Source organism: Vidua macroura, chromosome Z (genome assembly GCF_024509145.1).
Source record: "Vidua macroura isolate BioBank_ID:100142 chromosome Z, ASM2450914v1, whole genome shotgun sequence".
Lineage (NCBI taxonomy): Eukaryota > Metazoa > Chordata > Aves > Passeriformes > Viduidae > Vidua > Vidua macroura.
In genome coordinates this window covers 22,345,916-22,455,485 of record NC_071611.1, presented here as the reverse complement: position 1 = coordinate 22,455,485, position 109,570 = coordinate 22,345,916, and the positions used below count along the sequence as shown (strand labels likewise).

The window sequence follows — 109,570 nt, the reverse complement described above, 5'->3', positions numbered from 1 at the left end:
AAATATCTTCTTCATTCTGTGTCCAGTATTTTCAGTATTATCTACTTTTTTTAGAGATAACTGAAAAATTCATTCTGACAACAGTCAGAATCAGTGCAAATCAGTGATGACAGCATCGCTGTCTGTACTAAAACCATAAATTCAGTTCCCAAACTCTCATTGTATTCATACAAAAACACATTTCCAAGATATAACTGGGTATGTATTGTGTTCCAAACATACTGATTGGGTGAAAATCCTTACCTACTCCTCATGCTAGAATTGTAAAAAAGGAGGATGGTTGAAGATGTGGAATTGTAAACAGTGACATAACCTGCATTAGTATAGCTTGCAATAACACTGACAGTTCCTTAATCTGTTCTGAATCAGTTTCATAAAATAAAGGTAGATAAATAAATAAAGGTTCATTGAATAAGTTTTAAATAAACTATAGACAGAAAAACTACTTAGCCAATATCAGGCAAATCCATAATTCTAACTTATGATTCCTAGATTCCTATACACATTGGTGTGGTCTTTTTCTAATGAAGAATTGAAGCGCCGCGGTATGTCTGACATCCATGTGCAGTCTCACAGGTAAAGAGTAAGATTCTAACAGCTTTTCCATATCTATCAGGAAAAAATACTTTAGAGGCTGAATTCTAAAGCAAAGCAAAGCAAAGCAAAGCAAAGTGTCTTGTGAATGTGTCAATCAGGATTGATTTTGACATTTTAGTTGGCTTTTCAAAACTGAAATAAAGTAATTCTGTATGCTTTTTGTTCTAATGAAACATAACAAGTCACTGGCAATAGCCTAGAAAGAACTTCAACCCCAAATATTTTTTTGAAGTTAGTTTTAATAGATTAGGTGATCAGCAATGTTTAGGTATATGTATACTATATAAAACTCAATAAATTTAGAAGGTTTTAACTGTGGACACAGATTAAATGTTTGCCAGCATTGTGTTAGAAAGTTACATATATGATCCTAATTATAAAAAAAAAAAAAAAGATTAAAATTAGTAACTTTATCTGCCTTTACTGTAACACAGAAATTATTATTGATAGAAATCCAGACCCCAAAGAATTGGTGAATTTAACAGCAGGTTCATGCATGCTAGAAGGCAACTGAAACTTGCTATCAAATTAGTAGTTGTCAGTCTTCTAATTGTAATCTACTTAGGCAAACTCTGTTGAAGTAAACCTGATCTTCTCTTTCTAAATGCAGCTTTTTTTTCCTTCAGAGAAACAGAGAAAAATTATCTACTGCAAACATTTGTCATGAGTCATTAAGCTATTTGTTATACTTAAAAAAAAAAATTGTTCAATTTAAGTTAATATGCCTGTGAAATATACACAAGAAATGCTGGGAATTTGCATTTATTTTTATTTACAAGTTGAGATACACTTTTGAGGGACCCATTACAAACTTTTGGAGTAACAAATCCCAAATAAACATGTCAGTGTGAAGCAAGGGTTTTGTTTTTGGCAAGGGAAAGTGATTTGGCCTTAAATAAAAGCAGTCAACCACTCAGTGAAGGGAAGAATTCACACAAGGGGCATACAGAGAAAGAGGGTTACAGGTTTCTCATGGCAATTAGAACCTGCTGATGTGTTCAACACCATGATGCATTTTGCCTTAAAAAAAACATTTAAAAAATTGGTTTGTTATAAAACAACTAGCAGATTAGTGTACTTTGTCTTATTACACATAATACACATTTAACTGTGGTTTTGTTTTAATTTTAGCATTTAAGCTACATATAATTGTCTTAAGTCTGTTACAGTAATTTCTGATAGGTGGTAAAGATCAGGAAAATGAGCTCAACTTTACACAGCTTTCCTCTTGATTACTCAAAACACATTTAAGGCTTTGATGGTTTTGAATTGACAATTTAGAAACACTGTTGCACCATATTCTTATTATAAACTTTCTGCAAATCTAAGTGACACTGTATTTAGCTTTGCACTGAAGAGTGTATCTTGGGCTTCAGTCATGTAGTCTTTATGGCAGGGCATTGTATTTTTATGGGAGAACAGATGCTATAATTATGTTCTGTTTTGTCTTTTAGTCCTGTTAAATTTTTGAAAGCATTATTTTAATTCATGATGATGAAATCTTTTTATTTAAAACCTAAGATTAATCTCTATCTCTTTGTCAGAATTTTTCAGCTTCTATTTGGTAATACCCTAAACCTAGTAGTATGACTTGAATTTGACTTTCAAATTGAATTTCATAGGGCCAGGAGTTTACCATGGATTGCTGAAATTTATGAACTATGTGTATTAATACATAACAACCACAAAAATGAAAGTGACCAGCTGAGCAATAGATTCTGGTTATAAAATTAGAGACATTGTAGACATTAAGTTTCTAGTAATTTAAGCCAGAAGGACTTTTATTCTTTATGCTTCCCCTTAAAATTTAAAATGTACTAAAATCCACAAAAAATATAATGCTTCACAGGAGCATGTCAGACAAAGAAATGCACTATAACCCCCATTCTTTCTTGCCTGAAATCCTAGTATCTCTATCCTTTGTTGTACTTTCCTATAACATCTGACCTTAAACAAACATCTAAACAAACTCTGTTGGAATAACATTTCAGCAAGGTCCAAGTTCTGATGATGGGCCTTTAATCATTTAATAAAGACAAATGAAAGAGTTTACACTTTTAATAGCTCTAATAAATATGTGTTTATTAACAATAAGGATAAGGTAGGCTGCTGACAAGTGATTCTCCCATTCCTACACAAACTAGCTAATCTGTGGGCAATTTTGTGGCATTGTCACCAACAAACAGAAAAGCCACTGTTTATCTAATGCTGGTAGGAGACCAGGTACGCTAGTATTACTGCTCTGTTATACCAAATCATACACCTTATCAGCATGAGATATCTTTTTGGCAAACAAAGAAGTTATTGGCTGTACATTGAATTGTTAATTTATAAATGGTCAATATTTTATTACATAAATCTACTATATGAGTTCCTCAACTGTCATTGAGAGCAGAAGGCATTCTGATGAATGTATTTTTGGGGAGATTAAGACAGAGAGATTGCATTATCAGTTATAACCTGAGATATAACATTGACACTTGTAATGCTTTTTAGCCAGTCCCCTCCTCCTTGGGGGATACAGCACTATCCTTTTCTGTGGTTAGGAAGATGACCTTATTGCTGGCATTTAGACTGTTTTTATCTTGTTTAGCACAAAGAAAATAAAGATATTAACAAGGCAACTTCTATTAAAAATGTGGTGGTAATGAACTCTGTTGTCCTTAATGAAGACCTGCCTCACAATCCTCTATATTCTACAACTGAACTGTTAATTTCAGCTACATTTAAAACAGCTAAATACAGCTGCTGCTTAAGGCAGTAGTACTGCCACTATCAGTTTCCTTGGGTTTGAATGTTATGCTTCCACTTGCATTAGAACACAAATATTTTAAATACTGCTCTTAAATAGGGCAAATCACCAATCACATTTTTACCAAAGTGATGCACACTACTAATGCCTGAGACAATTGAAAAATAAGGACAATAGTTTTCTTGGCCAGATAACCAGTGTGGGGTAACACGGCTAGGAAGCTGGCATGTGGAAAACAGTGGTTCTGAGGTTTTTCATTTGAACCTGCTAGTGTTGGCAGAGGCAGACTCAGAAAGGCTTTAGGGCTACTGTGAATTACTGTTTCTTAGATCTCCTAGAAACAGTTCTGCTTCTTGAACCCTTGCCACTTCAGCTACACAATGAAGACTGTAGTTGAATTCACCTCTGTTTGAATGGGTTTTTAATATAAGAGAATAACCAAAACATGAAAATACAGCACTAAAGCCTTGTAGATGCAGGTCAGATGCAGTTGTAAAACCTGAAAGAATTTTACCGTATGTTTTGAAAACAATTTACTTTGAAAGTAGGTAGTTAACTGGAATGTGCTTTCATTGGCTGAAAATTTAATCTCAAAAATAAAGAGCCTCTTTCTCAGGGTACACTTTGAAAATGTTTTGTATTGGCCAGTAACTGATTAGTTGAGCAAACATAAGTCAAGTATTTGGTGCTGTCTCATAACCAGAAGTCTAAGAAAAGATCAGCTATTTGTCTTCATTTTTAGCAGAAGAATGGGAAAATTATAAGAAAACTGAAACCCGAGATGGAAAGATCATTTTTACTGTAGATGCTGGAAGAAGGAACTGCTTTACATTCTCATCTAGCAGTCTAGTTTATATAGTGTAGCTGCTCATATAGTAGCCGTGAATCATATAACATTCTGGCGTATTTCTAGCAGTAAAAATATATGAATGATATATTGTCTATGTCAGAACAGTCATTTTAGTTTGTTTATCAGTTTCAGTACTTTATGTTCTCAAATTGCCATTTTTTAAAACTGTTATTACATTTTAAAGGCAGCCTTCATCACCTCCCCCAGACCTTTGCAAAGAATTCAGGAAGAGTATGGTTTGGACTACTTGCTTCCTCTCAGTTCTCTCGGTAATCGATACAGAAGGTCTATTTGTTGATCTTTCCTCCCTCAACATACAAAATAACCCAGCACTGGCAAGAAACTGTATTCCTGTAGCCAAAGCTACTCTTCCCAGCCTGCCCTCTGCCCCACACACCACCATCCCCCACCCCAAAAATAAAAAGAAAAAAACCAAACCAAACCAAACCAAACCAAAACAACAAAGAAACAGAAAACTAGAAAAGGAATAAAATCACCATGGAAAAGGAGAAACCATTCTACATCTGTTTTGAATTATCAGGAAATGTGTCATGCAGAATATACTATAACAGGTCTGAAAACCTTTTTTCAAACAGCAGCATTCATTGTGGTAGTCATGTAAAGAATGAGAAACAAACTACATTTAAGAACACCACCTGCTCAGTTACCAGCCAACCATCCCCAAATTACAAGTCAGTAAAAAGCTGAAAAAGGAGGGTTTCTCCTGAAATACATTATTTTCAACTGCTTTATTCTCAATGACAATGAATTATTAGTACTAGCATAACTATACAGAGAATTCTTTAATCCACTCTTTCTCTCTGAAATATAAAATAACTGTATTTTGAATGCAACAAGCAGAAAACACATTTACATAAAATAAGGGAGTTCTTACAAAATAGTCCAACAATCAACTGCAACAGTAAAAAAACATGATTGAGACAGTTTTACAGGTTTCTGAGCAGTTTTCAGACAAAGCTGAGGAAGACAAATGTGAGCAGGGCTTTTCTTGGTCCAACAGGCAAATTTGCATAGACCTATAAGGCAAAATTCACAACAGGAAATTGTTGACCAAAATTATGTAAGGCTTTGCAATGCTACATTAATCAGAGGCATCCTTTGTATACTACAGCATAAAGAAATTATATCCTGAGCTACTGGTGCTACTGCATATGCAGTTCCCAAATTTGTATGTGCATTTGTTTCAGGCTTGTAAGAGACTTGTGGGCTTTCAGACTCAGTAGTAAAAGAAATAAACAAATTTAAAAGAGTCATTGAAACATCCTGAAAGACCTCAAATTTTGTACCAAATAGACACTGAAGTAACAAGTAGTATAATCTATGCTTCATATTGTATTTGTAAGACAAGAATATTACATTTTTTTAATATGATGGCAATATATTTTTTGCTCATTGTGGAACCACATCAATTATTTGATATTATAACGTAGCTAAATTCAGCAGGTTTTGCATACATACCTAGACTACTTATAAAGATAATCCAAAATTTGATTTGCCTATAATTTATTAAAATGTGAATAATCTCAATGTTCTAGGACTTACCTGAGATAAAAAAGTTAAGAACAGGCTTACTTAATAAACTGTACTTACAGTTATGTCAGATGAACTTAAGCAAAAGATTCTGTACTAAATGACAGATTTGAGTGGTGATCAAAAGAGAAGCAAGCCTCAGAGTATCATTCCATACACAGAGCAACAAAAATTTGAAATCCATCTCTAGTATTGTGAGTTCTTACTTTTTCATTCGATAGTTGCTTTTTTTTTTTTTTTTTTTTCTTTTTTTTTTGTGATTATATCTCACATTACACCTATTTAAGACATTCTTTGTCAAGGAACAAAGTCAAGTGTTTTTACTGAAGACCCATCCCTGATCAAGTTCTGATGAGTAAATTTTATAGGAAAAAAATCTACTATGTGCTAGATTATTTGCAATAAAGATAAAAATCAATCTTCCTTTCAATTAATATTTTCTCCAAGCTTAGAAAGGAGTGGTGATTTCTTCTTACTCCTCGAGCTATAATGTAAATTTTTCTGGATTACATACCTTCAGCTGCTGTAAGTATTAGAAGTCATCATTTCCATTACTTTTTAGTTTCCTCTGGTAAATGAATATATCATAGAAAAACCATCCATAAATTAGCTGTAAGATCTTTCAAAAGAATCTAAAGAAATCTTTAATGAGAATTTGGAAACTTTTTAAATTCAGTTAAAATGTCACACACTTAACATCAAAACCATTAGGATTAAACTGTATTTCAAATAGAAAGCAAAGGATTAATTAAATGTCTTCAAACTTCATTCATTATTATGTGGTAGATTTCCCTTCCCATTATATAAACACCCCAGAGCTTGGTGTTCACAGCTTAATTAAATGAGTATTTAGAAAGTGCAGCTCCATACCCTGATCTTCAGAAATTTTTACATTTCAGGGAAAATTAGTTCTCCACAACAAAGACAAAAAGTAAGACAGAAACTCCCCGGTGATTAGTCAATTTTAATTTCTCATGGCTGTGTGTCTCACTAGAGCCCACTGGATGGCTCCCTTACCACTGTCAGGGTTTGTACTTTGAGCACTATGTATTCCCCTCATTGCAACTGTGTTTGGTGACTTCCACTGTCTCGGGAAGCTGCTCACAGTCAATGAAAAAGCATCTCCACTAATGATCTGTGGGTTTGCAGCTGCAAGGTGTCCCCCAAAATATCGAACAGAAAGTTCCTGTAGAAAAAAGTGCCTTCTAATATGCGAGTATAAAAGATGGTTGAAATATTATAAACAATGGTTAAAAAAAAGCCCAAATGAACCCAACCCAAAGAAAACCCCAAACCCAGACAATATACTAGGAAAAAAACTTCAAATAAATAAATGAACAAATAAAAAATGAAAACAAAACCAAAATTAGATTGGATTCTTTCACCCTCTTATAATGCACCACAGAAAGAGCTAGACATAGTCATCTCAGCACTGAGTAATCCATCCTCCTCAGAAACCTTGTAAAGGCAACAGGACAAAAAAAAAAAAAAAAAACTAAGGAACAGAAGAGTGTTGAAAATGCTCAGTTTAGGGGAGTCAAGGATAACAAAAAGGAGAGGTGTCATCAGAGTACACTGATGATAAAAGTTTAGTGATTCCAGCACAATGGTTGGCAGAAGCCCTCTTTCTTATAGGCCCCTAGGATAACCTGGGAAAAGAATATTCTGCATTTTCTGTGTAATGAGGAGCAAATATGAACCATTTAGAAATGTCTTGCTCATTGCTGCTTTGGGTTGCAGATAGTTCATTAATCTCTTCTCTGATAGATATTCAGGAATAGAAATATTTCTAAAAAGAAAATTCCTGTTGCCACCAAAAAGTACTTGATGAAATTATAATATAACTTTCTAGGGGTAAAATTGTTATCTCCTTTACAACTTTATAAAATGTAAATGTTTAGATAAGCAATATTTGTAGCTACAGCCAATAAAGACCCAGCCCTGAACTTGGCAAGATACACAAAGTATAATAAGTACTTCTGAAGGCGTGTCAGCCATAAGCAGAAGAGAAAGAAAAAGTAAAGAAAGTGTAACTCCCACCCAGCAATGAGCAAAGTGATAAAAACAGATGAGTAGAAGGCTCAACAGATTGAAATGCTCAACTGATTTTTTGCCTCAGACCTCTCTGGCAATCTCTCTTCACACACATTGACTGGATGGAGCACAAGGGAGGGAATGGGGAAAAAAACCCTCTCCCACCGTAAGAGAATATCAGGTGTGCAGCGGTTACTTGCTACGACCTCAAGCAGCCGAAAAGCCCCGACTAGCGCTGCCTTTGTGAGACCGTAGCCGCCATGTGAGCGGGCGCTCTAGGGTCACGGCGTTCACCTCCCCGGTAGTGCTGAGTGCTCCGGTGTGGGTAACGCAGCTTCGGTAGCTTCATGCTGAGAGGAAGTGAAGGGACGAGAGAAGGACACTTTGCCTGTGGGCCCGAGAGCTTTTATTCCCCCATGCATGGTCTGAGTGAATCGCCCTCAACGCAATGCAAGGCAAAATGGCAAGGGGACAAAGGAATGCATTAGATTAAATAGGGGATGGGCGGATAGGGGTGGAAACCCCCCCTTGCCCAATAGGGACAGACAACAGAGGAGTGACATGGATTATGACAACCTATGGGAACATAACAGAGGTGGGTACAGTGTTCTGGGACAAATAGCAATGCAAAGGTGGGGTGATTGATACAGAGCTTTCATGAAGACAACCCCTGACTGACAGAACCTTGTAAGGAGGAAACTGTGTGAGGTGAGAAGATTGACATGTCTGAGTGACAAGAGCTCCTGTGGTAAACAACTTGGAGCAAACCACTGTGAGGGAAAATAGGGGTATAAGGAACCAACCTAACTACCATTAATAAAATCCCTAACTAAACCAACCCAACCTACAGGTGCTTGTGACCACCTGACAAACCTGAATGTACATAGGTATGAGATGAGATGCATCCCAGAGACCTGAAGAAACTGGCTGATGCAGCAGCCAGACTACTCTTTGTGATAGTTGAACAGTCATGGCAGTCAGGTGAAGTCCCAGGTGACTGGAAAAAAGGAGACATTTCACCCATTTTTTAAAAGGATAGAAAAGAGCACACTGGGAAGTACCACCCTGTCAGCCCCAGCTCTGTGCCTGGGAAAATCATGGAACAGATCTTCCTAGAAGCTGTGCTAGGGCACATGGAGGACAGGGAGGTGATTTGAGAAAATCAGCCCTGCTTCAACAAGTACAAGCCTTGATAGACCAATGTGTTGGTCTCTTGTGGATATTCTCAGTTCAGTCAGAGAGAAAAGAGAGAGTTCTCCCAGGCCTAGCCTGGGAAAGTTAGGAGAAGGAAAGAAAGCAATTATTATCTCTCTTTCATGATATGTTCTACCACAGTGTGCTATTCATGCTATTTCAATGATGTGAAAGGTTTTCACTTTGAGACCAATCATATTTCACCTTAGTGATCCTGGTTATAAAGGGATGCTACTTTCTGCTAATAAACATTATTCTTTTGCCTTCTGAACTGTGTATTTTTGTCCATCCCTGCCTCAACAGTGTCAATCTCTTACGATGGAGTGTCTCCATCAGTGGAAAGAGAAGAGCTATGGATGAAGGTCTTTAAGGTCTTTAAGGTCTTTTACATGGTGCCCCTAGAACAGCCTTCCCTCTAAAGTAGAAATATATGGTTTGATGGATGGACTGTTCATTCCATAAGGAACTGACTGCGGGATCTCATCCAGAGAATAGTGGTTAATGTCCAAATGGACATCAGTGAGAGGCAGTGTCCCTCAGAGGTCCTTACTGGGATCACTACTGTTTCATATCTTTATCACTACATAGACAAAGGGATTGAGTGCAGCCTCAGCAAGTTTATTGACAGCACCAAGCTGAGTGGTACAGTTGACAAACCTGAGAGAGGACGCCTTACAGAAGGACTATGACAGACTTGAGAAACAGGCCCACAAAAATATCATGATACTCAACAAGTTCGAATACAAGGGCATATATCTGAGTTGGGGCAGCCTCCAGTATCAACAGAGGCTGGGTTGGATGAAGGGAGTGAGACCAGTCCTGATGACAAGGATTCACAGATGCTGGGAAATGAGAGGCTGGACGTGACCCAGACATGGGCACTCACAGCCCAGAAAGCCAAACATGTCCAAACGTGGGCTGCATCCAAAGCAGGGTGAGCAGCAGGGCCAGGGAGGGGATTCTGCCCCTCTGCTCTGCTCTGGTGAGACCCCACCTGCAGTGCTGCATCAGCTCTGGGGTCCCAGCAGAGGAAGGACATGGAACTGTTGGAGCAAGTCCCAGAGGAGGCCACCAAGATGATCAGAGGGCTGGAGCATTTCTCTCATGAAGATGGGTAGAGAGAGTTAGTGTTGCTCAACCTGGGGAAGAGAAGGCTCCAGGGAGACCTTACTGGGGCCTTAAATACTTAAAGGGGGCCTATAAGAAAAAAGGGCACACACTTTATAGTAATGGTTTAAAAGAGGGTAGATTCAGACTGGGTATAAGGAAGAAGTTTTTCATTATCAGGATGGTGAGACACTGGAACAGGTTGCCCAGAGAAGCTGTAGATGCCCCACCCTTTGAAGTGCTCAAGACCAGGCTGGATGAGGCCCTGAGCAATCTGGTGTAGTGGAAGGTGTTCCTGCCCATTACAAGCAAGGAGCTGGATTAAAATCACCTTTAAATGTTCCTTCCAACTAAACCATTCTATGGCTTTATAAATCTGCAAAAACATTATACCCCTATAAGAGGAGGTATAGTGTAATTTCAACTGACCTTACATTACTTACATATTTGTAACACATAGTCATTTTTAGAATGCATCATCGTGATTTCGATTATAGTTTATTTTCTCATAATTAAGCAATATACCGTAGTGACCATTTGATTATGAATGACATTCTTGCTCCTTTGCTTGTATTTTCTGGAGCTTATGATGTTGAGAAGAAAAAAAAATTCTGCCCTTGGTACACACAGTTTCAGCTTTGAAAGACTTTTCTAGCTGGCATTTAATTAATAATCTGATCACTATATAAGAAAAGATACACCCTTACAAATGAATACATTTTTAGCAACTCAAACTTCTCATATTATGCAAATAAAACCCAGTTTGGCATATATGTATTCCTTAATTGATGACTCATTGCTTCAGCCTTCATAAGTAAATATTTTTGTAATTAAGATATAATTACTGGAAATGTTTTTCCTATTTATTAATTTCATATTTTTAAGCAAATATTGAAAACCTTGTTTGAGAAGTACCAACTTTATTCTTGGTTTTTAATGGGGCCAAGCAGATAGAGGGTTTTTTTACTAATTTTCAGAGGTCAACTTATGTACTAACACAATTGCAAACCCAGAACTTTACTCCTAGGTTAAAAGACACAAAAGAAGCAATTGTCTTTAATTAGACAGTAAAATGAGGTTAGCATTTTAGTTTGGAAGGGTAGCAAAGGATGTTGTTATATAGTAAAGGCTGGATCTGCTAAGAGTGAAAGGCTAGATGTCATTTTATCTAGGTTTAGACCTGAAACTAGTGTCCTGATATGTGCTATTTCTAATCTTTGCACTTGCAGATTTTGATGTAATAGGATTATAGTTACATTAATCTGGGAATAATCTTTAGGAATTATGAGCTAGTCTTAGTGCTGTTTTACTGGGACCTGTTCTAAGAATTAGGGTTAATACTGTTGCTTTTGCTGACACTGTTGACCTACAGTCATACGTGGATGCACAAGAAATTGCTGTGTTTGGTTAAACATGATGCCATCTTATTGAGTTTGGAGAAGAACTGGAACTTGAAAATACTTCAGTTGATGAGGTAAGTTTACAGAATCATTTAGATTGGAAAGGACCTCTAAAATTATCAAGTCCAACTGTTGACCTAGCCCTGCCATGTTCACCAGTAAACCATGTCCCTAATTGTCACATCCACGCATTTCCTAATATCCAATCTAAATCTCCCCTGGTGCAACCTGAGGCTATTTTCTTTTATCCTGTCACTTATTACCTGGGAGAAGAAAGTTATAACATCCCCCCTCAGCCTCCTATTCTTCATGCTAAACGACCTTGACTCCTTCAGCCACTCCTCATAGGATTTACCCTCCAGACACCTGATCAGCTTTGTTGCCCTTCTCTGGATACACTTCAGCACCTCAATATCTTTGCTGTAGGGTGGAGCCAAAAACTAGGCAGAGAACTTGGGGTGTGGCCTCACCAGTGCTGAGTGCAGAGGGAAGATGAGTGCTCTGGTTCTGCTGGCCACAAGCCATGATGCCCTGGCCTTCTTGGCCACCTGGGCACATTGCTGGCTCATGTGGTGAGATCATGGGACAGTCAGTCCTACAGTGATGACTTGCGTCTTGGTTTAGAGACAAAAAAGTGTTTTTCTCCAAAGAGAAGGGCTCCAATAATTCCCTTTTGTGGCAGCAGCTCTCTGGCCACAGAGAGCAGGCACAGACTTTCCCAGGCATTTTCCCAGGAAAGGCTGTGAGAAGATCAGAGAAAAGAATGAGAAACAAATCTCCACTTGTTGGACCTCCTGTTGTGCACATGTGGAATGTGTCATGGAGATTTGTTTACCAAAGGGTGATTTCTTAATTGGACACAGGATGGTGTTTGGATTGATTGACCAATTAGGTCAAAGCTGTATCGGACTGGCTGTAAGGGTTACTGAGTTTCTTAGGAAGTATAGATATTGAAATGAACAGGGCTAATGCCTTTATTAATGTTCAGCTCTTTATTAAAAAGATCAGCCGGGCAGGGGGCTCGACATGGAGCTCGCCCCCGCGGTTGTAGCTTTCCCAGGTGGCCAAAAGGAAGGAGGCGTGCAGAGTCTGCCACTGAAGTCCAGAGCAGCAGCTGTCCCTTCTTCTATCCTAGTGGCACACCAGGGCTCTCTGTCTCCCTGCTTCTCACAGCCTAACCTAGTCTATTCTTTTTGAGGTGATGGTAACGGGTAAAAGTCAATCAGGGGATGTGTTTCCCTCTTCCTCAGCTAGCGCATTTTTCTAGACCCCTCTACTGTGTTCAGTTTTTGATTTAGGGTCTTCTTTATCTCCTAAAAATACTCCCATGATCCTAAGGGTTTTTTTTTTCGCATGTTAGTCCCAGAATGGCAGCGTGGGGGGGTGGGAGGCCAGTTATCTCCAGGTAGTTTAGAGAAAACAAACAGAGCAATTAGCTGATTAACATTTCAATATAGGTACTTAGCTAGAGTTAGTAGGTTGTGGTTGTGTTTTTTTGTTGTTGTTGTTGCTGGGGTTTTTTTTGGTTTTTTTTTTCTGATGTTGCCATGGGGACTAAGAAGGTCCTGCCCCCATCTCTGGGGAACACGTGGAAACTGTTCATTACAGATAATATAAGATTATAACAATAAAGCAATTGGTCAGCCTTCTGCAGTCATGGCGTCAATGCTAATTATTAGCCGGCTGGGGGCCTGCAGCGTCACCCTTTTGCCTATAAGAGTAATGAATATTAGTGGGTGAAAGAGGGAAAAAAAAAAAAAGACAAAACTCTTTATTAACAAAGCAAGATACCTGCAAGGCACAGGGGAAAAAAATTTAACCTTATATCCCACCCCCACCTCACTGCGTGGCCAGGAGGCAAAAATGGCGGCTGGCCTCCTTTGCCTCAGGGGAAGGAAGAGAAAAAGGTTCACTCAGCAGCTGGGAACCGGTTGGATTTCTGGCATTTGTCTTCTTCTCACATCAGGAGAAATTGGTAGATTTTAGTGTCATTTCTCCTGTTGGTTCAGCTTCTACGTCTCCAGTTCGTGCTCCCCGGAGAGACTGAAGAAAAGCCAACAAAGCAAAAGCCGATACAGTTCAGCAAAAACAAAAACAAAAACAAAAACAAAAACAAAAAAACAAAACAAAACAAAAAAAAACCCAAAAAAAAACCACACAAAAAAAAAAAAAAACAAAAAAAAACAAAACAAAAAACACAACACACCAAACCAAAACAAAAAAAAAACCAAAAAACAAAACAAAAACAAAAAAAACCCACAAAAGCCGCTGAAAGGATTCCTGGTACAGCCTCCAGGCTAGGGGGAAGGCGGGAAAACCCCAACTTTTTGCTTCAAAAAAGCAAACCAATCTAACAAAAGCAACAATGTAACATGTCAGTCCACACCCGGGTGCACTCCGGAGAGTGAGGGCTTGAGCCAAACTGAGCAGGAGCCCAAGGCTCCCGACCCTACCGCAAGATCCACCTTAAAGCTGCAGCAGCCATTCCTGGGCATAACACAGATGATTAGGGCATAAAGTATCATCATAAAATCATCCCAAGACAATTTAGTAAAGAAATGGTGGTATCTTAGGTAGTAAGGGTCCAAACTATCTGGAGATTTTTAAAGGGAATTGGTTTGTACTCCTGATTAAGGCAAATTTTGAGGACTGAATACAAATCTATGTTAAGACTGTGTTTACATCATTCTGTGTTTTACACAGAAACACCCACATGCATGGTACAGACAATGGTACTGTAGAAAGCTCTAAGTGGCCTCATATATATAATCCTTTCATATAATTTCCAGAATAACAGAGGCTCAGATTTACAGAGACTACCACTTCTGAGTCAGAGAAAGAATGGACAAAAACACATAGAGTAGATATGCCCCCTTCCTTTTACATAACAAAGTGTGAGCAATACTAACCAGTTTTACTCTCAATTTTCTAACTTCTATGCTTACCTGATGAGTTGTATGCTCATCCCTAATACCTCAAAACCCCCAGTTGACCAACTAAGCGTTAATAGCACTACTTGCCATCTAAATTTCTCAAGTAGTTAGTAAATACTTTAACATTTGTCTGCCTTGCTAGAGAAGACTGGTATTATGATACACATAAAATATTTATTTATATTAAAACTATAAGCTATGTAACTATGAACACTATACTCAACACAATTGTTTTGCTCTTTAGCATCTTTTTAGAAGGATGGATGTAAAGAATGCAATATGATTAGATGTGATGAAAACATTACAGAATTAATAAACAAAAACTTGAAAGAAAATGTAACATCTCAGACATTTCAATAATGTCAAAATTGAAACACAATTAAAACCTGTAATTCTTCATAAAATCACTACATTTCCATTACAAAATGAAAGATTCCTATATGCTGCAATATATCATACTGATACCAAAACTGATGAGAACAATCCAAACCAAGGAAAAGGTCCTAAATCATATACAGAGCAGAGACTATCATCACATGAAGTGTTAGTTTTTACTGCAAAGCGTAGTAACATCTGAAATAATTAAGGTCGACAACTTCATTATCAGCAATTAACAAGCTTTTAACAGACAAAAGTATATACTGAGTTAAATTCTTGAAGCAAGTTTGGTAGAAACAGCAGAGATGTAAAAAAACGTGAACTTCTGAATCAGTTCAGGAAGGGACTTATTAGAATGATGTAGTATCCTTACTTCTTTTTACCTTTTTCACAGAAAAAAATGTTTTGCAAACATATAAAAGCAGACTGTAGAAAGCAAATTAAGATTTACTTTACTTCCCTGAGCTTTAAGTACTCCACTCCATGAGCAGGTACAATGGTCCTCAGCACAGGGACTCTTCTCAATGTAAATAAAAATAACTTTTATTAGTACTAATCAAGGCAAAACACTTGCTGCTCTGTTGCCTTTAACTCTTAGTGTAAACTTCTCATTCCAGCTGTCACAGAGCCCACACTTGTGCTAACAACTTTCGCCTCAACCCTTCTAGGAGAAAAAACATTGCTACAACTATCATTTTTAGTGAGTCAGAGCTGTTAGCAGTTCTGTTCCCATTATAATCAAATAGAAATATTTATGTTATGAGCTCTTACTGTCACAACTTTTTTGTATTTCATAACTTCCCTGATGGAAAGCACAGTCAATTCTACATATAGGATACCATGCTTAAGCATTGTGCATTATTTGTAACAATTATACTTAATTTGCTTTAGTTCTTTTCATCGAGTTTAAATTAGGTTAATGAAGTCAGCCATCCTGATTTTCTCTCTTCTTTCCATGCTGAAATAGTCACATTGGCTTCATGGGAGTTAAGTGATACATTTCTGCTAAGCTCAGTAGAAGGACAATTTCAATTTCCTTCTTCTCTTCCTCTTTCCCAGAAGATACACAAGCACATCTGATAATAGTGAAATATCTGCACAGGTTATTACATTGCCTACAAGTCATTACAAGACTGCCCAGAAAAATAAGTCCTTAAAAAGATTTCCTTTCTTTTCCTTCTTGGCTGACTGCTCCCGTGCATAGCTCCTTCTTAAAACTGTGGCTCATATTTTCCTCTTTCAGTGGCTTCTTTCTACTTTCTTTGCTTGGTATGATGCTTCCGTTCTTCCACCCCCTCCTCACGTGTCCTGCACATTTGTCTCTTTGTCAAGTTAATTGTTCACTTCTTCTGCTATCACCATGACTTTATCCACATTAAGGTCATTACAGAGGTCTCCTACCGGCAAAGATAAAATTTGCAAAATGATCTACAGTATTCTTAAGAATTCAGGCAGCAGTTCAAACACCAGTACAAATATAATCTCAAGTGACCAATTATCTTTATTTTCATGCTGAAGCAACCTACCCATGGAAAACTGAAAATTCCTACATATGCAAAGGTCCCATTCTAATAGTTCCCACTTTTCATCCCATATTTTTAAACTTTTGGCTATTTTATCTCAAAAAACAAACAAACAAACAAAAAAAAGCATCATGGTTTTCTTTTGAATACTCCATCATAAAATAACTCAATTTTAAAACAAATCATACTTATCATTGTGTCATTCTCAATTTATTTGTTTCATTTTAATTCACTCTTGTTCTATAGTTTTTTTCTAAGAAATCTAGCTTTGTCTTATCTCATAAAATACCATGTCAAATTTTTCTATTCAACTCTATGCTTTTTTGTCACTAATTTCTTGAGTTTGCCACCTATTAGATCTTAGCACTTTTCTCACTTCACCCATGTTTTACTTTCTTATTCTTGACTGCTTTCCTCGCTGTAATAATTCTAATAATTTTTGAGCTACTGTCACCCCCATTCCTCCTACATACTGTGCTACTCACTTAGTTTGCCCTTTAGCATTACCTAATTTTCTCAGCAGCACCACCATTGACCAAAGAGGACATTATTGCTTTCTAAATAATTTTCTCTTTTTTTTCCTCCTGTAGCCATCTGGGTTGTATTCTGGAGAGTGTAAAATGTGATATGTTGGTGCCATCTATTGAGGAGGAAAACCAGCAAGTATATTGTAGAAGGGAGGAACTGAAACATGTGTAAGCATTAGTTTCCTCCTTTCCACACATATAACATTGGGGCAGGGGTGGACAAAGAGGATATATATCAAAATAAAAAGCATATGAGAGGTAGGGAGGATTTTAGTCCTACTGTGGGCCAGACTCAGGACAGACTCTCCCAGCCAGTGAAACAGTCACCTTTCAATAAAGCAATAGAAGCAGAGGGTCTGCCAGCCTTTTACATGAGGCCCTCTTAATATTTCAGATTTGTTGAACTGCAAATGATTGTTGGTTCCTACCAAGAGAATCTTGAAGGAAGTTTTTGAAAATTATGGTGCTGACTTGTAACTCCAGTGGAGGGGATATGTAAACTGTATTGAATACCTTTTTACTGTGGAAGAAAAGAGAATGGTATTAGAAAAGGTGAAACAGGAGCAATTAGGCAGGGGTGTGAAAGAGGCTTCTGCCTCGCCTTTGCCCTAAATCCTTGCATTATTTATAGGCAGGATGGCTTAATTAGAAGATGTAATTATTGTGATATTGGAGGATTTTTTGACAATGAGTAAAGATGACTAGGGGAAAATATCAAGGCATCTCCAGCAGATGCTCTAGTTCCAGTAAAACCAGGGAATTAAACAAGAGATATTTGATTTGTAGTGGGCTCTCATGTTTAGTAATAACTATCTGTAAGGGTCTGCTAAGCAAAGTTAAAATACCAATTGCTGGGACAATGGAAGAAGAGCTTTGCAGCCATTCCTACAACTCATAAAGTGTACAATTGGAGATACTAAACTGATGAATTAGTTTCTATAGATGCTAGAATATCCCCTTCCCTTGTTAGGATGACATTTATTAATGCAAGTTAAATGCTCAAATGACTTTTTTTTTTGAAAACTCTCTATAGCTATACAAGCCACAAGAAAATTCATGGAAGGCTTGTACCTGTTTACTAATGACTCAGACCTCAGAAGAACCTGAGAATGACACGCAGGAGACAATATTTAATGTGGTAATCCCTCTTTTATGGGATTCAAAGAAACCAGCTAAAGCAAACACCATGACTCCACTTAAAAGTAGAATGCGAACTAAGAGCAGACCTGGTGACAATAAAAAAATGCCCAATCAAACAGGAAGCACATGAAGGTTTTGAGCCCTTTACAGACTCAGAGAATGGGTCAGGTTGGAAGGGAGCACAGTGGAACATCTGGTCCAATCTCCCTGTTGAAGTAGACTATCCTAGAGTACCTGGCACAGGAATGTGTCCAGATGATTCTTGAATATTGCCAGTGAGGGAGACTCCAAAACCTTTATTGGCAATCTTCTGTAGTGAGTGGCAAATCACACAGTACAGAAGATCTTCCTTGTATTCAGATAGAATTTTCTGCGCACATTACATCAGTTCCTGCACGTTATCTCTTGTCCTATTCCTTGGCATCACTGAGAAGAGCCTGGCTCCATCTTCTTGGCACCTCCCCTCCAGATACTTACAGGCATTGGTGATGTCTCCTCTCAGTTATCTCTTTTCCAGGCTAAATACATCCAGGTCTTTCAATCTTCCATCAAAGAGTTGCAGCAGTCCCTTAATCATCTTAGTTACCCTCCACTGGACCTGCTCCAGGAGCCCCATGTCTCTCCTGTACTGAGTAGCTCAGAACTGGACACAACAATTCAGATGCAGCTTTGTCAGGGCAGGAGAATCAGGATTTGTAGAGGAGCAGGATCACCTCCCTCAACCTGCTGGCAATGCTCTTCCTAATGCACCCCAGTATAGCATTGTCTTTCTTAGCCACAAGGGCACACTGCTGGCTCGTGGACAGAAACTCAGAAACTCCTGGCTCGTGGACAGGTTGTTGCGTTGACAGATGAAAAATCATTTGCATCTAGTGGGTTATACAATGCTTATTTTTCACAAGACATTGGCTCAAAATCCCTATTCACTTGGAATAAATTGGTTGAGTATTGTAGTAATTGTGGCTGAAGTATACTTTGGCAGTTTGCAAAGAAAGGGGACATTGGAAAAGGGAGTGCTCCCAGGCCAGGGGAAATCAGACAGAAAGCCTAAACCTAGCTCTTCAAATCATCAAGCTCATAACTGTAAATTAAGAACTCCCCTGAAGGGGACCAGGGGAATCATCCTCAGCTGAGGCCCTAGTTATATTATTTCTGGGCAATGAACAGGTAATTTATAAAAATTATATAAGAGCACCTTAATTAGTACTGAATACATGCAGAGGAAAACTCAGCTTGGAACCATTAAGTGTTGTGGGTGTGGAGAAAGAGAATAGGCCTTTTTTTCTACAACACTTTCCATTTAAATTAAGAAAATAGTGGGAGACACATCAATTTCTGTATAAGTCTGAATGCCCAATTCCCTTGTTGAGGAGAGATTTTTTGGGAAAATTGAATAATCAAATAACTTTCCTGGATGAGGAAATACAAATTCAAATACCTGAATGAAAAGTCATTGAGACAAAGATTTTTATGTTACAGGAATGCAATGAGTTAGAAGAAATCTACCCAGAGGAGGTAGAGAGTGTTGTAACCTCATTGGTATGGGTAACTGAGATGCCTGGATGATCAAAGCTGGAGAGTTGTTCGATTTTGAATGGGAGAATCCAAACCCTGGATGGAAGATTCAGCTAACATGGACTCTGCTATCCCAGGGCTTCAAAACAGCCCCACTATGTCTGGCAATCAGCTGGCAAAAGAAAGCGGAAAGCTGGAAAAGGAAAATCTGAGTAGAATTTTACAACAACATATAGATTATATTCTGCCAACAACCAATGAAGGAAGTGTCTCAGTGCTACTACAAGTCTGTTAAATTTCTTACACAATCTGAATACAGGATATCAAAGAAAATGGCACAAACAGGAAAAAAGTGAAGCAGTAATATAACTTGATTTTGTTACATTGCAAGGAAAAAGCAGCCAAAAAGCCTTGGTAAGCAGCCAAAAGGAAGCCATTTGTCAGACTCTGGAGCCAAGAACTGTACAAGATCTATGAGCCTTCTTAGCAGGATGCTAAAATACCAAGTTCCTTACTGGAGCAGGGAAATGTTGAACCTAAGACTGGACCTCAATAGTGATCCTATCCAGGACCCAGAACTAGAGCTATACACTGGTGGGAGCAGCATGGTATGAAATGGAAGATGCGCAGCTGGGTATGCAGTGGTAATCTTCACCCAGGTAACAGAAGTCCAGGTTTTACAGCACAAAAAGCAGAACTAATGGCTTTACACTTGGGCTGCCAAAGGGTAAACATATGAACTGATTTAAAAAATGGTTTTGGGATAATACATGCCCATGGAGACATATGAAAAGAAAATGGATTGTTACAAGGGTCTCCTATGACGTATAAAAAAGAAATTAGTTAATTACTACAGAGTGTGGAAAAGCCAAAAGAAGTGGCTGTCATGCACTTGTGAAGCCCATCAACTGTCTCATTCCGTCTCGCTGCAAACCCTAGTCCAGCTCAGCGGGGGGAGTGTGGCATAGAGGAACGGGTGCGATGAACTTGCCCAAAAATAAAGACCTTTAACAGCAAAATAACAAATGCAGAAACCACGCAGTCTCAGGAGCTGGATCCAAAGATGGGGACAGTGGCGAGTATAACAAGATATAGGGATATTCTGAGGATAAGGGTCCAATCATGACTGCAAACTCAAGTTCTGAACCAACTGAGAACAAGAACTGGAAACATGACTTAATATAGAATAGTTCCATTAATATATTGACTCCCATGACCACGCTCTTCTTGCCATGACTTGACTAGATGTTTCCCTTTTAATATCCTGCTTCCCGTGGCCTCAGGTTGATGCCTCCTGTATATGTTACAGAGGCAAAGCTACTCTTTATCCCAGCTGGCTGCGTTCCCACAATCAACCAGTTTGGAAACTCCCCAGTTAATACAGGGAATAAATTAGCTGACAAAACAGCCAAAGAGGTAGCTGAAAAATACATAGGAAAAAGCTGAAAGGCCTGGAACAAAAACCACATTATAGTAATCAGGACGAGCAGTTAGCCCTATCATTAAAAGTTATGAAAAATCCCAGCAGCTGATTGGTAACCTCATGTGGGCAGGTAATTGTACCTCCACAATTTAAGTATAAGATAATGGAACTAAAACATCAGGAAACACTTTGGGAAATAGAGAAATAGAAAGGAAAAGTGGAATTGCCTCAAAGATCTGCTTACATCAGTAGGAATCCTGAGGTAGAGCAGCTTGTGTCTGTGGCCCAGGTTCTAAGGCTGGGATGTGTTTGTAGAAATTACTCTCCCTTTCTTAATGACACCTGGTCTTGCCTAACAGATAATGAGACCTCGAGAGATATAGATTGTAAGCAGGACATTGTAAAATCATTAGGACCCACAACATATGTAGAAAGCAATGGAATTTGGACCACACATTAACCATCAGGAGAATAAAGAAAACAGAGGGCATTAGGAGTACTAATATTCTGTCCCTTGTGGAAGGAGTCACCATCAGGAACCCAGCTATGGGGCGAAGTTAAACATGATGAAACTTGGAAACACCGCAATATGCAGACTATAGTGAGAGGAACTTTGGATTCTATCTTACCTATATTATCTATCTTTAGGAATAAACTAGCCATACACTATTTGACTCTACCAATGGAAACTTTAGCAAATGCAACTCACTTGGGCTTTGCTGAAATAAATGAACAGTTGCAAGCCACAGCTAAAACAACCATACAAAACAGATTGGCTCTAGATCTATTGCTGTTACATGAAGTATGTGCTTGTTTGAATTTAAACAATAGTTGTATGCACATTCCAAATGTGATTGTTTAACAGGATGATCATCTAGAGAGGATAATATTGCTGGATCTCAAAGAGAATTAAGGGCAGGATAAGAAAGTAACTGGTTAAATAACCTATTTAAAACAAACTTGGATTTTCTCTGACTGGTTGGTGGGCCTCCCTTTTGCAAAGTGTAATTGTGATCATATTAATAATTGTGATTATGATGCTTGCTTTAAGCTGCTGAGAAAACATGATTTCTCATGCAACACAGGGAACTTATATGTTAGTAAAAAAGCATGGTGGGGCTTATGAAGGCTCAAAGAGAAGACAAGCTTCACCAACCTCAAAGGGTGGGAAAGTTGCCTGATGAAAAATCGTTTGTACCTGGTGAGTTAATACAATGCTTATTCTTCGAAAACCACTGGCCTGTGGAACCGCACAATACTTATCTTGTAGAAAGAAGGACTGGAAAGCAACCAGCCCAGTTGTGCCAACTTTTTACCAGTTCACCAGGCGGCCAGGTATGACTCTGGGGTCAGTGACCATCAGGGACCACCAAAGAGACCCCCAGGACAGAAGAACACAAGTGCAAAGGGGAGGGAACATATACTAATGATTTTAGGGAAATGATTATTATATGTGTGTTTATTCTGGGAAAATCAATGAATATTATGCAAAACAGGAGCTTTTTCTGTACTCGGTTTGCACAATATTTCAGAGGACACAACCCTTTGTGCATCTGGCTGAATAAAGAATGCCTGTTTCTTAATGCTACAATGGTGTTAAAGAGTTTTTATTTTTACAAATTTTTGGTAAAAATTGTTCAGCAGGATCCCCAGCTCCTTCTCAGAGATACTTTCCAGAAGATCAGCCTCCAGCCTACAATAGTGCATGGGGTTGTTTCTTCCTGGGTTCAGGGTCCTGCATATGCCTATATTGAGTTTCAGAGGGTTCTTCTCTGCCTGTCCCAGGGTGACGGTATGGTGCTTGTATCCCAAATCGTGTGTTCTGTTTATGCCTGATATTATGTTCTGTGCCTTCAGAACTAACTCTGAAATTGAAGGATTGTTTTGTCTTGTTATCAACCGGCTCACCTCCCCCCATAGTCTGTGTCTAGGAGAGGCTTAGCTGGCTTAGCTTGCTTGCTTGCTGGCTTGCTTGGTTTTACTTTTGCTTTTGCTTTAATAAGCAAAAGTTAGTTTAGCTAAGCAGTCCAATTTTTACCCTAGACTATTTCTTTTTTCCCTTCCCTTTCCCTTTCCTAAGGGAACCTGCTCTAGACCTAAACCTGAAAAACATCAAGAAACACCAAGAGTCTGCATTTTTGTGAACTGCAGCAGCCATCCTCAGCACCAGAAACTGATAGCTGAGCGACCACTCCCAGAAGAGACTTTCTAAATTTGTCATCTCTTCAAAACCGTAAGAGTTTTGTCATCTAATGTTGGTTTTTGTATTAAGGAGTATTTTACTTGTTAAATAAACAAGTTTTTTTTCCATTTCTCTCTAAAGAAATCTTTCCCGAACCAGGTGGGGGAGGGGCTGCAGAGGGTTTGTTTTCTGAGAACTCGTTCCAGAAGTCTTCTCCCAAATTTTGCCCTAAACTAAAACACTGCCAAACTCTCCAGCTGTCCAAGTTGAGAATTAAAGGAACTTTCCCTGCAGTAGGGATGAAAGTGAAGGGATCTTTCCCAGCAGAGAGGTGTGTAAGGTTTGTAAATTGCATGAACAGCTGTAAAAACCTCACCAGCTTCCTGGTGCCCTGTAATATAAAAGAAGAGGTCAGCTCTGCAAAAGCACATGTGGCTCTCTACCCTTCAGATAGTTTTTGATACGTGACCACAGAGTTTATTTGTACATCTTGGCAAATGTCACAGGCAACCCATGCATTTATGCCATCAAAGCTAATTTTGGTGAAGAATTTAAAAAGGAACTGTCTAGACCAAGGAGAGAGATACATAGTAACTCATCAGCAATGAGTTACTACACTCTTTAAGAGACTCACATGTAATATGGTAAAAAGCATGGTTACCAAATAAAGGATAGCTGAAACAATTGTGTTTACTAGTGGTACTTATTGTTTATTGTGTCTTAAGTGTATGCATATAAATATGGAAGCATGTAAAAATGTACTTTCTAGAACATACCCAATAATGATGATGACTAGTATCAGTGCTAAATGATTCTCAAATTTCATTATTGCAAAGAACAGTAAGAGGAGTGCTATCATAATTACAAGAGAAAAGATACAGTGGGACTTGCTGGTGTGGGGAAAACCCTTGGAACTTGAGAAAAAACAAGAGGAGATGTTTTTTGATAAAACAAATGAGGCTCAAATGGTCTCATATTCAGATTGAGAAACTTAGGTCTCAAATGGAGAATCATGAATGATGAATGATTTAAGGAAAAGATTTTGCAGAGTGAATAACTGAGAACAACAGATAAGTAGGAAACTGTCTGGCAGTATATATTAAATTTTACTTGAGTTAGCAAAATCAGCTAAACCCATGTCCTTTAGATTAACTTAGCTCATTATTGCATGAAAACTACACCTCTAAAGTTTAGGCTACCCACCTCTAGCTGAAGTCCCTCACACACTGAACATGAGCAATACATTTAAAATAGAATGGTCAAAAGATCATAGAATCATAAAAATGGTTTGGTTTGGAAGGGACTTTAAAAACCATATAATTTCAGTCTCACTGTGATGGGCAAGGGTACCTCCACTAGCCCAGGTTCCTCAATGCCCCATCCAAACTGCCTTTGAACACTTTCAGGGATGAAGTGTCCACAACTTCTCTGGGCAACCTGTATTTCTGTCTCATCATCCCCACAGTAAAAGATTTCTTCTATATATCTAACCTAAATTTCCTTTCTTTGAGTTCAATGGCTATTTAATAGGCATGTAATTAGAAATTAGGCATGATTGTACTTCTGTGCTTCATATACTTTATGAAAGTATAAATTTTCAGCCTGACTGTAGTTGATTTTGTGGGTTCACCTCTGCACAAATATGAAATAAGCAAATATCTCCTATGGGTCAGCTTCTTACACAAAAGACAGAAGAACCTGTATTTGGGACAACACTGCCAGTGAGTAGGCTGGAGGAGTTCACCAGGAAGGGACCCAGTGGGGAAGGCTGGTGACATCCCAGACTGCTTCATGTCACACTCAGCAATGAAAGCTGGGCTAAGAAGGAGAAAGAGCAGGGTATTAGGAGTTAAGGTTCTTGTCTTCTTAAGCAACCTTTAAACATGACAAAGCTCTGGTTTTGTAGAAATGGATAAATTCCACGTGCCTGTCAATTTTATGTACTGAAATACTTCATCATTTTGTTTTGTGTGCACAGCTTTTGGTTATAACTAAATTTTAACAGTTTTAATTAGACTCTTGCTATTTAGATGTCCATTTTCTCACTTTCAACCTTCTTTCTTTGTTCTCCACCTTCCGGTGACAGAGTGACCAAAGAAATGTGTGGCGTCCAGCTGCCCAGTAGTGCTAGCCCACAACAGCTACGTAACTCCAGATTTGCCTGGTAGCAATTTGCAGAATTACCCAATGCAGAAAAATACAGAGAGCCAAATGCACACCAGATTCGGGGCGTAAACGAAGCTTCTTCTTGCCTTCTCTAGTCTCCCCCGGTATTTGCATCGACCGCCAGTATTAATCTGTATCTTTGGGGTAGGGTTACATGTAGCTCTGTCAATGCAAGGTTACATGTATCTTTATGTCCCAGCAAGCGCCGGTCCCGGTTGCCCATGGATGCCGGGGGCTGCCCGGCCCGCCAGCCCCAGGCACAGGGCCCTCACAGCCCTCGCTGCCGCGCGTGCCGCCATGGAGACGCCAACGGCCGCTTCGCCGGCGCGCGCCAACCCCTCCCCCTGCAGGCCGCGCGCCGGCCGGGCACAGCGCGCGGGGCGGAGCGGGCGGGGCCGGCGGGCGGCCGCAGCGCGCGGCGGGAGGGGGCGTGGTGGTGCCGCGTGCCCGGCTCGCTCCCCCCGCCCCCGCTCCGGCGTGTTGTCTGCACGGCCGCGGCCGGGCGCTCTCGCGAGATCGGCGTTGGCGCCGTGACCTCCATGTGAGCGCGGTAGCGCTCCCCGGTAAACAGTGCCCGGGCCGGGCGATGGCTTCCGGCGCATCCCCGTAGCCCGGCCCGCCGCCGGCCCGCGGGGACCCGCCGCGATCTGTCCTGCCTCGGCGGGATCGGGGAGCGCCGTGGGAACTGCTCGGCTCTCCTTCCTTCTCCCGCACCCCGCCGAGCGGGACGGGCGGCCCGGATTGCGGGCGGGAGGGTCGCGCCCGCTCCGCGGGGTTTGAAATTCCTGCCCCGTCAGGCCAGACAAAGAGCCGGCTAGCGTCCGGACCCCTCCCCGGCACCTCCCGCGCCGTGGGCGCTCACCCGCGGAGCGGACCCCGTTCCCACCCCCTGCCTGGGTCTCCCATCCTTTGCCCGCGGCCGGCCGAGCGGGGGGGAGGGCGCGCACCATGTGGATCCAGGTCCGCACCATCGACGGCACGGAGACCCAGACCATCGACGACCTGAGCCGTCTCACCAAGATCGAGTGCCTGCGGGAGAAGATCGAGGAGACCTTCCGCGTGAGCCCCGACCGCCAGCGGCTCTTCTACCGGGGCAAGCAGGTGAGTCGGGAACTCCGCTATGCAGCCGGACCCTCGGAGGTCTCCCCTAATCCCGGGCCCGGCCTTTGTGCGGCTCAGGGGTCCCCGTCTCCACCCATGTGCTGTTCTATGAGCTCCCGCTTTTGTTTACTCCTGGGTCTGGGAGGAAGGGAGGGCAGCGGGGAGCCCGCCGTGACAGAATGCTCCAGGACCCCCGTTGTCCCCGATGAAGTAAAAACCGCTGGGAGTAAAACCCCTCACCGGGTCCTGGTGAGACCCCTTTGTGTATTTGTTTTCCCACCTGAGCGGCGAGAGGCTCCTCCCTCGGCTCCCGCCTTCATCCTGCCCAAGTGACAGAGTAGCCGGAGGGATGCGGGGGGAAGAAGAGAGCTACCCTGCTCTCCTCCGCCCTGCCGCATCCCGGCCGGATAGGGCGGGAAGCGGGCCGACCGCGAGCGGTTTCCAGGGAAAACGCCGCCCCGGGTCCGCACGTGGCGGGGCCAGGAGAGGCGGCGGCGCGGGGTTACTGGCGCGGGCAGAAGTTGCGATGCCACGGTGTCCTCGACTTGTGAGTCCCGGCGTGTCCCGGGCGGAATAAAGGCGACTGTTGGTAGTCCAGCGAGGCGCTTCATCCCCACCACGAGAAGCCGCTATGTCAGGGGTGACTGGCTGGAATTGTTCTGAGGTGGTACCTCCCCTCCCCTGGGGTGATGGAAAGATTTTGTTCCGAATAGGTCGCCTCAGGCTGTAACTTCGCTGATGGGTGTAACCTTTGAAGCCGCGTTGCGTAAACTACGAGGTGTGCGCAGTGCTCGGGCAGTGAAAGTGAAGCATAGCTATTACCTGATGTGGAAGGCACCGAATATGTGGTACATTGCAGGGAAAGTGACTCCGAAGATGCATCTTCTTACAGCAGATGAGTGTTGAAGAGTTCACCTGAGTAATGCACAGCAGTGAGATTGCTGCCTCGAGAGAGATAAAGTGTGTATCTTTACAAACATGTAGAGAAAACTTAAAAAATAGAAATTTAATTGTTAACCAGGAGGTAAGCATTAATGGCTAGATGCTAAGCCTAGATTTGAACCAATAGCAAATGACTAGATTTTTGTGTTCTACAGATTAGTGACAGTGAGCACTTGTGAGAGCTGGTCTCTAAGGAACATTATGTACAAATATGTGTTTTTCTGAAGGGGCCAAATCAAGGAACATGAGTCTTGGAGTTGTGTATCCTGCTTAGCTTTTTTCTGTGCTAGCACACTTCTTTGGGTATAGATGTTTATGTGGGGCAAACCCAAGGTTTTTAGCCCAAATTCTTTATCTGAGAAGCAGGGAAGATGAGCCTGTAATGAATTGTGCTTTCCTGTGTAATCTGACAGTGGCCAGACCAATTAGTGTGAACATTTTAGTTAAGAGATGTCTTGTTTGAGAAAATGGGCTAGTGAAATATTATAGCTGAAGTTGCCTACATAAGCAGCATGTGTGAGTTTGATTCTTAGTATATCCAGTTTAGGACACAGTTGGGATCATGTTAGTGAAGAGTTAGGTAATTGGGTTTTTATAGTTCACTCCCCATAAACGTTAATTTTTTTGAAATTACCATGATTAATTCTGAAGTTTCCTTCTTGATTATGGGTTGCTTTTCTGTTTCCATGGTGCTCATAAGAAAAAAGATCAGAAAGGTTGCTCTTGCACAAGTAAAACTGGATGTTGATAACATTAAGCTAAAAAACTTCATTCTCTTAGGGCTGTGATAAAATAAAATAATATTTATTTTAATATTAAGAATAAAAAAGGTCACTTTAGTTAAATGTGAGATGAACAGAAAGGAGTATATTAAGGTGAAAACTTAAAAACCTCCTGAAGATTACTGTATGTGTTATAAAAATATTATCTCGGTGAAATCCTTTTCTTGTTTTATCTGGTTAGTGCTCAGTATGGTTAAATCTGTACTCTGCTAGTAGAACCATGACTCTGCTACTGAATGCTGCTTACTGTAGTCTGTCTGGTAACTTCTAGAAATCCTTGGATCTTGCAAATGATGGGAAGCCTGGCTAAGTAATGCCCTCCTAAAAATGGGAGGTATATGAGGTTATAAGGATGTAGAAACCTAAGTGAGTCATTGTTTATGGGCTGAATTTCAACAGCATCATGTTCTTAGCTTGCAGTAGAGAACAATTTCAACTAAGATTTTGAGCTGGAGCCATAATTTTGCAGTTTTTTAGGAGTCTCTGTGTCCAGTTAATGTAGTTAATGTGCTATACTGTAGTTTGCTGTTGTCTGATCTTCAAAGATAAATCCAAGAACTTAAATGGTCAGTACTTCTCATGTCTGTTTTTAAGAGTTAAAATACCCTAGAACTACTGGAGGAATCCTAGTGTTGTCATTAATGTAGTACTTTGTGTTACTGTTGTGTTGGTTTTTTTTTCTTGTCGATGCCAGGAATAGCACTACTTTGTTGAATAGGTTGGCATCTTCTACTGCCAGAAGGACCTACCATTCACATACAACACTGTAGGCTGACCAAGATAATATTACTCTATAACATGTACAGGGCATCCTGTGCTCTATGGTGCTCCACATTTCTGCCGAGCTGAATGACTTTACTAGCCACAGAAGTCAAGGCAAGTTCTAGTTTGAGGTGGAACTTTCAGGCAATTTTTTTTTTTATTCTTAACTCTGCAGTTAGCCAGAGAAGTCTACTGAACATAGGAATCTGCAGTGATGTCTCTTGCTTTCCCTCTTGAAGATGATGGATTGTTATCTGGAAGGATTTTCCTACAGGGCCACAAATATTTCCTTATGCTGGAATAAAATGTATTTTAACCTTGCCCCACTACAGACTATTCACATCTAATATTTTTCTGTGTTATGTGTTAACTTTGAGTAAACTCATTCTTAGAGAAATTCAGAAAAAGCAAGACGACAGTCTGATTTCCAGTAGCATATTCTTTCTGCTTACTTGGAAAGCATGTGAAGTTGTTCTTGCGAATAGAAATTCTCAGTTTATTCATGAAAGTGAAGGAGATATCTTTGCATTTTGACATACCAGAGCAGATTTTCTGTAGAGCCAAGTTACAATCATGGTGGGATTTCTAGTTTCTTTCAGTTACAATACTGGAAAAATAGAGCAGTAAAAATACATGGAAGTTTACACCAGAGAGCTTGAGGTTTTCTGTAATACTGTAAGAGTATTAATACCTACTTATGTTTTGCATATAACTAAACATGCACACTCTTGTATTTCAGCAATATCTACTGTTTGTGGAAGATAAGAACTGATGTCTTTTGTTGGCTTCTCTCATCATCCCATCCCACCCTGCTGGAATTTGAACACAGTGAAAATTTGTAAATGACTACAGTTAAAAAACCCCATTATCTCAGTATCTTTTCCATAGTGCTCACCAAAGTAGGGAAAAAAAAAACACTGGAGTCTCAAGGCTTTTTTGCCAATATATGTAGGAGTCAGTGATTGAAATTACTTTTGAAGTCATTAATCTTGTTGGTGAGGAAACCACTCCTAAGCTGTTTCAGTCTCTCTCATGGGAGACTGAAGTCAGCAGAGGGAGGTGAGAATATTGAAGATGTTTATTTACTTGAGGTGAAAATTGCTGCAAATCAGGCCTACTTCACTAGAAGAAATTCAGCTCTGCTTTTGTGCACAAAGTGTGGAAATATGCGTTGTGTTACTTAGCTGTGCAAGTTGAATATTTAGTTTGTCAGACCCACACTGTAATGTCCAAGTATTTGGGTTTTGTTTTCTGTAAAATTTAACTGAAACAATAGAGGGGTAAGAGGAGTGGAGGAGCTTTAGCTTTGCATGAGAACATACTTGTGGTAAAGTAGCTTCAGTAAAACACACAGTTAAAAATCTGGCGACAGGGCATGAGACCTCTAGCTTCTGGGTAACCTGGGTGGGCACATGAATAGTGGTGGAATCTCATGTGAGTTCAAGCTTCCAAACTTCAGATTTGTATACTGTATGTTTAAGTCCTTCTTAATACTTACGACTTAGGAAATTCCTGAAAGCTAGAAAAGCAGTACTTGTGAAGTCTTTCCCTCAGGAATGGGAGTGCTAAGCCTATTCATAGAACAATTGAGTTTCTTAGCACAGACTCTTCCCAGCTTTATTTTGCTTGGAAAATTGTAAATATTTTCAGCTGAAGCTGTCCAAACCCCATCTGCTTCAGGCAGAAATCTGGGGTGAGAAATCTTCAGCTGGAGCAGTTAAGTTTTTTTATTTTAGAGAAACAGTTTGAAGAAACCTTAGAAGGGAAGTAATTGCCTTTCTTTGAGGAAGCTGGTAACAAGTAGCTCTGTAGTGTGAGGAGAGTCATCTGGAGTCTTCAGGTCAGATATGATCAGACTGCATGCCAGAATTCCCAACATAGTGAATTCATGGTGTATACTCAAAACTTACCTGATAGTAGGTTTGGTAGGCCTTTATTATACGATTGCAGAAGTTTACTGAAATCATCTTTTTGTTAAATTGTTACTGTAAAGCTACTAATGCAATTTACAATTCTTGGATCTGATTGTCTTTATTATTTAAAGCACCTAAACAAACTGAAGGCAAAGCAAAGAAACATAGGTGAAAACGGAATACTTTATACTGTTTTGTATGTATTATTTAAGTATTAGGAGTCTGAAAGAGCATTATGTAAACTCTAAGAAATTACAGCCATCTTTAGGTCTGTATTTTATGGCATATATTTACTTCCAGAATCACAGAATATGCTGAGTTGGAAGGGACCCACAGGTATCATCAAATCCAACTCTTTGTCCTGCACAGGACATCCCCAAGAGTCACATTGCACACTTGAGTCACACATTCATGTAATTTATTTAGGATAGTTTAGTACATGTACTTTTTAAAATTAATCTGGAAGCTCTTAGAAAAGGAATATTTTTTATATTATAAAAAACTCCAGAAACCCTTAGATGCAGAATGCAAGGTCTGCACTGACAACTAGATTATGACGATTTTCCATGATAATATGTAATCAAATGTTGATATCAATAATACAGATAGTTATGAGAGAATTCTATTCTTTAAAAGCTATTAATTAAATCTCTGCTCTTCATGATTTAACTGTAAAATTATGGTTACTGGATTTTTTTTTTGTGTGATTTTTAGATTTTTGTTGTTGATTATGGAAGCTTGAGATAATAACTAGTTCTTCATTACAGGTGTCCTCACAAGCTGCAGATAGTCATTTGCTCTCGCTGGCACCACTGTTGCTGAACTTCAGTTGCCTTTGCTATAGAAGCCCCTACCATCATACAGGAGGTACTTGACCCTTCTCATCTAATCAGCGCAGGGATGGATGATTCTTTCCATGCTGCTGAGGATCTCTATGCAGCTATATATTTTGACATGCTTGCTTTTTTTAAAAAAAAAATTAATAACAGTATCAAATAACATCAAAGAGCATCCAGAAGACACCATGAACTTCTATTTACTTAATTAGAAAGCTCCTTAGAATGGCAAAAGAAGAGAAACCTTGCTGCTCTAACTTCAGCTAGATGTTAATGAGCAAATGTTCCTTTAATGGGACTTAGAGTTTTATTCAAGAAGAAACTACCATATCTAAATTAACTTTTTTTCTGTATCTTGATAACAAAGGAATAAATAATTTTCAAACCATAAATTGCTTTTTAAAAAGTTTAACTTGAAAGAGGTGCAGACTTGAACTCCCTGAAGTCATTAGTTGAGGCTGAAAGTAGATGCCTTCACTGTGATTTTCTTATAAAGAAGCCTCACAGCTCTTGACTTTCGCTGGTTTTGTTTTGGTACTAATCTTTTGCACTGGTATCTATTTTGAATTGTATTTATTTCAGACCAAAAGGTAAAATATGTTGGTACCACCTCTACACTCTGCAAATAGTTTTGTAGAAAAGGTGTAAAACCCTCTTGTTTATTGGAGAATGTAGGCTTTTTATCTTAATTTTAGATACAGAGCTTCAGGAAAAGTGTCAATGTCTTCTCAGAGAAAGCTAGTCTTGTTAATTGAGTATGAAGATGACTAATGTACATTTATCATTATGTTTATACCAAGATTGATGTGTAATTGCAGACTGTATCAGCAACAAGATTCTGTAATTTGTTTCTATGTTGTGTAGCTTATTATAGCATGCCAAACTTCCTCTTTGTGGGGAGAGTTGAACAAACACAGCATATTTACACTGTGGTACGATCAAACTCTTTGGTTGAAACTGCATTTGTAGAAAAGCCTTTTTTAGATTATGAAAGCTTCCATATTCTTCTTACCTAGGAATTATTTTTTGCTGTATTTGCTGTATGCTTTCTGTTGAGACTGTGGGAATCTCTCTGAGACTATGATACCTACTTAATATATGGCTAATTTGTAAGTAATTTGACACTATCCAGTGTTATGACTGCCTTATTCCTTGTGTCCAGGACAGGTCCTTAGCTGTTGTGTAACACACATACACAGTTAAAAGAGAGCATATTCTCTGATAGAAAGGCTAGTTTGTGTGACCTTGTTGGGATTTTTGATGGCATCACATCTTCAAACGTTCATGTAGGCTGCTTTGAAATGTGAGTCTTGTGGCAAAAACTTGACAGAGCTGAGTCTAATTTGGATCATATTCTCCAGACACTAATAACTCCTTAGGTTACTGTGTTATGAAATGTTGTGGTCTGTCTGTATTCTGTTTTGGAGAAATACGGATCTAGAACCTGTCAGAGAACTTGGTTTTTCAGGTAATTCACCTACTCATGTGTTTCTCTTTGCACAGCAATGATTTTATTTTTTTTTAAATATTTTTAATTGACGAGTAAATTCTCCTTCTTGAAACGAGGGAATTGTCTGTCATTTGCATTTATTTTTTAACAGCAAGCTATGAAATCCAAATCAAGACAAAAGTACTAGTAAGTCTAACCTGGGATTTCTTTTTTTTTATTTCTGAGGGTGACCCATGGTTTCTTTGATATATCTTTTCAAACACAATTGAAGTTATTTCCTATTTAGAAAAGTAAATCTGTGTTGTAGTTAGATTCTGTGTAAGATTAGTAGGTGTAGCTATTTGGTTTGTATCAGGATCTCTGCTAAAAATAAGGAGGGGAGAGTTAGGAGAAAACTTGCAGGAGTACCAGAGTAAAACCAGTATGAACAGAATGTGTTTATGTCTTGCAGAGTATGTAAAAACCTCAGTTAAATGTGGAGAAAGTATATTGAAGCCCAGGCCTATGCTTCAGAACTGGTCTGCTGTAGACATGTGAGAAGGAGCCTGTAAACATTGTAGATGTGCAGTCTCTGCTTAAAGATGTTTGCCTTCTTATCGTCTTGATATAATGGATTGTTTGAGGAGTTACATTGTTCAGGGCTGGAAATACCTTGGGCATTCAACAGTTACTGATACATGTCTAAAACACTTCACTGATGGCATCAAAACTGCCCCATGTGACAGAAGAATGTGGGATGTTTTAGTAGAATGATCACCAGACAAAATATTTTTTGACAGAGCAGACGGTATAGAACCTGTAATAAATACTGTTAAAACTACAGTTGCTTGAGGAGGAAGTGCATCTCTTGGAGTTTCATACACTTAAGTGAGCCTATATTAAATCTGCAAAGACAGTAACTTTCTTAGGCAGTTGGCTACTAGATTGCCCCTTTATTTTGCTTTTGTCTCTGTTGTACTGAGACAACTGTACTTCCCTGTGAAACAGTGTTATTACTACACAGTTACTGTAAAAATCTGACCATGTGCCTACTACTCTGAATGTGGTTAATCCATGTATTTAAAGATACCAGAGTCCTTAAGCATTCTTTTGACTAGAATCCAGGTGGAGGTACAGTTTTTCCATGTGAAATTAAAAATACTGGTCACATTCTCTTTCAGCTTTGAAAATGTAAGCAAACTGAGCACACTCTGAGAATGGCTGAAGTCCATAAACTAAGGGTCCAGTGTTGGGTAGTAAAGGTTATTGAATTGTTTTTGTCCTGAGCCGATCCCAGTGCCCAAAATTCACTGTTACATGCTGAAAAGCTGATATTGAGTTTTCTGTTACTAGGTGCTGGTTAGAGGTATGTTTGAATGTTTCTGTGGAATTTAATTCCAACACCCTACTTCAGGCAGCAAAAGTTAGGTTTGTACATCAATCTTCAGATGGAAAATATATGAAGTTCTGGAAGTCCACTTTGCTTGCTTCCAATAAGTACCCAACTGGAAGTTAAACAGATTCTTGATTTTTCAGACTAATACCCCCCAGATAACTTCTAGCAAACTCCTAACCAAGTTTTTTTACTGAACTTGAGCTTGAAGATCTTTACTCTTAGACATTTCCTGTTAAATTTGCCAGCTGCATGTAATGCCTGTGCAGAATAAGATTGATGTCACTTAATTTTTCATTCTACTTTGTTAATTAAAGCACTCATCTGCATTCATTATAGTTTATTTCATCTGTATTGCTAGATACAGGTGCCTTTCTTAGAAAAGAAAACCTCAGAAGATGCTTAAAGGCACACTTTCATAAGTGATTAAAGATCTTGATTGTCAAGGAGAATGTCTGGATTAAGGTCACCCTGCTCCTGGATCACACATTAAGATGTAAGAATTACTATGTGGAGGTCTCTGTACCTGCTGTAGAAGCCATAATGAATTGTCCTTTTGCTGGGACTTGTAGTTAGTGTGATAGTAATTGGTAAATTGTTTGTCAGGCAATTTTTTTTACCCAAGTAATGCAGTATCATATCACACTCTGCATGATTATTCATGTTCATGTAAGTGCAGCTTCTACGTGCTTTTAACATAATTTGTGGGTTGATGTTTCAGGACAGTTCTGCTAACAGTAATAGTAGGTAGGTATCAATTCCAGTATTGCATTTCTGTGGCTCCTCTTGTGTAGCAGTGTAAGCATAGTGCTGTGTTACCTTTAAGTATTTATAAAAACCTTCTCTAGGACTGTTTTGAAATTGATAGTGTCTGTAATGCATGATGATGAAAATACATTTGGAAGATGTAATCTGTTTATCAACTTACATGTATTTAGAATAGTGAGAGTGTTAGATACAGTAAAGCTAGTTGCTCTTTAGTGTCCTTTTATTCATGTTAATGAAGCCTTAAAGGCTTTTGAAGCATGCCAGTCTTTAAGAGGAATTGAAACTGAAAGTGAAATCTATTGCTAAGGAAAAAAATGCATCTTTTTCTTACGGCAGTAGGATTAGAAGAGCTAGTAAAATTTCATAAATGAAATCGCCTGTTCAGTTACTTTTGCTCTAGGACATATATAATCACCCATTAACAAATAATAGCTGAGTTTAAGGAGATTAATTATCTGATACTTGTGTGATTACTTTTGTTTCTCATTTGCATATATAAGCTTGTGATTGACAAGTGACCTTAAATGTGTCTTTAACATGTAATGTTTGTTTATTTTCTTTTAATGTGCTGTCTAGGCAAACATGTTTTTAGGGAATCTTCTTAGTGTCTTTATGCAGCAGAATGAGATAAAATTGTCTATTGTAATTCAAGAAAAACCATCATAAAACCATCAGAAAAACCATCTGCTCTCCTGTGTGAAATGGATTTCTATAAACACTGTTTTCCAACTTTGTTACTCCAAGGAATTCAGTTGTCAGTGATGAAGTAATAGGTAGGCACAGGTATACTTGCAGATTCACATATCAGTTCTTGCAAGTCAAAAAGCAGCTGATTGATTCTTGCAAGTCAAAAAGCTGGTTGAGTTTCTGTGGTATTCTGCTTTGATTCTAGAAGCAGACACTGTTGCAGTGTATTGACTTGGTCTAAATTTATTCAGTTGCTCATACTCAGGAACATACTTCTTGTTCATACAGGAGCTCTTTCCCTATCACATTAGGAGACATGTGAAGTATGCTTATAGTAATCTTACGTCTGTTACTGTGCTTTGAGACTTAAGTGTGACCTCGCTAGTCATAGAATAATCTGGTGTCATAAAATATTCCTGCAGAGAGTATAAGTGTTAAAACCAGAGGGGAAAAAACAAGCCACAATCACTTTGGCAGATCATAGAATCATAGAATGGTTTGGGTTTGAACAGACTGTAAAGATCATCTTGTTCCAAATACCCAGCCATGGGCAGGGACACCTTTCACTGACCAGACTGCTTAGAGCCCCATCCAGTCTCTCCTTGAACACTTCCAGGAATGGGGCATCCACAGCTTCTCCAGGCAACCTGTTTCAGTATCTCACCACCCTCTGTAAAGAATTTCTTCCTAATATCTAATCTGAACCAGTTCTCTTTCAGGTTTGAAGCCATTGCCTCTTTTTCTGTTACTACATGCCTTTATTAAAGATTCCTCGCCATCTTGTAGGCTCCCTTTGGGAACTGGAAGTTTGCATTAGGTGGCCCTTAAGCCTTCTCTTCTGCAGGCTGAAAAATCTCAATTTCCTTGTAGGAGAGATGCTCCATCTCCGTCCTGCCAATCATGCTTTTGGCCTCCTCTGGGCTCACTGCAACAGGTCCATGTCCTTCCTCTGCTGGGACCCCAGAGCTGATGCAGCACTGCAGGTGGGGTCTCAGCAGAGCAGAGGGGCAGAATCCCCTCCCTAGCCCTGCTACCCACACTGCTTTGGATGCAGCCCAGGACACGTTTGGCTTTCCAGGCTGTGAGTGCCCATGGCTGGGTCAGGTCCAACCTCTCACCCACCAGTACTCCAAGTCCTTCTCAGCAGGGCTGCTCTGACCTGTTCATCCCCAGCCTGTGGTATTGGGGAATTGCTCTGACCAGGTGCAGCACCTTACACTTGATCTTATTAAACCTCATGAGATTCCCATGGACCCACTTCTCCAGCCTGTCCAGGTCCCTCTGGACATCCCATCCTTCAGGTGTGTTAAGAACACCACTCAGCTTGGTGTCATCTGCAAACTTGCTGAGAGTGCACTCAATTCCATGGCCTGCATCATTAAGGAAGATTAATTAATAAGATTTGGACTTCGAGACATTGACTACTACCCTCTGGATGCCACCATCCAACCACTTTCTCAACCACTTAATAGTCAAATTTTTTTACATTTATTCTGTAAATAAGACAACTTTGCATTCATCAGTTTATTTGGCTGACCATTTAGTTCATATTCATCAAAGCTGTCTTGACCAAATGACAGAATATTTAGGGTTGGAAGGGACCTCTGGATGTCATCTAGTCCAAGCCACACCCACCAAGGCAGGGCAACTTCAAACAGGTCAGTAGGAACAAGTCCATGTGGGTTTTGAATGCCTATGAAGAGGAGACTTATCTTACTGTTGTGCAGGAATAGGTAGTCTAGGCTTGGTGGTGTGTGTGTGTGTATGTGTGTGCATGTTGTTAGGGAAGGCAGCTTGTTACTCAAGGCTTAACCTTGTTATGTCTTTGTTTCTGTGTATGTTAAATATAACTATTCCTGGACAGATTCCTTTTTTTCCCCTCATTTTTATTAAAGTTGGTTTTTTTTTTACCTTCCATGCTAATAGGGAGGGACTTGTGCATTATATAACTTAATCTGCAGTCAAATGGAAGAATAGATTATGAAGACTAGACACAAGACATTTACCTAGCTACTGTAGATAATTCAGAGTTTTCAGATTTACATCTTTACTGAATTAACTTTAAATTTTAAACTGCAGTACCTCAAAATATTTTTCTGTTAGCTTGCACAGGACCTGTCCTGAGAGAGTAGGAACAAAGGCAGGAGAGCAAAGCTCTCATCTGCATGTTGCTTACATACTTTTGGTCTACCAGGAGCAAAGTTATAATTTTTTTCTCCAGTACATTAGCTTTCAGAAGATTTCATTATACCACAGGATTCTAGGAACTACATTGTAATCTCTGCCACAGCCTGTACAGTCCAGTTGGAACAGAAAAATGGAGAAATTATGTGTCTCCTATGACATCTAATTTATTGATTATTTCAGAATTGATCTCTTTTGCAGATATACTGCTGAGCTTTTAAACCATTTTGCAACCAAAAAAATCACTTGGGAGGGGCTTAATCTTAAATGTGGCCTGGAGTAGTAATCAGAAGCAGTAGCAATGTGGATATCCCCTCCAATGTGTTTTTGCAGTATCATTATTTTTCTTTGGTTTGGGTTTATTTGTACTTTGAGTATAAGAATAATGCTTTAAACTTATTAACAGTGAAAATGCTTGTGGTGTGAAAAGCCCACAAATCCTGGATTGTAGTAGGACTGCAAGAACACTTCTATGCCCTTTGTGAAAGAGTTGTCAAATGTTTGGGAAGTTATGATGTGGTGGGATGGAAAAGGTTACTTAATCACCTTACTTCTAAGTATGAAGAAGGCCCAGGCATATGAGGTGGTATTGGTAGTCACCTGGATAATCATAGCTACTGGAGATTTTTGCTTTAAGACTTGCATTTCTTTGATAGTTACAGGATGAAAATCTTCAGTATGGTTTTGTGTGCTGTGTGTTGAACTGGTTTGAAAATGGGCGGCTAAGTAAGATTCTTTCCTGTAGCTGTTATCAGACAGCTGTGTCAGCTTCAACTCGTAATATGAATACTCCTGTTTACAGGTCCCAGCTGTAGGTACAGTAGTTATCAGCAGTAAGGAGAGTTAATTTTTTTGCAAGGTTTTAAGTTCATGGAAGAAGAACTGGTTCATTGATTGACTGTCAGCTTCTGTTCATAACAGTCCTCTGCCATTTAGAGTTATTTTGAAAAAGCAGAGGGGATGGAGAAAGAAATGTGGATTCCAGTTTTGTCTATCCTGAGATTGTCTGAATGTTGGAGAAAACTATTGCTAGAAACTGGAGAGGTGCTCCTTTTTTTTCTTCTCTGCTCCTTCCTCCCTGCTTTTTCTTGTTGTATAGATACTGCTCACAAGATAATGAAAGCTGTTCTGTTTGAAAAAAAATATGAAACATCAATTAGTGTTGAAAATAACACCTGTTCTTGAGAAAAGGGGTAGATAACTTATTTGTTGCTAGAATAGTTGGAAAGACACCAGCTTTTTAGTCATACATGTTTTTCAGTCATGCATGCTTTTCTCCCACTGCAGTGTGAAGTAAAGTGTAGCTTATACTAATTTTGCTATTTCAAAGCAATGCATTATACTTTCAGATGAATCAAGCCTTTGCTTCAAAGATGCTCTAGGTCATTAAGGGTATTTAACTGAGCAAAGCTGCAGTACTGCTTCTTGTGTTTCCTAGTGCACAACTTGTCATTTTTTAGTGTTTCTTAGCTTAATTGTAGGTAGGTGACATCAGTCTGTAGAGATGTCTGTTGCTAGTTTTAAGCCTTCCAATGATTTTTAATCAATGAAATTATGGTTGCAGTTAGCTTGAGGAGTTTCTGTTTTCATATACTCAAGACATAGGTTTTTATTTATCGGTAAAATATGGCTTCCCTCTTCTGGTCTGCACAATTTTTGTCTATAAAAAGAAGATTTAAAAACTACTTAGGTACCTTAAGGTAGAGTTTTACAAGTACACATTTCTTTTGACAGCTTGAAGATGGACACACTTTATTTGACTACAATGTTGGACTAAATGACATAGTTCAGCTTTTGATACGTTCTGATTCTGAAGCTCCTACCACTGCATCACTGACAGATCAGGATGGAGAAGTCAATCCCTGTGCTGTTTCCAACTGCAAGAACAAAGTCAAAAAAACAAACAGTGGATCACCCAGTCAGCCATCTACATCATCTCGCTCGTTTCTCATTGATCCAGGCATTGGATTGTACAAGGTATGTACAAACTTCACTCCTGTGGATTTAATTTTATTTTTAGAAAAGTATTGTTTTATTGTTTCAAAGAGTGTATCCTCATTGCTTTCTTATATGATTTAATTCCCCGATTTGGCTTAAATGAAATTCACATAATTGAAACTGACTCTTGGAGAGTCATGAGCATCCCTTAGACCAATCTCACTTTCAGGAGAGTTCTCAAACTCTGACACACTGTGTTCTTCAAAACAGATTGTTGAAAAGAGTAGCTGTGAAACAAATACTTTCTTGTGGACAAAAGAAGCTAATAAAAAATGTGTTAAAATGTAGCTTTTACACTTTTTTTCTTCAAGCTTTTCAAATAATTTTTTTAGTACTAATATTTCAGTGCTATATTAGAACTAGACAAATTGTGGAAATACACAATTTCTTTAAGTATAATAAATATATGTTATGTAGTGATACCTTTTTAATGTAGCTTTTTTAGGAATTGCATACCTGGTATTCATTTAGCTTTGTACCTTGTTGAATTTTTCAGACTTGTCATAAGAGTACCAAAAGTTTAATTTAAACAGAAAAGGGGCAGTTTTCAGATTGCTAGCTTATTGAATATTTAGTAGAACGTGTCTATATGAATATATCTATATGTATCTATCTGTAGGGAATGATAGCATTTCACCTCCTCTTTGGGTGTTTCTCTTAGATTAGACATAGCCATAACAGTAATTATTTTGCTGGAAAATATCCACGATTACAGAGAAGAAAAAGTAGGTTGAGGTTGCCATAAATGCAGCTTGCCTTAAATGTTGCTTTAAGTCTTTGAAGAATTAACAAATCTGGCTGGGATAACAATGAGCTGGGCCACTCTCTGGCTGATCTTGCACCTGGCTCAAGCAAGGTGCAAATGATGTCTGGAGTGAAGCAGAAGGCACATGGCACTGTGCTGTTTCAGTGGGTTACAGAGGAACACCTGCACCAGCCATTTGCCTCTCCTCCTTCACCATGTGTGACAAGCCTTGCTAAAAGTCTATTTTCTTTATGGAGATAAGGATGTGCACAAAGACTATCAGGCAGAGAGGTCAGAGAGCCTTTACTGCCACCTCAGCAGATGGAGTAAAGTGTCTATTTTACCTTTTGTATCAACTGTAAATTCTGACCAAAAGTTATTAAGATCTTTATTAAGTCCAATTTGCATAGTAATTTTCACACACCTAGGAATGCAGATGAAAAAAGAACATGTCTGTCTAAGACCACAGTCACCACAACCCCACTTGTAACATAAAATTGTTCCTTTTGCGTAGGACCAAAAATTATAATATAGAAGGGGTATTTTTGGGAAAAAAGGCAGAGGGGGAAAACACCTCTGCTTGCTTGGTATAGGCTGATAGTGTCTCTCCTCCTTCCCTGAAGGGGCACATTTAAGTGGGTTTGGTACCTCCTAGAAATATTTTTTCACACACATATGAATATTTATTAATGTTTGGGAATATTTATTATTGTAGCTGAATATGTATTATATATATGTGTGTATATATAAACATTTATTAGTATATATGAGTATTTATTAACATGTATGAGTTTATATATAATGTGTGTTTATAGTGCTAACAGATCTCTGTTACTATTACCTTCTGTCATGACACATATTAACGCTGTGGTTAGTGCACTGCTCACTGGCAATCCTGAACCCACCTCCTGTTGCTTCAATGAACTGCACTATTGGTGAATCTGGATTGTGGATGTTACTGAACACAACTAGACTTAGTGCTGAATTAATCAGAAGTCAAACCCACTGGCACCCAGCCCTCTGATCTCTGAAGTCCAGCTGGAACACCAGGGGGTTCATTCTCTGTCAAATTTCTGTAGCCTTAAAGCAACAGAGGCTGCCACACGTATACAAGGTAATTTCAGTTAGAGTCACAAAATCAATAGCTTAAATATGGAGACTCAAGCTTGTGTGCTTCCTTTTTCTTTTATATTCATTTATTACAATGGGAAGAGCTCCAGTTCTTCAGTTCTTAAACTTTACAATTATTCGAGTGTAAAAGGTAATATGAGAAAGGATGGGGAGAATGATGGGGGGAGATGGGAGAACAGAGCAGATAGACTGATCTGAGGAAAAGAGTACTAAGATGTTTCTTTTTCAAGAATGGTACATTTCAATATATTAAGTATCAAGTAGTCTCTTAGCTGCTTTATTCAGGATTAAATCAAAAAATATTACAGAGAATGGTGATATCAGCAAGCATACTCAAGGAAACCTATTTTGTCAAGTCAGCTGAAATTTTTGTGATGTCTCATTCCAGAGAGCTAACACTTTATCCTTCATTACTTGTGTGATTATTTTTTCAGTCAACAATGTGTTTGCAATATATCTAAGAGAAAATTAAAGATAGAGTCATTTCACTGTTAGCTATTTATAGATAATCGTATGAATGGATACAAAGGATTTTTAATTACAGTATTTGAAAACTTTGAAGCATGTATTTTTACCCGGTATTGTAGTTCAAAGGTTGCAAACTTATTTAATACAAGTAAAAAAGGCCTACAGCCTAATAAACTAAGGTACATTAGGTAGCTAAATAGGTGGATATGTTTAGTGATTTTTGCATTTCATTGTCAAACAATAATGAGTAGTTTACTTACTCGAATAAATGTTTTGTTATAACTTACTCTGAGCAAAGCCCTGTGTCTCGTTGGATCTTCATCCAGAGCTAGACTCAACAAAATACCTGTTACTTACTCCATGCTGTGGATAGTCCAAACCTCTGTGCTCTGCTATCTCTTTCTGATTTCAGCTACCAGAAGGAAAGTTAGTTGATATGGAACCTGCAATTCAAAAAACTATTAAAAATAATGGTAGAGTTGGTATTGGAAATAAAAGTTAATAATAAATTATTGTTAGATGGTTAAAATAGTGATTTAAACAGAGTTTCTCTGTGTGGTCATTGCATATTATATAAATCAGAATCTTTTAGCTTGTTTTATAGCCCAGTTGTACTTGACATCTCATACAGTTCTGTGGGCTCTGAGGAGTAGTAGTGGATGGATTTATGTGCAACTCTTGTTCCTTGTTGCTAAGAATTGTTAGTGGTATCTGGTCTAAGAACAGGGAGACTATCCCAAGGTGGACTTGACATGAGTGAACAACACTACCTTGGTTAAGAAATGGCCAAAAAGAGGAATAACAGGATGAGTTGCAAGAGAGCAGTTACAGTAACAGTGACTTGGGCATGCAGGAATGATTTAGAAAAAACAAAGCTCTTTTAGAAGCATGTGTGTGTTTCATTTTCTGATTCTCACATGGTCAGTTTTTCTTTCAAAAAACACTGACTGCAGTAAAAACATTTTAGCCAAGAACACTAGCTTGGAATAAAAACCACACAAATTGAATCTGTAATTAAAATTGGTGTTTGTTTAATACTGTTCACAAATAGCTGCTAATAAAACAATTCTTAAACCAAACTACTCACACAAAATAATTGCATTTTGCTCCTCAGAAGTCTGTGGTAGTAATTATTTGCTCCTACTCTTTGCAAGTGTAGGAAGTATGTTGTGAATTATTCATATCTAATTACATATGCATGTATTATAAAGGAATGATTAAAGGAGTTTACATCGATGTATTGTTTTATTATTATTTTTCCATTTCTTGTTGTTCTGGATCTGGATATGATGGATTTTAACTTGACTAACATGGCTTCTTTGGCACTTGTATAACTGGTTGCATGAAGTAGCAGCAGATGGGGAATCCTTAATAGTGTGTATCTCATTCAGCTCTGTTTTGGAGAAGAGGAAGTAAAGCACCACTCAGAGCTGCAACTAATTCAAACATGTAAGATTACATAGGTATGCCTTCATGAAGGTTCCTTTTACAAGTGTCAGAATTCACTGTGTATATTTAAAATAGATTGATAGATTTAAAATAAGGCTGTCCTTCTCTGATTTGTTTATCATGTGGCTGAAATTGTCATCCTCATAATAAGCTGTACTTTGAGTACTGTAGATTCTAAGAAAGTAAAACCAAAAATACACATTGGTATTTTACATATGCTGAAGAACAAAACATTAGGTTTGGGAAGTTATCTGAAGAAGAGGAATGGCAAGAGTAAATCAGGAAGTATTCCTTTAGTGGGAAAGCTCAAACCGCGGTCAGTTGTGCTTTCAAATACTGAAGGATTGCTTCACTCTAAATACTGAAACTTGCAGAGTTTTGCTCCTGTGAAAATACAAGATTATTAATATCTTAGAAATTAGCCTTTGGAGTGTGTGAGAGTAAGTATCTATCTGGCACAATGTTGGTACCTGATAAAGACTGTAGCTTAAACCATATGTGTATTTATGTATATGCATATCTGCATATGTCTCATATTGATAATTAAAGACTTTTAATCTGCAGTAATTCTGTTGTAATAATTTTTTTATAGTTGGTATACTGTTGGAGTGGTTTTTAAATATTTTCTTTCAGCATTCTTAGTTTTATTAAAGAAACATCTGTTTATTATCTGAAGACATAAATACAACAAGATTTAGAATAGTAAAATGGTTTGGTTGCTTAGTACCTGTAGTAATACTGTGACTACAGAAGGGAGAAGTTCTGGAGATGAATTCCATTTCTTACAGTCATAACATTCTGGCTGACTCTGGTGGCAACCTATTTAGATTTTTTCCTATCTATCCTTAAATCTTTAATGATTAAAAAAATCTTGCAGGACAGAAGGGTATAAAGTTAAATCTTAATTCCAGGTTGAAGGCTCAGGATGTTCTGTAAACCATTTGGTTTTGAGTTAGTATTTTAATACTGTATGTGCTTATCATAGCCATTAAGAACAGTGGGTGAAACAAGAGGAAAGGACAATGGAAGAGATCAAGCAAAATTTCGGATTTGAAGAGAAAAAAAGTTAGCACTGCTTTTTAAAATTACATATAAATTATATTTATACTAGATTTTAATGAAGGAAGAATAATAAAATACTAGAAGTGCAAGTAGTTATGACTGTATATTACATGAACTTGCAACTAGTTATTATAGTTAATTGTTTTACTGATTAAAAAGTTAAGCAGCAGCACAGTAAGTTGTCTGATTTATTTTTTTCTTAATTGGTATTTTATAGAATAAGCATAAACTCATTATTGAATTTTCCTTTCAGATAAATGAATTGGTGGATGCCCGTGATATCAACATTGGAGCCTGGTTTGAAGCTCATATAGAAAATGTTACCCGAGCAACAAAGGGACATAAGAATGGTAAAGCTCAAGGGAAGAGTGGTAACGGTTACAAAAGGACTAATGGAAACTTAAATCAAGATCATTCTAGAGAAAATGTAAATAATTTGGACAGTACACCTTCTACATCTTATTCAGACTGTATGGACACTGATGAAGAAGCTATTTATCATATCAAGTATGATGAGTAAGTGCTCCTGATACTATTTTGAGGACATCACATATTGTTATTTGGTTTGTATAAACCGAGAATTTCTTGAAGAAGCTTGGAATCAAAGAAAGCAAGTTCAATATTGCAACCAAGAAAAAAAAACTAAAAAAATTATAACACTTTTCGTTTGGATATAGCAAATCCATTGGCAGTAATGGTGTTTTTAATGCTAAAATATTTGTGAAGTATTAGTATCTTCTCCTTATAAGAATATCCTTTCTATATAAGAATATACATCCTTTCTACATAAGAAAAAGAAACCATATAACCAAGTTTTTACAGTTGTTTTTTCAAGTAAGGTTTTAAAATTGGTTTTTTAAATTATTTCCTGTATATATGGAATTCCTCTAAATAGAGCTGAAGGCGAGCTCCCATTGAAGCAAATTTTTGTTACTTAATTTGGATTTATTTTATTCCAAGTAGAGTAATTGTACGCAAAATTTCAGATCTGCACTTATAGTAGAGATTTAGTATTGAGAGCTTTGTGACTGAGGTCTTGAAACTGATCCTGAACTGGAGAAGAAGGCATTAAGGGTAGAGTTTTTTCAAGTTAGTTTGGGGTTTTTTTGTCCCTTCTCTAGTCATAACAAATTCTAGAGCCTGCAATGTGTGGGTGGGAAACCTTGGGTTTAAAGGATTTTGTATTTATGGGCAGGCTTTGCACCACTTCATTTGCTTGGGAAATTGTTCTGAATTTTTTTTTTTTTTTTTTTTGTAATAATGTGTTAAAGCAGTTAGGTAAGCTTCCAAACAAAATTTTTAATGAGTTGAGTATTTTAAATTTTTGATACTGAGGTTAGTAAAAATGCTGTAGTCTATGAAATGTAAGATTGAGGTAGAAGGATGCAAAGTATATTAAATATTAACTAAATGTAGATTTCCACAATACTTTTTCACAGTAGCTATTTCTACTCTACATATTTTAGTACATAATTCTGCATCTGAGTTACAGAGAGCACTTTTTGGTTTTTGTACAAACAAAATAGATACAACTTAATGCACTTTTTTGATTCTATGCTAAGTTTTGCTTCCGTATCTGCAACTCTAAGCATTTTATTTAAAGTGTTAGAGAACTAAAAATTTGAAAATGACATAGTCAACTATTATGATCAAAATGAAAATATTTTTCCTTGCAATTAATGTCTTTGGTGGTGTGATTTCAAAGACCTGTCTTCCATATATCCACAGTAATGTAAAATCAGATAATGTTAAAGTTAGCAATGGGCAAACATTTCTGAGATAGTGTTTGTAACTGTTGCTGTGATATTATGGTAGGTTTTTTTTTAGATGCTGTTATTTTTTATGAATTGGAAGTACAGAAGTAGAAAAATTTTCACAACAGTTCTGATTTTTCTTTGGTATAGTCTCACTAAACTAAAAGATTGACCTCCATTTATGTGCACTTCCCTTTCAGTGATTGAAGACAGTCTTTTTACTCCTACAAGGTGGTTATGTATAGCAGCTCTATACACTTAGCCAACAAAATTAAGTAAGGCACAGAAGCATAATGTGGCAAGATGGCCACAGTTAAAATGATCAGTCTTAAGTTATTGGAAGTTAGAGCTTTTGGAAAGAAAAATTATTGGAAGTGCAACTTATACATTTATGAGTTTTTGATGGATGTTCCTGATACAATTCTTCTGGGGTCTCACTTTTTTTCTTTTAGCGTTATTCAACATGCACATTCATATTGTAACTGCATTTGTGCTTCTACCACTTTGTTTTCATACATTAGTGTGTACCTCTGATGTCTGTAGACAATACTTGTATTCTGCCACGTCTTTGCTTGATGTGGATAAGTAGGAAGATCATGGTGTGTTTTGACACACAGTTGTTCTCTGCTACAGAACTATATTAATTTATCTCTTCACTCCTGTTCTTCAAGCTTCATATCTTACTGTGAGTACTATACCCTGCACAGTTACTTGTGTGTGGTTGTTTTGTTTTTCAGGTTTGGATTAAGCATTTTGCTGCCATATGTACTTGGCATTTTCTAGTCTGCCCTTGCGGTGTTGTTTTGGAGAAACTTTTCTCTTTTTTATCTCTGATAGATGGTGGCTCTCATGGGTGACATAGTTTCAGCTCCATCTTTCCTACAACAGGTGTTCTTACATGACACAAAAACACTCTCCGTTATCTGAAATAGAGTAAAAATTACTTACAAATGAAAGATATAAGCCTGGTGCCAGTAAAGCCATCAAAATTACTTTAATACTTTGGAAGAACTATGTGTCAGAGGCAGGCACAAGTGCACAACTTCTCAAATCATAACTGATGCTTTTCTGTCTGTTACGTCCTTCCAGTTTCAAAAAAAAAAAAAATCACCACAAAGGTTACAGTTGAGGGATAGGTCACCTGTAATGCATTTAATTAGTCTGCTCTACCCCCTAGATCAGTATATTCTCCTATAGCAGTTTTTCTTAAGAGGTAAAGCAGAACTTGTCTTAAGTGAGAAAGCTGGCTTTAGCAGTGGTGCTGCTAGATTTACATATCACAAGTCCTGTACAAAACCTAAAGACTTTAATATGCAGTTTTAAATTTCATAAAAGTGTTCTTCCTCAGAGGGGTTCAGTGTTCATTTGTTCTCTTTTCCGTTTCTTGTTTAAATAGTGTAGTTACAGTGAATGTGAAAGGAAAAAACGAGAGAGCTCTTTTTGCAAAGAGTATAGTTAAGGGAAATTACTCTTTCTGGGCAAGAATTAATTATAGTAATCTCAGAGGGGTAACTACCTTTTGACTAAACAGAGCTCTCCTACCAGCTGTGACTGCTGCAGATAGGAGGTACTACATATTCCTCTGTGATCTTGTAGATAATAGCACTGGTGAGTTGTTTCTGTAGTGGTTTTCTCCCACCTCTTCTACCACCATGCCATACCCCAGCTATGTGTCTAATATTTTAATAAATTGGTGCAGTAGTTATAAGGCCCACATATTTCTGCAGAGAGAAAACCTAGGGTTATTGAGTGGAAAAGAACTCAGTTTCAGATTGCACTTATCAAGAATTGTGACTCCAGTTCAAAGATTTATACTTGTTTGAGAGCCCTAATTTCACCAGTGAGCAAGAGACCAAAATACCAGTTTTACCAATGCTGACCTTCAGGCAGTATCAAATTTCTTGACATCCCATTGTGGCTATGTAACTTCTGTATGACAGTCCATCTTCTGCTTTCAATTTCTGAATGCAGGTTTTCCCTGGTGTCAGCAGTTTGAAGGTGTGTTCTTGTTTTTGTCAGTGTATCTTCCTCCCCTTAGACTTTCTTCACTGTATTTCCATTTCATGTTTGCATTTTTGGGTATTACAACTTGTATTTGTGGGTATTAAACACTTCAAAGTCAAGGATGTGCTATCAGATTTTATACAAAACTGTCATACATTTCTTTCTTTTGCTCCCAGCAACTGACTTCAAATATAGAAGAAATTAACCTGTCTTGAACATAAGAAAGCTGAATGCTGATCTAAAAGGACTTGTGAGGAAACCAACACATGCTGAGGTCCTAAAGTTAGCTGAGATAACTGTAGATGATCTCTACCACAGCTTGCTTAAGAATCACTTTCAAATCATAAACAGGATGTTTCAGTAGCAGAGTGGCACCATAAGGACATGCCTACAATGCTGTGTTATATCAGCATTTGCCCTTTCCTCTTACCTTATTGTATTTCATATTTGTTACTGGTGTAGCGCTTGTTATAGTGTACTTAGTTGCAGGGAGACAGTTCTAGTTCTGCAAGTATTGGCTTCTTGATCATTAGTTTCCCAAAGAAGCAGGAAGACTTAGGGTAAACCCTAAGTATTTAGATTACAATCAAGTAATGTCTTTTCCTTTCTTTTCTTGTTTCAGTAATTTGTAATAAAATCTTTCCATTTAAGAAGGCTCTCAGCAGAAGCCACAGGGAGGCTGGATCTTTCTGCAGCATGAGAAATTTCAGTATGACAACTTATATGCAAGTACAGATTAAGTATGACTCAAGTGTAGGTAACTTTTTACAAGGCCATTGTTCTGGCTGATGATATTCCCCTCAGGTTTTATAACAATCAGAGAATTTTATTTTAAACCATGAGGTAATATCTGTGTCATATGCCACATAAAGCATGCTGTAGTTATTTCTTCTAGGGAACTAATTGCTTTTCTTTACTTCATGCTTAATGTGAGCTGTGGAGCAATGCCCTCAGATTTTAAAGATGTACACACACACACACACACACACACATATTAAGAAGATTAGGATTTTGCTGTGTTGCCACAGAGGTCAAAAGAGTGGCTGTTAAAGCAATATGCAAGATGCAGTCTTATAGCTGGAGAGCACAGACTATACTGAGGCAATGATGAGAAAAGTTCTAAGTACTGCCTGGTCAAAAAAAACCAACTTTCTACTTGAAACTGTAATCCACAGCTGAAGAGATTGTCAAGAGAATAATAGTATTAAACTTGCTATTACTTTCTCAAGGAATAGTTTGAAGATTAGACTTGCTTAATGAGTCCATTTTCTGAATGTTTTTAATATGAAATTTTCACATACAGTTAATAGGCTGGGATTTAATCTGAGGATTGACATAGATGACACTACTGATAAATTGATTTTTGGAGACCAAAAGACATTATGGGCCATTCTCAGATGAGGTGGCTCCTACTTCTTTCTTTGCTTTCCAGCTGTGTACATCTGATAGTGAAGTTGTATTGAATTTTGTGGTTATGTGACTGTAAAATGAAGTGCTCTTGTTTCCTAATATATCTAAAACCTAGTGTTTACTAGGTGAATATTACTGGGTTTTTCATTCATCACTCAAATACATTAATCCTATATCCAGTGGGGCCTCATATAGGAAAGATTCCCTGCTTCTTTGAGAGGTAGCTGCCTCGTGCAGCATTAGTGATAGTGCATGATGGAAATTGTTTTATCTTCTGTTAAGAAATGTCAAAATACATTCATTTGCATGCTATGTGCTTCTCAATTAACTCTTGTAAATGTTTAGCTGAGTTACCGGACTTTTTCCTTTATATACATCAAACACAGGAAAAAGTGCAAATCAGGAGGATAAACACTATCAGATTCCTGACTCTAGTTTAAGACACTGAAGTAAGGAGAGGGATTCCTTTTGAAGGACATGAAGTTAACGGCTAGAAACATGACAAAGTGATGGGAGCTATAGACTGTAGTTTTTTTATAGCACTTACATCCTTTTGTATATGTTGGAGAGTTTAGAATTTCAGAAGAGGAAGAGGAATGAAAGCTATATTGTCTGCTATATTGTAGAATGTTAGGGCAATCTGTTCCTAAGGGTACCACATGTTTCTTCTGACCTTATGTCAGTCACAAACCTTTTTTATAATTAGTCTGAGTCACTACTTGGACCACCTCTCCTAGCAATGTAATTTTGTTTTACAGTTCCTAGTATCAGTAATTAGTTTGTTTACTCATTCAAAATTTTTATGTCATATAGATTATTAGGCAATGCTAACGTAATCAAAGAGTTGATATGTCAGATGTCTTTTTTCTGTATATCCTCACTAGAATGCATGCCACCAGAATCATTCTTACTTGAAAGTATTTTATGGGAGTAGCTACACACTGCTGCTATTCATTTCAAGAAGTTAGTTCCTTGTAAAGTTATTTGTCCCATTTGCAATGGGTTTCTGACTGCGTATTCTATGTTTTATAATGTCAGAGTATTTGTATGTATTGTAATCAGGGTTTTGACAACAGACATTAATTTTAAGACTTAGATTTCTAGGGTTGTAGGCACCTTCTGCAAACTGGATAGGAAGAAGTTTGAGGAGACAATCTAGGGATTTCTTATGTCTCTTTAGAAAGGATTTGAGCTAAGGGAGGGAAGCTTTGCTGTCCTAGTAGGTGTTTGAAAGAGCAACTAAAATAATAACCATTAAACAATTTTTTTTTTTTGTTTAAAACTGATTCTTGGCTGAAAAATGGTGTGATCAGTGACAATAAGATTGAATTTTACCATTTATTCATTTATCTTGAATTAGCTGTAAGTGTTCTTGCATTCCTGAGGAAAACTTTTTCAAAAGAATGTGTGACTTGTCTGCTGTCCAGGGAAGTAAGCCTGTTTTTCACTATATTCATATTACTTAAACTTGTAATACAAAATTATTGTATTAAAATTTGAATGTTCTTTTTATTTCTTACACTTATTTCCAGATTGTCTCCCTTCAGAGTATCCATGTTGTCCACACAGCATAGTCGTGTAAGACTAGAAGTTACTTTTTCTGGAAACTCAGAATTAAAGTAATTAGGAAATTAAGATGGTTCTCTTCAGGCTGTTAATACGGTTTCTCAGTGTTTAAGCTGCTTAATTCTGTAATTATTAGTTGTTAGGTAAAGTTCTCAAAATCTTGTTTGTGTTCCATATGACTGATTTTTATCTTTATTGATATTCAGTATTCCTTCCAGTCTGTCCTTTGAAATATATTACTTGTTTTTCTTGTAATAACAAATTATCAGACATACTGTTTTTTTGGAAGTGCACATCTTGACTACCCCAAATTTTTTTTTTCCCCATTCATAATTGTGGCTTACAGTGTAGTGCTTTTTGAAACACTCTGTTGGCTGTCTCAAACAGTACAGCAAAACTGGGCTGATTATTTCCTCAGGTTATAAGGGAGTGGGGTGGTAGCAGTCTAGTTTTTATCCAGTCCTACCTTCTTAGTCACATTTGCCTCTTCCAAGAGTTTATTCCTTTCTTTTGTTTTTTGTCCTTCTATTCCTTCATTCTGGGGTTGGAATGACTCATTTCTGAATTTTATGATTGAGAAAATAAATTATACTTTCATTTTATTAGTCTTGGAAAATAATTTTGAAATTTGTGTATCTGCACTAACATTCTTTACCATACTTAGTATGGAGAGTGGTTGGGGAAGTCTTTACTTTTGTTCCCAGAATTTTATTTTTCCAGTTCTAGTTGTTCTAGTAACAGCTGGGAAGTGTTAGAGGGTATGTTGCAAGCCTCCTCAAATAAATTGAGGAGGCTTGGGTTTATTCTGACATGGAACTACTATGTGTCCTAGCATTTCAGCATTTTAGGAGCCACAGCCAACCATCTGGACATAGCTAAGAAATACTGGAATTTTTACTTCATGAATAATTCTTTGCTATGGAGACCATCTACAAAGATAGGAAATCTCAAGAAGTCCTTGCTATGTTACTGTTAGAAATACTACAGGGAAGAATTAAATGAGAGGTAAATAGAGACATCCTATGGGCAATATTCATTAAATTCTTATGATTATGCTTGCTAGTATAGCTCCTTTTTTCAGTATTAGTTGCCAAATGTCCTAAAACTGTGGAAAACCAAGAAACTCTCCACAGCTGTTTTAAATTTAAAGGTTTATTTGTGCCATACAATCTTCATTTCAACTGTACAAATTTATGCTAATCTAATTAAAACATTGCTGTGAACAAACATGTTTGTTTTCTCTTGAGTGCCATTTTAGGATTTTAAAAGTAACTCAATAAATGAGAAAACACTTTCAGCTTGTGTTCATGTCTCACAGTAGTCCTTTATTAAAGCTTCCTAGAATGGCAAGAATTTAAAATACCATATTTATTCTCTTTATATTTTGGTTTATCTACATTCATATCTTGTGATCTATGCTTAAATATTATTCTTGCATACTTAAGAGATTAGATTTTAAATTAATATGTGATTTTTACAAAAGGCATGTTAAACTTCAGGAAAATGAATGTGAGATAGTAGAATTTTCTGATGTGAGTGTGATTTTTTTTTCATATTTAAATAAATTGTGGCATTAGACACATTTGAGAGCACAAGTTTACTGTGAAAGTACTCTTTACTTATTAGTATAATAATGAATAGTGGTACTGAGCTTAACATACAGAGTTTAACTGCAATTTTTAGCCTAACTCAAAAACTTGTGGCAAGTACTGCTTCTGCTCTTTTGCCTGAAGTATCAGCTATGGACTAATACGAAGGGTATGGACTAATATGAATAGCTGCTAGCATTCATCAGCAATCATGAAAACATTTCTTCATGTGTACAGCAGTAAAAACATTCAATATATGTAGCCCTTTGCAAAAGAAAGGTAAAATGTGGCAAAAGAAATCTCTTTTTTTTTTCTGAAGTTTGTTACCTTGTGTTTCTGACTAGCTGATTAGAAGGAAGATTCACTCAGTGGAAAGTCAGCCTTCCTTTTCTTCCTTTGGAAAATAGTTTCTGTTTATAAAAGGGAATTTGGGGGTGTCTTTTGGTAACTGATAGGCAATATTTTTTTGTTTGGGTTTTTTCATGAACTTCTTCCAAGAACAAAGGTGGAGACATTGTTAATGATGACAGTCTTTGAAATTCCTCATCAGTACAATAGGGAGGATCTCTTCTGAGTTGTACAGAGGTGAGAAAGATAATATTAATCTGAATTTTGGGGAAAAAACCTTGTCCAAAGTTCCCCCAGGAAAAACAGAAGCTGAAGACATTTTGCTTTCAGAACAGAATAGATTTTTCAGATCAAGGTTAAGTTTCTATGAATGTCAACTCTTGTAAGTCAAATATTTTAATTTTTTTTTGAAGAGTGACATGGGAACTTCTAAAATGTTTGTTATTTTTATGATTCCATATGTATTTCTTGCTTGATTATTTCACTGTATACATAAATAGTGTTTTGATCTATCTTCTCTAGGTTCCTGATGTTTAGGTACTCTTTTGGTTTCAGAGTTCAAGTAAACTGAGTCTTTATTTGCTATGTTCTACTTGCTGTCTTCTGCAACCCTTAGGAAAGATTTACTGTAAAACCTTTGGAACTGATTAGTAGGTCAAACGTAGCTGTCTTAAGATTTCAGTAGCCTGTTGTACAATAATGTGATGTTATTTAGGCATTCAGTAAAGTAGGCATGATCTCTATAGCTGATTTTTTGCTTTGTCTTATTACCTGTAGGTGAATCAGTCATGGGTTTTGTGGACATAACAGTTAAAATATTAATAATTAATATAGTAGAACAATATGGTAATTCTTTAGGTGAAGGTTGCATGGCATAAAGGCAAAACCTCAAATGTTAACTTTTCAGTATGCACTGAATTTGGAAACAACATGGGCAAAAAAAACCTTAGGAAATGTGGAGAGTTACATTGTATGAAGCTATTGTTTTGACAGTGGCTTGATCGCAAGCACCTGTCTTTATATTATGTAACTTCTGTTGTGCAGAATTTTATAATTAGGATCTAAAAATGTCGGTGCAAAATCAAGCTTTGTAGTTAACTTTTTAAGTAGTTAGAGGTATGTTCTTCTACTTAGCCATTAGTTTGTCTGAAGGTACATCCATTCTTAAACTATTGTGGTTCATGCTTCTTTAAACAAAACTATCAGTAAATTTCCCCTGTTCCCCCAGAACCCCACATCAGTAGTAGCAAACTGGTGTGTTAGATTTAATACAATGCATAAAACAAAGCAAGATCAACTTGTTTAAAATGTGTCCAGTTTCACTGGTGGGCTTTCAGTCAACTGTTCAGGAGTAGGCATCCTGATTTCAGGCTATAGGATGTCAGTTTCATGCTGTTAATGACAGTTGTTTTAGTTCTACTTACTGCTTCCTGTAGTAAGTTGCAATGCACAATTTTCCCAAGACCTTGAAGTATTCTTGTTCAGTATAGGTGGAGGCATGTTGTAAAGTGGTAGAACCATACTTGTATTAGTAAGAGTAGGATTTTGCTGTTAATATTTAACAATGCTGTTTGATAAAGGTATATTAATTTAACTGTGGGTGCTCTTATTCAAGTGCCAGTAATTGCATGATGAAAATATGACTTTAGATACATCATCCTCAGCATTGTTTGTTAAGAAGGGATAGTGAATAATTTTAATAGCAGCTGTTTATTTGCAATAGACTAATTCCATTTTCCCTGTTAAATTTGTTCTGTGAACTCATGTAGTACTAGCTAAGTGGTAGGAGATTATCTGCCTACACACAGTATGAAAAAGGAACTTCACTTTAGCATCTTTTAACTTTTTGTTGCAGGCTAGCTTTTTTTTTTTTTTGCAATTAGTATTTTGATCCTGTCTATATTCTGCTATTTTTCCAGCACATGTGCAAATACAGGCTCTAGTATCAAATAATAGTTGCCTTATTCAGAGGAATATAAGAAAACTGTAGTGTTGAAATGAAAAGCATCTCAAATGTGAAAAGGTGTCCTTCCTGCATTGGGATTTTAGTTAGAGGGCTGTGAAATACCACTAAATTATTGAGAAGTGCATAGATTTACTGAATTATTTTTAAAAAAAACTCATGGAGGCTGTTTTTCTCTTCTGAGAGAAGACAAATTCTTACTCTAGAGGAAAGCTATATTTTACAAAGGATAATAGGTCTGATTTTATGGTTTTTGTATGCCCAAAGAACATTTAAAAACTTCTACTTCTGAAAAAAAGTTGTCTGTGACTTTCTTTGTACTGTGGCAGTAGTCATAATCATTGGTGTTGTTGGTTTTGCTTTTCAAGGTACCCAGAAAATGGCATAATAGAAATGGACACAGTTAATCTTCGGCCCCGAGCAAGAACCATTCTGAAGTGGAGTGAGCTAAAAGTGGGTGATGTGGTGATGGTTAACTACAATGTTGAGACACCAGAAGAAAGAGGATTTTGGTTTGATGCAGAAATTACCTCTTTGAGAGAAATCTCAAGGACTAACAAAGAGGTTCATGCTAAAATTCTGCTGGGGTAAGATTTGCTTGACCAACTCAGAAAATCTCTACATATCATATGAAGTGTATTTGGTTTAGTTTTTTTATCTGCTAATCACCACTAGATTAATTTTAATATCATACTTTGATTCCACAGCTGTGTGAATTAAAAAGTTACAGTGCATGTTTTTTACTATGTGTAGACTTAACTGTAAGTTAGAATTTTTATTTTTCAGGAGATTGCCAGAGGCAACCATAAAGTTTTTTATATATTATGTGTGATTCAGATTGATCAGAGCATGTACCAGTAATTTTTTAGGTAATTGGGAGCCTGTAGGTCTCATTGAGTATGAGTTATCTCTTACAGTTTGAATAAGTCTGTGAACTGGCTAAATAAATTTTTAAAGAATAAAATATTTATGTAGTATTATAATGTCTAAGTAAAGTGTGGAGCTGTGGGATGTCAAGTTTTCATTGTGACTGAGATTACCTGAATATCTTCGCTTTGTTTTACTATTTCATTTTAAAACTTCTGTACAGTTCTTTAGGAATAGTGTTTTCTGGAGATATCCTTAAGTTATTGCTGTCAGTAAGCTGTGTTGTTGACTTCTTAGGGATGAACAGATGACCAGTGGGTGATTTAATGTTATCATGTCCCACATTTACTCATGAGTGTTATCATTGTTCTGGGAGTGTATTCCTGAAAATGAATTGGACTACTAGCATACCTTGTAGTTTTCTTTACAAGAAAAGAAGATGTTGTATCTGTAGGAAGACTTAGTGTGGGACATGGTTACTTGGCAGAGACACACAGAAATCTCTGTGAATCTGGTCTAATTCAGTATTTTGTGTAAGAGTGCAAACTTACCTAGTACGGGGAAATAGCAAAGATATTGGCTCAGTTAAGCATGCAAGTAAATGAAAGTCTGTTTTGGGGGTGGGTTTTAATTTTAGAATTATAGTAGTTTCCTAGACACTCTCAGTGCATTATAGTCATCTTTTATTAAGTAGAGCAGGCACATGGACTTGTTTCATAGGCAAAGCAAAAAAACCCCAAACTTGAAATACAAAGCTAGAAAAAAATGAGAAGATATTTTGAATTATTAAGTTGCAAGAGAGAAGAGATTAAGAAATGGAGCACAATATCAATGGAGAGATGCAGATTTTCATTATAGTGCATTTAGTGCTAGTGACATTTGGTGAGTCAGGGATGGGTTTCATGGCCTTCTACAAATAGAACTGTCCAGACAGCAGTTTACATGAAGTTCAAATGTCTGTTGATAACATTTTTTAAAATTATTACCTACGTGGATTCTTTTAGAGTTTTCCCCATCTGTTAAAAATAGGATAATCAAAATACATTTTTGCCTTGGTTTGACAAGACAGGTGTCTGCTAAGGAAGGCAGGAGCCTCCCCTGAAATGGAAAATGTAAACCCCTCTCCCTCCAAATTATCATAATTTCGAAATTAAAAGGCTCTCAGGCAAAGATATGCGAATAGGAATAACAGTTCTTTACTAGAAAAACTAAAAATACAAATGTAGTAGTACAAACCAAAAAAAAACTACTGACAGAGTCAGAATACGACCTGACACCCTGTTGGGCGTTGGTAGCAGTTAAAGCGCCATTAAATTGTGGTTGCAGTGTTTTTGGAGTGGCAGATGTGGTTCTGTTGAAGCAGTGATCCTGAAGGGTGAGTTTTCCTCTGAAGGTCCAGTGGTATTGTAGATGGGCCTGGTCTTCCTCTGGAAATCCAGTGGAGAGGACAGCTGCTCCTTTGGGAATCTAGTGGAAAAGGCTGCTCTGATGTTCCAAATGTCAGATTATATCCAGGTAGGAATGCTTGGCTCCTCCCTCTGGGTGGAGCATGTCACAATGCAATGATATAATTTTATCAGTCATCCAGTGACATTCAATAGGCCATTAACAGCAGATGTCTGCCTGGAGGGAGGATTGGTTGTGGAAGGTATAAAGAAAACTGCCCAATTAACAGAAGATAACCGCCACACCTCTAACAGATAGGAATAGAATACCCCTATTTCCAACTTAAGACAGTTTTATATTGGCAAAAGGAAGCACCTGGTGGCTAATGAAAAATTCTGTTTGGAACTCTGTAGGGTAGTCTTTTCTATATCTAAATAAACTGATAGTTAAGCTTCAAACTAGAAGATGCTACATTCAAATACTGTCAGTACTGTGGCTGGTACAATAGGGTTCCCCCTGATACTTAGACTTACTGTCTTCTGAAAGGAGCTGGGAGGAAAACAATACAGTGGATAAATTCTAAGGTGATGAATTTAAGTCCAACCAACTCATTCCAACCCAACTCATTCCTCTCAGTAGTAAATGAACAGGACAAATCTAGTATTCATAAATTTGTGTAAGGAGCATGCAAAAGTAATTGCTTTGAATTTCAGGCAAGTTGATTTACAAATTAAAAAACAGTATTTCATTGTTACTTAATATATATATATAATATATAAAATATATTAATTTAGTTATTTATATATCTATTATATATATAAATATATATAATTTATAAATATATTAATTTAGTTTAGAATTATAATGCAGTTGTTATTTTAATCTAGAATAATATAATTGATATATTTCTAGTCTATAATATTAATATGTGATTATGAGTTCTTAACATTATGTTAGCATTAACTATTTGTGTCAAATAAAGGTGAAATTTATTTTGATTTTTTTATTATTGTCTGTTAATGATTAATTGATTGTATGCTAATGATTAGATTTTCGTGTACTACTTAAGAACAACCTTAGCAGGCAGTAAAGGGAGGCAGGGGTCTTAGGGTTGCATGGGATATATTAATTGCTTGGACTTTTTTCCTTTGTGGTATTATATCAAAGAAGAGACTTTGTATAAAACAATTTTGTATGCCATATTTGAAGGTTTGATTTATTGATCTTGGTGCTTTTGACAAAGATTTCCTGAAACTGTTGGCATAATCACAGGAAATAACAAGAATATGCTCTTAGTGGTCATACTTTGAAGCCAGTAGAACATATGATGAATATTTTTTTTTTTTGGTGCATCTTTTGACATGTGTGTGAGTTTGGTGTTACTGTTACTCATATCTTAGTCATAACCAAAAGGAAAATTCCTGTACAGTCTGTACAGGAACTGTACAGGATACAGTCTGTATCATTAGCTCATCTTTTGGAAAATACATATGAAATAGTAAATATTACCAAATGGAGGATGAGACTGAATAGGGGAGGCAAACATCATTATGCAGAGTAATTGACCACTTATTATTAATTTTCATTTCTATAGTATTCACATTGCAGCTGAAATTTATAATTGTAGGATGTCTAAAACATATAGAACAGGATTTTCTGTGTCTCAGATGCAAATATTAGGGAAATAGCAGTGCTTTGGCCACAGAATAGGACTTAAGGTTTCTCATGACTGTATGTGCATGCTTGCAGTTCAGCATCTCTGAATGTTTCTTATTTTGGAGTATCTGTGGTACTTCTAAATTTATTTTAACTAGCAAGGTGCTCCATCTCTGGTTTTAGATATCCTCTGTTTTTCTCTTTGGGGACACTGTTTTATTTCCGAACCATAACAGTTGTTTGTATTCCAGAATAATATAACATGTTGCCTTTGAGGCTGACTGTTCACAATTTAACCTTGGAGCGAGCAGATATATTCAAATTCACCATACCACATCAAACCAGAGTAGATCAAATGATGCTCTACATTCGCTCCTTCCTAGAATTGAAGATAGAGACCGAATTAGATCTTCGTTTTCCTCAGTGAACCCTTGAAGGTCTGAGTTTAGCAAGGACTCTGTCAATACGAAGACTTTTTTGCTTAAGCCTTTAGAGGTGTGTAAGAATGTAGATTTAAATTATAGAGAGTGAACATAATTTTCTTCTTTAGATGAGTGAAAGTTTAATGAATTTCATGTCTTCACCTATGCAGCTGTAAAGGAATGTAATAGAATGGTCCTAAATTTTCATGTTCTTATTTGTCATCTTTAGTTCTGCAGGTTTTTGAATGAGCATTCCCACTCCCATAAAGGAATTTTTTTGCAGATTACTTTTTTTTAACTTTTAAATATTTTATTGTATTTTTCTTGTAACATGCCAGATCTGCTGTTTGTCTTCCTTTATTTTTTTAATGGCATGCATTCATATTTATCATCTTACTACTCATTTTATTAATATCTAGCTCTCAGAATGCAATATATTTTAAAATTATCTTTATGCTACCTGGACAGATTTTACTTTTAACTTCTTCCTTTACTTCTTTTGGACAAGATTTTCCGTTTATGTTTAACTTCTGATTTTTTAAAAAATCATACTTATATTTGTTTTTACAGCTTTGCAAAAGCACAGAAATTAAACACTTTAGATAATAGTGAGTATTCTATAATAGTGAGTGAACAAGATGTGCATGGGTTTTTTTTGTTTATAATTTCAAGAATTCTTGTGCCTCTGTCAATTTCTATCTAGTTAAAAAGAAAGTTATTGTTACTTATATCTTGTTTTGACACTTTGGAAAATAACGTACCATACTTCCTATTACTCTCAGTATATATTGTGATAATCATCATATCAGAGTCGTCATGATTTGGTAGATGCCCAATAGTACAATTCTCATAGTGCTTCTTGTTTAGGTCTGGAATTTTCATCAATGTTGTTTATGTCTCACTAATGCCTGTAAAATTTTCTACCCAAAGTAACATCCTGGTTTATTTGTTTTATTGTAGTGTCTTTGAATGGTGCTGGTTTATCTGGGAGGATGTTTTGATGCTGTGTGAAATAATAACAGTATTTACTTGGACCCATTTTCTCAAATAACTTTCATGCTGTATCAGCAGGTATCCTAGCAATAAAAATTTTAATTGCTGAAGACCTTACCTGCAGCTTTTTTGCACAGATGTAAAAGTGGCATATTTCTTCTAGGCAGCAAAACTAGTAAAAAGGTGAATTTATATCTCTCACTTTCCTCTTCTTGTGACCTCAATGGAGCTGGTCACCACCTTTGAAGAAGAGAACTCCACTTGAATCAACAGGACTGTTTCAAATCAAGATAGATTCTGAGTGGCCAAGAAGCTTGCTGAGATTTTTGATGATGAATCTGTGGAGGTGATGCCTAGAATTTTTTAATCATTTCTTTGTACTGCTTTTCCTAGTGTCTACAGCTAGAGATTGCACTTTTTGTGATACACAGCCTTAGGGGATAATCTCACAACTCATAACAGAAATTACTCTTGACCACCAGAATGTTTTGCATACTACTTAATTACCTTGTTGGACAAAGGAAATCATGTTAGCTGAAGTGGTGTGCGAGTGTAATTCTCTGCTTGAACTTAGAAGTGAAGTTTACTGCACATTAAACTGTTCACTTTTAAATTCCAGATTTGGTTTTTAACCTTTCTTCAGCTGTGGTTTCAGTTTTGAGGAAAAGTCAAAAATTAAAAGATTCAATTTACCTAAGGACAGAATAATATTAAAGAGTTCTGACTATTGTGAACTGCCTTTTGTTAATGATTCAGGTGTACAGGACAAGTCTCCTCGGAGATATTGGGATATCCTGGGTTCTAGAGAAATGTTGTTATTCAGGATGTGTTGTTTCTGTCAAATGTGAAACAGAAGAACAGTATCTGACTAAGAATAACTCATGAAGAGAGCACGAGCAGAGTGAATCCTGTAACCATTCAGTGTAGTACATCTCCTCTTTGCATGATCTTTACGAGATACAGTTCCTTGATTCAGCAACTATGGCATTAAACCCTTGGTATTGATACAGGCTAGGGATGAACTCATGGATCTCAGCCCTGCTGAAAAGGACTTGGGGTGCTGGTGAATGAGAGGCTGGACGTGACCCAGCCACGGGCACTCACAGCCCAGAAAGCCAAACGTGTCCTGGGCTGCATCCAAAGAATTGGACCCCCAGCAGGGCCAGGGTGGGGATTCTGGCCCTCTGCTATGGTGAGTGAGACTCCACCTGCAGTGCTGCATCCTGGTTCCTGGCAGGGGACAGAAAGGACATGGACCAATTGGAGCAAGTCCAGAGGAGGCCACCAAGATAGTTGAGGGGAATGGAACACCTCTTCTATTAGGAAAGGCTGGGAGAAGTGGAATTGTTCCACCTGGAGAAGAGAAGGCCTTGGGGTGACCTAATTACAGCCTTACCCTACCTGAAGGGAGCCTTCAAAAAAGCCAGAGAGACTTTTTACAAGAGCATGTAGTGACAGAACAAGGGGTAATGCCTTCAAATTGAAAGATTCGTTTTAGAGTAGATATTGGGAAGAAATTTTGTAGTACGACAGTGGTGAGGCATAGGAACAGGTTGCCCAGGGAACATGTGGATGCCCCATCCTTGTTAGTGTTCAAAGCCAGGTTGGGTGGAGCTCTGAGCAGCCTGTCCAAGTGAAAAGTATCCCTGGCCAGGGATTGGAACTAGATGTTCTTTAAGGTCCCTTTCAACCCAACCATTCTATGATTCTATGAAAGAGTACATTTTGAGAAGTATTTGGCTGACTTATTATAGATATCCTTTTCTTGTTTCTTTCTCCTTTCCCTTTGGACGGAAGTTTCTATTTTACAAACACTCACTGAATAGTTGTGATGGACATGTTCTACACAGATCATAGCTATCCCTTCACACTCTTTACCTGCATGCTTCATTGTTCTATGTTAAAAAAGACAGATCTTCAGGAGGTTCCCCTGAATAGAAGGGATTTGAAGGATTACTGTTTTAAGATTTGCTTGTCCCTAATTATTTTCTGATATGGAACAAATATTTTATTTGCATATTTTAATAAGAGAGGATAAAAAGTAACTGATTTGTCCTTTGTGTCGTTTCCCTGCATATTTCCTGATCTTAAGTAGCAATATGGGGAAACTGATTGTTTCAGGTTGGTTTCCCAAAATTGAGAGAAGTAGACTAGATGCTTGTAATTTGTGTTAAGTCTTTTGGACTGTTTTTTGAATATACTGTTTTTTGAAATTCCAGATTTTTAGTGGCAAACCAGTCTGCCTTACAGAGAAAGCCAAAGAGTGACCAAATTATTTAAGATCTTTTTAGTCCTGCTGGTGAAAAGGGTAAGACTTTGGAGGGCAAATCATCCCAAGGAGTGAGTAAATCCTGTGGATCAAAACCTGGTTAAATGCACAGCTTATGTCAACAGACATTTGACTTTTAATAATACCACTTTGACTTTTGTCCCTGACAAGTGGGGAAAGGCAAATCTTGCATCCGTTTTAAAAGAGGGCCAGTCAGCCTTATTTCAGTATTTGGGAAGAAGGCGACAGTTTTTGTGAAGTGCTGGTGAAATGGTGATGATTAGGAATAGCCAGGGTGAATTTTTTTTCTAAGAGCAAATTGTGCCTTACAAGGTCTTCTGCCTTCTGTGATAAAATTTTCTCTGTGGCCAAGTGTCTTGGTTTGAAAGACAGGTGTCTGCTAAGGAAGGCAGGAGCCTCCTTTGGAATGGAAAATATAAACCCCCTCCTTCTGAATTATTATAATTTTGAAATTAAGGAGCTGTCAGGCAAAGATATGGGAATAGGAATAACAGTACTTTACTAATATGGATGATAAAGCAAACCAATAACAGCTGCGGCACTGACACCAAACACAGCACAAACCCGGTCCCAGCCTCTCGCGGCCGCAGGCACCTTCCCTGTTCGTGCAGTTCCAGTTGCAGCCAGCAGGGGCGCTGCTGGCTCCCGGCGGGCAGGGCAGGTGCGGTGATTCCCCGCAGCTGCAGGGGGCGCTGTGGTGCGAGCTCGGGCAGCATGCAGTAATGGCGGCTCGGCCCAGATGGGAAGGGATGGCAGAGAGGCTTTGCTTCACAAAGCCCTGGGGCAGCCGATCCCCGTGCCCCAGCAGGACTCTCAGAAGCAGCAAGCTTCTGATGAGCAGGACATCTCGGCAGGCAGAGGGTGAGGGGCTACAGTGCAGCGAAAGCTCAGAGCAGTGCTGAAGAAGAGGTGGGAGCAGGACAGCGGTGGCCAGGTCCCTCTTTTAGTGAGGGGCAGACGGCGATAGGCGCCTTTCTTAGTGAGGCAGGTGATAATAAGGTCTCAGTTCAGTGGCTGCTCTCATGAGTAGAGGCTCACCCCATGGCAGAAGAAGCAGCACTGGGCTGGGCTCCAGCAGTAGCAGTGAATTCCCTTCCCTAAGTGGTGGCTCTGACTGTCCTCCTCTGAAGCTGAGAGAGAGAGTGAACTCAGCTGCCCCAGCTCCATCTTTTGTCAGCCCAATTCTCGAGGTATCTCTGCCCCTCAGAGAAAAACTCCCAGATAAGAGAAGTGCAACCAGGTGCCCTCCTCCCCTGAGCTTGCCCACTTCTTTTGTTTAAGTACACAGTTGTTAGTGTTTCCTAGCAACTTACAGAGAAAAAATTCCCTAAGTAAAATGGAACAGAGAGAAACCTAATCCCCAACAGCAAGGATAGAGCAAAAGTTGTAATTTAATCAATGTGCAAGTGTCCCATTATCCTATCCCAGTCTGGTGATTCCTGTAGTAAACTGGGAGGATGGACAGCCAGGTGGGTTTAAAAAAAGAAAACATTGAATGATTGAACTCAGAGGGTAGTGGTTGCATGCTATTTGGGAAGTGATGACAGGCAAGGAACTGCAGGGATGAATCCTGAGGACCTGTACTGTTCAGTGTCTCGTGGCAATACAGTGGACTCTTGCCAAGTTTGCAGACACAGTAAATTGATGGAAATTTGGGGGGTAGTATTGCCAAGCAGAGAGACCTGAACAAGCATAGGAGGAATGGGTGGCAGAAGACTCAAGAAAGTCAAAATGGATAAATGTAGTTTTCTTCCACCTGGGATGGCACAAGCCCTTGAAGCAGTACTCACTGGGAAGCAGCTCTGATAAGAGGGATCTGTGGGTCATGATAGGAAGCAAGGTGAATATGAGTGTGTAATGAAGATTAACAGTATTTGGGCTGTATAAAAAGAAGAATAAGTAGAAGACTGGGGAAAAATGCATTTACTCTCCTTTACTAAGCACTAATTAGACTGCATCAAGAATATTCCACTCATCTACTATTTCACTCAGCTCTAAACACACACCCTCTCATCTAAATGGACAAAAGAGAGATACATAAAATGTAGTGAATTTCAGCAGAGGGGCAGAAAATTCATTCTTTGGATTGCATCTAAAAGCATAACATTTCAGTTAATTATGTGTTGAAACATTAATTGCTTTAACAACAACAGAAAAAAAAGCAAAAGTGAAAAGTGTTAAAATTTCAAATGTTTTGGGTGTCCTAAGCATAACTGTAAAATTATATTTTGAAGGTGAAGGTTTGAAGGTTGACTTGGATCTTGAGGGTTTTGCTTGGTTTTCCAGAACATAAACTATATCTTCATTATTTGTAAGTGTCTTTTCTCTAATAAATATGCAGACTTGGAACCACAGAGTCTTTTGACTTGCTTTTTAGAGGGGTGATATTTAAAAGTATTCTGAAGTTTAATTTCTTCCTACTGAGGAAAGTAAGTCCAAACAGAATAGGAAGAACACAAGAAAACAAATTTACGTGCAAAAAGGCAAGCGGTGGGTGGGTGGGAAGTAGTGGTGAGCACAATATTGGGCAAAGTATTATGAAAATAAAAAGAAAAAAGAAGTGGTGTTTAAACATATGTATACATTTAAGAGAAACTTCAAGGATGGAAAGGAGCTCTTGATATTGTTCAACAGGATCAGTTGTCTAGGACTAAGTGTAGTTGGGGTTTTAATAATGTTATGGGTGGTTACTTGACAAGCTTTCTGAACAATCCACTGTAAAAAGAAAATTCACTCTTGCCACACAAAATGCATTTTTAATGTATTTGTATCTCTTACCTCTTATCTTAACAGAGGACCAGTTAGAGGAGTCTGGCTCCCTGTTTGTACACATAGGTAAGAGCCATCCTCACATAACCCTTCCGTTCTCTAGACTAAACACTCCTGTATCAAGGATGTTCTGTATCAAGCCTATTGATAATTTTTGGATCCCTTTTCTGGAACCACTCCTGTAAACCCATGTCTGTGTTCTCTGGGGAGCCTACACCTGGCCTAAGTAGTGCTGAGTCATGATTGGCATTTGCTTTCCCTCTACCTGCTGACAATACTGCTCTTAATGTAGTCCAAGAAGCTGTGGACCTTCTTGGTTTGCAAGGGCACATAACTGGTTTATGGTCAACTTGTTTTTTTATGTTCCTCAAGGTCTATCTCTACCAAGCTGCTCTCGAGTCACATGGAGACACTTGGCAGGTACTGGTATTCCGTCTGTGCAAGACTTGAATTTTTCTTTGAACATGATGAAATTCCTTTCTGTCCGACTCTAAATGGTGGCAGAGGCAACTAATATTCACTTTCCCAGGGGCTGAGTTGAAGCTGATCAGTCTGTCATCAATCTTCTTTCTTGAAGATAGGTGTGATATTTGCTCTCTTCTATTTAACAGGAAGGTGTAATCACTTTCAGTAACAGGACTAAGAATACACACATCCAAATATCAGGCAGCTCCCTCAGAGCTCGAAGTATGACCTGTTAGAGCCAATGGACTTCTATATGTCCTGTGTAAATGCTCCATAACCTAATTTTCCACTGAGGCTAAGTCTTCCTTGCTTCAGCCATTCCTTCCTTCTACTCTTGTAGACCTCAGATTCCTAAACACTGGTCTTAGCAGTAAATACTTGAGTCAAAGAAAGTGCTGAGTACCTTAGTTTTTCTGTGTTTGTTGTTATCAGCGGCCCTGCTATATTTAGCAGTGGTCCCTCATTTTCTATAGTTTTCCTTTCCTGTGAAAGAATTTTACTCCCCAGATTCGAATCAGTAACAGTAACCTTGGCTTTCCCAACCTGATGCCTAAGATACCTCTTCCTGTCCCAGATCAGCCATCCCAGCTTCCACCTCTTACAGATTTCCTTTTTATATCTAAGCTCTTTTTTAATTTCTGCCGACATCCTGTTGCCTTTGATGTCCTACATATGGTGATAGACCATTTCTGAGTTTGGGATGATGCTTAAATATCACCTAGCTTTACTGGGTTCATCTCAAGAGGGTATCTTGTAGGTTTTTTCCAAGTAGATCTCTTCAGAGATTACATTCTCCTGTCCTGAAATCCAGGGTTGTCTTGTACTTTATACTTCCTCCAAGATTCTGAGCTCCATCATCTCATCATCATTGCAGACAAACTTTAATGTCCCATGACAAGTTCTTCACAGTTTGTATGTATCAGTCTAGCAATTTGCTTCTCCATAATCAGGAAGTTGCTACCACTGCACTCCAGAAATTCCCTATATTGTTTGTGTTCTGCTTTGTTGACCTTCCAGCAGACACCATGGTGTTTCAAGTTCCCTGTGAGAACAGGGCCTGTAAACATTAAAGGTTTTCCAGTTGTCTGAAGGAGTATTCATATATTTACACTCTACAACAGGCACCCATTACAGCCTCGCTAATGTTCTGTCTGCTAACTGTGACCTGTAAGCTCTTGACTGGTTCCTCGTCTGCTCTCATATAAGGGAGAGCTGCTTTTAGTCTTCCTAGCCTCTTCTTCCTGAAGAGCCCTTACTGACTATCACAGCATTCCAGTCATGTGAGCTATCCCACCATGTCTCCATGATCCCAGTGTTATCATGGAGCTGCATTAATTACACAGACCTCTGTAATCCCCTTTGTTCATTGCCCATGCATTGGTGTATAGGTGTTTCAGGGAGGCACAAAAGTGTGCTTTTCTCACTTATTTGTTGGGGAATCTCTCCAACAGTTAAACCTGCGTAAGTCTATGGGCATTTGGATTTATCAACATAAAAATTTATAATTACAAGATTGTCAGAGGTTTCAGACAAACACAAAAGACCTTTTACTATTATGTATTGGCTATTGGACACTTAAGTGGAGGATTTAATATAATGCACTAATGAAATTAGAAATCATGGTGGAAGCATTTGCTGTGATTTTTCTGAAGAGAGTTGGGCAGTATAAGGAATGAAGACATTTCAAAATAAGCAGCTGCCCACTAAATGTCAAATTAGTTTGGACCTCTTTTTCTCTCTAGGATTTTCTGGCTTTTCGGATTTCTTAATGAAATAGATAAATCATGTTTTGAGCAGGAGAATCTCTGGATTCCAAGCTTTTTCATTACAGTAATGCTGTCGTATCCATTCAAGCCATGATAATAAATTCATTACAAACTTTCTAGGCTAGAAATGTAGGTTTCTCCTTTGCAAGCAGTTCTCCTTGCTTTTGGTTTGATATGGCCATTCTTTGGAAATGTCTTTGTGATTCCTTGATTCTGTGCTATTGTATTCTTTTATGATTTCTGAAGGTGGATACCTTCAGAAGTTTTTCACGGCTTTTTTTTTTTTTTTTTTTTTTTTTTTTTTTTTTTTTTTTTTTTTCTGTGATTGGTTGGTTTGGTTTGATTTTGGTTGGTTGATTGGTTTAAAGCACCTTGCATTTTAGGGTTTGTTGTTGTTGATTTATTCACTTAGGTTTTGGGGATATTTGAGGAGTTCGGGTTTTTGGTGTATGTGGTTTGTTGGTTAGTTGGGTTTGGGTTTTGCTTTGTATTTTGTTTGTTTGCTTTTTCCAGAATGCTTAACGTGTTTCTGTGCTTTCAGGAGTCTTTCTTTTCTATTCTTTGGTTTTTGGAAGGTCTTCTCATCCTGACAGTATCTCTGTGAGTTTGTTATGATGGGAGGTGCTTCCTCTCATGCCTTTGTTTTTGAGTTGAGGTTCTTACTCAGTCTGGCAGGGTTCACAGATTGGTCTCCTGTAACTTTATCTTAGCTCATGATGAGTGTGTGCTGCATCTACTCACTGAATTACAATATAATTTAAAATCTGGATGGGAGTGTTTAACCTGTTATAGTAAGAATCACCTGTTTGTATCTTTGCTTCTTCCTAGCATGAAGGAACTTGTTGAGTAGCCCACACCCTTGGAATGATGTCTTGAACAGACCCTTAGCATTGTTTCTGTGCCCTGCAGTTCAGTCTGCAAACACACAAAGTCAATTGAGGTTAGATATGCCCTGTGAGGCCAAGCACAACTCTTGCGTCTCTGTTTTTCACATATGAAGCCTTTGGTGTATTACCTTTATGTGTCATAATAAAGGTAATGACCTGCTTTTTTACCTGGTTCTTCATGGACATTCGGGTGTTAACATCTGTGTGTTTAAACTTGGATTTGGAAGCTGTCAATGCCTACTGAGCATTTGTGATAGTGCCAGACTTAGTCGTGACTACAGGAAGGGAGCAGCTGGGATGGTGGCAGTGGATTCCTCTCCCCATCAGGGGCGTTCCTGCAGCACCATGGACAGGGCCGGGTTTGGGGCGGGATCAGGACCCTCCACGGGCTTCGCTCCTTGGTGTGGTCTGTGTCATGGAGCAGGGATGTGCGCAGAGTTGTGAGCCTCTGACATTGTTGCTGGCTTTCTCAGGCCGGTTCTTTCCCCAGGTACTCTAATGTCCACCTGCTTACAGCTCCCCAGCTAAGGAGAAGAGGAGAGTCTCTGTGTCCAAGTCTCTGCTTTCAGAATCTGGCATCATGAGCTATAATACATTGCTTTATACATGCATCAAGCACCTCATCTCCTGCTGACATTAAAAAACGTGATATCCTGCCTGACTTGTATGTGTGTCCACAGTATGAATTTGTAAGTTTGGGAGTATGTGTGTTTTGTTTTCAAAGGCATTAAAGATTCATATTAGAATATGGTCCTCAACATAGCCTAGAAAATGTTAATTTCATTTTTTTGGCGTTTGTTTAAATACTAGTGTTATAGAAAGAGAGTAATAAAATCTTTGCATAGTGTGGAAGTAGCCACATGTCTTTATCTTTACAATGCTTGTGTAATAAATGAAAAGTTGAATTAAAAGCAGAGCTAATACTGTTCCATTTTGTAACTGTGCATTTTTATTTTAATGATTAAACAAATGTGTGTGGAATATTCTGAAAACAGTCTTGTGAATACTCTCTGCTTTTTTGCTTGTGTGCAATAAAAAAACAAAAGAACCTTTGTGTAATTCAGTAAAACCTTGCAGAATTTGGTGAGATTATCAATGTAATATGCTGTCTAAATGTGGGAAGATTTTAAAGTCACCTTTGGAACAAGCTTGTTTAAAATAAAATCTGCAGTCAACTGCTTCTAAGCAGATGATATTAAAGGTTCTAATAAGCATTTTGAATGGTAATATTGAAAGATTGTGTGTTTTTTAAGAAGTTGTTTAACTATGGTTTGTTGATGCAGAACAGAAAGAGTCACTGTCTGAAAACTTTAGAACAGCAGAAAAAAGGCTGATTAATGTAAGGCATGTAAACAGAGTGTTGCATATGAAAAGATAGATACAGAAAATGGTAGTAAATCTGGTTTTGTTTTGATTTGTATATTGTTAAGAGAATCTGTGTATTTGGAAAGCATAGCCAGCATTATATTCTGTTAGGTTTTATTCTGATCATGGCTGTTTCTCTACTGACCTGGACAGTACCTTTTGACATTAGCCATAGAGACTGATTTAGTGAATTAGTTGTTTGTGGTAAGCATGACAGTGTGAATAAGGTTTTGCTCTTAGGGGGCTTAAATATAAATCATCATTAGATACTTTTCATTATTATTCTCAGTATGAATATGAACTCTGTGTGTATTTTTCTAGTAGTTTTTCTCCCCATTTTTATTCAGCATTGTATTTTGACTTTAGTGTTTGTTAAAATACTATACTTTGCATTTCAGTGTGGTAAAGTGAAAAACCCAGAAATAAAGAATAAACCCAGACAGAGATCTGACAATTGTCACTGAATCTCTCAGATTGTATGAAGTGATAAAGTTCTCTAAATGTGGTAATTGTCCAGCAGCTTTTATTTTCTGTGAAGCTGACCTTTGAAATATCCAGGATAATGCCCACATATCTGTGGACATTTAAACTGTGATTTTGAATATCAACTGTGATTTTGAATATCTAAAGTGTTTTACTACCTGAAGGTTAAAAAAAAAAGGAAATATGTATGGGGAAAGTGCAGATAAAAGAAGGTTCAGCTGAAGGTTTCTCTCTGGTTTGGCTAACCTATCTTAAAGGAAGGCTTGCATTAGGAATTCTGCTGTGTTGAAAAATCTGGCTTTGTTTTGGGATTTAATTCTTTCAGAAGATTTCGAGTTCTTGCTTGAAATACAAACATCCTGTTTACTATGCATATTGCATAATCTCATTTTTGGTATGGTAGGGTGAAGAAATGAAGAAAGGTTATACATTTGACAGCATAATATAGCCACAATTTTGTTAGATAGCCATCATTTTAAAATCACATGATCATTACTAAAGCACTGAATGTGTACTGTGGCAGAGAAATTATTCTTTTATGAGCAAATAGCTGAGCAGATTTTTTTAGCTTTGGTAAGGCTTAACCATTTAATATTAGCCATCATTTTCACAATGTTAATTGATCTTCCTCTGTAGTTCCAGATATGCAGCCATGACATTTGTTGGAACATACCAGCTTTGTAATGTTATTTAATAGTATTTGCTTACTTCTTATGTAACTCATAGCAGAAAATAAAACATTTTCTCTGGTTCAAATACTGAATAGACTTGAGGAAAAACTTAGCCTGAAAGTTGCTTTCTAAGTGTCCTTATCTCAAAGGAAAAATATAGGGCAAAAAGAGAAGGAATGTCTACCATTATCTAGTGTATGTGATGGGGAAACGATGAATTCCATCTGTTTAATAAGTACTGCCTAGATATAAGAATAGTATTACTAGCCAGTGGGATTGCAGTGCTATGAGAGAAAAAACTGCCATGCAGGTGTATTAATTTTTTAAAAAATTTATTTCAAGAGTTCTTTGTTTAACAGTATTAATTCGAGGATACTTAGAGGATAATTAGAGGATACTAAAAAAGTATGTTGCACTTCAACACTTTGAGGTGAAAATAACATTTTTTGAGATGATACTTTGTAATAAAGTTGATGATAAAAGTGTATGTTCTGCATACTTGGCAAAAAATTGCTGTTTACTGTTTGGAGCACTTACATAATTGAAACAACTTATAAATCTTTTCATGGTATCTTTTAAGGAAACAATGTGCTAACATTGCAGTTATAAGTAATTTTATAGTTCAAATTGGCACCAGTGGAATTTGCTCCTAATTAATATTCTACTGAACTCAAGTTTGGCTTGTTTCTGAAAGACATAAATAGCAAGTGTCTAGATTTCTGAGTAAAGGTGTATGGTGTTTTATCACCCTCCTTCTTCACCATAGACTGGATGCAGAGAATACAGATAATGAAAAGCTATTTTTTTAACAGCTGCTTTTTAGTTTTCTGGGGAAAATGCAGGGGTGGGGGGAAAGGTAAGTTAAATAGCTCTAAGCCGGAGAGGAGAGGAGAGGAGAGGAGAGGAGAGGAGAGGAGACGGTTTTGCTCATACTAGGGATAGTGGTTATAGACTACACACATATTTAAGAATTGCAGGATGCAAAAATCAGTGTAAAATATGCTTAAATTTGTCTGAAATTACTAGAATTTGAGAATATCAGTCATTAAGTATAAAATTTCCCTTAACTATGTGAAAGAAGTCATAATTCTGTATTTTTGTTTTAAATTAGATTCACAACTTTGGGTTCTGTTAGAAATAAGTCCTAGAGGAATAACATTGGCTAGGCAGTCAAGCAGTGTTATAAGTAAGAAAAGTTCTAACATAGATTTATGGCATTAAAGAATATCAACAGGTGTATTTTGTTTTGTTTTTCACTTTAAATAATCTAGGAAAATCAAGAAATATAGGACAGTCAATAAAAGGCTCTCCAAAGTCCACAAAATAACCTGGGAAATATTGGTGTTTTTAAGAGTTTGTTGATTCAGTTTTCCTGCCAAAGATTGTTTACATCTTGTCATTTCTGTATTTGAATGTATTGTGCCTTTGTGATTGTGCATTGCTCAGAATTCTGGATAAATCAAAATGTCTTTGCAAGCTAAACCTGAGGTGTTACAATGGCCAGAACTGCTTTAAAGTACTATTCCCTTAGGGTGCAAATGTAGTTAATTCTAAATACATTATTTTTCTGATCAGGAAATCTAACAGTTCTTTTTCTGATGAATGTATTTGCACTGATGCAGCATTTGCATATTCTGTTCAAATAGCCTAAATATTTGAAAATTGCTAGCATTTACTGTTTATGCATGCAACCAACAATGGGGAATATTTTTCCTTCAAAAATTGCTGGGAAAGCAAAAGGTCAAAATAAATACAAGTGCCGAAGTAAACAGCTGTTAATACACTTAAAAGGCAATTAGAGTCAATCAAGACACCAACCGAGTCCTCTCAACACCAGTTCCCTGGAGACCTAAATACTGCAATGTTCAGGGCCATGAAAAAGTGATTTGTCACCTGTGGTTTTTCCCTGGCTTAGTTTTTTTCTGCCTTAGTTAGGCTATCATGTGTCAGAGTTCAAGAACTGGTAGTCAGCACAAAGGAAGTGGTGAGAACCGGCCAAGAGGTAGGGCAGAGAACCACAGATTCCAGACAGAAGCCTGATGTTTCTGGAGATGTTCTCTTGTTGCAATTATCCTTATTGAATATGAATCTAATATTTTGTTCCCCTAGCTGTCTATATAATTTTGCAGACTAGATCTTTTTATTGGAATCTGCCACCTGGCTGGCTTTCTTCAAATGTGTTTTCCAGTCACCTCTTGTAGGTTCTTACAGATATGCATTAGTATTTTATTATACTGAAAATTCCTACTTACTTCTAGATCAGACAGTAACTTGAAAGTGGTTAGAGAACAGGCAGTTGAAGAGAGCACAGTATCATCCTAAGGAGGAAGGAAACGGGAGTGCCAACAACTCTTGGTGTTATTATGGCCAATTCTTCCTAGATACATTTCCATTTGAATTACAATCTGTGTAGATACAAATATATTTTAATAAGAGTAGGTGAAAATCTCTACATTTAATATTTTCTAATTCTTTTCTAGAAGTCTTTTGGCATTATCGTTGTTTGTTACTACAAATCACTGACAATTTGCACGGAAACCTGACATAGCAGGACTATTTATAATTCAGTACAGTACTGTATGTGGCTTTCCAGAGCTGAGAAACAGTTAAAAGTCATTGAAGAGTTTTTGAAATTTTCTGCTGCTTTTCTTGCTCTATAGTTTCCAACTATTTTTCTGTCTTACAGGTCACATTTCTGGTTTGTTTGTGGTACTATACTTTTATAATAATGTTTGAGATCCTGTATTCCAGAAGATAGGGTTTGCCTGGTCTGCTGTGTTCAGCCAATAAAAACATTTTGAGGTTTTAGAAGGGAATTAAGCCATATTGGATAACTGTCAATAAAGACATACTGAAGTGCCAGACAATCAGAGGATAATGGAGTAGTCTTTTCTTTAAGCGAGCCCTAAATATGTGTTTTATGTTTTTCTTAGAAGTTACCATGCTAGGCTTTTGATGATTTTTGTGTGTGAATTGAAATAAAGTATCATATCAGTGATTAAAAAAAGGCTACTTATCTTTAGCTTATTGCTTAGGATTCAGAAAGTACAGAATCTAGGTCTGAGGAACTAAGTTGAAAGTACTTTTTATTCTTTTTGTTTTTCAGAGGTCCAGAAGACACAATAAATGATTGTAAAATCCTTTTTATAGAGGAAATGTACAAGATTGAAAAGCCAGGAGCCTATCCATTGACATTTGGGGATGGAGATTTCAAAAGTATGCACTTTTTAAATTATTTGAATATAAGTACAAATTGAGTGATGTTTCTTTAGAAAATATCAGCATGCAGAGGTAGTAGTAATAATTGGTTTGTGTTCAAGAAAGTAATTGCATTTAAAAATTTTTAGATTTCTGTTCTGAAAAGTATAGTTACTGTAAGATGGCTATATTACTTTACATATTTAGAAACTAGTAACAGCTTAGTGCTATCAGTCATAAATGGTAAAAAAGGGAAACAGCTGATAATGCTCTAAATGAACAGTGCAGAATGAATTTGCAGTCTCATTTAAGTTTCTAGAGAGGTGTTCAGGCCACCAAAACTGCTGTTGCAATTGACATGTAATTTAAGCTTTTAATAAATTATTAAATGCCAAAAAAAAAATTAGTTGGTAGTAATACACTTTAACTCTGTCATTCTGTCAGGGGGAAAAAAAGATAAAGGACTTTGCACTAAAGCTGCTTGTACCATTAAAAAAAAAGGATAATTAATGTTTGGATTAGTTGACCCTACATGACCTTCTAGAAAAGTTACTATGCTAGACCTCCTTAACCTCCCCACAACTACATTAAGGAGTTAGTGGCAGTTTATCTAAAAAGTAGTGTGATATTTTATCCTATGTTTGAAAACATATTAAAGTTAGGAGTTCTAAGTGTTTGTGATAGCAACACTGAAGATTGAACTGCAGGTCTACAAGTAGGTATTAGATAAAATTCCACATTACATACCTGACTCCATGCAATTTTTCAGAACCTTTGTAGGTGTCTCTCCATGCACAACAATGAGTCTGATTAATGTTTATTTGTTGTCTAAAAAAAAAAAATCACTGTTTTTCAGGGGAGCAAATACTATTCCCTGTGGTATTCTTAAAAGTAAAAATGTCAATTTCTCAACTCATAATTAATTTTCATTATTTGAGAATTACTTCCCTTAGATTACAAAAAAAATAAAATTATCCACTCTGTTTTAGTTTTTCTTGGTCACTTTAAAAGATCTATGCAATATTTTAAAGCATGTTTTGATTTAAAAAGATTGCAACGTGAGAAAATTGAAAATCTACAAATGCTGGTTTGTGTTTACATACTATTTATTTTGCAAGTATGCAACATTTTAAATGGCATAAAAAACTGTTACAGTTCATTTAGTCCTTCCCTGCAGCTACTGTGTAATGAATTAATATTTAAAATTACATGTTGACGAAATGAGTGGTTACTGTATTGCTGACTATACAAAATTGTCTACCATGGTGCTATTTGAGTTCACATGAGTATTTACTTATCATAGAATCATTTAGATGGCAAGAGACCCTTAAGGCCATCAAGTCCACCACTAAATCACATCCCTAAGTGCCACATCTGCATGTTTTTTGAACACTTCTGGGGGTGGTAATTCCATCACTTCTCTGGGCAACATCTTCCAGTGCTTGATCATTCTTTCTGTGAAGCAGTTTTCCTAATAACCAATCTAAACCTCCCCTAGTCCAGCTTCAGGCCATTTTCTCTTGTCCTTCTCACTGATCCTCACCTCAGTTTTCCTAATAACCAATCTAAACCTCCTCTAGTCCAGCTTCAGGCCATTTTCTCTTGTCCTTCTCACTGATCCTCACCTGGCTACAAACTCAAGTAGTTGCAGAGAGCAATAAGGTCTCAGGTCACCTGTTTACCAGCCAGGGTAAACAGCCCCAGCTCCCTGAGCTGCTCCTCACAGATGTGTGCTCCAGAGCCTTCACGAGCTTCACTGGCCAACTCTGGACACACTCCAGCCCCTCAATGTCCTTCTTGGAATGAGGGATCCAAAGCTGAACACAGGATTTGAGGGGTGACCTCACCAGTCTATACTTTGTACACTGATTGCTACTCTAATTGTTTCAGAGTCAAGACCTTCATTGTCTATTACAGCTCCTTCACTCCAGTGTTGATAGTTGTTTCTTTATTTGTAACCTCTTTGCATAAACTACCCAAATATTGACATTTGTGTAGAGATTTGCACCTCTGTGTATGTTTTATTTCATTTTGTTCCTGGTCACAATCTTATTAATTTCAGCATATTGTTTATAACCTTCATAAATAAATATAATTCATAAATATAATCTTCTAAAGTGTAATTGTGAAAAATAAATTGATGTGGGAATTCAGCCTTATTTCTTGAACTGCTCTTTCTCCTGAAGCCAACACTCACTACACAATCCTGTTCATGTGATTCTGGTTTTCCAGCTAGGTCAGCTGTTTTGCCTTTGTTCAAGTATGCACAGTGCATATCAGTTAGCTGTATGCTATAATCAATGTAGGCTACCAGTGTAGCCTTTCCTTCTGGACTGTACTTACAACCCCATCTGTACTGTGTATTAAAAATTTAAATGTATATACACCTATTATTTGGCTTTAAATATTCTATGAGATTGTTGTAAGCACAATCAGCAATTGCATTGATTATATTATTGTCCATATTAAGCTACTTTCCACCCCATGTCAAAAGATAGAATGCCTACTATGGAAATAATCTTTATCAGATAAACAGAGTAGGATGTCTCTGCAGAAAAACTCTTATTTTTTGAGTGTGGTCACATAATAATTAGGTTTTGTATGTATAAAGTGATGTTAATACACATTTAGCAGTTACAGTTAAAAATAAAGTAGTCATTTTCTAATTAATTAATGGAAGTAAAATTCTACAACTAAGGAACGGAGTAAGGCTAAGCCTATTAGATAATTATATTAGAAATTTAAAAATCTAAAAAGCAACATATTTGTAAATGTGTTACAAATACTTATATGCAACATGCAAATAACACCTAGGTATCAACATATATTACTTCCAGAATCCAAACTTGTGCTAATTCCTTCTTCAAAATAAAAGTTCATATTAAATCATTTATGCAACTAAACTCTGCATTGTTGGTTGAGGTGAACAGACCTGTCTTCATGTGACCAATAGTGCAGCTATAGTTAGCGAGTATGACTTACAACATGGTTAAAACAGAAATGTGAAAATGGAAGTCGTATCATGAAAATGACAGTTTGTAGTTTGTATATTGAAGAAAGTAGAGAACTTCACCTATTGTTTAACTGAACTAAAATATGTAGGTAATTTTTGCTCTTTTCCTATTTAAAAATAAAATTACTAACCTTTTACCTAAGAAACTGATTTTGTAACTGAAACCAGTTAATTGCATAGGCCTAAACAATGTGTGGTGCTCAGAGCTACAGAGAAATATGCCATTTCATGTTGTCTATTATTAGCAAGATGAGGTAGACTGTAGAGTTTCCATGGGGAATGCTCAGTCATCATTTTTAAAATTTTTCAAAAGAGTAACAGTTTTCTGGGATTTCTTAGTCTGACTTGAATTGGTGTTGACACCCTGCACAGATTGTGAGTTTAATGTAGCTATGCTGGAAAGCCCTCAGATTTGTTCATCAGCACATGTAAAATTTTTCCTTTCTCTTCAAATGAACCTTTGGAGAAAAGTCTGAAACTAATAGATTACCTCCATTTGGAAAGCATGATAAGTCTTCTAGGCTACACTTCACTAGAAGCAATATTCTCAGAGATTTTGGAGGATTTTTTAGAAGTATATATTTAAATGTACTTTTGCCTTAAAGACTTTGCAAAATAGTCACTGCTGGTAGCTTTACATGTTTATTTCTCAGGGTTTCCAGTCAGTACATCTCACTAAACCTTCTATCTGCAGCTGGTAATCTTCCCTCCTCAGTGATTCCTTTATATGTTTCAATTTATAGTTTTTTATCTTGAAACCAATTATTCAAACAGCATTATTTTAGCACTTCTTATCATGGAATGGTTTTAGTTGGAAGGACCTTTCAAAGATATTTTAGTCCAACCCTCCTGCCATGGGCAGGGGTGTTTTTCACTAAATCAGGTTGCTCAAAGCCCCATTCAACCTGACTATGAAAGGCTCCAGGGATGGGGCATCCACACCTTCTCAGGGTAACCTCTACCAGTGTCTCATCACCCTCACAATAAAAAAAAAAGTCTTCATTGTATCCAGTCTAAATCACATTTTTTTTCAATTTAAAATTGCTCCTAGTTTTCATTATTGTTGCTCCCTGTCATTACTGATCTTGGTAAAAAATCTTTCCCTGTCTTTCTGATAAACCCCCTTTAAGTATTGAAAGGCCACACAAAGGTATCCCTAAAGCCTTCTCTTGCCCAGGCTGAACAACTCCATCTCTCTCAGCCTTTCTTCACAGGAGAGGTGTTCCAGCCCTCTGATCATTTCCATGGCCCTCTTCTGGACCTGTCCGAACAGTGGTTGGAAGGAATATTCAGGGAACTACAGGCCTGTCAGCCTGACCTCAGTGCTGGGGAAGGTCATGGAGCAGATCATCCAGAGTCTCCTCACACATTGTGTGCAGGACAGCCAGGGGATTAGGCCCAGCCGGCAGGGGTTTGTGAAATGCAGGTTCAGCTTGACCAACCTGATCTCCTTACAGACAGTGACCCACCCAGTGGTTGGGCAATGTTAGTAAAGCCTTTGGTACTGTTTCCCACAGCATTCTTCTGGAAAAACTCTGCTCATGGCTCATACAGGCACCCTGTTCACAGGGTAAAAACCTGGCTGTGTGGCTGGGCCCAGAGACTGGTGGTGCATGGAGTTACATCCAGCTGGTGGCCAGTGACCAGTGGTGTTCCCAGGGCTCAGTGCTAGAGCCAGTTTTGTTTCATATCTTCATCAGTGACATGGATGAGAGTATTGAGTGAACCCTCAGTCAGATTGCAGAGGACACCAAGCTGGGTGGGAGTGCAGATCTGCTGGAGGGCAGGAAGTCTCTGCAGAGGGATCTGGACAGGCTGGATCATGGGCCAAGGCCAGTGGTGTGAGGTTCAACAAGGCTCAGTGCTGGGTCCTGCCTTGGGTCACAACAACCCCAGGCAGTGCCACAGGCTGGGGCAGAGTGGCTGCAGAGCTGCCCACAGGAAAAGGCCCTGGGGGTGCTGGTGACAGCAGCTGAACATGAGCCAGCAGTGCCCAGGTGACCAAGAAGGCCAATGGCATCCTGGCCTGTACCAGCAATAGTGTGGCCAGCAGGAGCAGGGCAGGGATTGTCCCCCTGTACTCGGCATTGGGGAAGCCACACCTGAATCCTTTGTTCAGTTCTGCACCCCTCACTCCAAGAAGGACATTGAGGTGCTGAAGTGAGTCATACCATGTGCCTGAGAGTATTGATTAGATATTAGGAAAAATTTCTTAATGGAAGGGGTTGTTAAGCATTAGACAAGTTCCCTAATAAAGTGGTGACATCACCATCCCTGGTAGTGTTCTAAAGGTGAGTGGATATGGCACTTGAGGACATGGTTTAATGCTGAATAATGGTGGTGCTAGGTTGGTAGTTAGACTTGATGATCTTAAAGGTATTTTCAAACTTTAACGATTCTGTGACTCTGTGATGAACTGCACTGCTCAGTTTGGTGTCATCTACAACCTTGTTAAGGATGCACCACTGGGTATGTCATTGATGTAAATAGAAAATAATAGTGTTCCCAGTATGACCCTTGAAAAACAGCACTCCCTAATGGTTTTTGCTTTTACATTGAACCATTGGATATGGACCATTCACTCTTAAGTCCTTATCCATTTAACTTTTCATTCATCAAATGCATCTCTCTTCAGTTTAGCAGCAAGAATGTAAGACAGCTATAAGGCTAGAGTGTCACAAAGGAGGGCCACAAAGATGGTGAAGGGCCTTGAAGGGAAGCCTTATAAAGACAACAGCTGAGGTTGGCTGATAGTTTAGCCTGAAGAAGATGAGACTGAGAGCAGTCATCACAGTCTACAACTTCCTCATGAGGGGAAGAGGAGGGGCAGACCAATGTGTACTCTGTGGTGACCAGTGACAGGAGCTGAGGGAATGGCCTAAAGCTGTGTCAGGGGAGGTTTAAGTTAGATATCATGAAAAGGTTCTTCATCCAGAGGGTACTTGGATGCTTGAACAGGCTCCCCAGGGAAATAGTCACAGCACTAAGCCTGGCAGGGATTCAAGGAGCTTCTGGACAATGTTCTCATACACAGAGGGATTTTTGGGATGTCCTCTGCAGGCCCAAGAATTTGATGTGAGTGATTCTCGTGGATCCCTACCCCCTCATGATACTCTATAAATCTATGATTTTTTGTTAAGAATAAGAGTCCAAATCAAAGGCCTTACAGACAGGTAAATGACACCTATAATTCTCCTTTGACAATTTATGCATTCTGTCCTTGGTGGAGGGCCACTGTGCCAATCAGGCACTATATACCCTTGGTAAAGCCATTTTGGCTGTCTTTAACCAGTCCTCTGTCTTCCAGGGCTTGACATGTCTTCCAGGAGTCTCTGCTCTGTGATTTTACTGGGCACTGAGATGAGGCTGACTAGTAATTCCTGGGTTCTTGCTTTTTACTCTTTTTTTTAAAAGGTTGAAATAGCTTTTTCTCCAGTCACTGAGATCTTACCCTGACTGTTGTGGATTTTCAGACATGATGTGACTGCCATGATTTTTTATATATGATGAAGAATGGTTGTAGTTAACAGCTACAGTTCTCTCAGGACCCTGGGATGCATCTCCTTGGGTCCCATGCTCTTGTCTATGTTCACGTTCTCAGATGATCTTGAACCTGATCTGCTCTTACACCAGGAGTGACTTCAATTCCCCAGTTCCCATCTTGAGTTTCAGGGACTTGAGAGATGTGGGAAGAGTGATTACTAATGAACACTGAGGGAAACAAAATTGCTGCATACCTCAACCTTCTCCATGTGGATTGTGATTAGTTCTGTCCCATTTTGGGGGACAGAGGGGAGGAGGGGGTTGTGTGTGTACATTTTCTTTAATCTTCCATTTCTGACCAACGTGCCTATAGAAGCCATTTTTACTATTCTTTGTATCCCTTGCCAAATTCAGCTCCAGCTATACCTTAGCTTTTCTAATTTCTTAATTGTGCCTTAATTTCTTAATTAACCAGACAGCACTTCTCTTTTCCTCTCAAGATACCTGTCCCTGATTCCATGTCCAGTGCTTTTCCTTCTTGTATTTCACTTTGTCCAGGAGGTCTTTACTGAGCCATGCTGGTCTCCTGCCTTCCCTGCCTGAATGCTCACTGGTGGAAATGGAGAGATCTCGGGCTCTAAGAAAGATGTCCTTAAAGATCTGACTGCTCTATTCTGCTCCTTTTTCCCTGAGTGTAGTTTTCCAGAGGGTCCCATCCACTAATTCCTAAAATAACTAAAAGTTCAGGCTTCTAAAATTCAGAGTAGTGACTTTAACCTTTCTTTGGCCCATAATCCCTGAGATCATGAATTCCACCAGGGCATGACCACTTCAGCCCAGGCTGCCACTGATCCTGACCTCTCCAGTTAGTTAATCTGTGTTGGTAAGCCACAGGTGCAGTAGCAGGTGCACTTCTCTGTCACCTGGGGTAAGAAATTATCCTTGATGCTGTCCAGGAGTCTCCTGGACTTCTTACATCTTGCCAAGCTGCTTTTCCAGCAGATGTCAGGGACTGTCCTGACAGGTCCCAGCAGCTGGATCAGAGCCTACCAGAGTGATGCTTCCTGCAGGTGAAGTAAGAAGGTTTTGTCAACAGGGTCCCCTCAACTGGGTGGTGGGTAATAAACACAAACCATGAGATTCTGTTTATTGGCTTGGCTTCTGATTTTTAACCACAAGCTCTTGACCTGTTCATCACTGTTTTTCAAAGATGGGTTTGTGCAATCAAGTCCATGGAGTGGGCAAATTGACTGCCCCCCCCCCCTTTCCTTGCCTGTCCCTTCTGAACAGTTTGTAGCTGTCAATTGGAATGCTCCAGCCATGTGATTTGTCCCACCAAGTTTCAGCGTTTGTGATTAGATCACAGTTTTCCATTTGCACAGTCACTTCCAATTCTTCTGATTGTCACCCATGCTACATATGCTAGTGTACAGGCACTTCAGCTAATCTGTCAACTGTGTAAGCATTTTAGATGAAAAAGCTCTAGTTCTTTTGAGACATTTCACAGGTGTTCCCCTGTTAGTTTTTAATTCATCAGCAGCCCCTGACTCTTCTTTGTTAATCAAAACTCCATCCTCTTCCCACTCTTAAGTGTTGTTGGTTCTGTCTTTGAAGATAAAAATACTGTTCAAGGTCCTCCAGAAAGACTGCAGGTACAGCACAATGCTTTGCATTCCAATCCCCCTTTCTTATATAACTTTCAGTCTGGAGTCTCTCTCCACAGCGATTTACACTGATAACTTACAACTACATGGATCAATTTCTCTGCAAAATCTATTCAGTTGGGAGGGCATGCTCTTCTTCAATAGAAAGGTGTTTGGATTTCTGCAAATTCTGAGTCATTAATTTCCTTCTTGGTATATTTAGGAAAAATGTTAAAGTATCCAGAACTCCTGGATACATCAAGGATCCATCTCATATTTCTATTCAAGAATAAACTCCTGAAAGAAATATTTATTTTTATTGCTTATGTTATCCAAGCTAACTTAGAAGGAACTGATAAGCTATATAGCTTCAAAAGACAGTAAAGCTTCATCTTTATAGAGAATGTGCACCTACATCTTGGGAGCAGGAGAAAATAAGGAGAAGCTGATCATTAGTCATGTTTTTTCTGGCTTGTTTATACAGCAGAAGAAATCTTATTAAGCCTAGATAAATACCTCATTGTAAAAAAAACCACATTTTCAAGAGAGCAGTGTTCATGCTCAGAAATAATTATTCCTTTAGATATAGTAATTCACTTTGCTGAGATACATGGCATTTGACATTTCTTTGTTTTTGACAGGAAAAAGCGGCCCTGAATGCAAACACTGTAGGGCTGATCCAGATAAGGAGTGCCGGTTTTGTTCGTGTTACCTGTGTGGTGGAAAACAGGATGCTCACATGCAACTCCTGTGTGATGAATGTAATATGGCTTATCATATATACTGCCTGAACCCTCCTTTAAGCAAGATACCAGAAGATGAAGACTGGTAAATATACAAGGATGATTTACTTACCTATATTGACATTCTATACATGGTACCTTTTTGATATTTGCACCTCATGAGAGAAAATTCTGAAGATGTTTTTAAATTCTGGGGTGTTTTCATCCATCTACTTAATATAAGGCTTATGTTTTCTGTCAAGATAATTCTTTTAAATCATTCACAATGGATTAGTAGTAAGCTTTAAGGCCATTATGGAATTTCAAAATTGGGATGTTCATTTTATTCATTAAGGTCATTATGATTACCTGATTGTATTTATTGACAGTTGCTGTTCCTCGGCCTTTTCATTTTTTAAAAGCTTCACTGCTTGAGCAATTCTCTTATGCTCACGCTTCTCTACCCCTTTATTCTCTGTTCCTGCTGCTGCCCCTGTGCTCTTCATTGCCTCTATGACATTAATTTTTCATGCTATGGAAGGACCACCACATTGCTACTCTTCATTTTATATGTAATTACTCTTATGTTTTTATTAGCTGTCTACAATTTACACTGTTCATATTTATCACCTTCCTATAATTTATTTGAGATGCTAATCCTTTATAAATGAGTAATAAATAGAACTTTATTCTTATAAAGTTTTCCATAGACTTCAGTACATGTCTAAGATGTCTATGAATACATTACATGGAAACTCTTTGAACCTTGTGATTGTATTTTTTGTAAAAATCTGTGTAAATCTTTTGGAAGTTTTAACATTCTCTGTAAATTAATAACTCAATCTCTTACACCTTACTGGATTCCAAAATGGTTTTTTTTAGTTAGTGCCTGCCTGTTTTCTGGGGCAATTATCCTTACATGAAAGAATTTCTTACTAAAATCTAAACTAGCTGGAAGGTGCCTGCAACCTTTTCTCCAGACTGAACAGCCCCAACTCTCTCAGCCTGTCTTCATAGCAGAGGGGCTCCAGCCCTCTGATCACCTTGGTGGCCCTCCTCTGCACTTTTGGCAACAACTCCATATCTTTCTTGTGTTGGGTGTCCCAGAGTTGGATGCAGCACTGCAGGTGGGGTCTCACAAGAGCAGAGCAGAGAGGTGGAATCATCTCCCTTGACCTGCTGCCCACCCTGCTTTGGATGCAGCCCAGGATGAGGGTTGGCTTTCTGGGCTGTCAGTGCCCATGGCTGGATCATGGTAAGCCTTTTGATCACAAACACTTCCTCCTCTCCAGAGATAGTTTTGGTCCATTCTCCAAATTATGAGTTTCCAGAAGTTTAATTCATATAATTAAAATTCATTGGAAAATGCCTGTCAAGCTTTTTAGCTTGTTTTTATTTACTGTGTAACAAAGAATAGGAGCCTTAAGGTCTATATAGGTAAGTAGATAGCTGCATCTGTGAATGAAGTCACAGGGTGGTAGAGGTACAGTTGTGGGCCTGGCTTATGTGAGCTAAGTTTTGAGATGCGTAGTGTCACCAACCCTGTACTGTCTTAATGCTTGTCATTATGTAGAAGTGCATTTGCACTAGGCAGAGCAGCATCTCCTACCAAAGAAGAAGTTTGTGCCCTCCCTTCTTCCTGCGTACTAGCAAAGACTCATGGTTGCCTGATTCTTAATTTAGGAGCAGTTTGCTTTAGAATTGGGAATATTTCCATTTTGTATTTTTAGAGTGTAAAATCTGGCGAACTCTATTCTGGGGTTAAGTCTTCTGTTTGGGAAAGGATAAGTTCATCTTGTGGAGATTAAGTCACTCTGTATGTGAAACAGTATTTAATAGTCCCTACAAAATAGTCCCTACAAAAAGTTTAAATGATATTAAGGTAATATTGTTACCCTATCAAGAAACATGGAATTCACCATGTGACTTCACCTTGTTAATTCACCTTGTGAATTTGCATTATGTCATATTTGTTCTTTTAATTGGTCTTACATGCTTTTTCTGTAAGCAGCTGTAATACCTGTCAAAGTCATAGTATCATAACTTCAGCATCTTACATTATTATTTTTTAATCTACATGGCTTCATTGTTTTCATGGTCCAACACCTTTACTGAGATAGTGAAATCTATTCCTGTGGACCTTAATCATTAATTCTTCTATTCATATCCACATAAAAAACTTATTAAATCCAAACCAGCAGCAGTAGTAGTAGTAGATTTTGTTTCCTGAATGAGGTTATCAATATTAATGTAGATCAGGCTTCCTCTTCTAATGGTGTATGATAACCAAATCCAGCCTATGGGAGCTAGAAACAAGGACATGCCTGTGTATTGTTACTCCTGGACTGGGATAAGGATGTTGTTGGAAACAGCAGAACGACCACTGTGCTCCTTTTCTCTCTCTGCTGTGGTCAGTGTATACTAGTATCTCTGCTTTCCTACCAGAATGGATTTGTGTTACTCTGAGTGAGCCCCAGCATTATGTTCCAAATGGCTTCAGTGTTGTGGAGTGAGCGAGTGTGTGTTTGTGTGTTTCTATATACATTATGTCATACCTTGGCTCTGTTTGACATTCAGTAATCTGCAGTGAAATTTGTTGCACAACCAGCAAAAAATAAGGGTAGACTGGGCAGGACACAGAAACAGACCATGAGTACTGGTTAGCAGCATTCTTTAATCTCAGCTGTCTTCTCCTTTACATGATATAAATGAAGGAGGACTAAATGAAGAGACAATACAGGAGACATGGACAACTCATATATCATGTGAGAAAAAATAGTTATGTGTTTTGCGACTAGCACTCTACCTTTAAAGATACTGAAAAGCCCTTTTTTAAAAAAGTTGACAGTATTTGTTCATGTTGAGTTCATTTTTTAAGCTGTAGCCTTCAGCTGCTTAAGACTGGTATATGCTTGCTAGCTTGAAACATTCAGTCAAAACAAACAAATAGACACTATTTTGGCTACCAGAAATGTATTGCCATTATTATGAAGTTAATTGAGAATTTCCTAAAATTTTTTTTTAGGTATTGTCCTTCCTGCAAAAATGATTCTAATGAAGTTGTAAAGGCTGGAGAAAAGCTCAAACAGAGTAAAAAGAAAGCAAAGATGCCATCTGCCAGTACTGAAAGCCAGAGAGACTGGGGAAAGGTAGAGTGTGTTTTAGAAATAGCTGTTATTCTGATTGTTCATATGCATATCTATAATTCTGCTTACATATGCACTACACAAAATTCAGTACTGGGTTGCACAGACAACAAGACAATGTTTAATCCTGCCTGCTGTCTACTGGCAGTTAAAGCAGTGGAAGGATTATTAAGGTGGCTAGAGGTAAAAACAACAACAACAAAAAAAAGAAAACCCCCAACTCCCCTCCCAAATCCACAACCACATATTACTTAATTTAACATTCCTTTTAACACTTGCTAACATATTTTGAAATATGTTTTTATTATAATAGACAGATTTCATGATCTCTGCATTGAATTTACAAATATTCTTCAATATTGCAATTCATTGGTCTGATTACTTTTGTCTGATGTATTTTTAGGGCATGGCCTGTGTTGGTCGCACTAAGGAATGCACTATTGTTCCTTCAAATCATTATGGGCCTATACCTGGTGTTCCAGTTGGGACAACCTGGAAATTCAGAGTTCAGGTATGTTGTTTCAGTATTAGCTGTAGTTGAAGGAAGTAGGAATAATAATTATTGGGTTGGGCACTAAAATAAATTTCAATTGACAATTGTCATTTTCACCAGGACTAAGTAACGCAAATACATAACGAGTCCAATATTGGAAGTGATGCGGATAGTAGTGAAGTTTTATTTTACCATAAAACTTTTTACTACAAATTTTTACATATAACTTAGTAAAAAGTCTGTTGGAATTATGATAAACATATTTCACATGTTAAAATTTTAAGTTGGATATTTAGTGAATAGAGTTAAGTATTTTCTGAAGAGCTTTCTTCACATGAACTGATTATCCCAGGAAGGCGGAGTAGACTGCAGATTTTGAAAACATTATATGTTATCACTGTGAATTGATTGTAGGTGTTTTTAGTTATATGTAATGGATGTCCAAATCTGCTTTTAGGCTGATGAACAGCTTAAGCCTTTGTAAGCCTGTAGTGCTACTGAGATTCACTGCATATTCAGCTTTTGGTGGTTTTTTAAACTGTCTCATTTTCTGTTTCAAATATTCTTTAGGCTCTGTGGTAAACTAGATTGGTAAAAAACTGGCAGAAAAATAGTCCTCTCTGGAGTAGACTAGGGGCTAATTTTCCAAGTGCATTTCACATTTTGGTTTTGTAAGCCCAGTGCCAATACTCAATGAGGCAGGAAAAAAACAAAGCAGGAAGGATGAGACAGCTGCATTTTGTTTCAGTACTGATTTTTTTTCTGGTTTTGTAGTGTCCAGCAAGCTACAAACTTCCTCCCTTTTGCTCCAGCCTGATCCAATTTGTGAGTTTGCAGGCCCCAAGTTGGGCAACTCCCTGGAGCAGTTCTGGAGCAGTTCTGCATCAGGAACGAGAGATGCATCAAACTTTTTCAGTCTTCAGCTTCTGTTTATTGTTATCTAAACTTCAGCACACTGTCTGCACCAGACCCTGCATGCAGGAAAAACAGCACAAAAATGGCTAACAATCTCTTGTTACAAGGCCTTTTAAGTCTAATCAAAAACTAAGCTACCCAATTAAGAAGTCACACCTAAATTATTTTCCTTTCTAACCCAATAACTGACCCCTAAAGACCTGCAATTTGGATTTTTCTACCCAATTACAAGACACCACCTAAACCTGAGAAGAAAGAGGAAGAAGAAGAAAGAAGAAGGGAACTCAAGACAACACCCTATAGCCTCCATCTTGAACCCATCTATAACATACTAAAAATCCTATAACTGAAATTTCTCACCCATGTGACATACTATACTGCTATCTACAATCTCTACAATCTATTTCACACTTCTGTGGTTTCTAGTTTACTTTGAGGCTTAGGAAGTTTTCTCCATGAATGTGGGTCAAAGTCAGTGCTCCCCTGGGGGTCAGGACACCCCAGAGCAGACAGAGAAATATTCCCGGTGCCCTGGGTTTCCACACAATCAAAATGATTTTTGGGTTATCATTTGTTGTTTCTAGTCATGAAAACACATTCTTTGTTTTCTAAATCAGTTAGTTCTATGTCTCTTGCATGTAGAATGTTGCAGTTGCAGATTGCAACTGAATGTTTTCTGTCATATTTAGAAGAATAAAACCAGAGGGTTTTAAACTGCTTGAGGAGGGGCAAGCCAAAAATCAAGCGCCTCTTTCTGATTTGTTTTATGAACTTTTCATCACTTGCATTGTTTTTGTTGGGTGCCAGATTATGTAAAGTCAAATAAGTAAGAGAGCTTTCTAAAATCACTTGGGCAAACTCAATGTATCAAAATCAATTTTTATTTTCACTGCTTCAATAGTAATTGGAATTACTTGATTACCTTTTTGTTAGGAATTCTATTGGTAAGGCAAAAGCTAATGCTTTTAAAGTATTTCTAGTACTGGTAGGAAAAAAACCAACAGAATTAGAGTGCTGCTTTCATCAGAAAATCCATCTAAAAATATTTCTTATCTATATAGTATATATATTATATATATGTGTATATATGTGTATATATGTGTATATATGTGTGCATATATATATATGGACTAAATATCAAAAGACAATTACCATTTATGCATAATTAATTTATTTTGGATACAAATTAAACACCTTTTAATTTAAAAAAAATTTAAATTCTTTATACATAGAAAGTTAAATTACACTTTTGTTTCTTATATGAATTAGGTTTTTTATGACAGAATGAGATTGTCTCAGCAAATCTATAAGAATTTAGAGACTGTATGAGAATTTAAAGACTTCTTTATTTCTGATTTGCATAGTTTTTTAATGATACAAACTCTCTTTTCCCTAGAAGGAAATTGACTAAACATTACTTCTGGAGAGAGCATCTGAAGAGCATCTTTGGCATGAATTATTTATCAGTGTTCATCTTTGGGGTGAATCACCTACCAGAAACCTAAATTTAATTGATGAAACCTGAAAATGAAAAGAAGGGAGGGAGGAATGAATTAAAGAATGTTTGATACAATAGGAAAGAGGAACGCAATAGTGAGGCCTTTTTATTCAGCATACTCATAAATGGTCTGGAAAAATTGGCAAATAGCTGATAAAGTTAAGTGAGAGTGCTAAGTTGTTGTGGATAACAAACATGGGGCTGGGAATAGTTCTAAGTGTGTAATTTGTAATTGGCTTTCAGCTACTGATACTTCTTAGTTAGCAGAGAGATATCCTAATAGCTAATTATGAAAATATGTCATTTTAATAGTGATCAGAAAAATAAATCAAATACTAAATTATCATTAATGGAAGGGTCAGGAAAATAAAACAGTATTATTAACAGCAAACAGGAAGTATTGTGCAAGGAAGTATTATTGTGTCCTTGCATGGTTTTCATACTGTGCACAGCTCTAATCTGATGATTAAAGCACACTTTTGACTAGCTGGATCTTTGATGTATTGTGTTATGAAATCTCAAGACTACAGCAGAAGAATATCGATTCCCATGAAAGTTGCTTAGAACTGTAAGTTGGGAAAAGGAGATCAGGAGTGCAAGAAGCAGAACGAAAAAAAGCAGGCAAAATCAAGGTCTGGAAGAAGATATGAAGGTAGAAAGAAGTAATGTAATTGGTTTTATGCTGGAAGCCTTCATTCTACCAACATGATTTTTATCATAACATACTGAGAAAATGCATAATTTTATATATAGTCTCATTTTATTTGTAAAGGTTGTTTGTAGGACTTTTCTACTAATCAGTAGTTTGAAACCATTATTAAATAAATTTTTGTGGGAGAGATGCTCCAGCAGACCCTAATGATGTTGCCAGATTATGCTACAGCTGAAGCTTTCAGGTGGTCAGGCTGCAGATTACTTGAACATTTATTACCAGAGAGTTATCATGGTTGGAGAACTAGTCTATGATCTATGTGGTGTTGCAATGGCCTCTTCTGTTTCCTTGGGCAGTCTGATAATAATCCTCTCCACTGGTTACATTTACAGTGTGTTACCTTACAAGTCCCTGACAAAATGATCTTTACACTGGTATCTTCCTAGGTTAAAAATTGTAAGATGCCACCAAACTGGTAGATCTCCTTCTCCTTTGAATTGTTCTAAATGACTGTGCAAGTGGAGTATAGCAGTGAGTACAGTCTTATGTACTGCTTATGGAAAAAATCTTGGAGATTTTCCCCAAAGAGGAAAGAGTTCATTACATCTTCCAGTGTCACCACTGTCCTATATTGTCTGCTGGTTTTCTGGGTGCTCTTACTTTTAGCTTTTCTTCCTGAAGAAACAGTGGAATTCACACCTTTAATAGCAGTCTTGCATTAACTGTTGACACAGAAACCTCTGTACAATATTTTAAGCAGAAAATTGATTGTTAAAAGTGGTTGTAGGTGACTCGGTCTTTAAAAAAAACTTCTATAAACTGGCTTTTTTCTGTTTCCAGGTGAGCGAAGCAGGTGTTCACAGGCCCCATGTTGGTGGAATCCATGGACGCAGTAATGACGGAGCTTATTCACTCGTACTAGCTGGGGGATTTGAAGATGAAGTGGTATGTCATTCATACGAGCAATGGTCTTGCTGTTCTAATGCATCAAATGTATCAATGTCTGTAAATACAGAGTTGTATTTGGTATTTAATCTAAAACTAATGTTTAGGCAGATATGAATGTGGAAAAAATTAAGTAGTTCATAATATTTCAGAGAGAAAAATCTTACCAGATCTTAAAGAATGCTTATGCTCGGATCTACGTTAAAGCAAAATGTCAGTTACCACTGGATTTGACATTGTTTAGGGTAGTTACATTTCAGTATACTTGGAGTCTGAATTGAGTGTAATATAAAATCTGATAGTGCAATTGTGTGCAAATAATATGTTTTATGTTCTGCTTTTGTCACAATTTAATTATATTCCAAACAGTATTTCTAATTATGTGATACATTTATTTTAATGAAACAAGAATAAAATATATGTCTTACTTGATACTATGGAGTTCTGAAGTTTCTAGGCTCCTGCTAATGAGCACTTTCAGAACTTCTTAGCTTCCTCAGATTCTTTCTCAGAATCTTGTACTATGATCCCTAAATGTGCTGGGAAAAAATTCTACTTTGGTGTTAACATCTAAGTAAAGCAATAAAAGCAGTTATGCTGCTAAACAAAAGTGTAACTGCTTTCAATTTTCATCTTGTGGTGCTGTCTAACAACATTTATGTTTTAAGAGATTACAGTTTTCTTCAATTAAATAATGTTTGCACAAAGTACATCCCTTCCTGCAGTTCCAGTCCGTCAGGTGGAATGTTGAATCATGGATCAGGTGAAGGATAATGCAGTAAGCAACTTGGTTTTTTAAAACGCACATAGCTGTCAACCACAAGGAAAAGGGCACTGAAGAAAAAAAGCGCATATGAATGAAATAGCATCAGAATGTACTATATTCTTTGCCAACAGCATCTACCAGCTGCTGCTGCTGCTGCTGCAGAATATTGCCTCTGAAGGAATGTGTGTCTTTATTTGAACAAGTAACATGAGGAGGTACTTGGTGTTTGGATATGGTGTCCTTAATGTCTATCCCAGCCCAGGCTCTCAGACCCTAAGAACACTGTTTCACAGTAGTTGCATCTGCTTTGCTGGGATGCTGCAGACTCCTATTTTTATATTTTTTGGTGATACTGATGTCCCCTTATTTCTGAGCTGGTAATTATTTAATTCAAAATTTTTGATAAATTTAATTGGATCCTTTGCATGCCTTTTCAATTCACCTAAGTGATGTTGTGACTATATGGTTTTGTAGACACCTAAGCACTGTCATAGCCTGAAAGACATAAATACTTTTGAAAAGGCATAGTAGAAGACAAATGTTGCAGAAAATACCCTAAAAATTTATATGATTGTCAGGTTTTTTCTGTTTTCTAAACTAATAATACAAGGGTTTTTTTGGTCCCAGTTACATTATTGAGGTTAGTTTTTCTTCTTTCATGTGCCAGGTTTGTCTTCCAATTACTTCCATTTTTCCTGTTTTTTTGAAAAAGGTTGAGATTAAACTCCTGTAAGAACATGCACAGAAAAATTGAGTCCTGTACTTATACATATCCTAAGTATAGTATCTAGTTAATTGAGATGTGAAATTTGAGATTTATTTATTTGAAATAAAATATACAAATAAAAACCTCTGCTCACATCTATTCATTTTATTGTATGAGTACCAAAAAAGAGAGGTGACTCTTAATTGAATTTCAGTGATGCAACAAAGATGCTTGTATGTAAGCATATCTTTTTATAACATTGAGAAATAAATTCATTTTGGAGGAGTATTATACTTTTCATAAATTTTATGTACTATTTAGGCACACTGATAATGTGCACCATCTTAATGTGCTTCCTATTGCTTTAAATCAACAAAGCCATACTTGGGTAAAGTAATTACAAATATACATTGCAGGAAACTGAGTTAATAGTCTAGCTTTCAGATCATGACATGTTTATGCCATGCCTGTAGAAACTTATAATCCTAGAGACCCAGAATTTAATCCAGTTTTACTGAAGTTTGGATGTTCTGGATGTATTGGAGTGCTCATTAATAACAAGTTTTATCAGTTCTGTCAGATCTACCCTCAAGATTGAGAACAGGTACAGTCATAGCTTATAAAATGAGCATTGGGTGAAATTGTTTTGTACATGACGCTTTATCCTCATTTCTAATTATGTGCACAAAAATATTTACACATGAATCTCTCTCCTGAAAATGGGTAACTTTGAATTCTAGCGGCAAGTTACATGGCTTACCTATAGTTAGCTTTTATTTTGAATATGTTAATGTTGCTGATCTCTTTGATAGTATTACTTTGATAGTAACCATAGTAGGAGCATTACCTGAAGAAATTGAGAAGTCTTTCAGTAATTCATACTCTAAGAATTATTTCAGAACAGATTAATTTTTACACACTAGATACTGGACATTAGCACTGATTGTGCAATCACAGTGTTCATGGTCAACGTATTCTGATTTGTCTGTTCATCAGATCAAGGAGCTGAAGAAGTTTAACTTTTGTATTGAAAACTTGCCTGTGGTAGATGTCGGCGAACCCAATGGGAAGAATGATGATGTTTAACTCCATTTCAGAAGGCTGAATGATTTCTTTATTATAATTATGTTATAATACATTAATATGCTATATAAAAGAGGATACTAAAACTACATGCTACTTTGTCTAACTATCATATCTCACCAACTCACAACTTGTGACCCTGTTCTCCAGAGCCCAGACACAGGTGGATCCGATTGGCCATCAGGCCCAAACAATCCACCATGATCCAACCAAGTGCTCACTCTGGGTAAACAATTCTCCAAACACATTCCACGAGAGAAAAACAAGGAGCAGAAATAGAAATTGTTTTCTCTTTCATTTCTCTCTGTGCACCTCAATAAAAAATCCTGAGAGAGAGAGAAATGTGCTTGCCACACTTGCCCTCTTATTTTGTGTAATTGTTTTTATGTATCAATTTGAAACTACTGTTTATTGTCAAAAGTCTCAAGATTCATGTTTCTGCTGGGTTGAGGTAGTGTCATAAAGATGGTAAATTAATTGTGTAGTGTGCTCTAGTTTAATCCAAACAAAAATTGTTTCTTCTCTAAGTGTTGTTTTGCATAGGATCATATGGGAAATCTCTGAACTGAGATTAAGAATCTCTTGGAGAATAATACCTGGTGTGAGCAGTGGCATCTTCTTGTAAAAGATTCTGAGACTACAAAAGATAATGACTGTAATGACTCAAAAGAGACCCCAGGCAATATACTCATTGTTTAGGTTTGTTGATATTTGATACCATTCACTGGTGTAGCCTGGAATGTAGCATTCACAAACCACTTAATAAAATGAATGTCTAATATGAAATGCATACCTTTTAGATTTTAAATATGTTGCTTTAAGTAGAATTATAGTAGGCTAATTAAATTAGTCATACAGATTGCAGGATTTTTTTCCTCAAGAAACAAATTCATTTTGGATCTTCAGCTGATAGCCAAAGACAACCATAATTTAAAAATGCTGTCTCTAAAAGCTGTTGTATCTCCTAAGTAAAGTCCCTCTACAGGAAAGTGTCTTTGACCTGAAAAGGCTCTCTGTCTTTGGCAAACCTGGTTCTAAGTCAGAACAGATTTTCAGTGGAACAAAAGATAATTAATCCACACTGGGTAGCCTGAATTATTTATATATTAATGTTCAGTTTAAAAGCCTAGTAATCCATCATTTTTGGACACTGCATGGAAAGGACTAAGAAAAACCTCAGAAAATAATTCACATACAGTAGTTAACTAGGGCTTTAATATTTTAAAATGTTGCCCTACTTCAATCACCAGTTAGCCACCTTCTGCTGTTTCCTGCTTTGAAGCTTTCTTACTGTTCAGACATGTGGATTAGTGAACACTAAAATGGTGAAATGTTTTCTTTGTGGTGGAATGTGCTGTGAAACTGCCAGGTTCTTGCTGTCAGGGGGTGATTGTGGGGAAGACTTAGCAAGAACACTGATGATGTAATCAGGCTCTGAGCTTAATGCGCAGAATTCTTATTGATTTACAAATTAAATTTGTACTTTAGCCCTTTCTTTTCAATTGGCAACTTTTACTGCAGCGTTGAACCATGAAATTATAAAAAATAAATCACACAATGGGCAGATAGACCAATTCTGTCAGCACTTCATGGATAAAGAGTTTAATGGAGATGAATGATGACATGATTCAGTTTCAGATATCCCTACTACTGGGGAAAGAAAATGCTTTCAAATGTAATTGCTTGATAGTTAATAATTGACTTGGATTTAATAATTTCATTTAAAAAGGCTTAGTGCTCTTTTATTTTACTTTATCATATAATCAAACTCACCTTTTATTCATTACATTTTACTGAGGTCATACTGATGAGGGATTGATGATTTGATGATATTTGGGAATTTCTTATATCAAGAAAGCCAATAAACATTTTTTTGTTGTTCAAACTGAAGGTTGGAACTCATCTAGAAAATCTGATTGTGTTTGTAATAGCCTATTACTGATAAATACAATTTTTGCATTATCTGTTGGACCCAAACATTGAAGTCTGAGCATAAAACAGAGATGTTAATGGAGAGAGAAGATAATTAAGAGCTCTCTTGAGTTAGTTGATATGCTAGTAACTTGAAGTAGCTAATGTCCCTGTCAGCTGGTGCATAAAAGTAATCCACAGAAATAATGTGGTCAAATGATTCAATGGAATTCAAAATCTTACTTTCTTCATTCTACATTATTTCTCTGTTAGACTTACAACTGATTATATAACAATGTTGAATAGTGGAGTATGATTTAATAAAACAGACTGACTGGTTGTACTGGCTGTCTGAGGCTGAATGGCTTGTAGTACTAGAGCTCCAGGCTTGTCTTCCACTCATGTACCTCAGTATGAGATGCTGGGTCAGCGCTACTGTGGCTGAAGTTCATTTGCTCTATAATGTGATCAAACTTTACAAACAGGACGGTTAAGAAATAACTTTATGGACACAACATAAGAAAAAGGGACATACAGAAGGTATTAAGAGAAGACAGAGTAACAAAGTACTTACTAGCTGTTGAAAGGCAGTTTTCATGCAAGGAAGTGGAATTAAGCTGTGGAAAGCAGAAGTGGCAGGATTATAAATTTTAAGGTAAGAAAATGAGAGAATGTAGGAATGAAGGAAAATGTAGGAATGAAGGAAAATGGGAGAATGTAGGAAGAAGGGAAGGGAAAAGATAAGACTGTTTTGATGGGCTTTTTTTTCAGCTACAGTTTGTTCAAGAAGAACATACAGACATCAATAACTCCTTTTGCCATACGTTTTCTTTAACTGTTGAACCATTATTTTCAGTTCTGCTTTCTGATCCTCTTCAGACAAAAATAGCTTTACCAATCTCTTAGTGGCTTTCATTTAAAAGTTGTTGTAGGTGGTTGGGAGATCCTGTATTATCGATAGATAGAACTCAAAACCGTTGAGAAATTGTTTTGATGAGTCATTGCTCTCTAATAGTCCCAAATAATAAGCTGTGAATATTCCTGTTATACTTCACTTTAAAAGTAAAACACCATAAGTTCAATGAAAGTAGGTACTGTAGTGTTCCAGTATGTCTCTGGAGTACCAGTGTCCCTATTTCTCTCCTGCTTGTCATAGGCACATTCATATCCACATTTATTCTATGCTTTAGACACTGGGTCTGTGCATCACTTATTTTTGCCATTTTTGATTTTCATTCTCTACAAGCACTTATGAGTTCTTCTGAGCTTTCTTCCTCTCCTGTTTGATAGTTGCTATTATATCAGAGATTCAAATGTCCTCCAATTTCTCTTCATCAAGCCCAGATCAATGGGCTCTGATATTTTCCTCCAATTCTAGAAACTGTCTTTGTTCCCTGAAATCCTTTTTTTGTTTTTTTCCCTAATATATCTGATATGGAAAAAAGGAGTATAGGTTATCTAGAAAATATAGCAGCAGTGAGTCTTCCTTACATTGGAGGATGTTGAAAGATCCTTGTAACTTGACCTGTAACATTTATGATACATATTTGTTCCTTTTATCCTCCATTTTCCTTCCTCTGGATTTCCAGTTGTTTGTTTATGCACAGAGCACTTTGATAATTAAGGAGAAGCAAATGTAACCCATGAAGTGTGGGATATGCTCTGAAGGTGAGCATGAATGCATAGAGGTTCTATCCATAGTATCTCTTCAAGCACAATGTTTTCAGTTTGACTACCTGGTGGTTAGACCACCACCAGAGAACCACTTAGTCTTTGAAGATGCTGGAAGTTTGTTGGTTTTAGGCCATTTACATTTAACCCATTTTCCCTAGAAGTGTGCAAGTAGGAATACTGTTGCATTTCTGCATTGTCTCTTGAAGTTTTTTTGGCTTAAGTCTATAGCAATTTGTCCGTGATTTATGTTTTTCTGTTATGCCAAAAAATAAGTCTATTCCATACTTTCTTCTCATGAAGATTTATCAGCAACCTTGTAGTTGATGAACAAAAGTTTGTCAAGAACCTGTTCTGTCTTATAAATAATTTCCCCCATCTTGCTTTCATAGGAAGTGTTTCTGTCTTTCATACATTTTTTCACATTCTTATATATATGTTTTATCAGTATTTATCTGAAATTTATGTTTTAGGAAGAGGGAAAAGAAATCACCTTCTGGTTTCAGTTTAGTTCTGCTTGTATATCAAAAACTGCCTTAACAGTCCCCCCAACCTTGCCACATCATGAAGCTGTTCATGTTTCTTTAGTTGTTACAAAACCCAGGCCATGCTGGATTCGTGACATTCCAAGATATGTTTTCCCATTTTTCTGAACTTGTCACAGGCTTCTTATTCATTGTCAAAATGCAATTTGCTTGAATGATTGTGATATATTAACCAAATCCATCCTTGTTTATATTATTATCAGGATCATCCTTGTGTAATCTGTGGATTGTGTTTGCCTTGACAATCACGGAAAAATGAAACATACTCTGTGATTAATTCCAATCCTATGATATTTTATTTTATACAATTTATTTTACATCCTTTCTTAGTAAATGGTTCTTGTCTGGTTGGTCTTTTAAAGTTGTTTCATATACTGGCCTTAATAGAACTACATTCTATTTCTGGTTGGTTTTTAGAGACTTATTTAGTAGACTAAGTAGCCTGTTTTAAGAAAGCATATACCAGAATGATTACATGTCTTTGCTAGGTTTTGAGTATACTTTTTAACTTCATAGCACTTGTATTTTATTATGCACAGATAACTACAGCTGAATTTCTGCTAAGTTTTCCCTACACAAAATAAAATTAATCTAATTTCTATAATTTATCTATGGCCTTGTTCAACTAGTGTTTCTCTTTCTAACCTTCTCTTTTTCTGCTGCTGTCAGTCATGAAATATGTGTAACAGTCTTGCACTGGATCCTAAATAATGTCAGACTTTTAATAGTGGTAAGAAATGGACTGAATTTTATTACTGCATAGATGTTCAGAATTTTGCTATAAAAATTCACTTAAACATTATTTTTGTATTAAATTGCAATATGCTTTATACCAAATATACATCTTCAAAGAAATAACTTATTAACTCTATATGTAGTCTGTATATTTATATATTTCTGGAAATACATTAATTTCCCAGGAGTAATATGAAATTCTGTGACAAACTTGGTACAGAAAGTAGAAATACAGGCTTTTATTGAGAGTATTTAGATTTTGACAGTTTTCACAGCTCATGGTAAAAGATTTTATCAACCTTCCTTCAATTTCATGAAAATTCTACATTGGAATTATAGTATAGAATTAGTTTAGCTTACAAAATATGAATCTAAATTATTTTAAACTCTTACTGAGTCAGAAGAGCTGAGATTGCTATTTCATTAAAGCACCTGCTTTGTACAGAAGGCAGCACTCTATGTACTTACTAGTACTGAGCTCCTTGCACAAGCTGAAGTTACTGACATGAATCATCCAGTAATTATTCTGTATTTTACAAACATGATACTCAATGAAAGCTCAAAAGCAAGTAGCTACTTGCTAGAATATGTTCCTCAGATTTTTTTTCTCAAAATAGCTTTATAAAAAATGCCAAAGTAGCATTTTTTAACGCAGGCATTTTTTTCGTCAGAATTTTTTGGTGAAGAGGTTACATCTAGACCAGTAGTTTTGTGCTGGTGCAGCTGCTGTAGGATGGCGATAATGAAATTGAAAACGTATCTTTCGTGCCCTGGATTACAGTTTTTCTCTGAGTAAATAGAACAAATGAAGTTGCTTCTTTTTTTTTTTTTTTCTTTTAATTGAGTTACATCACTTTAGAGCGTTAAACCAAAGGATAATCTTCTTGCACAGGATCGAGGAGATGAGTTCACTTACACTGGGAGTGGAGGTAGAGATCTTTCTGGCAATAAAAGAATTGGAGAACATTCATTTGATCAGACATTAACACACATGAATAGGTAAGTTTTGAAAATAAATTTAAAGGTATTCCAATACAAAGAGTTGGGCTGTAGTGCTTTAATTTAAAAATAACATTTTTCTGTATTTTTCTCTTCTGTACATGCTGTGTTCATAAACAGCAATGCCTGTTGCTTCTAAGAGGTGTTTTATCAAGCATTATGATTTGTTGCTTTAAAGGAACACTCCCCTCAGTGAAATACATTGTTGTATTATTGCTGCAGCTTGCGGTCATGCCTCTGGTTAAAATTGTTCTGCAGTCACACTGAGAGGACTCTGTTTTAATTAAATGAGAAATTTGTCAAAACTCTTGAACTGAAGTTTTCTAATTCTGGGTTTTTCTTTTTTTAAGTTTCTTCTCTCATGGGTAAATCAGTTATAAATTTTAAGGAGGAAGAAAGCATGTTCCTTTTCCCATGATAAAAGCAATATTTTCTATTTTGGTAGCCCTTTCTTTCATCATATTTTTCTATAAAAAGCAAGAAATTAGGGTGCAGCTTTATCAAAACAGGTACTTGAAAGAGAACATATATCCAGAGGAAGAATTAGACATCTGCCTAAAGTGTTTTTCCATCCTCCAAAAGCTGGCCTGAACAAAGAGTTCTCCATCCTTTTCTGTTTCTAAGAGCATAATCTGTTACAGATATGACCTCTGAACACCTGTGAAATGCTGAGAGTCACTGAGAACTTTCATTTGCCAGGTCTGCATTTAGACGTGTTCTGCTGCTCTCAGACAGGCTGGAGAGGGATTTTTTTCAAGCTGTCTAGAGGAGAAAGAGGAAAAGCCTGATTTGGCTGCTGTGAAAAGGAGGGGGATGGGGCATGTGATGTGAAAATGAACAAGATCAAGGAGGGAAGAAAAATGGAAGTAGGTTTAAGCAATAGCTTTACAAGCATATTTAGTGAATAGAACAAAGTTGTTTTGGGATACAGAATTAAAGCTGGACCCCTTAATGTCAGCATTTCTCTCCTCTTAGCAAATGAGAAATCCACAGGCAAAACTACTCAGCTGTGAAGGCACTAGTGCACATGGAGTAACAATGTGCTGCTCTCATTTACTGAGCTTGAGACAACTTTTCAAGCACTTTGATACAGAAGATTATGATGATTCTGTGTTGTTGAATCCGTATTGGTTTTGCTTGTCCAGATAGTTTTACAAGTTTTCTTTTTATATGGGAAAAATTTTTAATGTTGGTATAATGTGCCTCTTACTGTTCTCTACAATGTGGGTTCTATACTTGTACCATGTCTGTTTATAACCCACATTATTTCTTCTGTTTTGAGATCCGTCATTTGTGTTGTGGCAGATTCTGGAGGGCTTTCAATCCCTTCAAGTCAGGCTGTGGTAGTAGAAATACTGTTTCTTATAGCAGCTTGGTCATACTCCCTTGCTCTAGGTTTCTAGAAGAGGATCTCCGTGGGTAAATTAAAGCTTTCAGTTAAAGTTAATTAAAGCTTTAATTAGCTACAATGATTCTTAGTTCTTCTCTGAGGTGTTTTATGTATCATGTGAGAGAGGTATAGTATTTAGAGTTCTTTGAATGGTTATTATGTACTTTTTTCTCTATATGTTTTTCATCATATTCATTAATTTTAGGTACACAGTTAAAAAGCCTTAAAGTCTATTGATGGGGCATAGCAGCACAGAAAGTTTGCCTTTTATTATAATTTCAATTTCTTCAATTCTGTTTAAGAAGGGATTAATTTTAAAAATTAAGAATATGAAGTCTAAAAGGATTGGTTTGTTTTCTAGCAATTTCACATGAGTTTTCATCTGGAACCTAGACAACACATTTAGTGTTCCCATCTTTTTTTCTTACCATGTATTTTAGTGTGGATGTCATTTTTTCCATCAGTTCTGCTAAAAAACATACTAAAAGGTCTATGCTGTTTGATAAAACAAAATTAGACAAGGGAAACACATATGACTTAATTATGTTAACTCTCAAAACTCTGCTGGGTGAAGCAATCTAGCTTATGAAGAATTTAAATGTCTTTCTAGGGCATTGGCCCTTAACTGTGATGCCCCACTGGATGATAAAAATGGAGCAGAGTCAAAGAATTGGAGAGCTGGTAAACCAGTTAGAGTAGTGCGCAGTTCAAAAGGTCGGCGGATCAGCAAATATGCCCCAGAGGAAGGCAACAGATATGATGGCATTTACAAGGTATTCTGATCTATACAACATAAAATTTCTCTTAATCTGTTTTTAAAAGCCTCATATGTGTTAGTCTGCAAATTCTTCATTATTACTTGAAAGAAATAGTTCCTTTTTTCTTTACTAGAGCTTTTTAGCTTTAGTTTGTTCAGCAAAGTGAACCAAAGTGAAATTATTCAGAGCAGTGATAATAGAACATAATCTGTAATAGGATATATAAGATTGAATATGTAAGTTGCTTTGCATGTGCTTATTGAGTTCAATTCATCCCTGAAATCGGATTATTTCATTTCTTCAATCTTTCCACTGTATCCTAGCCTTTTGTTTGTTTAAAGACGTCTTAGTTTCTGAAACAAAGGAGTGTGCCTTTTAAGACCACTGTATTTATGAGAAATACAAAAAATTCACAGCTAAGGGAAGAACTTCTGTATATAATAATAATGTATAAATCAGTCTTGTCATTTCTTCTTGAACAATTAAAGTATGACGATGTGCATGTGTTTGATTTGTGATAAAATAATGGCAGTAATTTTGCATTCTTCTTTAGGTGGTGAAATACTGGCCAGAAATTGGAAAATGTGGATTTTTAGTTTGGCGCTATCTTCTGAGGAGAGATGATGTTGAGCCTGCACCTTGGACTTCAGAAGGAATGGAGCGGTCAAAAAAGCTTGGTCTCAGCATACAGGTTGGCATCAGGACTCAGACAGTTTTTATTCTTAGTTCTAGTAAACAAAATCCTGAGAAAGAAATCAGTTAAATTAAAGCTCCCTTTTTTCCTTGTATTTCACTGTGGCAGCTTTTGATACTAAAACCCATTACAGATTATAAGCAATTTGAAAGAATCCTGTAATGAAGTCTTCTGCCCTAGCAGTAAATTGGTTTGTCTACATGGATTGGAAAATCAGAATTTGTGTCCAGTTTTGTGATTCTTAGGCTGGAACAAATTTTTCTACAGGTGACTAGAGTCTATCTGAGAAACAGAAAAAACGGTGCATTTTAATGTATTTTCTCCTCATGTGATTGAGTAGTTTGTATAAATAGTGTATTTTAGGCACAGATATAGGCTGGTCCATGGAAATTTTGGCATTGCAGAATCCATGGAAGATGGAAAGAAGGAGAGAATTAATATCTATTCTTGGCAATGCAATGGTACAATGCATTTTACAGCATACCATCATCACCCCAATTTATATAGTTTGTAAACACACAAATATAACAGCCAGTTTAATACAACTGAGTATAGATTAGGTTCTTTGACTTAACTGTGCTTTCGTAATGATAGGTACTAATTTAAATGTTTTCTCTATCATATAGGATTTAAAAATTATTTTATAATTATTTTACTACGTAGGCATAGGATCTAAAGTCTTTTAGAAGTTATTCCTTTTGGTATTTGGTTATTCCTGTATGCAAGTGATTCTTGTTTTAAATCTGTGCTTTTTGATTTTAGTATCCAGAAGGTTATTTGGAAGCCATGGCTAGTAAGGAGAAGAAAGATAAGGTTAAAAAGCAAACTGTGAAACAGGAGCCAACCAGCCAAAGTAATGGAAACCAGAAAAGGACAATTGATGATGGTATTTCTTTTTTACTTTTTTAGCATTCGTCAGCAAAGTTTGTCATGTTACAATTGCCATGAATTAAGCCATGAAATTTTTGTGGAAGTGTGAAGCTGTTTGTGGTGTTTTTATATTGGAGGCACTCGCGAAACCAACTTTCTAAGAGAAGCCGCTAGCATTTTCCTCCGTGTTTGACAAAAAAGACCAATCAGTAATTAGCTTTGAAAATTAACCATCTGTTGAACCACTAAAACTGTACACGCCTCTGTGACGACACATGCTGTAACAAGACGAAAAAGACCAGGAGGACCACTTTCCCTTCGGGCCGGCAAACGAGTAACACAGCTGTTCCAGCCCCTGTCTCGGCCGGGCCGGGCCGGGCCGGGCCGGGCGGCCCCTACCGCAGGGCCGGGCTCCTTCTCGGGGAGGCCCGGGCCTCATCAGCCGCCAGGCACGGGGAGGGGAAGCCGCGGGGCCGAGGCCGGGCCGCGGCTGCGGCTGCGGCTGCTGGCTAAATCCTGCCCCCGCCGCCAGCCCGGGCCGAGCCGGGGTCCGCCGGGCCCCGGGAGTGGCTCCGGCCCGGGCCGGCTCGGCTCAGATGCTGCCGCCATTAAAGTTCGTCCACAACCACCAGGCAGGGAAGGGGAAGCCATCGGCCCCCGGCGTGCTGCTGCTGAGCTCTAGCCTGGCTGCTGAAATCCTAGCCGCTCTCCGCCCAAGTACGGCCGCCGAAGAAATCCTCTACCACAAACACCTCCACCACCGCCCAGCAGAAATCACAGAACCATCTGCAGGCCCTGGGCAAGATATTAACCGGTTTTAATACACAAGTAAAACCTACAAAAACCAATTCTCTATCTCGACTGAAAGAAAAGGAAGATACAGAGAGAACAACATGAAACATAGAAGTCAGTAAAAAGAAGTCAAGTCCCATCCCAGATGGGAGGGATTTAAAGAGATGCCTTAATCCTAGGCTAAAATGCTCTTATAAGGCTATGAAAAAGATATAATTGATACATCAGACCCTTTTTTCCTTATAATCCATTAAAAAATATGAGAAGATGAATGGTTCAAATTGTAGATATCTAACAAAAGCCTCCATGCTAAAGTAAGCAGATGTTGAAATAGCTGTAGTCCTATGGGAAGTTTGAACAAAAAGAAAGAGTGATAACGACCCTGTGCTCCCAGGGAGAGAAGAAGACCTCTGTTCCCAGAAATTAAGATCATTTCAAAGATAGATAAAGAAAACCTTTGTTCTTAAACAGCTCATCTTTAAAATTATACCCCATAAATTAACATGGCCCATAAACGCAATTTTGGGAAAAGCTGTAAAAACGGGAGGGACTTCACGATTACAGATTTTCCAGGCAGCTGCTATTCATAAAAATTAAAAGCCACAAGACAACAGTTTTCTTATAAAGAAGTCTCCATAAATTAACAAGAAGAGCTCCTCTCCCTAAGTAAACTAAAAAAGACTATTCTGGAAGTAATAAACTGACCGAGTTATTTCTGTACATTGTGAGTAAGAAAAAAAAGTTGTAGGGAGAGGAGATGTGTTCTAAAGGTTTTATTCTAATTCTTATTATTCTTTCTTTTAGTTACTGTTAATGAACTTTTCTTTATACCCTTTTCAAGTTTTGAGCCTACTTTGCCTTCCTCCTAATCCTGTCTCACAGAAAGAAATAAATACGTATATTCTAGTGGGTGCACTGGCCTACACTAAACCCACCACACTGTTCGGAATACTCATGCAAATTCATAAGCACATACTCTTTAATTAAGTAGTAGTGTAATGGGGTCTTAATCCTTTTTACTGCTCCTACTGTGTTTTTTGCTCCCAAGCTCTGCAAAAAAAATGAAAATTCTTCTGTGCAACTGTGTGCTGCAATCCAAAACAATGATGGACAGTATGAGTTGGGGTAGGAATTTGCTTGTTGCATTTCATGCATGTAATCAATATTAATCCATGTTTCCTTCTAGAAATAGTTTTGTCTTTCTCTTCTGTTAGTTCAGACTAACACTGCTGTTACTGGGTCTGATGGTCACCATCTTAAGCAGGTACAGAGGAGCCTACAAATACACCCAAAGCCATGAGGATGGGAGATGGAGGGAAAGGAGAAGCTTTCCAGCTGACCCAAGAGCAGCAATGGCTAATCAGAGAAGACTGCATGAACCAGAAGCTGTGGGATGAAGTACTTGCTTCTCTTAAGGAAGGACCAGTATGTTTGTTGCATGCATAATTTTTATTCTTTATATTATTAGGAGAAATCTTGAGTCCCTCTTAAAACCTCCTTTGTTTGTTGAACTTTTGCTAAATACAGACTGTCTAACATTAGTTTTATTTGTAAGACTTGTATTTCAAGAAAATGTCTAGCTTGTGCAATTTGCTTGAGAGATGGGTTAATGTGTGCACAAGAGAGACCTTTTCATGCTCAAAAGCCATCCTGAAGTTAAAAATGCATTTTCATTTATTTTCATTTTTGAAGAGAGCATGTTTTCTCTGATATAATAAATGTATTTTTATGCTGTGCTAATGTCAGAAATCAGACATGAAGAAAGGTTTGGTTTTACTCACTAGGTTTTGTTTAGACAGAAAATAATTTTATGACAAATTCCCCAGAAACAAATACACCGTACCTCTAAGTGTTCAAGGCTAGGCTGGATGGGGCCATGAGCAGCCTGGAAGATCCCGTGCCCATGGCATGGGGGTGAAATAGGTGTTGTTTAAGGTCCCTTCCAACACAAACCATTCTCTGATTATATGATTCTGCAATTTGTAGAAGAGCAGGGAAATAAAGCCATTAAAGATTTGCTTCCTGATTACTTTTAGAAAGTTGTGCTCAGAGATATGATAGACTTAAGAACTTCTGGAAGTACATCATCTTTATGTAGTAAGTGGCATTTATGAGAACTGTAATAGAGTTTATCTCTTTTATTCCTGTGCCCTACATTAGAATTTTCTGAAGAAACTGGAACAATCCTTTATGTGTGTCTGCTGCCAGGAGTTGGTTTACCAGCCAGTGACAACAGAGTGCCTCCACAACGTCTGTAAAGTAAGAATAAACTGCCTTGCTCTGGGCTGTTTTCTTCGCTCTGAAACACCAGTCACCAAAGGCATATGCATTTTAAGACAATAATAATTGCTTAACATTCTGAACAAAAACAGGCAACAAGTCTCCATTCAGTGTTTGCAGTGTAAACACCTTAATTTTGTGTAATAAAGAGTGGGATGTTCCATATAGTTTATGATAGACATAATGAGTGAGATTTACCATTACTGTCATGCCTTTGTGGTCAGTGGAGCTGTGCTAGGAATTGATTAGGTCCACAAGTTAGATTTTGGCACAATATCAATGACTTAATTTTACATAGTTAAGAAAAAAACCCCAGATTTTATAATTTTATAACTCTTTATTAAAAATTATTAAAAGGTGGAGGATAAATACCCTAGAAAGTTATTTGGGCTCATTCAGAGAAAGTTATATTATCCTGTTAATCTTTGCATTGTTCATGTTTGGTAGGAGACCATGAATGTCAGTACATTACTTATGTGTCTCAAAATCCTGATCAGTTGGAGATAATCTAAGAAGCATGGAATCAAATCTGGACTAGAGTTAATTTTGTAGCACTGGTGTGTACAGAATCCTGCACTGAATTGTGCATACTTGAATGGTGCCTGCCATACCTAGTATTTCTGCCTGGGGCCCTAAAAGGACTCAAACTATTATCATCCTAGTATAGTATTTGGTAATGCAAGGTTGCTGTTTAAGAAGATACCACTCCAGTAAAAATCAGGGTGTTGTTATATGTGGCCTACACACATGGAAAAATCATGTATCTTTGAAAAATGTAAGAAATGTTGTGGAGTTAAAATTTAGAATTTTAGAAATTGGAAAACCATGAAAAAAATAAAGAAGAGAGCTGAATGGCAACAAATCCAGAAAGTACAGTATTTGAAGATATCAGTGCATATTTGAGAATACAATATAACATCCAGTTAAAGTTGCAAGGAAGTTTGATAGTAAGCTGCTGTTGCTGTTTAGACAGAAGATCTGCCCTGCCCTAAAAGATTTTAGATGCTCATCAGTCTGCAGTAACATAGTAAGGATGACAGCACAGGTGCTAATGTGTTACAGATTGTATTATCCTATCTATAAGGCTAAACTGGGTGTATTCTGATGATGGATACTACATAAACAGTATACATGGTATATTCATCTTCCTCTTGATATGAAGGTCTGGAAAAATATAGCAAATCTGTGAAGCTATAAGGAAACTAAGGATTGGCTGTGACTTAAAGGAAGGCATTAGTGGAAATGAAGGGGAAATCTCACTACTGATTTAATTCCTCCCAAGCACAGAGAAGAGTTTCTTGGCTAGGACATTTTAGTCATGGGTGGAATCAGGCACCAGAGGGCTTGGCAAAGACTTCTTTTTTTCTGGTAGTGCAGTAGATTGTGCCTTTGATTTACAGTGATTCCTTACTTTTTGCTGGTTAAGCTGTCGGTCTGCAAGAAAGTTGTTGCAATTTACTTCTCTGTCTTCGTATGTCCCAGAGTTGTTTACAGCGCTCCTTCAGAGCTGAAGTGTTCACATGCCCTGCCTGCCGCTATGACCTGGGGAAGGGCTACACCATGGCTCCCAACAAGATCCTGCAGACACTACTGGACCAGTTCTTTCCGGGTTACAGTAAAGGACGATGATGTGCTCAGACCCTTCCGTACTTCTCCCAGTGACTTTATAGACAGTAAAGGGGAATAAACATGGGAAATTCAGCAGTGGACCAGCAAGCTTGATGGGACTCAATATATTGTCACTTTTTGAAGCACCTAACCCTCTTCCCCTCATAGCCATTTCTTGGTGTTGTGAGAACTCTAATTCTCAGCTGTCTTTTAACATCAAGGGTAGTTTTGGCCAGTTAACTAATAGTTTTTAAAGAAGGAAAAAAAAAGAAAAAGAAAAGCCTCAGCTCTTACTGGCCTAGCTGATGCTTAATTTATGATTTTTTTTTTTTTGTAACTACCTCAGGACAGAGGAAAGTAAATTGTGTCAAACAATGAAACAATGTTGGGGATGAAAAATACTGATGTTTTAGCTACACACTGCCTCCTGAATATTAGTTGTGCCTGGTCCATGTGGTTTGATTTACACAAAAAAAAAAAAAACAAAACCCAATAACAAAACCCAAACCAAAAGAAAAACCCACAAAAAGCCAGGAAAAAGAAATAGATTCAGCACTTAAGCCATCTGGATTAAACAGCAAATTCCGTAGTGTGCATAATCCCTTTTTTGTCTTTTTCTTCTATTATGCTGTATTTTTTTGCAAGAACAGGCTGATTTTTAGTCTATTTTTGTGAGCTTCATTGTGCTTTTCTTGTATCTTATGCAAGTTGACTACTAATGACTAATGAGAACAATATGAATGCATTGTTGCTGCATTAGTGTAAAGTGATCTGTGTTTTTTGCACTTGAAGAGGGTATTGAAGACACTCTAGTTGTGTAAAAAATAGTTCATATAAAAAAAGCCACTTCTGTATTAGTTAAACTGTATGCTTTTAGTAGGTCTTGTATCAGTGGCAATACATCTACACAGCATTAAAGGCAGTGCTAGCTTGGAGAGGATTCAAATCGCTTCATATTGTGATTGAAATTTTATATACAATATATCCCCCCCCCCAAAATATACCTTATTAAATATTTTATGATTCAGAATATTTGCTAATTTTGTTTTTACTATTATCCACTTAATTAAGTAATGAGATTTTTACAGAATTTATTTTTCAGATTACTAAATGCTTTCCTTAGGTGGCCTTATTTTTCAGGTGTGAGGCTTTATATTCCTTAACTCATTTCTCAATGAAAAGAACACTTAATTTTAAAAAAGGCTGAACAACTCCAAATCAAGATCCAGTGGTGACACTGATACCCATGGACTTGCTTACAGCCTGTAGCAGTGCTCTGTCTATGTCCCAGAGTGGGAGGGAGCCCTGCCTGTCACTCAGGGCTGTCAGCACAGCTGGGAGCTGTGGGATTCCTGCACAGTGGTTGGTCAGGTGGATGAGTCAGATTCACTCTGTAGGCACTGAGGTTACAGTGACAGCCTGTGGCCCACAGTGCTACAGGTAGCTCAGTGTTTTCTGGAGAGAATGATGTGATTTCA

The 109,570-nt window shown here is 37.6% G+C and overlaps 1 protein-coding gene and 1 long non-coding RNA gene across 3 annotated transcripts; one reads left to right on the top strand and one right to left on the bottom strand.

Moving 5' to 3' along the window:
- Positions 1–24,667: 24,667 nt before the first annotated feature.
- Positions 24,668–25,577, bottom strand: LOC128822112 (uncharacterized). The gene is made up of 2 exons (XR_008441358.1): positions 25,326–25,577; positions 24,668–24,924 (listed from the first exon to the last, which is right to left on the bottom strand). It is a non-coding gene; the product is annotated as an uncharacterized LOC128822112 (long non-coding RNA).
- A 222-nt stretch (positions 25,578–25,799) lies between these two features.
- UHRF2 (ubiquitin like with PHD and ring finger domains 2) lies at positions 25,800–109,124 on the top strand. 2 transcript variants are annotated; one of them, XM_054002708.1, is made up of 16 exons: positions 25,800–26,373; positions 39,804–40,046; positions 45,176–45,438; positions 55,925–56,143; positions 74,683–74,792; positions 83,555–83,741; positions 86,661–86,784; positions 87,185–87,292; positions 91,180–91,284; positions 99,594–99,700; positions 101,701–101,863; positions 102,402–102,539; positions 103,305–103,428; positions 105,469–105,629; positions 106,365–106,463; positions 107,967–109,124. In XM_054002708.1, exons 1-16 carry the CDS (start codon positions 26,221–26,223, stop codon positions 108,111–108,113), a joined length of 2,451 nt encoding a protein of 816 aa, XP_053858683.1. In that variant the 5' UTR covers positions 25,800–26,220; the 3' UTR covers positions 108,114–109,124. The 2 variants fall into 2 exon arrangements, with proteins under 2 accessions (XP_053858683.1, XP_053858682.1); XM_054002707.1 differs by having other exon boundaries at positions 105,466–105,629.
- Positions 109,125–109,570: the final 446 nt, after the last annotated feature.

Bases quoted from the DNA above. Each gene is read 5' to 3' on its own strand.
- UHRF2 (XM_054002707.1), top strand. From the start codon at position 26,221: ATGTGGATCCAGGTCCGCACCATCGACGGCACGGAGACCCAGACCATC. The intron at 26,374-39,803 runs GTGAGTCGGGAA...TTCTTTTGACAG, and splicing joins TCTTCTACCGGGGCAAGCAG to CTTGAAGATGGACACACTTT. The intron at 102,540-103,304 runs GTTGGCATCAGG...TTTTGATTTTAG, and splicing joins AGCTTGGTCTCAGCATACAG to TATCCAGAAGGTTATTTGGA.